Source organism: Argopecten irradians, chromosome 5 (genome assembly GCF_041381155.1).
Source record: "Argopecten irradians isolate NY chromosome 5, Ai_NY, whole genome shotgun sequence".
Lineage (NCBI taxonomy): Eukaryota > Metazoa > Mollusca > Bivalvia > Pectinida > Pectinidae > Argopecten > Argopecten irradians.
In genome coordinates, this window is record NC_091138.1 from 6,897,622 (window position 1) to 7,022,722 (window position 125,101).

The 125,101-nt window shown below is 37.7% G+C and overlaps 4 protein-coding genes across 4 annotated transcripts; all 4 read left to right on the forward strand.

Moving 5' to 3' along the window:
- Positions 1–12,933: 12,933 nt before the first annotated feature.
- Positions 12,934–39,886, forward strand: LOC138322739 (glutathione hydrolase 1 proenzyme-like). The gene is made up of 12 exons (XM_069266820.1): positions 12,934–13,515; positions 25,437–25,709; positions 27,433–27,558; positions 27,912–28,006; positions 30,205–30,397; positions 31,013–31,176; positions 32,271–32,420; positions 32,882–33,036; positions 36,620–36,807; positions 37,153–37,393; positions 38,996–39,109; positions 39,219–39,886. The coding sequence occupies exons 1-12, from the start codon at positions 13,493–13,495 to the stop codon at positions 39,366–39,368; spliced, it is 1,872 nt and encodes a 623-aa protein (XP_069122921.1). The 5' UTR covers positions 12,934–13,492; the 3' UTR covers positions 39,369–39,886.
- A 16,355-nt stretch (positions 39,887–56,241) lies between these two features.
- LOC138322740 (glutathione hydrolase 1 proenzyme-like) lies at positions 56,242–95,880 on the forward strand. Its single transcript, XM_069266822.1, has 11 exons — positions 56,242–56,585; positions 57,452–57,577; positions 81,234–81,328; positions 81,630–81,822; positions 82,068–82,231; positions 85,320–85,469; positions 85,927–86,081; positions 86,791–86,978; positions 93,642–93,882; positions 94,532–94,645; positions 95,699–95,880. Exons 1-11 carry the CDS (start codon positions 56,302–56,304, stop codon positions 95,846–95,848), a joined length of 1,860 nt encoding a protein of 619 aa, XP_069122923.1. The 5' UTR covers positions 56,242–56,301; the 3' UTR covers positions 95,849–95,880.
- A 9,122-nt stretch (positions 95,881–105,002) lies between these two features.
- Positions 105,003–120,538, forward strand: LOC138322741 (40-kDa huntingtin-associated protein-like). Its single transcript, XM_069266823.1, has 12 exons — positions 105,003–105,152; positions 107,666–107,712; positions 108,158–108,230; positions 108,598–108,757; positions 110,588–110,656; positions 111,363–111,425; positions 111,664–111,721; positions 111,998–112,060; positions 113,835–113,926; positions 114,080–114,161; positions 116,012–116,058; positions 119,646–120,538. The coding sequence occupies exons 1-12, from the start codon at positions 105,094–105,096 to the stop codon at positions 119,781–119,783; spliced, it is 951 nt and encodes a 316-aa protein (XP_069122924.1). The 5' UTR covers positions 105,003–105,093; the 3' UTR covers positions 119,784–120,538.
- LOC138324154 (uncharacterized) lies at positions 116,100–117,146 on the forward strand (the record flags this gene model as incomplete). The annotated part of the gene is made up of 1 exon (XM_069269238.1): positions 116,100–117,146. A coding segment is annotated over one exon (1,047 nt), but the record flags the coding sequence as incomplete, so codon positions are not given.
- Positions 120,539–125,101: the final 4,563 nt, after the last annotated feature.

The following is a 125,101-nucleotide window of genomic DNA, read 5'->3' on the forward strand; positions in this document are numbered from 1 at the left end:
CGAGATCAATTTGATAAAAACGTAAACAAACTCGGAAATTCTGATAGCAGATAACATTATCAAACTGAAAAATAAACACTGCACTCACCTGACAAGGTTCTATTGAAGTAATATTGCCTGCTAGATCCAAAAATATGTCAATTACGAACTAATAAAACACTTCAATATACACTAGATATTACATGCACAAGTACACGCGTGTGCCTTCGGTAGTTTTTATATGGAAGCATCACTTGTTCGAGACAGGTGGTCACGTGCACTTGGCCAGTCGAGCATATCGGGTACGATAGTATACATGGAGATATGTGGAGGGATTATTACTAGGATCTTTATTCATTTGTGTGGAAAGTTCAGTTTGTGAAACATCTAGATGACAGCTAGAGGAGTTGACATGTTTACTCGATAAAATAAGTCCTACACATATTTACAGGTAAGAGTTTGTTTACGTTTAAATAGGTGATACGCAGTTGACAACTGCTAGGTGTATATTTATATTACTGAGCGCACGTGTGTCGATTCACGCACTTTATATAAGGGACGCAAAGGGCTGTCTCAGAAACGATTTTTGAAAAAACAAAATTTAATTTAAAATGTATATTTTTTAATTTGCATTGTCAGCTTTAAGAGGCGATGTCAGTATATTTAATAATGAACGAAAAGTCGGACTACTCATAAATATAATGTACATTTTCCATATCTCAGATACAATTTAGCTGCATACACCCTTGGAGTTGTCGGGCACTTTAAGGCATACCTCGTCATCGATGGGCAGTGGAACAGGTATGATGGGCTGAGAAGACCAGAGATTGCAAGGGTGGCAAAAAGAGGATCTGAAGGAAGACTAGAGCATGTTGTGTATGCTTTGGATTGTTGATGTCATTTGTATTGTGATGCTGTTAATTCCCTTAATAATGGCGATAGTGATGCAGTGAATAATGATGATGAAGACGGCGATAACGATAATGATGATTAAGTTTATGTTTATTAAGATGATAATTATACTATGTCCTGCATGTGATGATGATGATGATAATGATGATGATGATAATGATGATAATGTATGATGATGATGATGATGAAGACAAAGCTTATGTTTATGATAGGAATGATAATACTTCTTGAATGTTGATGATGATAATGATAATATGTTAACATGATGAGGATGATGCGATGATGATGATGATGATGATGATGATGATGATGATGAAGTATATGTTATGATGATGTGATAATGATGATGATGATGATGATGATGATGATGATGATGATGATGATATTATTACTATGATGATGATAAAGTTGTGTTTATAATGATGAAAAATTTGTCTTGCAAGATGATGATGAAATGATGATGATATAATGATGATGATGTGAATGATGATGATGATAGATGATGATGATGATGATGATGATGATGATGATAATGATGATGTGATGATGATGTTTATGTTTCTGATGAATATAATAACATTTGATGATGATGATGATGATGATGATGATATTGTGATAATGATAATGATAATGATGATGATGATGTTTATGTTTCTGATGAGATAAAATTTTCTTGCATAACAAGGATGATGATGGATGATAATGATGATGATGATGAGGATGATATGATGATGATGATGATGATGATGATGATGATGATGATGATGATGAGATGATGATGATAATGATGATGATAATGATGATGATGATGATGATGTTATGTTTATGATGAAGAGATAATAATGATACATTTCTAGCATGACAAGGATGATAATGAGATGATGATGATGATGATGATGATGATGATGATATGATATGATAATGATGATGATGTGATGATGATATATGATGAATTTATGTTTGAAGATGATGAGAGAATAGAGATATATAATAGATATGATGATGATTCTATGATATGATGATAGATTTTTTTTGATAGATGATATGATGATGATGATGATGATGATGATGTGTGATGATGATGATGATTATGATGATGATGATGATGATGTATGTGATGATATGATGATGATGATGTGATAATGATATATATCATTTCTAGCATGACAAGAGATGATGATGATGATGATGATGATGATGATGATGAATGATGATGATGATGATGATGATGATATGATGATGATGTGATGATGATGAAGACGAAGCTTATGTTTATGATAGGAATGATAATACTTCTTGAATGTTGATGATGATAATGATAATATGTTAACATGATGAGGGTGATGGCGATATGATGATGATGATGATGATGATGATGATGATGAGAGCATGATGATGAAGTATATGTTTATGATGATGTGATAATGATGATGATGATGATGATGATTACTATGATGATGATGATAAGATATTGTGTTTATAATGATGAGAAATTTGTCTTGCAAGATGATGATGGAGATAATAATGAGGAGGATGATAATGGTGATGTTGATGATGATGATGATAATGATGATGTTATATGATGATGATGATAATGATGATGTTGATGATGATGTTTATGTTTCTGAAGAGAAGAATAATAACATTTCTAGCATGACAAGATGATGATGATGATGATGATGATATGATGATGATGATGAATGATGATGATAATTGTGATGATGGTGATGATAATGATGTTTATGTTTCTAAAGAGAAGAATAATAACATTTCTAGCATGACAAGGATGATAATGATGATGATGATGATGATGATGATGATGATGATGATGATGATGATATGATGATGATGAAGATAATGATAATAGATCATTTCTAGCATGACAAGGATGATAATGATGATGATGATAATGATGTGATGATATATGATGATGATGATGATGATGATGATGATGATGATGATGATGATGATGATGATGATGATAATGCTGTGATAATGATGATGAAGACGAAGCTTATGTTTATGATAGGAATGATGAATACTTCTTGAATGATGATGATGATGATAATGATAATATGTATAGATGATGAGGGTGATGGCGATAATGATGATGATGATGATGATGATGATGATGATGATGAGAGCATGATGATGAAGTATATGTTTATGATGATGTGATAATGATGATGATGATGATGATGATGATTACTATGATGATGATGATAAGGTTTGTGTTTATAATGATGAGAAATTTGTCTTGCAAGATGATGATGGAGATAATAATGAGGAGGATGATAATGGTGATGTTGATGATGATGATGATAATGATGATGTTGATGATGATGATGATAAATGATGATGATGTTGATGATGATGTTTATGTTTCTGAAGAGAAGAATAATAACATTTCTAGCATGACAAGGATGATGATGATGATGATGATGATGATGATAATGATGATGATGAATTGTGATGATGGTATGATGATAATGATGTTTATGTTTCTGAAGAGAAGAATAATAACATTTCTAGCATGACAAGGATGATGATGATGATGATGATGATGATGATGATGATGATGATGATGATGATGATGATGATGATGATGATGATGATGATGATGATGATGATAATGCTGCTGATGATGATGATGATGACGAAGCTTATGTTTATGACAGGAATGATAATACTTCTTGAATGTTGATGATGACAATGATAATATGTTAACATGATGAGGATGATGGCGATGATGATGATGATGATGATTTATTATTATTACTATGATGATGATGATAACGTTTGTGTTTATAATGATGAGAAATGGAGATAATGATGAGGATGATGACAATGGTGATGATGATGATGATGATGATGATGATGATGATGGGAGGATGATGATGATGATGATGATGATGATGATGATGATGATGATGATGATGATGATGATGATGATGATGATGATGATGATAATGTTGATGATGATGAGAATGATAATATATATTTTGCATGGCGAGGATGGGGATGATTATGATGATGATTAGGATAAAGCTTCTGTTTATGATGATGAGAATAATAATGTCTTGCATGCTTATTTGAATGATGATATATCCACCATCATAATCATATGTCTTGTATAATGATGACAATGATGATGATGATGATGATGATGATGATGATGAAAGTTTTTGTTTTATTATGTTAATTATATATTACAATGATTTTCATGAAGATAGCCATGATTATTGTGATAATGATAATTTGTATTATTATTATGATAGCAATACTACCTTCCATGTTGATATCTATGTATATGATGATGATAATGCTGGTTTATTTAAGCTTATGATGCTGATAATGATAATATGTATTGTATGAAGATGATGAGAAGATGCTTGTATTGATGATAGGAGTGATAATGTGTCTTGTATGCCAGTTTGATAATGCTTAATGATATAGAGGATTGTGTTTATGATGATGATAATAATACTATATATATATGTCTTTCATGATGATAATGATGATTTTAATGATAATGATAATTTGTCTTGTATGATTATAAAAATAATGATACAACCTTCCATGATGATGATGATGATATCAATATAAATAATGATGATGCTGATGACAATAAACTTTCTTATTTCACTAACTCTTATATTTAATATTCATGTTTTCAAAAAGAATATTTTATTTGGTTTCTGAACGATCAAGCATCCCCTGCTCTCATGTAGGAGATAAGGGAATGATGTACGAATCGCTTTCAATGCAATATGATTGAAACGAAAGCATGCATTTTCCTCAGATCTCCGAAAATCAAAAAGGAAATCATTAATAACGAACTAGCTTTGCTGTTTGTATTATCAGTAAAAAGTACTTTAACACCGACTTTAAGACTTTCGATTCTTTACCTTTACCACTTGTCATTGAGGTTGATAAAATTATCATTTAGACAAAAGAACGAAAAACGATCTAGGCAGGTGTTATACGGCTTTCAAGTCTCGATATCGATATGCGCTTTACTAAAGAATCCCGAATAAGGTGCTGGCACCGAATTCGTTATTGGAATCCCGAATCCCGAAATACGGTGCTGGCACCGGATTCGTTATTCAAACTCAAAACAATTTATCGAAGTATTAATTTTTTTTGAGGTTGTGAAATTATGTTTCGATCTGTTTTTTATGTCTTGAAATTGTTATTTATTAGTTAATTTTTGAATCCCGAATAAGGTGCTGGCACCGGATTCGTTATTGGAATCCCGAATCCCGAATCCCGAATACGGTGCTGGCACCGGATTCGTTATTCAAACTCAAAACAATTTATCAAAGTATAAAGTTTTTTTGAGGTTGTGAAATTATGTTTCGATGTGTTTTTTATGTCTTGAAATTGTTATTTATTAGTTAATTTTTGAATCCCGAATAAGGTGCTGGCACCGGATTCGTTATTCGAATCCCGAATCCCGAATCCCGAATACGATGCTGGCACCGGATTCGTTATTCAAACTCAAAACAATTTATCAAAGTATTAAGTTTTTTTGAGGTTGTGAAATTATGTTTCGATCTGTTTTTTTATGTCTTGAAATTGTTATTTATTAGTTAATTTTTGAATCCCGAATAAGGTGCTGGCACCGGATTCGTTATTGGAATCCCGAATCCCGAATCCCGAATACGGTGCTGGCACCGGATTCGTTATTCAAACTCAAAACAATTGATCAAAGTATTAAGTTTTTTTTGAGGTTGTGAAATTATGTTTCGATCTGTTTTTTATGTCTTGAAATTGTTATTTATTAGTTAATTTTTGAATCCCGAATAAGGTGCTGGCACCGGATTCGTTATTCGAATCCCGAATCCCGAATCCCGAATACGGTGCTGGCACCGGATTCGTTATTCAAACTCAAAACAATTTATCAAAGTATTAAGTTTTTTTGAGGTTGTGAAATTATGTTTCGATCTGTTTTTTATGTCTTGAAATTGTTATTTATTAGTTAATTTTTGAATCCCGAATAAGGTGCTGGCACCGGATTCGTTATTCGAATCCCGAATCCCGAATCCCGAATACGGTGCTAACTTCACGTTGCCCTACAAATTTACCAATTTTGTTCCAAATTGTTTTTTAAAAATCTACTGTGAAACCATCTGATCGTGGACTTTTGTTATTCTTCGTGTTTTTTTTTAAATAGCTTACTTCTCTGAGAGTGATTTCCCCTTCTAGAGACTGTGACTCTGACTGTAAGTTTAGGTAGATCAGGGAAATTTAGGTAATTATCTAGATCAACATCATTTACATGTTTGTTCTCTTTATAGAGATTTTCATAAAACTGTTTGGTATTTTCCAAGATGTCTACTTGTTTATCTATAACTGTTCCATCTTCTTTTTGTATTTTGGGAATTATTTTAGAAACAAAGTTTCTATTTTCTAAGTTTAAAATGCATCTGGTAGGTTTTTCTCCCTCTTCCTCCCACTTAACTTTAGCTCTTATCACACTACCTTTTAATTTATATGACCGAATAGCTTCTAATTCTTTCTTTTTGTCTTCTATTTCTAAAATATTAGTATCTTCATTGTTTTCTTAATCTTGTATGGTCTTAATAATAATTGTGTTATAAAAGCTTTTGTATGTTTAAAGCTAATATGTATGTTCAGAATCTTCTACTGGACCTAATAAACGATTGCACATGTTAAAAAATCATAACTTACCTGCAAAGCCAAATTTTTATTACCAAAAAGCAGCAAATTAAGGTGTATTTCCTGATTTTGCTCATTAATTTCGCTAATTAACTTTGTACTCGCATCTATATAATTTGGACATTCAAAGAAATAATTATAAGCATTTTCACAATGATTTCCACAGTTTGTACAACGAGAATTTTCGACTATATTTGAACGGAAAAGATCAACATTTAGAGTACTACATTTGTGCCTCAATCTGATGTGAAAAAAAAAGAATTTTCTATCACCATAGCTAAATTAAATTGATCGATGAGATAATATTTGTTGTGAAAGAGCAATCTTAATATCATTATCTAAATTATTCCTGTTTCTTTCTTAAAGTAGATTTCAGATTTTTCAGATTTTCAGATTGACAAACACAATCCTGATAATTACAGAGCTATTACTCTAGTCTCGTGCCTAGGCAAGTTATTCACTTCCATCATAAACAATAGACTCACTAAATTAGCAGATGAAATCAATCTTATGTCACAAGCACAAGCCGGGTTTAGAAAAGGGTACTCAACAACAGAAAATATCTTTATACTACATGTGTACATACTCTTATCTCTATCTATTTCTCTACAAACAAAAAACTATATTGTACATTTATTGATTTAAAAAAAACCTTTGATACAGTGTGGCGCGTTGGATTATGGAAAAAAATGCAGTCTTTCTCTATTAAAGGAAAAATTTTAAAAGTTATATATAATTTATACGAACATACAAAATCCTGTGTACGCAATGGAAATGAAATGTCAGATTTTTTTATATGTAATGTTGGGGTTAAACAAGGCGAAAATCTCTCACCGTTTTTATTTTCTATTTTTCTTAATGATCTTGAAGAATATCTTCACCAAAACAATGTGTCATATTTGAGAGAAATTGATAGTTTATGTGAAAATAATCTTGGTATGTTTGTCAAATTATTTGCCTTTTTATATGCAGATGATACTGTGGTGATGTCAGAATCACCTGAAGGTCTACAATGTGCACTTGATTGCTTTCAAAGTTATTGTGACGAGTGGAAACTAACTGTTAATACACAAAAGACAAAAATAGTAATTTTTGAAAAACGCAAAAGTAGACGGCAATATAATTTCAAAATATTTAATGATCAGATAACTCGTGAAGATTCTTATCCTTATCTTGGTATATTGTTCAATTACAACGGCTCATTTGTTAAAACAAAGAAAAAGTTAGCTGACCAGGCAAAGAAAGCACTGTATGCATTGTATACCAAAATTAGAAACGCCCCATTATCAATAGATTTACAATTGAAATTATTTGACTCACTTGTATCCTCTATTTTGCTGTATGCCTGTGAAATCTGGGGATTTGAAAATGTAAGCATTATTGAGAAAATTCATTTGCAATTTTTTAAAAAAATTCTTCATGTTCGAAACAGTACTCCTAACGTTATGGTTTATGGAGAACTTGGTAAATTTCCTTTAGAAATTGAAATCAAGGTACGGATGTTAATGTTTTGGCACAAATTAATTACAGGGGGAGATAAACTCTCCAGTGTATTTTATCGCCTTACATTAAGAATGCAAGAAAACGATACTACAGAATTTAAGTGGCTTGGGCATATAAAGACACTCCTTAATGACACAGGTTTTAACAATTTATGGGCATTTCAAAATACATGTACGATGAAAAGAGCTTTGTTTAAAAACTTGCTAAAACGACGTTTATGTGATCAATATATTCAAAATTGGTATTCTATTCTTGAAACATCGTCTCGCGGACAATTCTACTCAACCTTTAAAAAGCAGTTTAAACTTTAACCATATTTAGTAAAGCTTGATTTCAAAGAACGTGTTATTATTAGTAAATTTAGATCCTCGAATTTAAAATTTCCTATTGAAACTGGTAGATGGGCTGGTATACCACGTGATAACCGTGTTTGTTTACTATGTAATAACGGTATTGGAGATGAATATCACTACTTATTTCAATGTAGTAATGCAAGTGTAACTAATAATAGACATAAATATATTCCACAATACTATTATACAAATCCAAGTTTATTAAAAATGGGAGGCATGTTTGAAATCTGTAATCGAACTCTATTAACGAGAGTGAGTTATTTTCTTAAACAAATAGAACAGTTATGTATTTTAAATTGATCAAAAAGTACAGTGTACTTGTTACATACACCTGCATTTATATTACTTGTATGTTATTACTTCTTATTATGCTGTGATATAGCTGATTATATATGTTATACGATATAGCATCGAATATACAATTGTATAACTACTACATGTATATGTTCAATCTATTTATACTCTGTACACAGTATTAAGCGTTCAAGTTCTATTAAAGCTAAAAGTATGAACTTAAGTAAAATTGAAATATATTTAGTGGTTATGCAATTGTATTATACTGCTATGGCTACGCTAAAGGTCAATGATATGAAGTATTAAGCATATACAATTATAATATTAAAATACATGTATTGATATGGTTGTTGTTCATACTACAATCATACATAACTAACGATGACCATGCATTATACTCTCCAATGTACGTAAAATATTTCATACACGGATATGTACGCTTGAGTGTATTACGTTCACACTGTACTATCAATTACCCTGTCTGTCATTATGTTTTGTATAAATTGACCTCTTGTGGCACACAAAGGTGTGCCCAGAGTGTATTAATAAAATCTGAAAATCTGAAATCTGAATTGAAATCTTTCTTAAAGTAGAAGGTAAGAAAGACTTGAGAGTGGAGGAGAGTCGATAGTTTGGAATACAAAAGTCTTTATTGTTTCTTAGAGCATATTGATTATTTTCACCAACTGTGGTAGGTAATAGATTCGAAAGAAAGTTAGGAGTACCATGAGTTTTCATCTTCTGTAATAATTTAAGTTTTCTTCTTGCTCTCATATCACTTAGTAATTCTTAACCTGATTCACCATAAAGAGATTCATTTTTTGCAACTGATGGCAAACCCGTAATTATTCTTGCTACTTCCCTTTGTACCTTTCTAACTTTTCTGAATCAATTGCGAAACAACCATCCCAAACTTCACAACCATATTCTAAAATCGGTAGTATAAATGACTTATAAATCTGTAAACGGGTATCACGCTTTAGCATATATTTAAGTTTACGCAATACATTTATTTTCTTCATAACAGATTTGTAGATTTCATTGACATGATCAGACTAATTGTCATTTGAATTAAGAGTTACCCCAAGGTGTCTATGAAATTGACTAAAATTTAGAAAGTTACCATCAAATATCAAATCAAAATCTGCATCAATGTCATTCAAGTTTGAAATGAAAAGCACTTCAGTCTCATTGGGATTAAAAGATACAAGCCATCTTTTTGCCCACCTATTTATCTTTTCTGAATCGCTGTTACATGTGTAAGTGCATATTCAATGTCTCAGTGTGATGATGAGTATTTTAATAGAGCTGTAACGTCAGCTGAAGCTGAGTAACGGATATATCCAAGTCTATTTATATATCTTACTGTGGCCATATTAACTATACAGTCGAGGGTACTCGTGGAGTAGCGTAGATATTTACCTACTAGGCTAAAATGGACGTTGTTGTAGAGGAATTAACTGTTTCGGTTATTTTATCTCTAAAAGATAAGCACAAGCTTTGTGATTGGCTAGGCCCTTTTCTTGTTCCGACAATGGAAAAGCTAGAGAAGAGTGTCTGGCATTATAGTAACGGATACCAGAGTTGCCAAGTTCACATCCTTGACTGAGACGAATGTACACAAGGTATGCTGTCCTTAAATAACCGAATGACCTTAGTTGTTGATAGACCGGTGGTCAACATTTCGACAACATCACAAAGCTTGTATCCGTCCCTCTAGTGATGTTGTTGGAGCATTTGCCCAACGTCGTTTGATTCGACAACGCTCCTCACATGTTCATGATTCTCTGTATTCGTTCTAGGTACATAATGATGAGATATCGCATCCCCGCTATGCCTATAAAATCCGCTACATTTAGGCTTTAATTCTGTATTTGCATCTAACAGAGTTAACCTTGCAGACAAGTATTGATGGTGACGTGTCGTGTACATGTGTAACATTATCCATTTCAGTGAAAAAGACGTGAGTTACGCTCTCATAATACGGACTCGTCAATATATTTATATTAATATCAGCGTGTGCAACAACAAAAAAAAACGACACCAAGCTAAAAGGTGACTACATTTCTACAGACGTCTATATATAATCACACTTGAGCTAAGCGTCAAGTTTAACCAACCCAGATGAATTGACAATTTTAACAATTGAAAGTATGTAAGATATAAGGCAGTATAGTATTACTTTATTTATTCTTCATGTGTACATAAGAACCAAGAGGTTAAACTAATAATATGTATATCATAGCGTCAATAGCATTGGTATGAGGCCAATCGAAAGTGATATGTACAAGCTGCAGAACGTGAATTAATTTAAGCTAAATAGAGAATGTAAATAAACGATCCTGCTGGCACCCCAATCACTGGCCAAGGATTCGTGGTTATCTAAAGAGCATCACAAATATACGGTTAAGGTAAAGACGAACAAGCACGTGACCAGTACACAGGTGAGGATATAAACCTAACCACCGGCTTAAGATAAAACCACTCCTCAGACAATTAATGGTGATGAGGCCATACTATCGACATAATGCTTAATTACAGTGAGAAGACTGGCTCTTCTCTTTAGATAGATATGAGGATAGTAAATCCCCCCTACAGCTACATTCATTCATCTATCCTGTTGACAATAGCGATATATATATGACGACGTGAGCGGGTCACTTGTCGGATACGTTGACAATGTTACACTTATGAACTTTTCGGACAATATGTACATGTACTTGTTTGGACAATCTGTACTAGGATCTGGTAGATAATACCACGACAGATATTTACTGTTTTACTAAATAAACTCCAAAACATCATACCGCCAAGTTTGACTACAATGTACGATGTTTTATTCATTAATCATCTAGCATACGAACGAACAAGTTACGGAAATAACACAAATGTACACGCAGTTAAAAGCGCTAAGCAGGTTCAAATGACATCGCTCGTTTTTCTTCTTAACAATATCATTATTTGTGTCTTATATAGTATACGTAAACCAAAATGTACATTACAAAGGTGAACATACACCAATACTACACATATTAGTGTGCATATATAATCACAATTATGTCTCCATCATCGATAACCAACTACTACCGATCCAGTGTGAAAGTTGCAATGTGTTGCCGATTCGAGACAGTTTCTCATATGATCTCAAGGTCAAAATATTTTTCGATTTCGACCTCTGATGTATACATATTTCCGGCACAGCTCTGATAGACGTAAAGGAGTATTTTAATAATTGTTTGGGATTATTCATTAATAATGTAATATTATATGATAAGCAGTGAGTTGAAATATATTGCTTAAATTGTCAGGCTTACTTTTTATTTTAGTTTCAAATGATGAAGTGATGAACATTTTTCAAACTGATTAACAATGAATTATTTTAGGGATGTGATCGGTAACGTCAGTGAATCATGATGTGCATGCTGACACACTGATTGCATTATACAAAAGGTTGCCATTACATTTTAATGTTTAGTTGTTTTTGCTACTTTTCCTTACATCATGTTCATGACTATACCACCCATTGTATGTAACAAGGTAAATTCCTCCGTTTATTTTTCGAAGCACCCGCCTTTATGACGGTACAACGAAGTCATAATTAGGGAATGATCACGGGGAACATGAGATCAGCATTATTATTTAATGAACAGTATGCTGTATAATGTTAATTTATGATTTACCCTCTATTTACCTGTATATCTATCAGGATTACATGTACACACCTACACATGATATCAGCATTATTATTTAATGAACAGTTGATTTATGATTTACCCTCTATTTACCTGTATATCTATCAGGATTACCTGTACACACCTACACATGAGATCAGCATTATTATTTAATGAACAGTATGCTGTATAATGTTAATTTAGGATTTACCCTCTATTTACCTGTATATCTATCAGGATTACCTGTACACACCTACACATGAGATCAGCATTATTATTTAATGAACAGTATGCTGTATAATGTTAATTTATGATTTACCCTCTATTTACCTGTATATCTATCAGGATTACATGTACACACCTACACATGATATCAGCATTATTATTTAATGAACAGTTGATTTATTATTTACCCTCTATTTACCTGTATATCTATCAGGATTACCTGTACACACCTACAAATGCGGATGGTCATTATTATGTAAGTCAGGGATTATCACCTCTACCTGTTTTGTTTCTTAATTACGTCTAATAATACCACTGGAATTCCTAGTTTACGGTGACTCGGGGAACTGCTAATCTACATGGTATTACCATCGTCAGGTATCCTGTAGGATGTACACACTTCGGTTTTGACACTAAGAAGTTCATGGATAAGGTTTATAAGGTGGCGGATATTGTTTAGACTTACCGACGGTGGAATTTACCTGTACATAGATGTATATCAAAAGTGACGTGTCTGTCCCGGACGGTCACTATATGTACTGTTAAGCAAAGTGTGAGGCCTGGTGATACTCCAGATAATTACAAGTCTTCATCAATTGTTAAAGTTATTGATCTCACTTAATTGTTTACCAAGAGCATTTATTTGACAGGTGTATGACTTCTGGGGATTTATAACATGGTGTAATATGCAGATACACAAGCTAAATTCACCAGTGATTGACTCGTTGAGATCCCCGTCACGTTGTCAATTCCATGATCTTAAGTGATTTTCTTTGAACAATAGTAATCTGCTGATATCGTAAAATCGTAAGAGACCAGCAAAGTAAAGCCGGGATTTTATCAGACGTATACCTAATACCCAGGAACATATAAATGACCCGAACAGCAGACATGAGGTAAGTTTAAAATCATTACTTCTGACTGTTTTACAGTCAACCAACTTATTGCCACAGCCACATAAAGAGTAGCGCGTTTTTGTGCAGAACAACTTTTTCATAGAGATTGAATTCCGTGATCCAGACTTATGGGGTTATGTGTTTGTATCAGTTTTCATAGAGATTGAATTTCACGATCCAGATGTATGAGATTCTGTATTTGTAACAGTTTTCATAGAGATTTAATTTCGTGATCCAGATGTATGAGGTTCTGTGTTTGTAACACTTTTCATAGAGATTGAATTTCACGATCCAGATGTATGAGGTACTGTGTTTGTAACAGTTTTCATAGAGATTGAATTTCGTGATCCAGATGTATGAGGTTCTGTGTTTGTAACAGTTTTCATAGAGATTGAATTTCGTGATCCAGACTTATGGGGTACTGTGTTTGTAACAGTTTTCATAGAGATTGAATTTCGTGATCCAGATGTATGAGGTACTGTGTTTGTAACAGTTTTCATAGAGATTGAATTTCGTGATCCAGACTTATGAGGTTCTGTGTTTGTAACAGTTTTCATAGAGATTGAATTTCGTGATCCAAACCTATGGGGTTATGTGTTTGTAACAGTCTTCATAGAGATTTAATTTCGTGATCCAGATGTATGAGGTTCTGTGTTTGTAACAGATTTCATAGAGATTGAATTTCGTGATCCAGATGTATGAGGTACTGTGTTTGTAACAGTTTTCATAGAGATTGAATATCGTGATCCATACTTATGGGGTTATGTGTTTGTAACAGTCTTCATAGAGATTGAATTTCGTGATCCAGATGTATGAGGTACTGTGATTGAACTGTTTAACAGTTTTTATAGAGATTGAATTTTGTGATCCAGATATATGAGGTACTGTGTTTGTAACAGTTTTCATAGAGATTGAATTTCGTGATCCAGACTTATGGGGTTCTGCGTTTGTAACAGTTTTCATAGAGATTGAATTTCGTGATCCAGACTTATGGGGTACTGTGTTTGTAACAGTTTTCATAGAGATTGAATTTCGTGATCCATACTTATGGGGTTATGTGTTTGTAACAGTCTTCATAGAGATTGAATTTCGTGATCCAGATGTATGAGGTACTGTGTTTGTAACAGTTTTTATAGAGATTGAATTTCGTGATCCAGATGTATGAGGTACTGTGTTTGTAACAGTTTTCACAGAGATTGAATTTCGTGATCCATACTTATGGGGTTTTGTGTTAGTAACAGTTTTTCATAGAGATTGAATTTCGTGATACAGACCTATGGGTTTTTTTTGTTTGAAACAGTTTTCATAGAGATTGAATTTCGTGATCCAGACTTATGGGGTTCTGTGTTTGTAACAGTTTTCATAGAGATTGAATTTCGTGATCCAAACCTATGGGGTTATGTGTTTGTAACAGTCTTCATAGAGATTGAATTTCACGATCCAGATGTATGAGGTTCTGTGATTGTAACAGATTTCATAGAGATTGAATTTCGTGATCCAGATGTATGAGGTACTGTGTTTGTAACAGTTTTCATAGAGATTGAATATCGTGATCAGGACGTATGAGGTTATGTGTTTGTAACAGTCTTCATAGAGATTGAATTTCGTGATCCAGATGTATGAGGTACTGTGTTTGTAACAGTTTTCATAGAGATTGAATTTCGTGATCCATACTTATGGGGTTATGTGTTTGTAACAGTCTTCATAGAGATTGAATTTCGTGATCCAGATGTATGAGGTACTGTGTTTGTAACAGTTTTTATAGAGATTGAATTTTGTGATCCAGATGTATGAGGTACTGTGTTTGTAACAGTTTTCATAGAGATTGAATTTCGTGATCCAGACTTATGGGGTTCTGCGTTTGTAACAGTTTTCATAGAGATTGAATTTCGTGATCCAGACTTATGGGGTTATGTGTTTGTAACAGTCTTCATAGAGATTGAATTTCGTGATCCAGATGTATGAGGTACTGTGTTTGTAACAGTTTTTATAGAGATTGAATTTCGTGATCCAGATGTATGAGGTACTGTGTTTGTAACAGTTTTCACAGAGATTGAATTTCGTGATCCATACTTATGGGGTTTTGTGTTAGTAACAGTTTTCATAGAGATTGAATTTCGTGATCCATACTTATGGGGTTATGTGTTTGTAACAGTCTTCATAGAGATTGAATTTCGTGATCCAGATGTATGAGGTACTGTGTTTGTAACAGTTTTTATAGAGATTGAATTTCGTGATCCAGATGTATGAGGTACTGTGTTTGTAACAGTTTTCATAGAGATTGAATTTCGTGATCCAGACTTATGGGGTTCTGCGTTTGTAACAGTTTTCATAGAGATTGAATTTCGTGATCCATACTTATGGGGTTATGTGTTTGTAACAGTCTTCATAGAGATTGAATTTCGTGATCCAGATGTATGAGGTACTGTGTTTGTAACAGTTTTTATAGAGATTGAATTTCGTGATCCAGATGTATGAGGTACTGTGTTTGTAACAGTTTTCACAGAGATTGAATTTCGTGATCCATACTTATGGGGTTTTGTGTTAGTAACAGTTTTCATAGAGATTGAATTTCGTGATACAGACCTATGGGGTTTTTTGTTTGAAACAGTTTTCATAGAGATTGAATTACGTGATCCAGACGTATGAAGTATCGACACTCACACACACCCACCCCCGGGAGAATATCCCTATCCTACATATCGACATATGTAAGAGTCTAAAAATATGCCATATACATACTTATGGAGGCATTACAATTTATATCAATCCACATTAACAGTGTATTGAACATTGTGAGAAGAATGGCTTGAAGAAAACATGCTTTTGTCTCCCTTGAGGCCAAACAACCATTGAATCTACCGGACAATTGAGTGGAATATAAATCTCTGAGTTCATTGTGTCTTTACATGTTTTCTCTTGCCCATTTTGACCTTAGAAAGAAACTTATATATAGTCAAATTAGCATTGTACCACAGAGGAAATTTCCTAATGTTCTTTTTCTGTGTTTTTATAATATCACCCTTAAGATTAAACCTTGTCCATGCTAGAAAAACATCTTTTCAGAATTTATTTTTAATACGGGTTTAACATAGCCCTACAAAATCAGGACCACAATGTGAAAGCATATTAAAATCAATGTGTGTTTTTAAAATAATTTGCCATTTGCCTGACTTTTTGAGTAATCTTCAAATCCATCCCAATTTCGAAGCATCTATAAATGACCTTACCAATTTGAGGCCCCCTTCATAGAAATTTTTAATGATTGTGTCTTTCTTTACCTTGTGAGTTTTAATGTTCCACAAAAAAATTAAAAAGAATAGTATTTAGTGTATTTATAAACTGATCATCAGGATATGGTAATGCTATAAATAAATGGTTAAACTGAGGTATCATTGAGGATTTTATCAGGAAAACTTTACCTATCTGAGTCAGTAATCTCCTTCTCTATGTCTTGATAAGTGATTTCAGTTTGACTAGTTTTTTTGATCGAAATTATGTTTTGGAATTTCAGATAGATTAACACTAAAGTCTATTCCAAGAAGCGCCCCATATTGAATATATTCTTAGAGGAATTGCTCCATACAAGCATGGTTAACATAAAAACGAAATCCAATCCCTATATTTACACTCACACGACTTTTTATTTATATTTTATGCAATAAAATCGTCATTTGAAAGTGACGTAATTATTCAATAAAAGTCGGTCAAAAGTGGGAGGAGCTTACTCAATTGAACAGCGAATGATGACGCTGCACGTAAGGTAGAATTATTCATCCGCGACGACAAAAAAGTTCAATATTTTAGTGTAAAATAAACATGACAAACAAAGTAAATTTAAGAGATAATTTTATTTAATCAGATCAGAACTTTAAGTAGGTATTAAATTTTGCAAAAAAGTTCATATATAGCGTAATAACATAAAGTATTTGTTCTCGGCCACATGTGTGAACTCGGTGACCGTTATTGTGCAGCGAGGCGAGGCTGACGCACGCTTACACAGTGGAGTTTTCCGAAGTTGTCAAAACACCAGTGTTCAAGTAGCTAAATTTGTTTGAGATTGTCGTCTGACTTGACGATATTACATCCTTCGGAGCCATGTGATTATATAATCTACGCTTATATCCATCGCCATCGATAGATGTAACAACTTCACTTGTGTTCGATGGATACAATGTATTTGTGGTGACGCGTAACTGTCAACACGTGGATTACTAGCGGTGCATGTTTTATAATACACATGATTAAATTCTCAAAGAACAAAGACAAGAGGATATGTTTATAACTGACCTCTATCAGGAGGTCTCCCGCCCGTCCACCCAAAAGACTAGATCGTATGACGAACACAGACACAGAGGTAATGTTTACATTTGACACCCATCATTTTTAATAAAAAATGAAAGCACGTCGCCCCGGTCGGGATATTTTTCCGTTTCTTTACACAATTGTTAAAGCGAATAGTCGGGCAAAGAAGGGCTAAAATCGGTAAAATGGTGTTAATATATCCAGTATAATTTCTTATGAAATAGAAAAATAAAATCTCCCATCAAAATCGCTCTGTATGCGAAGAAATTAATATTTATTATGGGAATCCTAATGCGTCCTCCCGACCGGCTATCAGTGCAGTTCAACCTTAACGCATGCGCAACATCCACCACTCTCCGTAGTAAACAAAACATGGCTACCGTAGTTTTGAACCAAAAGGTTTCCGCCAAAACAACCAACTGACTCACCTAAAATGCGAAAGGAAAGGCAATGGAGCAGCGACAATCCCAACAAATGACTCGGTAAACATTACGACGCATGGAGAGTGTTAATACAACTTGTTATAGTGAAGAGAACAGTTCAAACGAGCACGCGGCTCCGGACCGCTACTGTACGTACCTAGGCCTACTACCCGGTACTCCCTGCTCAGCTGATAGTGAGTGAGTCTTCGTATTTTGATCATTATGTAAATAGTCCCTAGCAGTTTTTTTTCATGAATGAGTGGTCACATATGGTCACATGTTTCATACCTGTTCCCCAATCGCGTAAAACGTAACCCTGGGGTAAATAGCGGTTCTTTCGTGGGGCCTCTTTAGGGGTAATGAATGCCCTGTATATTTATAAAATGTACCGTTGTAATGCATGTACAGTTAGAATGTAACCGCTAGTGCATTATCAAACTAAGATTTGTTTCAATTAATCTATAATATTATGCTACCGCTCAATTCATACAGTTCTGATGTATATATTTATAGATTTTTAATTTGTAAATTTATTGTTCTGTACATGTTCTGGTAGTGTTATATACACATACATTGTATGTAGGATTTACATTGTAGGTTAATTGGTAAAATTGTATTGTATATGTTCTGATATACACGTATACATATGTACATGTAGGTTTTAGCTTGTTCTTTAGATATATTTGGAGGACACATACAGTATTATTTCTGGTCATAATAATAAATAGTGTTTGTATATTTATTACAACTGTACCTGGTTCATGTGTATATGACAAACTTTACAAAGTTGAAATGTACTGCAGCCATGTATCATTTATAATTATTCTGATTTTTTTTTGGAACTATAGATGATGAATTTTGTATCTTTTTTGAAACAATATTTGATTCTATCAAATGCATCAGTGACACATTCACAACTTATAAAATGTTTTCTTTATAATAAAAAAAAAACCTGTAGAATGAACCTACATTTATTCATTTATATATATTTGAAATTCATCATTTCAATTTTTGTCATATTCAACAGATATAAAAAATTGTTGGTTCTTTTTTTTCAGGCACCATGCATGCATAGTGACATGAATACAGAAATTTCATCCCTTGGACCTGTATACAAGTGTATGTATACATATACATACAATTAGCATCATATGAAGACTGAAGAATGTTGATTTGAGTGCTCTTGAAAGTAAACTTTACCAATATTAATATGGACCTAGAAGATCACGAACAGAACATTTAAACAGTATTAATTTATTAAATGTTCCTTTCAACTGTAATCATTAAATAAAATTATGATGCAATACTTTTTCATTGTTTAACTTTGTTGAAATATTTGTTTATATTAGTCCTCTAGATCCAGTGATTATAATTCTTGCATCCATATGCCTGCCCATTTGTTTGTCAGGGCTTGTGAGATAGCTTTTCAATTACTTTTAAAATATAAGGATTTTTTTTACATATAGCAATATATATACCATTGTCTTAGGATTTCTAAATTCTACTTTACAAGAGAGTAGACTCAACATATAAATAAAACCATAAAACTAGCAAGTTATCTGAAATGTTACAAATCTTTTTGTCTGAACCAAATTTCACATTTATTTTCTATGTGTAACTTGTACATAGACCATTTATGTATTAATACTGTAGTAACAGTGATTACAAACACATAGACTAAAATGTAGTATGTAGTACTATGTACATCTGTCTTTGATTTGAGTTCTAAACAAAAAAGTGGTACCTATTGGGAAGTTGTGACTTGGGCGGGGGGGGGGGGGGGGTTTGGTGAAATACAGAAGAAATAGCTACACATGGAAAAAAGAAAGATATACAGTACCATATGGATTCAAAGTTGCTCCAAAATCAATGAGACTAAATAACCAAAAAAAAGCCATGTAAACCCCAAATATGCAATGACCAGATCAATGATAAAGCACCCTTCCACTTCCAGTTATCTGTAGCTATTTCTTCTATATTTCAACCCCCCACCCAAGTTACAACTTCCCAACCTCATGATTCTTCTGTCTTTTAGCCCCCCCACCCCCCAACACACACATACCTAATTGATTGTCATGTTATTTCAGGTTCCTCTTCAGGTATTATTCCTAAAAACCAAAAAGGGTATACACACTGTGTACTCTCAAAGGAGGGGAACCACTTCATTCAAAAACGGAATTTACAATTTCATCTTAATTTTGAAATTTTCAATTTAATTATTAATTACTGGACTATTAAAACAGTATAGAACCCCTCGGCTACAGACAAAGTACTGTGGTACACATTTCTCTTAATTAATTACTTTTCTTCCACCTCAATCATCTTTTTCTCCAGAGCACAAAACAGAACATGAAACAACAGAAAAGGAAAGTAACATACATGTAGGCCTATATGTTTTCTGGAAATATATATGATGTGTTAATTCTCACAGCATAGGCCTACATGAATGTGAAGAATTAAATATTATCAATGTTTGAGAGAATTTCCTAGTTGTAATTCTATAGCAGCTACATGGAATGTACGTTTACATATATACATTGTACAATACATATACATCATAAAAATTTCTTTCCTTCCAGCTGGACATTCATGTCATCTCTCTCCAGAACTCAAATATTTAATTAAATCTCTGCAAAAATCTCTGCAAAAAACTACACGAATAATTGAACACATATATTGTACTTGTAAAATATCTATGTATGAGCTAATTTATTTTCACATCTTTGACAGCTACATGCATGGACGTTGTATGGAACGTTTTCGTGTGGTTTTAAATGGGAAATTATGTTACGATTATTTGTATTTAACCTTCATGATTCGGTTGATGTAAAACACGACGAATGCGATGCTGCAATAATTGCCCCTTGCCGGGGCCCCATCTCTGCATCGGCCGAATATTTGTGTCGATTTCCATGTATAAAGATGGTTTTATCGAAAAATGATTACAAAGCATTGTCATTAATGTAAGAATACTTCATTTGCATCAAATGTATCATCTCAAAACAACAATTTACATACCGCATTAGTGGTTTATCACACGAAGCGAAACCGACACGACTGAGAAACACATGTCCATGTTGACATTTCCACGCAGCCTCGTTTTCAAAGAGTTTGGCGAATTTATATTTAGAACTGTGCTAAATTTACATGGGGCTTCCCCAAAATTTCAATGGTCAAAACTGGACACCGTAAGCAGAACTTGACCATCATTATGGTATACAAGGACTTTTGGAAGGCCAAAGAACGCATTTAGACTGGTTTCCTTTGCCCGACTATTCACTTTAATTAAAAAAAATTTGAATCATATATAAATATAAAACATGTATTTATTGTTTACATTTTTCCAAAATTCTATGAAAAACAACAATATACACGTAATGTTGCATCAAAATGTAAACAAAGCCATGTGTTTGTTTAAAAAAAGTAGTCCTTTTACGTTGCATAGAACATTTTCTTACGCAAGTTCAAAGTTCAATGTTACCATGCAGTTATGGTAAACAAAATCGGCTAGTATTATGGTATAGTGACCAAGCAAGCAAGTGTAAATATCTGTCATTAGGCTTATGCGGGCTAGTGAAAACAATATAAAAAATAATATAAAAACGGTCTGTCTGATTCGTACGAAGAATTTTTGACCGATCGGGTACGTTAAGTTCCACTTTCTGATTTTTTGACGTCACAAAATTACGTCAAATGCTTCACAATCACCTTGTTGTTAAACTAAACGACGATTATCGTGCTTCACCAACGCCGTGTTGGTATTTCTGGGCCGAAATAAAAGTAACCAACGCCGTATTGGTATTTCTGGGCCGAAATAAAAGTAACCAACGTCGTATTGGTATTTCTGGGCCGAAATAAAAGTAACCAACGTCGTATTGGTATTTCTGGGCCGAAATAAAAGTAACCAACGTCGTATTGGTATTTCTGGGCCGAAATATAAGTAACCCACGCCGTGTTGGTATTTCTGGGCCGAAATAAAAGTAACCAACGTCGTATTGGTATTTCTGGGCCGAAATATAAGTAACCAACGTCGTATTGGTATGTCTGGGCCGAAATATAAGTAACCAACGTCGTATTGGTATTTCTGGGCCGAAATAAAAGTAACCAACGTCGTATTGGTATTTCTGGGCCGAAATATAAGTAACCAACGTCGTATTGGTATGTCTGGGCCGAAATATAAGTAACCAACGTCGTATTGGTATTTCTGGGCCGAAATAAAAGTAACCAACGTCGTATTGGTATTTCTGGGCCGAAATAAAAGTAACCAACGTCGTATTGGTATTTCTGGGCCGAAATATAAGTAACCAACGTCGTACTGGTATGTCTGGGCCGAAATATAAGTAACCAACGTCGTATTGGTATGTCTGGGCCGAAATATAAGATAAGCATTTAAATGTCCATACGATCAATCTAGGTTAGTACTTCTTAAAAAACCCAGAAATGACTCTTTAAGTTTTAGCCTTTTTCATTTTTAACGTAACTGTAACTACCAAAGATCCACGTGGATTCGTACAAGGGAATACAAGATAATGTATAATGTTAATGATTTTTGCTGGTCCGAACTTATGTTAGGTAGGACAGCATTAAAATTGACATCAACAGCTTTTCAAATATTTGATCAACTTAAAATGGATATCAGCATGTTGAACAATATCATGTTTCGTGATTCATGTTCCATTTGGCGAACCCGTTCCAATTAAGCATAACAACCAAGACGTTCCTCTAAGTTGAATACACTGCATACCCCTGTACAATTCAGCTGAACAAATCTGAGGCGTGTTCAGGAAGCTTCGGGTGATCGAGCGCTCACTCGATATGGTGGTCTCTCGTGCACCTGTTTTGGCACTATTACCAGCATAAATATGTATTTACAAATCCCTAAACAGGGCTCCGTTCTTGTCCGTTCAGAACCGAGCGCTCGCCATCCATCCTGGACACGCCTCAGGTATAATCGTACCATCAAATTATGCTAAATTACTTAATAAATGACACACATAAATCGACTTTACCATTATTATAAAAACATTTGTTCTTTTTAGGCATGATTACTTAGGCAATAGAAGATTTTCGGCAGTTTCATGTCTTTTTTAGATTAAAGCTGACAATGCAAGTTGAAATTATTAAAATGATTTTTTTTAAATAAGTATACTCGTTGTTCAAGAATCGTTTATGAGACATTCCCCGGTTGAGGACAGCCATTTTTGTTTTACATTCCGACGACTCTACGACCCCTATATAAAGCGCGTGAATCGACACACGTGCGCTCATTCATGTACCTATACACCTAGCAATCCACAGTATATATCACCTACAAATAGGTAAACAAAACCCTCACCTGTAAAACTATATGGGACATTTTTTTAGCAATTAACATGTCAACTCCTCTAAGTTGTCATTTAGATGTTTCTCAAAATAAAATTTCAACGCAAGTGAATAGAAATCCAAACAATAATCCGTCCACATATCTCCACGTATGTCATCGTACCCGATGCACTCAACTGACCGTATACACGTGACTACGTACCTGACCCGAACGAGCGACAACTATCAAGGACACACACGTGTCGATGTACATGTACGTGGAAAACTTCGTGTATATTGAAATGTTTTATTAGTTCGTATTGGACATATGTTGGGATATAGCTGACAACACATTCATCTATTACTTCAATGAAATATTGGCAGGTTAGTGCAATGTTTATTTTCAATTTGACATTGTTATTTTCAATATCGGGGCATGTGTATCTGAGACAAGACATGTTTAGAATGACACACGTGTGTCAAGTGTCCCGTGCTTTATATAGGGGGTTGGCCAGTGAAGGTTACTAAGCAGAGCAAAAGAAAAATGGCTGCCACTTCCTTAGATACCACACTGTCATAACTAGGGATGTCTCGGAAACAATTTTTGAAAAAAATATTTCGTTAATAATTTTTTTTTTAATTTCAAATGCATGTTTTTAACTTGCATTGTCAGCTTTAAGAAATACTTCTAGATTCATTATGAACATATCTGATCTCGGTTAATAAATGAACGCAATCATGTCGTGCAGAAATTAAATTTGAGTATTTGTTTGACATATGGAGTTTCTTTGGTGTCGTTAAGTATGGCAATTTGATGGGTGATGTGACAGTGATATCTTCGTGCTGTAGGAAATTCCTCCAGGGGCATGGGAATATCCGTATAAACAAATCATGTATGCTTAATATCTGCACCACAGGGACATGGCATGAAATTTTTTGACTAACAGTAAACATATATATGTTATAGTATCAAGGGTATGAACTCGGCGGTCGAGAAATACGTACCTATTTATTCAAAACCGTGCTTATTTTGATAAATGGGCCTTATACACCATTGACGTACGGGTATATCTTACCTTAAAGAGAAATAATTTATCTTTCCATTGAGTGCTTGATAAACAAAATTGGCCAAGTATTGACGAAGTTATGACTTGATGAATCGGGAAATTTACGAAAAATTTCCTAGGTAGACATTTCCCTGTCCTGTCGAAATGTCGTCTCGCCTCTAATGGGTACCTCAAAAACCATGCCAAAATCACAAAATCTACGCTTGCGGTGGTAAACAGTACCCATAACTGTGGTCATCCATAATCTCCTTTGGAGGTGTCATGACCGGTGCTTTGTAGAAACTCCATTTAAACATCGTGTAGTTTACTTACTTTAACCATCACCGCCATGTTTATTTGTTCTTCGGAACGCTTTTCGCTTTCACCGACAAGCACAACACTACATGATTTGCATAATGCAGTCACGATATGTAAAATCGAGAAGCATTCCGAGAGAAAAATGAACATGGCGGTGATGGTTAAAGTAAGTGAGCTACTGTTAGTAAAAAAATCGTTCCAGGTCCCTGTGATCTGCACTATGTATCTTTAAGCGGAACATGCGAAAACCAAGATGATTCTTTCCGAGTAAAGTTTGCCAAGAAGACAGATAAGCATATTTAAATTATATTTAAGCATGTCTATACATTTGGTTAAATTACGCATTAATTGCTATGAAATACAATTATATTATATCACATTGACTTGGAAGGGAGAGGATTCCCAATAATATTACTATTTCGGCATTACGTCGTATTTATCGCCCCTTTTCTGTGTAGTCATAAAGATATCTCATTATTTTGTTTTCGTTGGCCGATCAGTAATTACAAAACATGTTTTGATTTTTCAGTCGAAGTAACTATGGTCCAATCGGCCGCTACCTTCTGTGTGCTACAGTCGCCATCTGTATAGCCATCGCAGGGGTTGGAGTGGGACTAGGGCTGTATATACACAATGTGTCCGATAAACTGTCAAATGAATGTCCCGAAATCTCAACGCCAGCGGTGTCACAGCCTCCTCCTACGCCTACACAATCGAATATGTTTGTTTCTCCATCCAAAGAGGGCTTCTACCGCTACGGAGCTGTGGCCTCTGATGCTGGTATCTGTTCTACTGTCGGCACGTAAGTTGTTGAATCAAAGGTACAATGTCAGTAATAACATGAACTACATTTTCATTGACCTAAATCAGAATATCTAATTATGAGTCAATGAGGTTTATAGTTAAGGGATTGTAAACTTTTAATGCTTTGCTCCATTTGTCTATTTATTTATCTATTTATTTTAATAATTTAATTTATTCAAGGATCTCTGATTAGTTAAGGGATTGTAAACTTTTAATGCTTTGCTCCATTTGTCTATTTATTTATCTATTTATTTTAATAATCTAATTTATTCAAGGATCTGCTCTGGTGAAAAGTCATTTTTCTGATGACTAACCTTTAAAACTAATAAAGGTTGTTGGAAATAGGAGTACATGCCAAAGTTGAAAATGGAATAAAAATCTTATGGTAATTTGCTTAATTTGAGCTGTTGTGAATCAAATGTAGCTATTTCACGTGTTACCGAAATTTCGCTGTTTTGAGCATGTACATCATGAAACCGTAAAGCAATAATTTCCAAGTTTGAGGTCTGATGAGTATAGATATTCCATAATTAATTAACAAAACCAATGCTTTCTTTAAGAAAATAATAATATCACACATTGACAAACAGTCATCATATTCTTTTTCTTCAGGATAACAGTAATTTTTACACCTTTGAAAAGTGATATTTACCTCGGCCTTCGGCCTCGAGGAATATCACCTTTCTCAGGTTTAACAATTCCTCGTACTAAAAAAGTCAATATTTGTAAAAACATTGGTTTGTTTATTTATACGTCCTCTTAACATCTAGGGTCATGTAAGGTTTGTTGGTGGAGGAAAGCCGGAGTACCCGGAGAAAAACCACCGGCCAGCGGTCAGTACCTGGCAACTGACCCACATGGGATTCGAACCCGCATCCCAGAGGTGGAGGGCTTGTGGTAATATGTCGGAACATCTTAACCACTCGGCCACCGCGGCCTTTCAATATTTGTAAAATGTTGCCCATATCCCCTAAAGTAGGGGATAGGATCAATACTTGTAAAATAATGCCCCTATCCCCTAAAGTTTGAAGATAAAAATACCTCGATTTTTTTGACAATTTTGACAGATTCAACGCATCACAGAAAACTTTCTGACGACTGACGTTTTTTCTTAAATATCGCTATTCTGCTTGATATGTTCCGTTACTAAAGTTCTTTTGCAGCATTTCTTGGGAAAAGTTTAAACTACTTTAAGTTCATTATAAATGTAAGAAAGTGACACCAATAGGTTATCATTTCAAACTTAAATGCTTGATATTTTCATCACAGTGTACAACAGTTCCACTGTACAAGAAGACACAACACGAACATACCAGTCTCCCAAAACACGCACCTCGCACACATACACGCAACACATCGCATACATGGGAGGCCGTCCTTACATAATTAATTAAACAAACAAACACTGAAAATATTTACAACAAAACCGAACTTGTTAAAGCTAAAGCTATCATCTCATTTAAGTGGAAATATTGAAGTACAAAAGTGAAATTTAACCTCTCTATCTGGCTGCCAGATTGGTCATTTCTTAACATTCATGTATAAAAAATCTACAGACAATCGAAGTATCATTTTTGACATATTTTCATATGGCAACTTGCTATAAATGTAGACCATCTTTTTTCAAATATAACATCTTTGATTAATGATGATATGAGATCTTAAATGGCAGGTAATACAGATAGGAATATTTACTTTATACTTCATCTTATTTTTTCCAGAGATATTATGGCTCGCCAGGGAGGCTCGGCCGTAGATGCCGCTATAGCCGCACTTCTTTGCCAGTGTGTCCAGAACGCACACAGCTGTGGTATTGGTGGCGGCCACTTTATGACCATATATAACAGGTACGCGTTGTTAATCAAGTTTAATATCAACACATTTCATCAACACATATTGATGGTTCAGTCAAAAGGATCGAATTACAAAGTCTATATAAAACAATGTATCATATGGAATACATGAGGTATAATGCAGTTATAGGGTATTCATGTGCAATAAGACGATAATTAACAAATAAAGTATATGTACGGAAGCTAATTAGGAACGTGTTTTAAAGGGTTTACAAACTCGAAATATTATCTAGTAACAAGATAACAACATAGAAAATTTGTAGTCTGATAGAATTATAAAAGAATGCTAATGAAATGAATTGTAAGGTTGATGAAATTCTGATCTTTCACACATGTACTATCTTCAGAGAAAACAATACGGCCTATACAGTAATCGCCCGTGAGATGGCGCCTCGATCAGCGAGTGAGGATATGTATGTTGGCAATCAGTCATCCGTAGAAGGTACGTTTATTCAGCTACTTTTGGATCATTGGTTTAAATTTAACTCATATTGAATCATAGTTTAAATTTTAGTTTAAACATTGGTTGTTCTCTTTGAATCCTTGGCTGAATGAGTTGTTAAATTTCGGTAAGTGATAACCCGAGCCCCATGCTTGCACATAATTACATTCGAAGGTGGTTTTCCTTTTCCGAAACAGTTTTTGTCAGAGTACCATGACACATTAAATTTTAGAGCGATTTTCCTTTCCCGTAATAGTTTTTGTCCGAGTGCCGAGGCACATTACACTTGACGGCGATATTCCGTAACAAGTTTTGTCCGACTACCATGGCACATTACATTTCAGGGCGGTTTCCGTAGTACATTTTGTTTTAAAACAATTCAATGAACTCGATTTAAGGATGTATTCTTCTGAAGTTTTAGTCTCTTTGAAATCTCGTTTCGACATAGATTAAAAAGGTTTTGAGATTTTCAAATACAAATGATCAATGTATTTAGCAAGTTTCCAGTTGCAAATTAAAAAAAAAAATCATTTCAATTTTCAGTAGATTTTTTCATACAGGGATTTTAGGAAATGGCTTATTTAGCGACCATTGTGAAATTGTGTCTTTTTATGCTTTACGTAGAGCAATTGCTTTTACTTAAATCATCCTGCGCCTGCATTTTTAGCTGTATCGAGTTAAGTTTTGCTGTAAATCTTTCCTAGGTTCGTGGTAATTATACTATGGAGTATTGATGTGTGAAATGAAACACTTTTGTCTCTTTATTTTTTTAGTTAATGGTAATTTGAGCACTATTATTGTTTTACTTTTAAATATTGAAAAATAACAAATATTTAAAGGGACAATTTAGTCTAAGGGAACATTAAAATTTATACATATACATGTATAAAAAAAACCCAGTTCTAATGGAAATTAGATCAGTCGGTTTTACTGTGATATGCCAGAAAAGCCCATGGTGGTGAAATGCGTGTGAAATGTACACATTGTGGTCGAACATCTTGTATGTCGAACCCTGTCCCTTGCTTGTAGAGTAATGCTACTTTTGTCTAGAATTGCTCAAACCGCTTTGACAGTAGTGTGTTTGCCTTACTAGGTGAATTGTCTTGCCTAAAAAACATTTTAGCACCTCCACAGTGCTTATGTTGTCCATTTGTTTAACGTGCGTAACTTTGGCTCGGATATGGGTACAGCGTACATATTGTACCTGCTTAATCGTATTGATCAACGATTTGCAATTACTACGGTATCAATTAAAATACTAAACAATGACGTGGAATTTGTCAATATTTTATGTTATATGTTTCATAATAAATGTAGAACAATACATTTATGCCATATTTTGCTTATTGGTTATGTAAAATAATTAGCCTGAGTGAATTGTCCATTTAAAACGGGCAAAATATGCACACGAACCTCCCATTTTTCTGCCAAATTTAAAAATAACAACCCTTTCCCAATGATATGCTAAATAGTGACAAAAGTGTTATACCAGAACTTTTTCTAAAAGGGTTAAAATTGACAAAAATGGCTGAAAATGGTGCATTTGGTGGCTCAAAATTAAGGGGTAGGGGTAGCATATGTCGTTATTCCGAGTCTTCTTTTTTAAAAATGCTCCACCGCCGACAGAGCATAAATGATATTCATCATTTGAAAAATAATTGTTGTTTAATCATGTATATATCTGTCTAATTAACACAAATAAATAATATAAAATAATTTATTTTGCCTTTGTTGCATGGGCAATCAGTACTTCATTCCATATATGATATAGTGCCACGGAATTTTTCGGGATGCAATTAATTATTTTTCATATTTTTTTAGCTTAAAATAAAATTAGAAGTTCAAACATTTCAATGGTGGTAATGGTGTAAAGTTAGTAACTTTTTGTAACTGAAGAAAAATACTAAATCGTCTGCTCCTCTTTGTGATAGTGAAAAAATACGATTTGTCAGCGGTGGAGCATCTTTAAAGAAAACTACTACAAAAAGTTTCAAACTAGGGAGGATAATTTAGCATTAAAGTTCTGCTGAGAAAATCTTTTCAGTTTTCATTTTGATTGCGCTGTTTTTTTGTTGTTGTTTTTTTTTTTTTGATATATCATTTACTACCTGGGTATATATTTCTTGAACGAGCAAAACCAAAATGATAATTTTAAAGGTTCATTATGATTAAATTCCAATTGGATATATATTTCTTAGGTGGCATCGCTGTTGGAATACCCGGAGAAATCAAAGGACTCCATACAGCTTGGAAACTCGGTGGTAAACTGCCGTGGAAAGCATTATTTCAGCCCACCATCCGTCTTCTTCGAAACGGCATGCCAGTAAATCGTGCCTTAGCGGCAGCCATACAATCCAATGCTCGTTTTTACCCCCGTCACGACAATCTCAGGTGAGGCTATTTAAGCGAGGATAATTAACATACCACTGTTGTAGGGTAGACAATACCTAGCGTCTTTTGTTTCTTTTTTTTTTTACCTTCATTTCATCATATTCGGGAACACAAAAATTCGATCTAGGCAAACATGAATTACATGTAATGCTGCGTTTTACACAATTATTATAAAAGCATTTGAATTTGAGCTCGGACTCAAAACCGACGAGAACAATCGCGAACGTAAAGTGGTTTACATTATCACCTTGCTACCTGTAATGGTTAGGTGTCTCTTTGAACATATTCTTGACTGAGGTGGTTGCAATTGTAGTACTGTTAGTAGACATTATTTTTCCATTTCCCTTTACGCCCATAATTCCTATTTCCAAAAATGCACGAAAAGAGTTTAATATAGAAAAACAGTTTGGCTGGAATTGTACATCCTTATGAGGACGTACAGTTATAAAAGTTTTTGCTGAGGTGTGTGATGATAAGAGGCTATATAATGTGTTAAGAGTTCACAATTAATCGCTGCTACATTGCAATATTTAGGGTAAATATATGAAAGTTGAATAGTTTTTATGTATATAAATACTGATCAAAATAGATATTTACATTATTTTCTCTAACCAGGAGGCTACTAACCAACCCTGACACAGGTTTTTACTTCAAAGAAGGTGAAATCATGAAGTGGCCTGCTCTTGCAGCGACTTTTACTGTCATTGCTGATGAAGGTCCGGACGCGTTCTACAACGGCAGTCTGAGTCAGAGCATTGCACAGGACATTCAGGACGCAGGTAGTGTCTCTTACCACGTGAAAAATATACCAGTTTCATACAATAGTACAGCAGGAATTGTATTACATTTAATAGCTGTAAAGCAATTTAGCAAACCTATTATAACGAAATGCGCTGTATAATGAGTTTTAGAAAATATTCCACTGAATTTAGGGCTTGATAGATACATGTATAGGTACTTTTGAGCCCATTCAATCACTGCCAAGTCATGGGCGGAAAACAGCTGTAATTTATCGTCTTTTTATCACACTCTTAGAGTTGTTAACAACAAATGTCAGTTGATATGCAACTCATTCTACCTTCATCAATCTATATAAATAACAAGATAAGTATGTAGTGGCGCAGACCATTTCAATTCTATATAAACAATAAACATCATGCAATATGAAATGAAGCAAGAGATCCCAGAGGGATATTGGCGTCCGCCAAATAATGATTTATATCTGAAAAATGAAAGAGGGATCTTTGGATCTTTTCTCTGTTTTCAAACTTCTGGCAATCATAATCCAATATGGTGGCCTGTTAGCAGTCGTGTTGACGGAGCGATCAGTCCCTAAATGCAGTGTGCGCAACTAGGGCGCTAGGAAAACCTACAAATTTTGAGAAAGATCCCATCAGCACTCTCCGAGAAATAGCGATAACATTATTTTACTAAATCCAAGATGGCGGCCTGTCGGCTATCTTGTTGACCGATCGGTCCTGAAATGCAATATGAACTTTCAGTCGTGGTATTCCTCGCACTAATTTCAAAATGTCAGAGTTAAATAATTGAGAAATTGTAATAAAAACGTCGAGGTTTGACAGAAAAGTATTCTTTTATATGTAGATATAGAGGTAAGCCTGGGGTAGAATATCGACATAAAAATAATTGTATAATGTGATAAGAAGTCTGTAAAGTATTGCCACTGTGGTTGATCAAAACTAATCATCAAGTGGAATGTTGTAAATACATATATGCTGGAGCTGCAGCTTTTAAGACAAATATCATAAATCATATCAAACAGGCTACGATAATGGACAGTCCGCCATTTGGCGTTTATCTTTAAATTATTTTACTTCCCCCCATAGTATCTGTCGTGCTCTGTCTATTGTAGGGGGTATAATAACCGAACAGGATCTACGTAACTACACAGCTGTAGTCAAAGATCCACTGGTGATCCGCCTTAATGACAACTCGACCGTTTACTCCCCTCCTCCACCGTCTAGTGGCGCCGTCTATGAGATGATACTCAATGTAATTGATGGTAAGTACACTGCCTGGCTACGCGACGTACATATATGCATTTTCCTGTCTGAAAGTTGTTTATTGAAAATTGTAAGTCGTCGAAAAAGGAAAGGATTCAATATACCCTATAATAATAGTACTTTAATCATACATAGTTTATTTTCGAGTAATAGTGGTTGAAGAGTCAGTTAGAGCCCATTGATGACGTCACTTACAAACAAACTTTTCTGTGTAAACGATCATGCATTACTTACGAAGATATTCCGTCTCTGTAGAGTTATCTGTCCTTGCAGGTATATCAGGATTGTGACGTTATTTGTTTGCGAGTGTAACGTCATACTTTTCAGAGAAAATGACTTTCGTTTCGTTTACAAAACAATGACGCGACCATGGATACCTGTCCACAAGGGAGGTAACTTTGTAATATGCAGAGATGAAATATTTCCATATTTATAAGATATAAACCATTCTTGTTTTAAGAATTTGGTATGAGCAACGATAGTATATCTACGCCACAGAAGGAAGTTTTGGCCTGGCATAGGATTGTAGAAGCATTCAAGTTTGCCTACGCTAAAAGATCCAGTTTAGGTGATGGTGATGGCGAGGACGCTGCATTCAGAACGGAATTATCAGAGGTCAGCAACCGTTAAATACTAATCAAAACAACAGTAATTCTGTTAAAAACATGAGATGATGACTTTGGTGATTTTCTTCGACGACACCTCTGATTGGCTATCGGGTACAGCAGTTACCTGTCAAAATACGTAACGGAAATCAGACATCTCAGATGATCAGTAGATTTGATTTCAAAATCTGTCATTGACCTTTAACTGACAAGTGGATTGGAAGTAAGGGCGTGACTACATATATATATAGCTCATATTCCTGCTTAATAGTTCAAACATGCCAGATTACATACAATTGTATAATCTTTAACGAGAACCAGTATTTTCGCTTGAGTTTGTAGCTATAACAATATAATACATAATTGCAATATTTAAAAAAATAATATAGGATGACACAAAACATCTTACACGTAACAAAGCTAAGTTTTGTAGGAGATAGGTCACATCTTCGATATATAACTACAAACCTGGAGGTTCGCCATTAGTTAATTCTATAATTCATAATAATTCAAAACTACGTTTACTGTGTAATAGATCTATACCAGATTAGTAACGTTTCAAATTCTATAATTCGTAATAAAAAATGTGTATACTATGTAATATACCATATTAGAAACGTTTCAAAGTATATAGTTTATAATACAAAACTGCGTATACTGTGTAATATACCAGATTGGTAACGTTTCAAATTCTATGATTCTGTGTATACTGTGTAATATTATATAAATACTACCTGCATTAGAGGATGACAGTGCCTAGTGTCACCCCGAGGATATCACTGTAACCCGAGGCGAAGCCGATGGTGACAGTGATATTCCGAGGGGTGACACTAGGCACTGTCACCCTCTAATGCAGGTAGTATTTATTTTATTATACCAAAAGTCTAGAAACAAAACTAGTTTTCAAGTCTTTGCAATCTATTAAAACATTTTAACTGATTTTAGCAAAAGTCGAACAGTCACCGTCGGCAGTAGAATAGCATATCAGTTTCTACTCAGTAGCGCTAACTATCATTGCATTATAAAAAAGAATACTCACAATAAGCATAGAGTGAGAATTCTTGTTGTCTTGTCTCCTGCGTTTGTTTAAATCTTAACGTTTTTGCTAATTTCAATGAATTTTGGATTCGTCCCATCGTCGGTTTACAACATTAGCAACGTCACGAAGACGCTTGAAATCACATATCTTCCGTTCACCTAATCACCGACTGGTTCATGAAAACCAACATATAGCGCTTTGACGGTAAGCGAAAAGACGGGAACGGAAAGCTTCGTCCTTAATATGATTTTTTATTGACAAACAGACTTATTTGGCAAAACTATACTAAATAGCTCCAGATAAATTTTGAAGCGTCGCTTCAAAAACAAAGATGGCGTCGAAAAAAGAAACGAGTGCGCATCTTTTTCGGGCGGTTAATATTTTGCACTGTCAAAAATACACTATCACCCGTTGCTAGGGGGTTGCTATGAACGTGTCTATTGTTTCCTATTGTTCTAATGTTACCCGCCGTGTGATAGTGTAAAATACCAAATATCTCTCGACCAATCAGAATGCAGGATTCTTACTTGAAGTCTAATCATATATAAATACTACCTGCATTAGAGGGTGACACTAGGCACTGTCACCCTCTAATGCAGGTAGTATTTATTTTATTATACCAAAAGTCTAGAAACAAAACTAGTTTTCAAGTATTTGCAATGTATTGAAACATTTTAACTGATTTTAGCGAAAGGCAACAGCCACCGTTGGCAGTAGAATAGCATATCAGCTTCTTCTCAGTAGCGCTAAATATCATTGCATTATAAAAAGAATACTCACAATAAGCCTCTAGTGAAAATTCTTGTTGTCTTGTCTCCTGCGTTTGTTAAATCTTAACGTTTTTGTACATTCTCAATGAATTCTGGTTTCGTCCCGTCGTCTGTTTACAACATTAGCAACGTCACGAAGACGCTTGAAATCGCATGTCTTTCGTTCACCTAATCACCGACGGGTTCATAAAAACAAACATATAGAGCTTGGACGGTAAGCGAAAAGGCGTAAACGGAAAGCTCCCTCCTAAATTTGAAAAAAAAAATATTGATAAACAGACTAATTTGGCAAAACTATTACTAAATAGCTCCAGATAAATTTTGAAGCGTCGCTTCAAAAACAAAGATGCGCATCTTTTTCGGGCGGTTAATATTTTGCACTGTCAAAAATACACTATCACCCGTTGCTAGGGGGTTGCTATGAACGTGTCTATTGTTTCCTATTGTTCTAATGTTACCCGCCGTGTGATAGTGTAAAATACCAAATATCTCTCGACCAATCAGAATGCAGGATTCTCACTTGAGGTATAATAAACCAGATTAGTAACGTTTCAAATTCTATAATTCGTAATAAAAACTGTGTAAACTGTGTAATATACCAGATTGGTAACGTTTCAAAGTCTATAATTCATAATACAAAACTACGTATACTGTGTAATATACCAGATTGGTAACGTTTCAAAGTCTATAATTCATAATACAAAACTACGTATACTGTGTAATATACCAGATTGGTAACGTTTCAAAGTCTATAATTCATAATACAAAACTACGTATACTGTGTAATATACCAGATTGGTAACGTTTCAAAGTCTATAATTCATAATACAAAACTATGTATACTGTGTAATATACCAGATTGGTAACGTTTCAAAGTCTATAATTCATAATACAAAACTGCGTATACTGTGTAATATACCAGATTGGTAACGTTTCAAAGTCTATAGTTCATAATACAAAACTGCGCATACTGTGTAATGTGCCAGATTAGTAACGATTCAAAGTCTATAGTTCATAGTACAAAACTGCATATACTGTGTAATATACCAGATTGGTAACGTTTCAAAGTCTATAATTCATAATACAAAACTACGTATACTGTGTAATATACCAGATTGGTAACGTTTCAAAGTCTATAATTCATAATACAAAACTATGTATACTGTGTAATATACCAGATTGGTAACGTTTCAAAGTCTATAGTTTATAATACAAAAATGCGTATACTGTGTAATATACCAGATTGGTAACGTTTCAAAGTCTATAGTTCATAATACAAAACTGCGCATACTGTGTAATGTGCCAGATTAGTAACGATTCAAAGTCTATAGTTCATAGTACAAAACTGCATATACTGTGTAATATACCAGATTGGTAACGTTTCAAAGTCTATAATTCATAATACAAAACTACGTATACTGTGTAATATACCAGATTGGTAACGTTTCAAAGTCTATAATTCATAATACAAAACTGCGTATACTGTGTAATATACCAGATTAGTAACGTTTCAAAGTCTATAATTCATAATACAAAACTGCGTATACTGTACATGTGTAATATACCAGATAAGTAACGTTTCAGAGTCTATAATTCAAAATACAAAACTGCGTATACTGTGTAATATACCAGATTGGTAACATTTATCAGTCTATAATTCATAATACAAATCTGCGTATACTGTGTAATATACCAGATTACTAACATTTCAAAGTCTATAATTCAAAATATAAAACTACGTATACTGTGTAATACCTAATTAGTAACGTTTCATGTTTTTGCAGCTGGTGAACAATATGACCTCAAAAAGTTTTGCAGCCTACATACGATCTCAGATCAATGATGAGCGAACCTACGACACCATGTTCTACGGCCCTACCTTTTATGACGTCACAAAAACGAGCACGGCGCATTTATCAGTTCTCGCCCCTAACGGGGACGCTGTATCGGTCACAAGTACCATCAATTTACAGTAAGTTTGAATTCTAGCTCCTAAGAAATATTTGTGTTTTTCATTAGTTATATTTAGGTGTAAACTGAAGAAGTGAACATAAGATATGAACTACAAAAGTTTGTTTTATATACAATAATAATTTTACATGTGTCGTTTGGCCATCTTTGATTCATAAATTGCGGTCTTTCACATAAAATTTAACTGAGGTGTCATCTTTTCTTTTTTTCCGTTCTTTTTTTCTTGTTCTTTTTAAACTCTCTTATCAAAAATGGCGCAGCCTAATACAATGATTTGACTATATGAGTACCGAAAGAAAAACGTTAAAACCCGTACAGTAATTTTGATACGACAATTATTTTACAGTTTTGGTTCTAAGGTCGTCGGGTCAAGGACAGGAATCATATTTAATAACGAAATGGACGATTTTTCAACTCCTAACACGACAAACTATTTCGGCGTTCCTTCCTCGGCAGCCAACTTCATCAAGCCATTCAAACGTCCCTTGTCGTCTATGTGTCCGAGTATCGTCACAGACAGTAATGGAGTGGTCAGACTGGTGGTTGGAGCGTCCGGTGGTACTAAAATCACCACGTCCACGGCCATGGTCAGTTGATTGTACTTAAAGTCAAGTTACCTCCTCAACATGGAAAACACCCCAAGTCATTTACAGTGCTAGTGGCTTGTTTTCGATTGCATGGGGACCACCTCTTTGTATTTCTGTCCCTAATTCCTATGATATTTGTTTTCATTAAGTCTTCAAAGCAAGGATATAGAATATGACATGCAATGTAATATTAAAACAATAGAAAATGTGAGTCCCTAGTTTATTCCGTGACCCTATGAATAGTGAATGAATTGATGTTAACACTTTTCTTGAATACCAATTTTATAGAGACCATTGTATTGAATCTTTAGTTTGATATAGACCATCTTATTGAATCACCAGTTTTATAGAGACCATCTTATTGAATCTTTAGCTTTATAGAGATCATCTTATTGAATCACCAGTTTTATAGAGACCATCTTATTGAATCACCAGTTTTATAGAGACCATCTTATTGAATCACCAGTTTTATAGAGACCATCTTATTGAATCACCAGTTTTATAGAGACCATCTTATTGAATATTTAGCTTTATAGAGACAATCTTACTGAATCACCAGTTTTATAGAGACCATCTTATTGAATCACCAGTTTTATAGAGACCATCTTATTGAATCACCAGTTTTATAGAGACCATCTTATTGAATCACCAGTTTTATAGAGACCATCTTATTGAATCACCAGTTTTATAGAGACCATCTTATTGAATCACCAGTTTTATAGAGACCATCTTATTGAATCACCAGTTTTATAGAGACCATCTTATAATGAATCACCAGTTTATAGAGACATCTATAGTTTTATAGAGACCATCTTATTGAATATTTAGCTTCATAGAGACAAGCTTACTGAATCACCAGTTTTATAGAGACAATCTTATTAAATCATCAGTTTTATAGAGACCATCTTATTGAATCACCAGTTTTATAGAGATCATCTTATTGAATCACCAGTTTATAGAGACCATCTTATTGAATCACCAATTTTATAGAGACCATCTTATTGAATCTTTAGCTTTATAGAGATCATCTTATTGAATCACCAGTTTTATAGAGATCATCTTATTGAATCACCAGTTTTATAGAGACCATCTTATTGAATATCTAGCTTTATAGAGACAATCTTAATGAATCACCAGTTTATAGACACCATCTTATTGAATCACCAGTTTTATAGAGACCATCTTATTGAATCACCAGCTTATAGAGACAATCTTATTGAATATCTAGCTTTATAGAGACAATCTTAATGAATCACCAGTTTATAGAGACCATCTTATTGAATCATCAGTTTTATAGAGACCATCTTATTGAATATCTAGCTTTATAGAGACAATCTTAATGAATCACCAGTTTATAGAGACAATCTTAATGAATCACCAGTTTATAGAGACAATCTTATTGAATCATCAGCTTTATAAAGACCATCTTATTGAATCACCAGCTTCATAGAGACAATCTTATACCATATGGTTATATTCACGTATTAGTTGTAACCAAATGGAGACCCCTTATATAGCCAATTTCTGTTGCTTTATCCTTTTTTATATACTTTAGTTGAAATTTAGTAATGCCTGGGACTTGTAACCATTTTACTGTTTAAGGTAACGATAGAAACACTGATGTTTGGTATGAGTATCAAAGAAGCCATAGACCATCGTCGGATCCATCACCAGCTTCTACCGAAGGAAATAAGTGTTGAAAACGGTTTTCCTCAGGTAAAGATGATCTATTCTAAGGTTTTTTTTCTCTTTATTGAATATCATTTGTTTGTATATGACTCTGATGTACGACAATATAAAACCTATTTTTAACCGCCATTTTCAGGAGATATTGTCTGGACTCCGTAGTAAAGGCCACAACATAACGGTTTCCAATAGCGCCGGGTCGGTAGTACAGGGAATACTTCAGCTTCAGGAAGGCGATATAACCGCTAACTGTGACTTTCGAAAGGCTGGATACCCGGATGGCTATTGATGTCATTATATATATCTACTCATCATTTTACTGTCGTCTTTGTAAATCAAATGTACTATCTGTAACTGGGAGATACGGAAAGTGTTCTATGCTTTGGATTGTTAGTAGCAACTTTAAGGAGGACAGGGTGCTTACTATATCTATTAAACAGAATACTGTACATATTCGCTTTAAAATCGCTTTTCATTGGTTGTGTAGTGTTAATATATATTGACAATATACACAATGGTTGTTTATTTTTGAGTTACGTCTCATTGATCTACCTTTCGATCAATAATTATAGATACTGTACACATTAACAATTAGCTTTATAACATGGAAAACAATTAAGTACCATATAAGGGCATGTTACGGTAATGACCTGATGCTATATATCACCAGCTGTGAACTTATTTCGCCCTTAATGACACTTTAAGATGTAACATCAGTACTTTATGATCGCCAGAAACACGTGCCAATATTCCCCACTGTTGTGGTAACGTTGTGGTAACGTAATAAACTCACTAATCATATCTACATACTAGTCAGGTTTGAGTAAAACAAAAGGTACATGTATATATTTCATTTCTACTTTTAGTTTCCCGTTTAATCCATGTTAAACCATATGGGCATATGTCTGAACCCCCATCAGTTCAAGCGTATGCATATTTATTTTTACTAAGATAGCAACACAACTTTTTATTTTACGAAATAATATTTTTTTAGATAAAAACGATATGTTTATTTGTGATATTTTAATTACGATTAGACCTCTACAAAATTGACAAATAATAAATAGTCTGTGGCTTTTGCGTCCAACAGTCGTCTGCTGCCACTGGATTTGGCTTTGGTTCGATTCCCTCAACAACGGACGAAATGTCTTCTTTAAAGTCATTGTCTTCCGTACAAATTATTGTATGATCGGGCATTCCCACACAACGCTACTTGGGGAAATCTTTAATAGCGAACTTTCTGGTAGCGACAAGGAATTGCAATCCAATTCTTTAACGATTACGGTAAAGAAGCAAGAAACGTCATGTATTCATCGTCTCACAAAATCATCACTGAGATCATATACCAGAAATGTATCTAAAACTCAAAAGCAAGCACTTACCTCTACACTGGTAGCAGTATATGATTATACCGTTAATGATGACGTTTTGACACACGTGGTTACACCGTTACTAATAATGAGCTGACACACGTGGTTACACCGTCACTAATAATGTGTTGACACACGTGGTTACACCTTCACTAATAATGTGTTGACACACGTGGTTTCACCTTCACTAATAATGTGTTGACACACGTGGTTACACCGTCACTAATAATGAGTTGACACACGTGGTTACACCGTCCCTGATGACGTGTTGACACACGTGGTTACACCGTCACTAATAATGTGTTGAAACACGTAGTTACACCGTCCCTGATGATGTGTTGACACATGTGGTTACACCGTCCCTGATGACGTGTTGACACACGTAGTTACACCGTCACTGATGACGTGTTGATACACGTGGTTACACCGTCACTGATGACGTGTTGACATACGTGGTTACACCATCAATGATGACGTGTTGACATACGTGAGTACACCGTCAATGATGGCGTGTTGACACATGTGGTTACATCGTCACTGATGACGTGCTGACACACGTGGTTACACCGCCACTGATGACGTGTTGACACACGTAGTTACACCATCACTGATGACGTGTTGACACACGTGTTTACACCGTCACTGATAACGTGTTGATACACGTGGTTACACCGTCACTAAAAATGTGTTGACACACGTGGTTATGCCGTCACTGATAAGGTATTAATATACCTGGTTACACCGTCACTGAAGACGTGTTGACACACGTGGTTACACCGTCACTGATGATGTGTTGACACATGTGGTTACACCGTCACTGATGACGTGTTGACATACGTGGTTACACCGTCACTGATGACGTGTTGACACACGTGGTTGACACTCTCATGGTTACACCGTCACTGATGATGTGTTGACACACGTGGTTACACCGTCACTGATGACGTGTTGACACACGTGGTTACACCGTCACTGATGACGTGTTGACACACGTGGTTACACCGTCACTGATGACGTATTGACACACGTGGTTACACCGTCACTGATGACGTGTTGATACACGTGGTTACACCGTCACTGATGATGTGTTGATACACGTCGTTACGCCGTCCCTGATGACGTGTTAACACATGTGGTTACACCCTCATAAATGACGTGTTGACACACATGGTTACACAGCCACTGATAACGTCCTGACACACGTGGTTACACCGTCACTGATAACGTGTTGACACTCGTGGTTACACCGTCCCTGATGACGTGTTGACATAGGTGGTTACACCGTCACTGATGACGTGTTGACACATGAGGTTACACCGCCACCGATGACGTGTTGACAAACGTGGTTACACAGCCACTGATGATGTGCTTACACAAGTGCTTACACTATAACTGATGACGTTTTGACACACATGGTATCACCGTCACTAATGACGTGTTGACACACGTTATAACACCGTCACTGATAACGTGTTGACACTCGTGGTTACACCGTCACTGATGACGTGTTGACACGCGTGGTTACACTTTCACTGATGACGTGTTGACACACGTGGTATCACCGTCACTGATGACGTGTTGATACACGAGGTATCACCGTCACTGATGACGTGTTGACACATCAGGTTACACCGCCACTGATGACGTGTTGACATACGTGGTTACACCGTCAATGATGACGTGTAGACACACGTGGTTACACCGTCCCTGATGACGTGCTGACACACATGGATATACTGTCAAGAATGACGTGCTGATACACGTGGTTATACCGTCCCTGATGACGTGTTGACACACGTGGTTACACGTCACTGATGACGTGTTGACACACGTGGTTACACCGTCTCTGATGATGTGTTGATACGCGTGGTTACACCGTCACTGATGACGTGCTGACACACGTGGTTACACCGTCAGTGATGACGTGTTTACACACGTGGTTATACCGTCACTGATGACCGTTGACACACGTGGTTACACCGTCACTGATGACGTGTTGACACACTTGGTTTCACTGTCAATGATTACGTTTGGCAGTGGTTACGTTACCACCGTCACCGTCATGATGACGTGTTGACACACGTGGTTATACCGTCACTGATGACGTGTTGACACACTTGGTTTCACCGTCACTGATGACGTGTTGACACACGTGGTTACACCGTCACTGATGACGTGTTGACACACGTGGTTACACCGTCACTGATGACGTGCTGACACACGTGGTTACACCGTCACTGATGACGTGTTGACACACGTGGTTACACCGTCACTGATGACCGTTGACACACGTGGTTACACGCACTGATGACGTATGACACACGTGGTTACCGTCAATGTGTCACGTTTACACATGTGTTACACCGCCATGATATCAATGTGAGTGTTACACATGTATACACGCCATTGATATCGGTTGTCACACGTTATAACACTGTCACTGATGACGTGTTGACACACGTGGTTACATCTTCACTGATGACGTGTTGTCACACGTTATAACACTGTCAATGATGACGTGTTGACACATGTAGTTACACCGTCACTGATGACGTGCTGACACACGTGGTTACATCGTCACTGATGACGTGTTGACACACGTAGTTACACCGTCATTGATGACGTATTGACACACGTGGTTATAACGTCCCTGATGACGTGTTGACACTCGTGGTTACACCGTCACTGATGATGTGTTGACACACGGGGTTACACCGTCACTAATAATGTGTTGACACACGTGGTTACATCGTCACTGATGACGTGTTGACACATGAGATTACATCGCCACTGATGACGTGTTGACACACGTGGTTACACCGTCACTAATAATGTGTTGACACACGTGGTTATACCGTCACTGATGACGTGTTGACACATGAGGTTACATCGCCACTGATGACGTGTTGACATACGTGGCAACACTGTCATTAATAATGTGTTGACAGACGTGGTTACACCGTTACTGATGACGTGTTGACACACGTGGTTACACAGCTACTGATGATGTGCTTAAACACGTGGTTACATTGTCACTGATGACACACGTGGTTACACCGTCCCTGATGACGTGTTGACGCACGTGGTTACACCGTCACCAATAATGTGTTGATACACGTGGTTACACCGCCACTGATGACGTGTTGACACACGTGGTTATACCGTCCCTGATGACGTGTTGACACACGTGGTTACACCGTCACTGATGACGTGTTGACACACGTGGTTACACCGTCACTGATGACGTGTTGACACACGTGGTTACACCGTCACTGATGACGTATTGACACACGTGGTTACACCGTCACTGATGACGTGTTGACACACGTGGTTACACCGTCTCTGATGATGTGTTGATACGCGTGGTTACACCGTCCCTGATGACGTGTTGACACACGTGGTTACACGCCACTGATGACGTGTTGACACACGTGGTTACACCGTCACTAATAATGTGTTGACACACGTGGTTATACCGTCACTGATGACGTGTTGACACATGAGGTTACATCGCCACTGATGACGTGTTGACATACGTGGCAACACTGTCATTAATAATGTGTTGACAGACGTGGTTACACCGTTACTGATGACGTGTTGACACACGTGGTTACACAGCTACTGATGATGTGTTTAAACACGTGGTTACATTGTCACTGATGACACACGTGGTTACACCGTCCCTGATGACGTGTTGACGCACGTGGTTACACCGTCACCAATAATGTGTTGATACACGTGGTTACACCGCCACTGATGACGTGTTGACACACGTGGTTATACCGTCCCTGATGACGTGTTGACACACGTGGTTACACCGTCACTGATGACGTGTTGACACACGTGGTTACACCGTCTCTGATGATGTGTTGATACGCGTGGTTACACCGTCACTGATGACGTGCTGACACACGTGGTTACACCGTCAGTGATGACGTGTTTACACACGTGGTTACACCGTCTCTGATTATGTGTTGATACGCGTGGTTACACCGTCCCAGATGACGTGTTGACACACGTGGTTACACTGTACTGATGACGTGTTGACACACGTGGTTACACCGTCACTGATGACCAGCTCGTAATGTCCTTACCACAGCAGACACATGGATAATACATGGTTAGTATCCTACCACTCAAGGTTTATTTTGACGCGAGATTTATAAGCCGAGATGACAAGGCTTTGACGAGTCATTTCGGATTTCCGTGTCGTTTTCGATACCCATCTGTAAAAAGTTTTCAGAAACTAAGGTTTCTTACCAAATACGTCGTCGCCAATAGGTTTGCCATTTTGGATGTTATAACTAAACATAACCATGCCAAAAAATTCATTTCAAAGTCCTTCGTCAGTTCTTTATGGTTACCTTTTTGATCGTCAGGGTACCACATTGATAACAAACATTTAACAAGTTGAATTCGAAATAGACAAGGGCTGTTAGCACCAGTGAATGATTCCCTTTGTAGTTATAGGTATCAACCGTTCCTGATACACCATATGAGTACATGTTTGCAATCTAGAGAGGCATTTAATTTAATTGTGAAGTATTTAGCTTCAAAATACTTATATTTCAACTGCTTGGACTCAGTAAAGTATGAATATCACCACAAGCATCCCAAAAGACACTGTGTACAAACTGGAAATCATACATCATTATGTGGTAGTCATCTCTTGTAGCCAAGTAAAACAGTTTTCCGGATCGGAAAACTGTCGGTAAAACATAGCCCTCAGACAAAAGTCATGTAACAGTTTATGGGGACCTATTATAAAAATGCATATTTAACAGGAATCTCAGCACAAATACAATCGAAGAATCTTCAGAAAAGCCATTCTGAGTCCCTCTTCTCTGCCTCACTTTTTCGATTGTCATATTAGAGTCTGGAACATTTTTTGCCGCTCGATTAGATATATTTTAATGGCAAGCATCATTTATTGATCATTTCTACGCCATGACAATACTATAGTCCCTATAAATACGAGGTCGTTTTAGGTATTGTGTTAGTTTTGTACTTGCCAATCTTGTGATAATATCCGTAACGTGATAGATCTTAATGTTCCGTATCAATCGTGATTCTACGTAGTTTACCTTTATCCTCCTTGACAATCCTGGTTGATTCTGACCTATCCGTAAAGCAACGTAACAATAACGTTCTGTGCCGTAACCAATCCGTATTGATCCTTATCTTTTACGTAGCTTAATCGCACTAACACGTAGTTAACTGTAACAAACCGTTGATTACTTGATACCATCGGGTTAATACGGTTGTGATAGGAAGTAACACGGTCCAGTACATTCTAATACGGTTTAGAGCGACATACTACTGTTGTCTGAACCGTAATAAAAAATTGAACATGTTCAAAATTTGTCATGGATATGAATATATATCAAAGTATAACTACGCAAGACAATGGCTACTATACGGAAAACTGCGGACCGTTAAAAAAATACCACGAACGGTGCCGGATTACACTCGTCGCTAATCCGGTGAGGCGACCCGTGAATGTGTGCCCGGGGCTTTATCGTATTAAAGAAATTAAGGGAGGTTAAAGTAACAGTTGCACAATTTGTTTGTTTGTTTGTTTTGCATGCCATTAAGATGGTGACTATATCGTAAGGTTGATGATATAGGCCATTTCATTTATTGAACTTGGTGACGCAGGTAGGACGTTAGAATTGTATCTGCTGTCCCTTTTGCATGATCGTAAAAAGGTGACTAAATTTAGGATCTTATCTTTTCTCTTCTTCCTAAATGACTTTATCCTTTCTAATGTCTCCCTTGGCACCGCCACACTTTTGGCCTTGAGTTGAGCGTTCGCCCCTGTGAGGAAGGCTCTGGGTTATGTCCCCTGGCTGAGACACCCTAAAGTCTATAAAAGTGGTAGTTTCTGCTCCTGCTTAGCGCTCCGCATACAGGGAGTGGAACGACTGGTTCGCCCGTTGTCAGTATAATATGACCGGATGGGGTGTGTTGCTTGGTGTCTTCGGTGGCATGCTTCAGTGATATAGCACTATAAAAAGGGCAACAGTTCCACTATACAAGAAGACACAACATGAATATACCGCAGTCTCCCAAAACAGGCACCTCGCACAACATACACGCAACATACAGCACACATGTGAGGCCGTCCTTACATGACCTTACATGTCAATAGGACGTTAATTAATCAAACAAACAAACAATACCAGGGGGGAAAAAACTGTTTTATAGTTGTGTTTTCTTTTATATATATATATATATATAGAAAAAAATAATCTTCACATTGTCCGGTGTAATAATATAGAAAAAAATGCACAAACGACGAAGTCTTCGTTAAGCATTAGTGCTTTCACTTTATCTTCAGATGCTCAACTGTAGTTACATGGTTAACGAAGACTTCGTCGTTTGTGCATTTTTTTCTATATTATTACACCGGACAATGTGAAGATTATTTTTTCTGTATATATATATGCATTTTATCAATTGAAAGCACAGATGGAATTAATTTTAAATAAAGTATACTTACATTTAAAGTTTTCTTTTTTCACTTACTTATTTTTCTTGCAATCGCTGAACAGAGCTTGAAAATAATACAATTGTTTCATACTGTACATATCTCCTAAAACATTTTGATGCAGCATTTCGCAGAATCAAGGTTTTTATCTCTACACATGGCAAAACTCCTTGTGCTCCTTACGGTGGACAATGACAAACTGATGTATTAACATTTAGCAAAGAACCTCTAATACTGAAAAGAGATCACAAGCATAATAGCACAGGTAAATCAAAACAGAGAACAATGGGAGAGGTGGGGTAAAGGGATGGAAAGGTGTGTATTTTTTGTTCGAGGTCAAGAAGCATGCAGTAAGTCAGTTATTGCATGATTTCTCGTCACTCGGGACTTAATACCCCCTCGCTTTGCTCGGGTGTAATAAATCCCTTATTACTCGAAAGACATGCAATAACCTTTACTTACAAACTGTTAAAAAAATACATATTCATGGCGCCCCAAACGGGCACCATTCCATTGATATCCACGCCGATCTGCTTCACACATTCATATTTGATTCACTGACTGACAATTCTAGGTTTTGGCTTACATTAATACAGTCTGTGACCACAATGACGACAGTTCGATACGCATTGTTGAAGCGTTAATGGGCATGTTGGCGTGGGATCTTGGCACAGTATGTTGCACAACTGTTAAACATTACCAATTAAAACGTGGCACATATTTATACATCCTAACTCGTTTATTTCTTTGTCACCTGAACTATCGTCAAAGGCATTACCAATCTAGTAATTGGTGAAACATCACATAGACTGGAATCCATATTTTGTAAGGTGAGTAAATTGTCCATACACAAATAAACTACAATAATGAATCAATGATAAATACTAGTCATTGATACTTTATCTACAATACATCGACAGCTCAGTGTAAAAACATATAATCTTATGTTGCATAAGAAAGGCTTCTCGGACTTCGAATTTTGAATTTAGTTGTGGTTTGATGACAGAGGTCAGAATTTTAGAATTTAGTTGTGGTTTGATGACAGTGGTCAGAATTTTAGAATTTAGTTGTGGTTTGATGACAGTGGTCAGAATTATAGAATTTGGAACTTTGTAATAGCACAATCTGTCTCTACTTATAGCAGGCGGCCATTTTGGCGGCCATTTTAAGAAAGTGTGTTTCTTACACTTTGTACAGATGTAAAAGTTTTGGACTTCAAAAGTTTCATTTAAATCGCCTGTGGGACAGTTTTGTTTTAGCTCTGTCAAGTTGAGTTTTGTTGTATTTTTTTAAATAGTCACTGTAATGAACATATTACGCATTTTAGTGACAATGTGAATTTATACAACATATAGTTTTAATTATTTTTGCATTGAAGTATAGTAAAAAATTGAATATTAGCAGTTTATGCAGATTTTGGAGGAAACACCATTTTTTCTCTCGAAGGGGAAATTATTAAAAAGTTTTTTTGTTTTTTATTTTTTTTTCAAAAGCAAAACCAAATTCTTTATTCCCTAGACATATCTATATCATTTGAATGCTGCCAAGGTTGGGGCCTTGGGGTCAGCCTTCATATATAAATAATGTCCCCTCACAGGGGGGCTCTCAAACATCACACATATCTTTCATCGCAATCAAAAGATCCTTAGACTTAAATTTACAACATTAGTTTCATTCTATTCTTCCTTTCTAACTACTGTCAGATCTCAAATATGTATGCTTATGAAATCTACTTATGTACACATTCATTCATTCATTCATTCATTCATATTTTTCATATTTGATTAATGTGGTAAACCTTGCATTAACCGAAAAAAAATTATATCATATTGTAAATCTAGAGTATGAGGAATCCTCCGATATGGGCAATAGAGCGTTTACACCCCCTCCCCCCACATCCTAAGATGATAATTATTATGCCTACGAAAAGGGGACGAACTTAATAGTGATTAAAGTTAATATATAACTTTCCACTATTGTGAAATTCAAAACCTTCTGTGAAGAAATTCTGTGTTCGTTGTTCCAAGCAATAAAGTGTTCAAATAATCTTTGTATATAAAAACATTGCGAAAACAAATGCCTTAAAGTTTCTGGTTCCCTGTTACAAAATGTACAATGTCTGTTATTAGATAGTTTCATTTTTACTAACACATCATTTGTTGTAAGAATTCTCTGATTAATTTTATATTGAAATGTTTGTAATTTTGTTTCCATTGAACAGTTAAATGCATTTGCATACACATCACACCAATTAAAATCATCACTAATATCAAAATCAGATTTCCATTTGTCTTGACTTATTGGTTTTCTCACATAATGTTCAACAAATTTCCAGTAGATAAACTTCCAGTCAGTTTTACACAATAAAAGTGAAATAATATCTATTTTCCTGGATGGTGCTACAGTTTCATTATGTTCAACAGAATTACGATAAACTTGTTTCCAATGTCTGTCTATTTTATTTACTATAGCATAATACTGAACAAAATCTAAATAAGGGATAGTATCCATATCATGAAATTCTCTTACTGTACCATTTTGAAATAGATCACCAACTGTACCAAGACTGTGTTGCCCTTTCCATATGTTACAAAACTTTATCTTTTTTATCGGAACAAAATTGACCAAGCTTTTACCTAAGTATTCTGCAAGGGTATCAGGTTCACTTTGTGTTTCTGATAAAGCTGCTATCAGATCTTTCCAAAAAGGGTTTTTATTAATCTGTTCTCCTGCTTCTTTCATTTTCCTACTGTCAAGTTCATATAAGAAATCAATTTCAAATGGCAATATTTCCTTTAGTAAGGTTTTCCAGGTTATCTATAATTCAAGTATCTTCAAATATTCTCCTGATCCATTTCACTTTTAAATATTTAATAAAAGATAAAAAAATGAGTCATGTTTAAACCTCCATTATCCTGACATGCAATTAGAGTGTCACGTTTAATTTTTTTTCAGACTTAAAATTCCATATGAAACCAAACAAGATTTTGTTTAATTTAGTAATAAAAGATTTAGACGGGTTTGGAAGTGTCGAAAACAGATGTACAAATTTGGGTAATGTTAGTGTTTTTATGATAGTGATACGTCCAATTAAAGTTAGATCTCGACAAGTCCAGTATCTTAGAAACGTCCAATTAAAGTTAGATCTCGACAAGTCCAGTATCTTAGAAACGTCCAATTAAAGTTAGATCTCGACAAGTCCAGTATCTTAGAAACGTCCAATTAAAGTTAGATCTCGACAAGTCCAGTATCTTAGAAACGTCCAATTAAAGTTAGATCTCGACAAGTCCAGTATCTTAGAAACGTCCAATTAAAGTTAGATCTCGACAAGTCCAGTATCTTAGAAACGTCCAATTAAAGTTAGATCTCGACAAGTCCAGTATCTTAGAAACGTCCAATTAAAGTTAGATCTAAGCAAGTCCAGTATCTTAGAAACGTCCAATTAAAGTTAGATCTCGACAAGTCCAGTATCTTAGAAACGTCCAATTAAAGTTAGATCTCGACAAGTCCAGTATCTTAGAAACGTCCAATTAAAGTTAGATCTCGACAAGTCCAGTATCTTAGAAACGTCCAATTAAAGTTAGATCTCGACAAGTCCAGTATCTTAGAAACGTCCAATTAAAGTTAGATCTCGACAAGTCCAGTATCTTAGAAACGTCCAATTAATCTTAGAAACGTCCAATTAAAGTTAGATCTCGACAAGTCCAGTATCTTAGAAACGTCCAATTAAAGTTAGATCTCGACAAGTCCAGTATCTTAGAAACGTCCAATTAAAGTTAGATCTCGACAAGTCCATTATCTTAGAAACGTCCAATTAAAGTTAGATCTCGGCAAGTCCAGTATCTTAGAAACGTCCAATTAAAGTTAGATCTCGACAAGTCCAGTATCTTAGAAATTTGTTTATCTGACAGAGTTTATTATCTTAATTTATTTTTTCCATGTTTTCCTGGTTTAATGAAAATACTATACCCAGCAACTTAAAATTTGTAGTAGACCAGTTTATGTTCAATTCAGGACATATTCTGTCATTGGAGTATTTCTTGCTACCAATCCACATTACGTATGTCCGTAAACAATTTACATTTTTGACTTCTTCTCCAAAACTGCTGAAGCAATTTCAATGAAATTTTGCACAAACCTTCTAAGGCATAATGCCAATCAAAATTGTGAATTATGTGGTTCCCCCCCCCAGGGGGCTGTGGAAGGGGCCAAAAGGGGTAAAGTTGAGTAAAATATAAAAAATCTTCTTCTCTACTCACAGATGTGGTAGAATCAAATACTCTTCATAGATAGAAAGGTCTTAAGGTCCTTTACAAAAATTGTGAATTATATGACCCTGGGGTCTCTCGTTTCCCCCCCCCCCCCCCCCTCCCGGGGAGGGGGTTAAATTTACTATAGTTTATATACGGAAGACATTTTTGAGCATTATTTGGTCATTTGTAATAGGAAATGAGTCAAATGTTGTCAGAATTATCAGTTTGAGATGGCCATTTAATCCTATTAACAAATTTTCTATGACTGACCCCAAGGGGCCTTCGGGCGGGGTCAAAAGGGGTCAAATAGGCTAAAACTTCAAAAATCTTCTTCTGAAATTCTGGAAATGGTAGAATCAAATACTTTTCATAAATAGAAAGGTCTTAAGGTCCTTTACAAAAATTGTGAATTATATGACCCTGGGGTCTCACGTTTCCCCCTGGGGAGGGGGTCAAGTTTACTATAGTTTATATAGGGAAAACACATTTATGAGCATGTTTTGCTCAATTGTCATTGGAAACGAGTCAAACTTGGTTAGAATTATTAGTCTGAGATAGCATTTTAATATCATATCCACATTGGTCCTGGCCGTCACCCTTGGGGCAGAGGGGCGGGGCTGAAAAAGGGTCAAATAGGCTAAAACTTCAAAATCTTCTTCTGAAATTCTGGAAATGGTAGAATCAAATACTTTTCATAAATAGAAAGGTCTTAAAATTATTTGTTTCATTATATATTCTTACTCAGGTGACCGTTAATGCCCATGGGCCTCTTGTTGTAAATTTATTTTTAATCCTGATACACAAGCGAGATCTTGAAGTATCTGAACAGCAGTTTATAGTGACAGACTTTTACCATCAAGTAGGAGATAAGCATCATCAGCATATTTTTTTTTTTTTTTTTTTTTTTTTTACAGTACAAATATTTTATTCCCCCCAGCTAAGTATGATGTGTATATACATTTGTGGCATTGCAACAAATGTATATACACATCGGTAATTTGGTGAGAGCTGCCAGGGTTGGGGTGCCCTGGGGTCAACTCCCCGAACAATAATGTCCTCGCACAGGAGGGCTCTCGCACAGCATGCATCAATTCATCAATTTAAACAATAAATATAAGTTTTTTAGAGCCATTATAGTTAAAGGGAAAAAAGGAAAATCTTTTTAAGAAAATTACTTGTGTATTGAGTATTCTGTTCACATTAAGATTTGGAATTTAATTGTTTTGGTTTAATGTTTGTAGTGGAGTGAAAAAAAATATTTGTATATACAAACAAAAACTAGCACAAAAAGACACACACACATATATAAAGAATTATAGACAATACACAAACAAAACAAAAAGATTCAAATCATACATATTTAAGTACTACAACATAAAAACATCATACAAACATAGATTGGCATATTTCAAGAACTATTCAAAAATATATTTCCAATCGATCCATATTTGATCAAATTTCTCAATACTTCCATTTTTAATTGACAGCTTTTTTTCAACATCATATTTTGTTAACAAAAACTCACTCAAACCTTACATATTTATGTTTTGTTTTTTTCTTGATACAGAAAAAATATAAAACTTCATATAAAGAATAATAAAATTGAGAGGTATTGAAAAAAATTCAGTCTCACCAAACAGTATTGTTTCTAATTTAATTTCCACCACATTATTAGTTTTTTCATATATTTTTCTTTTCATACCTTGCCATATTTCAAAAGATTTTTGACAATACCAAAAAACATGTTCTATGGTTTCAACTTCTGTATTACAGATATTACATATATTATTTTCAGAAATATTTATAATTTTTAAGTAATTATTCAAAGGGAGTATACGGTGCTGTAATCTATACTGGAACCATTGTATTGATGTATCTTTGGTAATTAGAAAAAGTATTTTATATTTGTTTTTCCAGTGTATGTTTCTAAAGACAGCTTGTTGCTTCCATTTCTGCTCTGATGTTATCAAACCTTTATTTTTTTCAATTAAACAAAGATACATGTCTTTACATCCCTTAATACTTTTAAATAGAATATGAATATGGCTAGGTATGAATGGTCTATCTAGTTTATTTAACATACTAAGGTTTAAATTTAGATTCTTACACATTTTCTTGATACAACTGCATATACTTCGATAAAGCAAAAAATTTTCTGATTCTATACCGAACCTTTGTTTGAAATCATTAAAAGAAAGAAAATTATTCTCTTGGTCTAATAAATCACAAACATTTCGAACACCCTTATCAAACCATTTTTTGTTAAAAAAGGATTTATTATCAATGCAAAAAATAGGGTTGTACCATAAAGGAAGTCTTAAAAATTCTGAAGAAGTTCTCACCTGTACTGCTTCAGATACCCTAACCCATGCCTGGAAAACATGCATCCAAAATGTATTATTTGTTTTATGTTTTTTTATAAAATCAGTTCCTAAATCAGATACATATGATATTGGGAAGTATATTGCATATTGCCCAAGTAGAAACCGATTACCTTTTATAGCTATACCCCTAACACTGTTATTTGACTTTAATGATAATGCTGGCAGTTCCACCCCAAATATGAACATATAAGGTGACAAAGGATCACCTTGACGACAGTCTCTACTTAAACTAAAGAAGGATGGCAAATATGCCCATTATTAACCATCAGAGCCCGGACTCTTCCTATTATCCCCTTCACAAGTGTTTTTATCTATGTTACTAAGTTGAACATGATGGTAAAAAAAATAGGAATTTTCATACTGCAGAAGTATACAGATTTTTAAAAAATTCAGTTTCTGCCTCAATTATCTCCCTTTGATTATCTAGTTTATTTCCATCATCTGTTATTAGTTCTGTAATATTCTTATTGATAAAGTGACGTTTTTCTAAATCACAAAAGTATTTTGTTGCTTTTTCCCCATTCTCATACCAATTGGCCTTTGACCTTAGAATAAGGCCTTCAACTTTACATTTTCTTAGAGATTCTAATTCCTGTTTTTTGGTACCAAACTCAGTCATAAGGTCTGCACTAGGGTTATTATTAATTAGTTTTTCAAGTTCCTCTATTTCAATTTCTAAATTCTTTTCATGTTTTCTCTTATCCTTGGCCTTCGAAATAGAGTAAAATATTGATATTGATCGGATTTTAACTTCAAGAATTTCAAAGACAAGTTGGTCATTGACCCTCCAAACAATATTATCTATGTTATTTCTATCCCCATCAATAATGTATTCATCAATAGTCTCTTTGATACACTCCTTAACCGGTTGAATATAAGCCGGATCTTCTAAGAGAGAAGCATTATGATTCCTTTACCCTCTACCACGTGCTACATTACTAAAACTTACATCTAATATAATACAGGAATGATCTGTCCTGTAACCAGGTATGATTTTAGAGTCCTTGGTTTTTGCATATATATCTTGTGATATCAAAAAGAAATCAAGTCTGCTTTGCCTAATAGGGGTTTTCTGTCTTCATGTAAAAAATTTCAAATCAGGATAAAAGCATCTCCAGGGATCTAATAGGTCAAATCTAGTAATTATTCTTTTAATGGCTTCCTGAGACTTTGGGTTATTATTGTGAAGAATATTATGTGTATCCATTTCTCTGTTCTGTACAGTATTCCAGTCACCACATAATATCACAGAAATATTATTAATACCTGTAATGTAGACAAAAAGTTATCAAAGAAATGTTGTGAATTTTGATTAGGTCCATAAATGCATGCTATTGTCATTCTGTTTTGATTAATTGAAATATCAAGAATGATAAATCTCCCTTCATTATCCAATCTACTCCCATGTATCTCATATTCAAATGAATTTCTTAATAGTATGGCTACCCCTGCTGATCTAGAAGAGTAATTGTTAAAAATGCATTTATATCCCCATTCCCTTTCCCATAGCTTTTCTATATTATCCACACAATATGTTTCTTGTAAACAAAGTACATCACAGTTTTTTCTTTTTTGTCCAATGAAACACATCTCACCTCTTAATCCTATCAGAGTTCAGTCCCCTTACATTCATTGACATTAACCTTATACTACCCACTGTCATGAGAATCAAATACCCCATGCTCATTTTGCCCACCTGAGAGAGACCCCACCACTCCCCATTCATCCACTAGTATGTTTACTGAAAAATATTTGAAACAATCTAACAGTTTGAATATATGTTTGATTGTATTTGGGTTAAACACACACACACCACTTTCATTTCTGAACGGTACATTTAAAAATCATAGCTGATCAAGCATGGTTACTGTGCACATTGCATGCTCTGATATATAAATGTCTTTTATAAGCTTGACATGATCAAATATAATATTATACACAATTTTTCCATTTAGAAAAAAAAATATTAAAAAGTTAGTCATCATAACTTTTTTCGTGAAGCATTGAATCCGTTAAAAATTGTAAAAAACTAGGTATTTTCTATTTCAGTTTAGGACAGAGGAAAATGTGCAGTATTTCTGAGCAAAAGTAATTGGTTGACCGTGTATTACTTTTATTTCCTAAAGGAAAACACTGGTTTGGGTAGTTATACAAACATTCATACCCATCGAAAAATCCTATTGGGGAAAAAAACAGTGATACCCGGGGTATTACCGTATCACGCATTATGCCAGATACCTATATCGCAAATATTTCAATGGCAAGCATACTACCATAGTACTGTAAGTGATAGGCCAATTTCGACTTCTCAGCAGTGCAGATTCATATTCGAGCAAAACCAATGAAAGAATTATTTTGAACGTTTCCCACTATTATATTTCAGTTACTATCAATTAGATTAGACCTTGCCTCTTCTCCTGCTTAACGGTCAGCATACAGGGAAGTGGGACGACTGGTTCGCCCGTTGTCAGTATAATGTGACCTGGTGGGATGTTTTGCTTGGTGTCTTCGGTGGCATGCTGCAGTGATATAGCACAATAAAAATGACAATAGTTCCGCTATATAAGCAGACACAACACGAACATACCGCAATATCCCAAAACACTCACCTCGCATTTCACACACGCTACACTCTGCACGCATTGGAGGCCGTCCTTACATGACCCTAGCTGTTAATAGGACGTTAAAATAATCAAACAAACAAACAAACAAAGCTTCTTCTGTAATGTCACCACATTATTGTTTTCTCATTCCAGCGATGGTTGTTATGGCAAGGTTCTATGCTGCCTTAGTTGTCTGTGTAACGACAATAAGTGGAGAGAGTACTAATGATAATCTAAACTATTCACCTACACCTTTGTCACCGGATATGATTGAGTCACCACCATCGGATAGGTATGTGGCGCCACTACCTGTGTCACCGGATATATCTGTGTCGCGATCAAGGATAGGAACTTACAGATATGGAGCTGTAGCCTCTGATGCAGGCTACTGTTCTACAGTTGGAACGTAAGTCTGTTTTTTTGTATTATTTCCATCAGCTTAGATCATTGTGAACAGATTCAAATTAAATTCAAATCAATATCAACTGATTTAAATCAGGAAACTGTATATATTGAACTGATATGAATCCATTATAAATTTCAACGTATCTGGTTATACAGTATCCACGTTTTCATTATAAACAAAAACATAGGTATACATGCTTAACATGCTTTTTTATACCTGCTCATTATCGGAGTGTTATCACAGTATTACAATATTGGACTATTGCACACGTTCGCATTTTCAGATTGTTGTGTGCACGTTATCAATGTGCATAAACATTTCCTAAATGAGTAATCTCCATAGGAACAGCTATGTGGGAATACACCAGTCAGGTATACAATATAATTAATTATAACGCGAGAGAGTTTGGAACTGAAGGTCACCTAAGCAGATCAGAATAATGGGTAAAATATGAACATAAATGTGCATGCTGACTGTCATTTTTTCTCGCTGTTATGTCAATACTCAATTCGCCACCAGGGGATCACACGTATTTTTTAAGTAACAACCCTTTCTTGGTACCGATCCGCTTCACGTTACTTTGAAGATTAATTGTTTGATTATGAACTTACTCGTGGAGCTTTATAGGGTGTACCAAATAAATATTGTCCCATTTCTTCATTGTTCGGGTCTGAAAGAAAAAAGTAGCTCGCTGAAGACTCACCACTTTTCCCTTCTTAAATCTCACCAAATGCAGCCTATATTTTATATCTGATATATGAAAAAAAGATAATCGGCAAATTTGAATAATAAAAGTCAATTGTTGCATATTCAAAAAAAGAGATTGTTAAAGAATTATTTATCTACATGTACATCTTTGTTTTCAGAAACCTGATGGTTCGCCAAGGAGCATCGGCAGTGGACGCCGCCATCGCTGGACTTTTATGTCAGTGTGCCATCAACTTTCACAGTTGTGGTCTAGGCGGGGGTCTCTTCATGACCATCTACAAAAGGTAGTGTGTGTCTGATGTAAGGTAGTGTGTGTCTGATGTAAGGTAGTGTGTGTCTGATGTAAGGTAGTGTGTGTCTGATGTAAGGTAGTGTGGGGTATGATGTAAGGTAGTGTGTGTCTGATGTAAGGTAGTGTGTGTCTGATGTAAGGTAGTGTGTGTCTGATGTAAGGTAGTGTGTGTCTGATGTAAGGTAGTGTGTGTCTGATGTAAGGTAGTGTGTGTCTGATGTAAGGTAGTGTGTGTCTGATGTAAGGTAGTGTGGGGTATGATGTAAGGTAGTGTGTGTCTGATGTAAGGTAGTGTGTGTCTGATGTAAGGTAGTGTGGGGTATGATGTAATGTAGTGTGGGGTATGATGTAAGGTAGTGTGGGGTATGATGTAAGGTAGTGTGTGTCTGATGTAAGGTAGTGTGTGTCTGATGTAAGGTAGTGTGTGTCTGATGTAAGGTAGTGTGGGGTATGATGTAAGGTAGTGTGGGGTATGATGTAAGGTAGTGTGTGTCTGATGTAAGGTAGTGTGTGTCTGATGTAAGGTAGTGTGTGTCTGATGTAAGGTAGTGTGTGTCTGATGTAAGGTAGTGTGGGGTATGATGTAAGGTAGTGTGGGGTATGATGTAAGGTAGTGTGTGTCTGATGTAAGGTAGTGTGTGTCTGATGTAAGGTAGTGTGTGTATGATGTAAGGTAGTGTGTGTCTGATGTAAGGTAGTGTGTGTCTGATGTAAGGTAGTGTGTGTCTGATGTAAGGTAGTGTGGGGTATGATGTAAGGTAGTGTGTCTGATGTAAGGTAGTGTGTGTCTGATGTAAGGTAGTGTGTGTCTGATGTAAGGTAGTGTGGGGTATGATGTAAGGTAGTGTGTGTCTGATGTAAGGTAGTGTGTGTCTGATGTAAGGTAGTGTGGGGTATGATGTAAGGTAGTGTGTGTCTGATGTAAGGTAGTGTGTGTCTGATGTAAGGTAGTGTGTGTCTGATGTAAGGTAGTGTGTGTCTGATGTAAGGTAGTGTGGGGTATGATGTAAGGTAGTGTGGGGTATGATGTAAGGTAGTGTGTGTCTGATGTAAGGTAGTGTGTGTCTGATGTAAGGTAGTGTGTGTCTGATGTAAGGTAGTGTGTGTCTGATGTAAGGTAGTGTGTGTCTGATGTAAGGTAGTGTGTGTCTGATGTAAGGTAGTGTGTGTCTGATGTAAGGTAGTGTGTGTCTGATGTAAGGTAGTGTGTGTCTGATGTAAGGTAGTGTGTGTCTGATGTAAGGTAGTGTGTGTCTGATGTAAGGTAGTGTGGGGTATGATGTAAGGTAGTGTGTGTCTGATGTAAGGTAGTGTGTGTCTGATGTAAGGTAGTGTGTGTCTGATGTAAGGTAGTGTGTGTCTGATGTAAGGTAGTGTGTGTCTGATGTAAGGTAGTGTGGGGTATGATGTAAGGTAGTGTGTGTCTGATGTAAGGTAGTGTGGTGTCTGATGTAAGGTAGTGTGTGTCTGATGTAAGGTAGTGTGGGGTATGATGTAAGGTAGTGTGTGTCTGATGTAAGGTAGTGTGTGTCTGATGTAAGGTAGTGTGTGTCTGATGTAAGGTAGTGTGGGGTATGATGTAAGGTAGTGTGTGTCTGATGTAAGGTAGTGTGGGTCTGATGTAAGGTAGTGTGTGTCTGATGTAAGGTAGTGTGTGTCTGATGTAAGGTAGTGTGTGTCTGATGTAAGGTAGTGTGTGTCTGATGTAAGGTAGTGTGTGTCTGATGTAAGGTAGTGTGTGTCTGATGTAAGGTAGTGTGGGGTATGATGTAAGGTAGTTGTCTGATGTAAGGTAGTGTGGGGTATGATGTAAGGTAGTGTGTGTCTGATGTAAGGTATGTGGGTATGATGTAAGGTATGTGGGGTATGATGTAAGGTAGTGTGGGTCTGATGTAAGGTATGTGTGTTGATGTAAGGTAGTGTGTGTCTGATGTAAGGTATGTGGGTGTATGATGTAAGGTAGTGTGTGTCTGATGTAAGGTAGTGTGTGTCTGATGTAAGGTAGTGTGTGTATGATGTAAGGTAGTGTGTGTCTGATGTAAGGTAGTGTGTGTCTGATGTAAGGTAGTGTATGTGTCTGATGTAAGGTAGTGTGGTGTATGATGTAAGGTAGTGTGGTGTCTGATGTAAGGTAGTGTGTGTATGATGTAAGGTAGTGTGTGTCTGATGTAAGGTATTGTGGGGTATGATGTAAGGTAGTGTGGGGTATGATGTAAGGTAGTGTGTGTCTGATGTAAGGTAGTGTGTGTCTGATGTAAGGTAGTGTGGTGTATGATGTAAGGTAGTGTGTGTCTGATGTAAGGTAGTGTGTGTCTGATGTAAGGTAGTGTGTGTCTGATGTAAGGTAGTGTGGGGTATGATGTAAGGTAGTGTGGTGTATGATGTAAGGTAGTGTGGGGTATGATGTAAGGTAGTGTGTGTCTGATGTAAGGTAGTGTGGGTATGATGTAAGGTAGTGTGGTGTATGAGGTAAGGTAGTGTGGGGTATGATGTAAGGTAGTGTGGGGTATGATGTAAGGTAGTGTGGGTCTGATGTAAGGTAGTGTGTGTCTGATGTAAGGTAGTGTGTGTCTGATGTAAGGTAGTGTGTGTCTGATGTAAGGTAGTGTGTGTCTGATGTAAGGTAGTGTGTGTCTGATGTAAGGTAGTGTGGGGTATGATGTAAGGTAGATGTAAGGTAGTGTGTGTCTGATGTAAGGTAGTGTGGGTATGATGTAAGGTAGTGTGGGGTATGATGTAAGGTAGTGTGTGTCTGATGTAAGGTAGTGTGTGTCTGATGTAAGGTAGTGTGTGTCTGATGTAAGGTAGTGTGTGTCTGATGTAAGGTAGTGTGGGGTATGATGTAAGGTAGTGTGGGGTATGATGTAAGGTAGTGTGGGGTATGATGTAAGGTAGTGTGGGGTATGATGTAAGGTAGTGTGTGTCTGATGTAAGGTAGTGTGTGTCTGATGTAAGGTAGTGTGGGGTATGATGTAAGGTAGTGTGTGTATGATGTAAGGTAGTGTGGGGTATGATGTAAGGTAGTGTGGGGTATGATGTAAGGTAGTGTGTGTCTGATGTAAGGTAGTGTGTGTCTGATGTAAGGTAGTGTGTGTCTGATGTAAGGTAGTGTGGGGTATGATGTAAGGTAGTGTGTGTCTGATGTAAGGTAGTGTGTGTCTGATGTAAGGTAGTGTGTGTCTGATGTAAGGTAGTGTGTGTCTGATGTAAGGTAGTGTGTGTCTGATGTAAGGTAGTGTGGGGTATGATGTAAGGTAGTGTGGGTCTGATGTAAGGTATGTGGGGTATGATGTAAGGTAGTGTGTGTATGATGTAAGGTAGTGTGTGTCTGATGTAAGGTAGTGTGGGTATGATGTAAGGTAGTGTGTGTCTGATGTAAGGTAGTGTGTGTATGATGTAAGGTAGTGTGTGTCTGATGTAAGGTATGTGTGTCTGATGTAAGGTAGTGTGGGTATGATGTAAGGTAGTGTGTGTCTGATGTAAGGTAGTGTGGGTATGATGTAAGGTAGTGTGTGGGTATGATGTAAGGTAGTGTGTGTCTGATGTAAGGTAGTGTGGGGTATGATGTAAGGTAGTGTGTGTCTGATGTAAGGTAGTGTGTGTCTGATGTAAGGTAGTGTGTGTCTGATGTAAGGTAGTGTGTGTCTGATGTAAGGTAGTGTGTGTCTGATGTAAGGTAGTGTGTGTCTGATGTAAGGTAGTGTGTGTCTGATGTAAGGTAGTGTGTGTCTGATGTAAGGTAGTGTGTGTCTGATGTAAGGTAGTGTGGGTCTGATGTAAGGTAGTGTGGTGTATGATGTAAGGTAGTGTGTGTCTGATGTAAGGTAGTGTGGTGTCTGATGTAAGGTAGTGTGTGTCTGATGTAAGGTAGTGTGGGGTATGATGTAAGGTAGTGTGTGTCTGATGTAAGGTAGTGTGTGTCTGATGTAAGGTAGTGTGTGTCTGATGTAAGGTAGTGTGTGTCTGATGTAAGGTAGTGTGTGTCTGATGTAAGGTAGTGTGTGTCTGATGTAAGGTAGTGTGTGTCTGATGTAAGGTAGTGTGTGTCTGATGTAAGGTAGTGTGTGTCTGATGTAAGGTAGTGTGTGTCTGATGTAAGGTAGTGTGTGTCTGATGTAAGGTAGTATGTGTCTGATGTAAGGTAGTGTGTGTCTGATGTAAGGTAGTGTGGGGTATGATGTAAGGTAGTGTGTGTCTGATGTAAGGTAGTGTGGGGTCTGATGTAAGGTAGTGTGTGTGTGTCTGATGTAAGGTAGTGTGTGGGTATGATGTAAGGTAGTGTGGGTCTGATGTAAGGTAGTGTGTGTCTGATGTAAGGTAGTGTGGGGTATGATGTAAGGTAGTGTGGGGTATGATGTAAGGTAGTGTGGTGTATGATGTAAGGTAGTGTGGGGTATGATGTAAGGTAGTGTGTGTCTGATGTAAGGTAGTGTGGGGTATGATGTAAGGTAGTGTGGGGTATGATGTAAGGTAGTGTGGGGTATGATGTAAGGTAGTGTGTGTCTGATGTAAGGTAGTGTGTGTCTGATGTAAGGTAGTGTGTGTCTGATGTAAGGTAGTGTGTGGGTCTGATGTAAGGTAGTGTGTGTCTGATGTAAGGTAGTGTGGGTATGATGTAAGGTAGTGTGTGTGTCTGATGTAAGGTAGTGTGTGATGTAAGGTATGGTCTGATGTAAGGTAGTGTGTGTCTGATGTAAGGTAGTGTGGGGTATGATGTAAGGTAGTGTGTGTCTGATGTAAGGTAGTGTGTGTCTGATGTAAGGTAGTGTGTGTCTGATGTAAGGTAGTGTGGGGTATGATGTAAGGTAGTGTGTGTCTGATGTAAGGTAGTGTGGGTCTGATGTAAGGTAGGTGTGGTGTGTCTGATGTAAGGTAGTGTGTGTATGATGTAAGGTAGTGTGGTCTGATGTAAGGTAGTGTGTGTCTGATGTAAAGTGTGGGGTGATGTAAGGTAGTGGTATGTCTGATGTAGTGTGTGTAGGTATGTGTGTCTGATGTAAGGTAGTGTGTGTCTGATGTAAGTAGTGTGGGTCTGATGTATTGGGGGTATGTGTGTGGTGTATGATGTAAGGTAGTGTGGGGTATGATGTAAGGTAGTGTGGGGTATGATGTAAGGTAGTGTGTGTCTGATGTAAGGTAGTGTGTGTGATGTGTAGTGTGGGGTCTGATGTAAGGTAGTGTGTGTCTGATGTAAGGTAGTGTGGTGTATGATGTAAGGTAGTGTGTAGGTCCTGATGTAAGGTAGTGTGTGTGTCTGATGTAAGGTAGTGTGGGGTCTGATGTAAGGTAGTGTGGGGTATGATGTAAGGTAGTGTGTGTGATGTACATGTAAGGTAGTGTGTGTCTGATGTAAGGTAGTGTGGGTATGATGTAAGGTAGTGTGGTGTCTGATGTAAGGTAGTGTGTCTGATGTAAGGTAGTGTGTGTCTGATGTAAGGTAGTGTGTGTCTGATGTAAGGTAGTGTGGGGTCTGATGTAAGGTAGTGTGTGTCTGATGTAAGGTAGTGAGGTGTCTGATGTAAGGTAGTGTGTGTGTCTGATGTAGGTAGTGTGTGGTCTGATGTAAGGTAGTGTGTGTCTGATGTTTGATGTAGGTATTGTGGGGTCTGATGTAAGGTAGTGTGGGATGTGTGTCTGATGTAAGGTAGTGTGTGTCTGATGTAAGGTGTGTGTGTCTGATGTAAGGTAGTGTGGGTGTATGATGTAAGGTAGTGTGGTCTGATGTAAGGTAGTGTGTGTCTGATGTAAGGTAGTGTGTGTGTGTGGATGTAAGGTAGTGTGTGTCTGATGTAAGGTAGTGTGTGTCTGATGTAAGGTAGTGTGTGTCTGATGTAAGGTAGTGTGGGGTCTGATGTAAGGTAGTGTGTGTCTGATGTAAGGTAGTGTGGGGTCTGATGTAAGGTAGTGTGTGTCTGATGTAAGGTAGTGTGGGGTCTGATGTAAGGTAGTGTGGGGTATGATGTAAGGTAGTGTGTGTCTGATGTAAGGTAGTGTGTGTCTGATGTAAGGTAGTGTGTGTCTGATGTAAGGTATGTGTGGGTATGATGTAATCGTAGTTTGTGTCTGATGTATGGATAGTGTTGTCTGTTGTAAGGTAGTGTGGGGTATGATGTTAAGGTTGTGTGTGTCTGATGTAAGGTAGTGTGTGTCTGATGTAAGGTAGTGTGTGTCTGATGTAAGGTAGTGTGGTGTCTGATGTAAGGTAGTGTGTGTCTGATGTAAGGTAGTGTGGTGTCTGATGTAAGGTAGTGTGTGTCTGATGTAAGGTAGGTGTGGTGTCTGATGTAAGGTAGTGTGTGTCTGATGTAAGGTAGTGTGTGGGGTCCTGGATGTAAGGTAGTGTGTGTCTGATGTAAGGTAGTGTGGGGTATGATGTAAGGTAGTGTGTGTCTGATGTAAGGTAGTGTGTGTCTGATGTAAGGTAGTGTGTGTCTGATGTAAGGTAGTGTGTGTCTGATGTAAGGTAGTGTGTGTCTGATGTAAGGTAGTGTGTGTCTGATGTAAGGTAGTGTGTGTCTGATGTAAGGTAGTGTGTGTCTGATGTAAGGTAGTGTGGGGTATGATGTAAGGTAGTGTGGGGTATGATGTAAGGTAGTGTGGGGTATGATGTAAGGTAGTGTGGGGTCTGATGTAAGGTAGTGTGTGTCTGATGTAAGGTAGTGTGTGTCTGATGTAGGGTATTGTGGGTCTGATGTAAGGTAGTGTGGTGTGTCTGATGTAAGGTAGTTTGTGTCTGATGTAAGGTAGTGTGGGGTAATGATGTAAGGTAGTGTGTGGTCTGATGTAAGGTAGTTGTGTGGTCTGATGTAAGGTAGTGTGTGTGTCTGATGTAATATAGTAGTGTGTGTCTGATGTAAGGTAGTGGGGTCTGATGTAAGGTAGTGTGGGGTCTGATGTAAGGTAGTGTGTGTCTGATGTAAGGTAGTGGTGGGGTGTATGATGTAAGGTAGTGTGGGTGTCTGATGTAAGGTAGTTGTGGGGTATGATGTAAGCGTAGTAGTGTGTGTCTGATGTAAGGTAGTGTTGTGTGCCTGATGTAAGGTAGTGTGTGTCTGATGTAAAGGTAGTGTGGTGTCTGATGTAAGGTAGTGTGTGGGTATGCTGTAACGGTAGTGTGTGTCTGATGTAAGTAGTGTGTGTGTCTAGATGTAAGGTAGTGTGGTAAGGTATGATGTAAGGTAGTGTGTGTCTGATGTAAGGTAGTGTGGGGTATGATGTAAGGTAGTGTGGTGTGTATGATGTAAGGTAGTGTGTGTGATGATGTAAGGTAGATGTGTGTCTGATGTAAGGTAGTGTGGGGTCTGATGTAAGGTAGTGTGTGTCTGATGTAAGGTAGTGTGGGGTATGATGTAAGGTAGTGTGTGTCTGATGTAAGGTAGTGTGTGTCTGATGTAAGGTAGTGTGGGGTATGATGTAAGGTAGTGTGTGTCTGATGTAAGGTAGTGTGGGGTATGATGTAAGGTAGTGTGGGGTATGATGTAAGGTAGTGTGTGTCTGATGTAAGGTAGTGTGGGGTATGATGTAAGGTAGTGTGTGTCTGATGTAAGGTAGTGTGGGGTATGATGTAAGGTAGTAGTGGGGTATGATGTAAGGTAGTGTGTGTCAGATGTAAGGTGGGTGTGTGTCTGATGTAAGGTAGTTGTGTGTCTGATGTAAGGTAGTGTGGGGTCTGATGTAAGGTAGTGTGTGTCTGATGTAAGGTAGTGTGGGGTCTGATGTAAGGTAGTGTGTGTCTGATGTAAGGTAGTGTGTGTCTGATGTAAGGTAGTGTGTGTCTGATGTAAGGTAGTGTGGGGTATGATGTAAGGTAGTGTGTGTCTGATGTAAGGTAGTGTGTGTCTGATGTAAGGTAGTGTGTGTCTGATGTAAGGTAGTGTGTGTCTGATGTAAGGTAGTGTGTGTCTGATGTAAGGTAGTGTGTGTATGATGTAAGGTAGTGTGGGGTATGATGTAAGGTAAGGTATGTGGTATGATGTAAGGTAGTGTGGGGTATGATGTAAGGTTGTAGTGTGTGTCTGATGTACAGGTAGTGTTTGTGTCTGATGTAAGGTAGTGTGTGTCTGATGCTAGGTAGTTGGGGTATGATGTGTAAGGTAGTGTGTGTATGGATGTAAGTAGTGTGGTGGTATGATGTAAGGTAGTGTGGGGTATGATTGTAAGGTAGTGTGTGTCTTGATGTAAGGTAGTGTGTTTGTATGATGTAAGGTAGTGTGTGTGTATGATGTAAGGTAGTGTGGGGTGTCTGATGTAAGGTAGTGTGTGTCTGATGTAAGGTAGTGTGTGTCTGATGTAAGGTAGTGTGTGTCTGATGTAAGGTAGTGTGTGTCTGATGTAAGGTAGTGTGGGGTATGATGTAAGGTAGTGTGGGGTATGATGTAAGGTAGTGTGTGTATGATGTAAGGTAGTGTGTGTCTGATGTAAGGTAGTGTGTGTCTGATGTAAGGTAGTGTGTGTCTGATGTAAGGTAGTGTGGGGTATGATGTAAGGTAGTGTGTGTCTGATGTAAGGTAGTGTGTGTCTGATGTAAGGTAGTGTGTGTCTGATGTAAGGTAGTGTGGGGTATGATGTAAGGTAGTGTGTGTCTGATGTAAGGTAGTGTGTGTCTGATGTAAGGTAGTGTGTGTCTGATGTAAGGTAGTGTGGGGTATGATGTAAGGTAGTGTGGGGTATGATGTAAGGTAGTGTGGGGTATGATGTAAGGTAGTGTGGGGTATGATGTAAGGTAGTGTGTGTCTGATGTAAGGTAGTGTGGGGTATGATGTAAGGTAGTGTGTGTCTGATGTAAGGTAGTGTGGGGTATGATGTAAGGTAGTGTGGGGTATGATGTAAGGTAGTGTTGGTGTACCTGATGTAAGGTAGTGTGTGTCTGATGTAAGGTAGTGTGTGTAAGGTCTGATGTAAGGTAGTGTGTGTCTGATGTAAGGTAGTGTGGGGTATGATGTAAGGTAGTGTGGGGTATGATGTAAGGTAGTGTGGTGTCTGATGTAAGGTAGTGTGTGTCTGATGTAAGGTAGTGTGGGGTATGATGTAAGGTAGTGTGGGGTATGATGTAAGGTAGTGTGGGGTATGATGTAAGGTAGTGTGTGTCTGATGTAAGGTAGTGTGGGGTATGATGTAAGGTAGTGTGTGTCTGATGTAAGGTAGTGTGGGGTATGATGTAAGGTAGTGTGTGTCTGATGTAAGGTAGTGTGTGTCTGATGTAAGGTAGTGTGGGGTATGATGTAAGGTAGTGTGGGGTATGATGTAAGGTAGTGTGGGGTATGATGTAAGGTAGTGTGGGGTATGATGTAAGGTAGTGTGGGGTATGATGTAAGGTAGTGTGTGTCTGATGTAAGGTAGTGTGTGTCTGATGTAAGGTAGTGTGGGTCTGATGTAAGGTAGTGTGTGTCTGATGTAAGGTAGTGTGGGGTATGATGTAAGGTAGTGTGTGTCTGATGTAAGGTAGTGTGTGTCTGATGTAAGGTAGTGTGTGTCTGATGTAAGGTAGTGTGGGGTATGATGTAAGGTAGTGTGGGGTATGATGTAAGGTAGTGTGTGTCTGATGTAAGGTAGTGTGTGTCTGATGTAAGGTAGTGTGGGGTATGATGTAAGGTAGTGTGGGGTATGATGTAAGGTAGTGTGTGTCTGATGTAAGGTAGTGTGTGTCTGATGTAAGGTAGTGTGTGTCTGATGTAAGGTAGTGTGTGTCTGATGTAAGGTAGTGTGGGGTATGATGTAAGGTAGTGTGGGGTATGATGTAAGGTAGTGTGTGTCTGATGTAAGGTAGTGTGTGTCTGATGTAAGGTAGTGTGGGGTATGATGTAAGGTAGTGTGTGTCTGATGTAAGGTAGTGTGTGTCTGATGTAAGGTAGTGTGGGGTATGATGTAAGGTAGTGTGTGTCTGATGTAAGGTAGTGTGGTGTCTGATGTAAGGTAGTGTGTGTCTGATGTAAGGTAGTGTGTGTATGATGTAAGGTAGTGTGGGGTATGATGTAAGGTAGTGTGTGTATGATGTAAGGTAGTGTGTGTCTGATGTAAGGTAGTGTGTGTCTGATGTAAGGGTGTGTGTCTGATGTAAGGTAGTGTGTGTCTGATGTAAGGTAGTGTGGTGTATGATGTAAGGTAGTGTGGGGTATGATGTAAGGTAGTGTGTGTCTGATGTAAGGTAGTGTGTGTCTGATGTAAGGTAGTGTGGGTATGATGTAAGGTAGTGTGTGTCTGATGTAAGGTAGTGTGTGTCTGATGTAAGGTAGTGTGGGGTATGATGTAAGGTAGTGTGTGTCTGATGTAAGGTAGTGTGTGTCTGATGTAAGGTAGTGTGGGGTATGATGTAAGGTAGTGTGTGTCTGATGTAAGGTAGTGTGGGGTATGATGTAAGGTAGTGTGGTGTATGATGTAAGGTAGATGTAAGGTAGGTGTGTGGGTATGATGTAAGGTAGTGTGTGTATGATGTAAGGTAAGGTCTGATGTAAGGTAGTGTGTCTGATGTAAGGTAGTGTGGGGTATGATGTAAGGTAGTGTGGGGTATGATGTAAGGTAGTGTGGGGTATGATGTAAGGTAGTGTGTGTCTGATGTAAGGTAGTGTGTGTCTGATGTAAGGTAGTGTGTGTCTGATGTAAGGTAGTGTGTGTATGATGTAAGGTAGTGTGTGTCTGATGTAAGGTAGTGTGGTGTCTGATGTAAGGTAGTGTGTGTCTGATGTAAGGTAGTGTGTGTCTGATGTAAGGTAGTGTGTGTCTGATGTAAGGTAGTGTGGTGTCTGATGTAAGGTAGTGTGTGTCTGATGTAAGGTAGTGTGTGTCTGATGTAAGGTAGTGTGTGTCTGATGTAAGGTAGTGTGGGGTCTGATGTAAGGTAGTGTGTGTCTGATGTAAGGTAGTGTGTGTCTGATGTAAGGTAGTGTGGTGTCTGATGTAAGGTAGTGTAAGGAGTGTGTGTCTGATGTAAGGTAGTGTGTGTCTGATGTAAGGTAGTGTGTGTCTGATGTAAGGTATGATGTAAGGGTATGTCTGTAAGGTAGTGTGTGTCTGATGTAAGGTAGTGTGTGTATGATGTAAGGTAGTGTGTGTCTGATGTAAGGTAGTGTGTGTCTGATGTAAGGTAGTGTGTGTCTGATGTAAGGTAGTGTGTGTCTGATGTAAGGTAGTGTGGGGTATGATGTAAGGTAGTGTGTGTGTCTGATGTAAGGTAGTGTGTGTCTGATGTAAGGTAGTAGTGTGGGTCTGATGTAAGGTAGTGCTGATAAGGAGTGTGTAAGGTAGTGTGGGGTATGATGTAAGGTAGTGTGTGTCTGATGTAAGGTAGTGTGTGTCTGATGTAAGGTAGTGTGTGTCTGATGTAAGGTAGTGTGTGTCTGATGTAAGGTAGTGTGTGTGTCTGATGTGTAAGGTAGTGTGTGTCTGATGTAAGGTGATGTGTGTGGGTCTGATGTAAGGTAGTGTGGGGTGTCTGATGTAAGGTAGTGTGTGTGTCTGATGTAAGGTCTGATAGTGTGTGTCTGATGTAAGGTAGTGTGGGGTATGATGTAAGGTAGTGTGGGTGTCTGATGTAAGGTAGTGTGTGTCTGATGTAAGGTAGTGTGTGTCTGATGTAAGGTAGTGTGGGGTATGATGTAAGGTAGTGTGGGGTATGATGTAAGGTAGTGTGTGTCTGATGTAAGGTAGTGTGTGTCTGATGTAAGGTAGTGTGTGTCTGATGTAAGGTAGTGTGTGTCTGATGTAAGGTAGTGTGTGTCTGATGTAAGGTAGTGTGGGGTCTGATGTAAGGTAGTGTGTGTCTGATGTAAGGTAGTGTGGGGTAGTGTGATGTGTAAGGTAGTGTGTGTCTGATGTAAGGTAGTGTGGGGTATGATGTAAGGTAGTGTGTGTCTGATGAGGTAGTGTGTGTCTGAGTGTGTAGGTGTGTGTCTGATGTAAGGTAGTGTGTGTCTGATGTAAGGTATAGTGTGTGTCTGATGTAAGGTAGTGTGTGTCTGATGTAAGGTAGTGTGGGGTATGATGTAAGGTAGTGTGTGTCTGATGTAAGGTAGTGTGTGTCTGATGTAAGGTAGTGTGTGTCTGATGTAAGGTAGTGTGTGTCTGATGTAAGGTAGTGTGTGTCTGATGTAAGGTAGTGTGGGGTCTGATGTAAGGTAGTGTGTGTCTGAGGTAGTGTGTGTCTAAGGTAGTAGTGTGTGTATGATGTAAGGTAGTGTGTGTTGATGGGTAGTGTGATGATGTAAGGTAGTGTGGGGTATGATGTAAGGTAGTGTGTGTATGATGTAAGGTAGTGTGTGTCTGATGTAAGGTAGTGTGGGGTATGATGTAAGGTAGTGTGTGTCTGATGTAAGGTAGTGTGTGTCTGATGTAAGGTAGTGTGTGTCTGATGTAAGGTAGTGTGTAAGGTAGTGTGATGTAAGGTAGTGTGTGTGGTCTGATAAGGTAAGGTAGTGTGTGTCTGATGTAAGGTAGTGTGTGTCTGATGTAAGGTAGTGTGGTGTGTCTGATGTAAGGTAGTGTGTGTGTCTGATGTAAGGTAGTGTGGGGTATGATGTAAGGTAGTGTGTGATGGTAGTGATGTATATGTAAAGGTAGTGTGTGTGTATGATGTAAGGTAGTGTGTGGGGTGTGATGTAAGGTAGTGTGTGTCTGATGTAAGGTAGTGTGGGGTCTGATGTAAGGTAGTGTGTATGATGTAGGTGATGTAAAGATGTAAGTAGTGTGTGTCTGATGTAAGGTAGTGTGTGTCTGATGTAAGGTAGTGTGTGTCTGATGTAAGGTAGTGTGGGGTATGATGTAAGGTAGTGTGTGTCTGATGTAAGGTAGTGTGTGGGGTCTGATGTAAGGTAGTAAGGGGTATGATGTAAGGTAGTGTGGGGTATGATGTAAGGTAGTGTGGGGTATGATGTAAGGTAGTGTGTGTCTGATGTAAGGTAGTGTGTGTCTGATGTAAGGTAGTGTGTGTCTGATGTAAGGTAGTGTGGTGTCTGATGTAAGGTAGTGTGTGTCTGATGTAAGGTAGTGTGTGTCTGATGTAAGGTAGTGTGTGTCTGATGTAAGGTAGTGTGGGGTATGATGTAAGGTAGTGTGTGTCTGATGTAAGGTAGTGTGGGGTATGATGTAAGGTAGTGTGTGTCTGATGTAAGGTAGTGTGTGTCTGATGTAAGGTAGTGTGGGGTATGATGTAAGGTAGTGTGTGTCTGATGTAAGGTAGTGTGTGTCTGATGTAAGGTAGTGTGTGTCTGATGTAAGGTAGTGTGTGTCTGATGTAAGGTAGTGTGGTGTCTTGATGTAAGGTAGTGTGGGGTCTGATGTAAGGTAGTGTGTGTCTGATGTAAGGTAGTGTGTGTCTGATGTAAGGTAGTGTGTGTCTGATGTAAGGTAGTGTGTGTCTGATGTAAGGTAGTGTGTGTCTGATGTAAGGTAGTGTGTGTCTGATGTAAGGTAGTGTGGGGTATGATGTAAGGTAGTGTGGGGTATGATGTAAGGTAGTGTGTGTCTGATGTAAGGTAGTGTGTGTCTGATGTAAGGTAGTGTGGGGTATGATGTAAGGTAGTGTGGGGTATGATGTAAGGTAGTGTGTGTCTGATGTAAGGTAGTGTGTGTCTGATGTAAGGTAGTGTGGGGTATGATGTAAGGTAGTGTGGGGTATGATGTAAGGTAGTGTGTGTATGATGTAAGGTAGTGTGTGTATGATGTAAGGTAGTGTGTGTCTGATGTAAGGTAGTGTGTGTCTGATGTAAGGTAGTGTGGGGTATGATGTAAGGTAGTGTGGGGTATGATGTAAGGTAGTGTGTGTCTGATGTAAGGTAGTATGGGGTATGATGTAAGGTAGTGTGTGTCTGATGTAAGGTAGTGTGTGTCTGATGTAAGGTAGTGTGTGTTGTCTGATGTAAGGTAGTGTGTGTCTGATGTAAGGTAGTGTGGGGTATGATGTAAGGTAGTGTGTGTCTGATGTAAGGTAGTGTGTGTGTCTGATGTAAGGTAGTGTGTGTCTGATGTAAGGTAGTGTGTCAGGGGTATGATGTAAGGTAGTGGGGTCTGTATGTATGTAAGGTAGTGTGGTGTCTGATGTAAGGTAGCTGTGTGTGTCTGATGTAAGGTAGTGTGTGTCTGATGTAAGGTAGTGTGTGTCTGATGTAAGGTAGTGTGGGGTATGATGTAAGGTAGTGTGTGTCTGTGTAAGGTAGTGTGTGTCTGATGTAAGGTAGTGTAGTCTGATGTAAGTGTAGTGATGTGATGTAAGGTAGTGTGGGTATGATGTAAGGTAGTGTGTGTTGATGTAAGGTAGTGGTGTATGTCTGATGTAAGGTAGTGTCAGGTGTGTCTGATGTTAAGGTAGTGTGGGGTATGATGTAAGGTAGTGTGGGTCTGATGTAAGGTAGTGTGTGTCTGATGTAAGGTAGTGTGGGGTATGATGTAAGGTAGTGTGGGGTATGATGTAAGGTAGTGTGTGTCTGATGTAAGGTAGTGTGTGTCTGATGTAAGGTAGTGTGGGGTATGATGTAAGGTAGTGTGGGGTATGATGTAAGGTAGTGTGTGTCTGATGTAAGGTAGTGTGGGGTATGATGTAAGGTAGTGTGTGTCTGATGTAAGGTAGTGTGTGTCTGATGTAAGGTAGTGTGTGTCTGATGTAAGGTAGTGTGGTCTGATGTAAGGTAGTGGTGTATGATGGGTCTGATGTAATGTAAGGTAGTGTGTGTCTGATATTAAGGTAGTGTGTGTCTGATGTAAGGTAGTGTGTGTCTGATGTAAGGTAGTGTGTGTCTGATGTAAGGTATGATGTAAGGTAGTGTGTGTCCCTGATGTAAGGTAGTGTGTGTCTGATGTAAGGTAGTGTGGGGTATGATGTAAGGTAGTGTGGGGTATGATGTAAGGTAGTGTGTGTCTGATGTAAGGTAGTGTGTGTCTGATGTAAGGTAGTGTGTGTCTGATGTAAGGTAGTGTGTGTCTGATGTAAGGTAAGTGTGTGTGGTATGTAGTGTAAGGGTAGAATGTAAGAGGTATGTAGGGTTCTGATGTAAGGTAGTGTGTGGGTCTGATGTAAGGTAGTGTGGGGTCTGATGTAAGGTAGTGTGTGTCTGATGTAAGGTAGTGTGTGTCTGATGTAAGGTAGTGTGTGGGGTAATGATGTAAGGTAGTGTGTGTCTGATGTAAGGTAGTGTGTGTCTGATGTAAGGTAGTGTGGGTATTGATGTAAGGTAGTGTGTGTCTGATGTAAGGTAGTGTGTGTCTGATGTAAGGTAGTGTGTGTCTGATGTAAGGTAGTGTGTGATCTGATAGGTAGGTGTGTGTGGGGTATGATTGTAAGGTAGTGTGTGTCTGATGTAAGGTAGTGAGTGTCTGATGTAAGGTAGTGTGATGTCTGATGTAAGGTGGTGTGGGGTATGATGTAAGGTAGTGTGGGGTATGATGTAAGGTAGTGTGTGTCTGATGTAAGGTAGTGTGTGTCTGATGTAAGGTAGTGTGTGTCTGATGTAAGGTAGTGTGGTGTCTGATGTAAGGTAGTGTGTGTGAAGTAAGGTAGTGTGGGGTATGATGTAAGGTAGTGTGGTGTATGATGTAAGGTAGTGTGTGTCTGATGTAAGGTAGTGTGTGTATGATGTAAGGTAGTGTGTGTCTGATGTAAGGTAGTGTGTGGGTATGATGTAAGGTAGTGTGTGTCTGATGTAAGGTAGTGTGTGTCTGATGTAAGGTAGTGTGGGGTGATGTAAGTAGTGTGTGTCTGATGTAAGGTAGTGTGTGTCTGATGTAAGGTAGTGTGGGGTATGATGTAAGGTAGTGTGTGTCTGATGTAAGGTAGTGTGTGTCTGATGTAAGGTAGTGTGTGTCTGATGTAAGGTAGTGTGGGGTATGATGTAAGGTAGTGTGGGGTATGATGTAAGGTAGTGTGTGTCTGATGTAAGGTAGTGTGTGTCTGATGTAAGGTAGTGTGGGGTATGATGTAAGGTAGTGTGGGGTATGATGTAAGGTAGTGTGTGTCTGATGTAAGGTAGTGTGTGTCTGATGTAAGGTAGTGTGTGTCTGATGTAAGGTAGTGTGTGTCTGATGTATAGGTAGTGTGGGGTATGATGTAAGGTAGTGTGTGTCTGATGTAAGGTAGAATGTGTGTCTGATGTAAGGTAGTGTGTGTGGATGTAAGTTATTGTGGGGTATGATGTAAGGTAGTGTGGGTATGATGTAAGGTAGTGTGGGTACTGATGTAAGGTAGTGTGTGTCTGATGTAAGGTAGTGTGTGTCTGATGTAAGGTAGTGTGTGTCTGATGTAAGGTAGTGTGTGTCTGATGTAAGGTAGTGTGTGTCTGATGTAAGGTAGTGTGTGTCTGATGTAAGGTAGTGTGTGTCTGATGTAAGGTAGTGTGTGTCTGATGTAAGGTAGTGTGTGTCTGATGTAAGGTAGTGTGTGTCTGATGTAAGGTAGTGTGTGTCTGATGTAAGGTAGTGTGGGTATGATGTAAGGTAGTGTGTGTCTGATGTAAGGTAGTGTGGGTCTGATGTAAGGTAGTGTGTGTCTGATGTAAGGTAGTGTGGGGTATGATGTAAGGTAGTGTGGGGTATGATGTAAGGTAGTGTGTGTCTGATGTAAGGTAGTGTGTGTCTGATGTAAGGTAGTGTGTGTCTGATGTAAGGTAGTGTGTGTCTGATGTAAGGTAGTGTGGGTATGATGTAAGGTAGTGTGTGTCTGATGTAAGGTAGTGTGTGTCTGATGTAAGGTAGTGTGTGTCTGATGTAAGGTAGTGTGTGTGATGTAAGGTAGTGTGTGTCTGATGTAAGGTAGTGTGGGGTATGATGTAAGGTAGTGTGTGTCTGATGATGTGATGTAAGGTAGTGTGTGTCTGATGTAAGGTAGTGTGTGTCTGATGTAAGGTTAGTGTGTGTGTCTGATGTAAGGTAGTGTGTGGGTATGATGTAAGGTAGTGTGGGGTATGATGTAAGGTAGTGTGGGTATGATGTAAGGTAGTGTGGTCTAGTGTGTGGATGTAAGGTAGTGTGGTGTCTGATGTAAGGTGTGTGTCTGATGTAAGGGTGTGTGTCTGATGTAAGGTAGTGTGGGGTATGTAAGGTAGTGTGTGTTTTAGGTCTGATGTAAGGTAGTGTGTGTCTGATGTAAGGTAGTGTGTGTATGATGTAAGGTAGTGTGTGTCTGATGTAAGGTAGTGTGTGTCTGATGTAAGGTAGTGTGGGGTATGATGTAAGGTAGTGTGTGTCTGATGTAAGGTAGTGTGGGGTATGATGTAAGGTAGTGTGGGGTATGATGTAAGGTAGTGTGGGGTATGATGTAAGGTAGTGTGGGGTATGATGTAAGGTAGTGTGTGTCTGATGTAAGGTAGTGTGTGTCTGATGTAAGGTAGTGTGGGTCTGATGTAAGGTAGTGTGTCTGATGTAAGGTAGTGTGGGGTATGATGTAAGGTAGTGTGGGGTATGATGTAAGGTAGTGTGTGTCTGATGTAATGATGTAAGTAGTGTGTCTGATGTAAGGTAGTGTGTGTCTGATGTAAGGTAGTGTGTGTCTGATGTAAGGTAGTGTGTGTCTGATGTAAGGTAGTGTGTGGGTATGATGTAAGGTAGTGTGGGGTATGATGTAAGGTAGTGTGGGGTATGATGTAAGGTAGTGTGGGGTATGATGTAAGGTAGTGTGTGTCTGATGTAAGGTAGTGTGTGTCTGATGTAAGGTAGTGTGGGGTATGATGTAAGGTAGTGTGGGGTATGATGTAAGGTAGTGTGGGGTATGATGTAAGGTAGTGTGGGGTATGATGTAAGGTAGTGTGTGTCTGATGTAAGGTAGTGTGGGGTATGATGTAAGGTAGTGTGTGTCTGATGTAAGGTAGTGTGGGGTATGATGTAAGGTAGTGTGTGTCTGATGTAAGGTAGTGTGGGGTATGATGTAAGGTAGTGTGGGGTATGATGTAAGGTAGTGTGTGTATGATGTAAGGTAGTGTGGGGTATGATGTAAGGTAGTGTGGGGTATGATGTAAGGTAGTGTGGGGTATGATGTAAGGTAGTGTGTGTCTGATGTAAGGTAGTGTGGGGTATGATGTAAGGTAGTGTGTGTCTGATGTAAGGTAGTGTGGGGTATGATGTAAGGTAGTGTGTGTCTGATGTAAGGTAGTGTGGGGTATGATGTAAGGTAGTGTGTGTCTGATGTAAGGTAGTGTGGGGTATGATGTAAGGTAGTGTGGGGTATGATGTAAGGTAGTGTGTGTCTGATGTAAGGTAGTGTGTGTCTGATGTAAGGTAGTGTGTGTCTGATGTAAGGTAGTGTGGGGTATGATGTAAGGTAGTGTGTGTCTGATGTAAGGTAGTGTGTGTCTGATGTAAGGTAGTGTGTGTCTGATGTAAGGTAGTGTGGGGTATGATGTAAGGTAGTGTGGGGTATGATGTAAGGTAGTGTGTGTCTGATGTAAGGTAGTGTGTGTCTGATGTAAGGTAGTGTGGGGTATGATGTAAGGTAGTGTGGGGTATGATGTAAGGTAGTGTGGGGTATGATGTAAGGTAGTGTGGGGTATGATGTAAGGTAGTGTGGGGTATGATGTAAGGTAGTGTGGGGTATGATGTAAGGTAGTGTGTGTCTGATGTAAGGTAGTGTGGGGTATGATGTAAGGTAGTGTGTGTCTGATGTAAGGTAGTGTGTGTGGGTATGATGTAAGGTAGTGTGGTGTATGATGTAAGGTAGTGTGGGTATGATGTAAGGTAGTGTGGTGTCTGATGTAAGGTAGTGTGTGTCTGATGTAAGGTAGTGTGGGGTATGATGTAAGGTAGTGTGTGTCTGATGTAAGGTAGTGTGGGGTATGATGTAAGGTAGTGTGGGGTATGATGTAAGGTAGTGTGGGGTATGATGTAAGGTAGTGTGTGTCTGATGTAAGGTAGTGTGTGTCTGATGTAAGGTAGTGTGTGTCTGATGTAAGGTAGTGTGTGTCTGATGTAAGGTAGTGTGTGGGGTCTGATGTAAGGTAGTGTTGGGTATGATGTAAGGTAGTGTGTGTCTGATGTAAGGTAGTGTGTGTCTGATGTAAGGTAGTGTGGGGTATGATGTAAGGTAGTGTGTGTCTGATGTAAGGTAGTGTGTGTCTGATGTAAGGTAGTGTGGGGTATGATGTAAGGTAGTGTGGGGTATGATGTAAGGTAGTGTGTGTCTGATGTAAGGTAGTGTGTGTATGATGTAAGGTAGTGTGGGGTATGATGTAAGGTAGTGTGTGTCTGATGTAAGGTAGTGTGTGTCTGATGTAAGGTAGTGTTGATGTAAGGTAGTGTGGTATGATGTAAGGTAGTGTGTGTCTGATGTAAGGTAGTGTGTGTCTGATGTAAGGTAGTGTGTGTCTGATGTAAGGTAGTGTGTGTCTGATGTAAGGTAGTGTGTGTCTGATGTAAGGTAGTGTGGGGTATGATGTAAGGTAGTGTGGGGTATGATGTAAGGTAGTGTGGGGTATGATGTAAGGTAGTGTGGGGTATGATGTAAGGTAGTGTGGGGTATGATGTAAGGTAGTGTGGGGTATGATGTAAGGTAGTGTGTGTCTGATGTAAGGTAGTGTGGGGTATGATGTAAGGTAGTGTGGGGTATGATGTAAGGTAGTGTGTGTCTGATGTAAGGTAGTGTGGGGTATGATGTAAGGTAGTGTGGGGTATGATGTAAGGTAGTGTGGTGTCTGATGTAAGGTAGTGTGGGGTATGATGTAAGGTAGTGTGTGTCTGATGTAAGGTAGTGTGGGGTATGATGTAAGGTAGTGTGGGGTATGATGTAAGGTAGTGTGGGGTATGATGTAAGGTAGTGTGTGTCTGATGTAAGGTAGTGTGTGTCTGATGTAAGGTAGTGTGGGGTATGATGTAAGGTAGTGTGGGGTATGATGTAAGGTAGTGTGTGTCTGATGTAAGGTAGTGTGGGGTCTGATGTAAGGTAGTGTGTGTCTGATGTAAGGTAGTGTGTGTCTGATGTAAGGTAGTGTGTGTCTGATGTAAGGTAGTGTGTGTCTGATGTAAGGTAGTGTGTGTCTGATGTAAGGTAGTGTGTGTCTGATGTAAGGTAGTGTGTGTCTGATGTAAGGTAGTGTGGGGTATGATGTAAGGTAGTGTGGGGTATGATGTAAGGTAGTGTGGGGTATGATGTAAGGTAGTGTGTGTCTGATGTAAGGTAGTGTGGGGTCTGATGTAAGGTAGTGTGTGTATGATGTAAGGTAGTGTGGGGTATGATGTAAGGTAGTGTGTGTCTGATGTAAGGTAGTGTGGGGTCTGATGTAAGGTAGTGTGTGTCTGATGTAAGGTAGTGTGTGTCTGATGTAAGGTAGTGTGGGGTCTGATGTAAGGTAGTGTGTGTCTGATGTAAGGTAGTGTGTGTCTGATGTAAGGTAGTGTGGGGTATGATGTAAGGTAGTGTGGGGTCTGATGTAAGGTAGTGTGTCTGATGTAAGGTAGTGTGTGTCTGATGTAAGGTAGTGTGTGTCTGATGTAAGGTAGTGTGTGTCTGATGTAAGGTAGTGTGTGTCTGATGTAAGGTAGTGTGGGGTATGATGTAAGGTAGTGTGGGGTATGATGTAAGGTAGTGTGTGTCTGATGTAAGGTAGTGTGTGTCTGATGTAAGGTAGTGTGGGGTATGATGTAAGGTAGTGTGGGGTATGATGTAAGGTAGTGTGTGTCTGATGTAAGGTAGTGTGTGTCTGATGTAAGGTAGTGTGTGTCTGATGTAAGGTAGTGTGGGGTATGATGTAAGGTAGTGTGGGGTATGATGTAAGGTAGTGTGTGTCTGATGTAAGGTAGTGTGTGTCTGATGTAAGGTAGTGTGTGTCTGATGTAAGGTAGTGTGGGGTATGATGTAAGGTAGTGTGTGTCTGATGTAAGGTATTTTGTCTGATGATGTAAAGGTAGTATGTGTCTGATGTAAGGTAGTGTGGGGTATGATGTAAGGTAGTGTGGTGTCTGATGTAAGGTAGTGTGGGGTATGATGTAAGGTAGTGTGGTGTCTGATGTAAGGTAGTGTGTGTCTGATGTAAGGTAGTGTGTGTCTGATGTAAGGTAGTGTGTGTCTGATGTAAGGTAGTGTGTGTCTGATGTAAGGTAGTGTGTGTCTGATGTAAGGTAGTGTGTGTCTGATGTAAGGTAGTGTGTGTCTGATGTAAGGTAGTGTGTGTCTGATGTAAGGTAGTGTGGGGTCTGATGTAAGGTAGTGTGTGTCTGATGTAAGGTAGTGTGTGTCTGATGTAAGGTAGTGTGTGTCTGATGTAAGGTAGTGTGGGGTATGATGTAAGGTAGTGTGTGTCTGATGTAAGGTAGTGTGGGTTGATGTAAGGTAGTGTGTGTGTCTGATGTAAGGTAGTGTGGGGTATGATGTAAGGTAGTGTGTGTGATGTAAGGTAGTGTGTGTGTCTGATGTAAGGTAGTGTGGTGTATGATGTAAGGTAGTGTGTGTCTGATGTAAGGTAGTGTGTGTCTGATGTAAGGTAGTGTGGGGTATGATGTAAGGTAGTGTGGGGTATGATGTAAGGTAGTGTAAGTGTAGTGTGTGTCTGATGTAAGGTAGTGTGGGGTATGATGTAAGGTAGTGTGGGGTATGATGTAAGGTAGTGTGGGGTATGATGTAAGGTAGTGTGTGTATGATGTAAGGTAGTGTGGGGTATGATGTAAGGTAGTGTGTGTCTGATGTAAGGTAGTGTGTGTCTGATGTAAGGTAGTGTAGTGCTGATGTAAGGTATGGTGTGATGTAAGGTAGTGTGTGTCTGATGTAAGGTAGTGTGTGTCTGATGTAAGGTAGTGTGTGTCTGATGTAAGGTAGTGTGTGGGGTTGATGTATGAGGTAGTGTGTGTCTGATGTAAGGTAGTGTGTGTCTGATGTAAGGTAGTGTGGGGTATGATGTAAGGTAGTGTGGGGTATGATGTAAGGTAGTGTGTGTCTGATGTAAGGTAGTGTGTGTCTGATGTAAGGTAGTGTGGGGTATGATGTAAGGTAGTGTGGGGTATGATGTAAGGTAGTGTGGGGTATGATGTAAGGTAGTGTGTGTCTGATGTAAGGTAGTGTGTGTCTGATGTAAGGTAGTGTGGTGTATGATGTAAGGTAGTGTGTGTGTCTGATGTAAGGTGTGTGTGTGTCTGATGTAAGGTAGTGTGGGGTCTGATGTAAGGTAGTGTGGGGTATGATGTAAGGTAGTGTGGGGTATGATGTAAGGTAGTGTGTGTCTGATGTAAGGTAGTGTGTGTCTGATGTAAGGTAGTGTGTGTCTGATGTAAGGTAGTGTGTGTCTGATGTAAGGTAGTGTGTGTCTGATGTAAGGTAGTGTGGGGTATGATGTAAGGTAGTGTGGGGTATGATGTAAGGTAGTGTGTGTCTGATGTAAGGTAGTGTGTGTCTGATGTAAGGTAGTGTGTGTCTGATGTAAGGTAGTGTGTGTCTGATGTAAGGTAGTGTGGGGTATGATGTAAGGTAGTGTGTGTCTGATGTAAGGTAGTGTGTGTCTGATGTAAGGTAGTGTGGGGTATGATGTAAGGTAGTGTGGGGTATGATGTAAGGTAGTGTGTGTCTGATGTAAGGTAGTGTGTGTCTGATGTAAGGTAGTGTGGGGTATGATGTAAGGTAGTGTGTGTCTGATGTAAGGTAGTGTGTGTCTGATGTAAGGTAGTGTGTGTCTGATGTAAGGTAGTGTGGGGTATGATGTAAGGTAGTGTGTGTATGATGTAAGGTAGTGTGTGTCTGATGTAAGGTAGTGTGTGTCTGATGTAAGGTAGTGTGTGTCTGATGTAAGGTAGTGTGTGTCTGATGTAAGGTAGTGTGGGGTCTGATGTAAGGTAGTGTGTGTCTGATGTAAGGTAGTGTGTGTCTGATGTAAGGTAGTGTGGGGTATGATGTAAGGTAGTGTGTGTCTGATGTAAGGTAGTGTGTGTCTGATGTAAGGTAGTGTGTGTCTGATGTAAGGTAGTGTGTGTCTGATGTAAGGTAGTGTGTGTCTGATGTAAGGTAGTGTGTGTCTGATGTAAGGTAGTGTGTGTCTGATGTAAGGTAGTGTGGGTCTGATGTAAGGTAGTGGTGTGTCTGATGTAAGGTAGTGTGGGGTCTGATGTAAGGTAGTGTGTGTCTGATGTAAGGTAGTGTGGGGTCTGATGTAAGGTAGTGTGTGTTTGATGTAAGGTAGTGTGTGTCTGATGTAAGGTAGTGTGTGTCTGATGTAAGGTAGTGTGGGTATGATGTAAGGTAGTGTGTGTCTGATGTAAGGTAGTATGTGTCTGATGTAAGGTAGTGTGGGCCTGATGTAAGCTAGTGTGTGTCTGATGTAAGGTAGTGTGTGTCTGATGTAAGATAATGTAGATTCTGATGAATACATGTGCGACAAATATGATGATTCTAAGATAATGATGTAGATTTTCTTCCGATGATAACAATACGACGCTGCATTGGCGTGGTATACAAAGCAGTCCCCATGAGTGGTTTTCACCCATATGTGGCGTGTGCCATCAATAAGAACAATCCCATTCGTTGTTATAAGTGTGATTAACAACGCTAATTATCATTAATAAACATCCTTTTTAGATTATCAACTGTAACAAATGTAAATTGTGGTTGTAATTAAAAAAACAATGCAAAAAGATAACGGGACTTTGAGTATTGTGTTTCATCATTTGCTTATCAACAAGAAGCATAGAAATTTAAATGCCAATTGTCTCCTTTCCAAATTCTGTATCTTACATTTTATTGTTTATTCTGTCCTTGATAGAAAAAACAATGAAGCTTTTACAATAAATGCTCGTGATATGGCGCCCAGTTCAGCTAAAGAGGACATGTTTGTTGGCAACATCTCATCTGAACAAGGTATATACCTATTTATTTAAAAAAACAATACTTTGTTAATTTAGTCTAAACGTACTTTATTCTTGATACAACAATATAATATGCAATTGATATAAAGGAAAATAAAAACAAGTCTCTAAGACATTCTTTATCAAGCATATCAATATTTTATCAATGGGTAATCGATACCTTTCAAAAGTTCATATTTAATTAATTTCTATCACAATTTGAATAGAAGACTATTGATAACACTGCGGTATCACTAACAGGTGGCTTTTAAAGTAAAACTTTGATTCATTATGATCTGTTTTGGTTTGTGTAGGCGGCATGGCTATCGCAGTACCAGGTCAGGTTAAAGGTCTCCATGCTGCGTGGAAGCTCGGTGGTAAACTGCCATGGAAAGCCTTATTTCAGCCCACCATCCGTCTTCTTCAACACGGCGTGTCAGCTAATTTACCTTTATTAGGGGCCATCAATAAGAGAGCTCCGTTTGACCCCAAATTCAACAATCTCATGTAAGGATTGTTTTTCAAATGATTCACATTAGCTACTACACTGAATAACATGACCATCATTTGAATGTCGTTTTAACTTCCATATTACACTGTATAATCTGTGCATAATTTAAGATTTAAGTTTTGAATGTTTGGTTAAAAATGTGTAGAACATACTTTGTTTATTCTTGATTTTTGTGAAATTAAATTCGATTATATTTATTGTCCGACAAATTAAAATATTACATATTCGTGTTATTGTACAGCAAGTTACTCACCGACCCGGTCACTAATAGCTACGTACAAGAGGGGCACATAATCAAGAGGCCGAATCTGGTAGAAACCTTTCAGATTATAGCTGACGAAGGTCCAGACGCTTTCTACAACGGAACTCTGTCTAAGCGTATTGTAGAGGACATCCGAGAGGCAGGTCTGTTGTCACTCCAGGAGGGAACTTTCACATTATTTAGACGGTGTAACCATATGCATTTCGTAAAGTAATGGGTGAAACCAAGGAATAAAATATGATAACGATAGAAGTCACAATCTTTGTATCGAATGTTACAAGTTCAGTAATCGCTCGGCAGAAACATGGTTATGGTTCTTATGTCGTTACGTGATTTATCCACTACCGTACAGCAAAAACATATTAGTTAATATTTATCGGTTTGGAAGAATTCGAGACAGCATGTTAACTCAATTATTTACACAAAGATCATAGCTTGTGCAACCAAGATAAATACCAAAGAAACTGAGCAAAAAACCCGCTGAATTCAATCCAAACTCGATATTACCACAACTTGTGTCGGTTTGATTCTTAAATTTCAAAATTTATAAAAAAAAATCTTTCTTTTTATGATTCATCGAGGTCATGGGCTAGGAGGGTCCAACATGCACCCCAACAAACCTCCGATCCAATATTTTTTCGGAACCCTTATGACCCAATGATCACAAATAAAAAAAATAGCATTGCATAGGCTGGAAATAACGTCCGGTTTGACGTCATAAAGATGACCGCCATCTCGAATTTCATAAAAAAAACCGGAAAATAGTCGTAACATTGACCGAATTAGATAAAATGATGTACCAAAATGACCACAATAGAACAATAAATGCACATTAGGATCCAATATGTGTAGTGATTTGAGCGCAGAAAATGAAAAATATAGGCTTTTTAATCTCAAAACTACTATTTTTTAGCAAAGGAGAAGGTACGACTCGAATATGGCCCCAAAATTAATTCTCCAGTAAAGAACAACATATTTTGCCATATAACGGTTGAATACATTTGCTAACACATTATATCCCGAAAATATCCCGCATGTGCCAATTATGTTCACTATGACGTCATCAACATGCAGTTTCCCGCCATTTTTCACAAAAATCCTTGAAAAATCATACTTTTTGAGTGGTTTTCTCTAAAAATGAATGTGGCCGCCTTCGTGGAGCAGAAAGAGATTTTCACACGTTGTGTATCTTGTATTTACGCATATCAATGCAAAATATAAAGTTGCTCCAAAGTGGCGGCCAAATCCATTTCAAGCCCTTTCTAACCTAAAGATGATGAATTTCTAGCAAAATTTGGCGAGAAGAGGAAAATCATCAATTTGATGACGTCATAGGTGGAGCACATCGTGTACATGGTTATAAAAAGTTATGTTTTGGTTAATGGCAAGTATGAGAGTATTTATTGATGTGATATTGATGTGGATCAGAGTTAATATTTTTCGGCCTGAAAAATTAAGGCCAAATACTGGTGCTATCATATCTACTCCTTTTTCATACTTTGCTTGACGCAGCAAATATGTTTACCAACAATAAACTATTATTCGTGACCAGTTATTTGACGTCTTATCAATTAGATGCAAAAGATGATTATTGTTATCCCACCATGAGGTTTATAAAACATCACACTAGGGATATGATTGTTATTATCCGAACTCCAAACCGCTCTGACACTACAGGTTATTATTATTACCTTAAATAGAACATTGACAATTGACGATTTATAATTAGAAAAAATGAATGTAAAGTTGACAGAATATCTAGGTGGAACATGTCACAGTTTCCTAACTTCAACATTTCCTATAAATAATCCATTTTCATGTTTGAAATTTTGTAGACTAGCAGCATCTAAAAAATAAATTTTACAGCACAACACATACTGATAGTGTAATAAATGTAACCTAAGCTAAGCCTGTGTTTCCGTTAATATCATTAACAGGTTCAAAAGCGTATGTGTCTTTGAAAATGAGCACTTGATCTATTAAGCAAAATGTCAGGTGGTTACTGCAATGTCACACATTTCTTTCACTGGTTCTCAATGATAATCATTGTGCCTGCTTTCTCCCCTCACTGCTCTATTCACTGAAGTGACTCGGCATGTCTGGTAGCTGGTGCATACAGTCCGAATCAGAGTAATCGAGATATTAGTGCTGTAATAATTCATTTTGAGACGCTTTTAGTCTACACGAATTCGAACATGAAAAATCTATTTTATATCTGTTAGGAAATTTTGAAGTCAAGATAAAAATTGTCAGGAAATTCTAAGACACCAGCAAACTGTAGTGGCAGCGGTTTGGAAAAAATAGCAATCATATGTCAAGTATACCCACCCAGTGATGTTTTGTGGTCCTGATATGTATATTTTGTTCTATTGTGGTCGTTTTGAGACCTCATTTGTCTAATTCGGTTGAAATTTGTCAATGTCATGACTATTTTTTTTAAACTTTTGTGTGAAATTCGAGATGGCGGTAATCTTGATGACGTTATAATCGGGAGTTCATCCCAGCTTATACAATGGTTTTTTTAACAATGTTTTTTATTCAATTTCAATTTTATAAACAACACATTACATATACAATACATGTACATTCAAACTTATAAGCATGCAACCATATCCATTTGTATAGAATTTGACAACTAAACATTAGTATAGGGTTGGCTATTTTATATGCCTTTACTTACTCGCTCACCCACATTTATAAAGACAGGACATACACAATGGGGGAGGGGGAGCTATATTAATTTTCAGACTCAGACTAGGTGGTTCACTGTTCACATGGTTCATGGAGTTTATTTAGCAGCACAAAAAGGTTTCATTTTATATAAGGATTCCGTGTAATTATGTGCATGTATATATATCTCCCAAATATAAAGATGCAAGTATATATATCCCAAGTTTTATTTTGAAACAAGTTTATCCCATGTTTCACTGGGCATTAATGTTATAATGGTTTTAGGTTTAAACAAGTACTGTTTAATTAATAGTAAAATAGGGTTATCTACTATCAAATCAGCATCATGAGAACTGAATTTAGCTTATGCAATGTTAACATTTGATTTATGATCAGTGGGTCATAAGGATACAGAAAAAATATTGTTTATGGTTTTTTTGGTTTTTTTTTTTTTTGGGGGGGGGGGGGGGGGTTCCATGTGGGATCCTCCTAGCCCATGTCCTAACAGTCTTCCATATAATCATCACTGATCGCAGACGCGTATTTTTCTTGATGGTTTAGGAGGTAATATAACCGAACAGGACCTACTTCACTACACAGCTGAAGTCAAAGATCCGTTGGTGATCCGTCTAAGTGACAACTCGACCGTTTACTCTCCTCCTCCGCCGTCTAGTGGTGCCGTCTACGCGATGATTCTCAATATCATTGATAGTAAGTACAATGTACCAGTATACTTTCATGTCATTTGTTTTATCATTTATATTTTATAACGATAGAAGGTTATTAATAACAACGATACTCGCGTATAATCAAATGTGTGTATAACATAGACTGTGATGATCTACCCATTCATTCTCTTTATTCCTCTCCCGTCCCACCCCTTGGCTACAAGAGACGTCCTTATGTTATGGAAATCAACATAACACATTAGGCAATGGTGATTATTTGGTTGATTTGGACAATACAAAATGATCAAATCCGAAGTGCCTGCTTGCGATTGCATTGGAGCTTAAAATCTCAAGAAAGCGTCTCCAAGCTAAAGTTTTAAACCTAAATGTGTTCAATCACTGGTAAATTATCTGATGTTCGTTAATTCTTATGACATATATTTGTATAATCAAATACTAGAAAGGTTTAAGTCAAGCCTTGCAATTCGTTTCACTTCCAGAATTCGGTATGACTGAAGATAGTATATCTACGCCACAGAAGAAAGTTTTGGCTTGGCATAGGATTGTAGAAGCATTCAAGTTTGCCTACGCAAAAAGGTTCAGTTTAGGTGATGGGGGTGGTGAGGACGATGACTTTCGGGCAAACCTTGACCAGGTAAGGAAACGGTTTAACATTCAAAAATAATGATTGTACACTTCCAACTTTTTGCCTGTAACTCTAATATGTTGTCACTCTTTTTAAATAACTAAATCACTAACTGAATAAATTATGACGATAATGATTAACGGTTATGTAAACATGTAATATGTGATTAATATGGTAATTTGATTATGTAATTCAAACTTCAATAATACTTCGTTTTTATGGTAGGAAATCCCTAGCTTATTTCCGAGACCGATCTATATTAAAGTCTTATTTCCAACGTCATTATCCAGTACGGTCTGATAGGCTAAATGACGATACTATTTAGATTAAATATTCTAATTGAAAAAAATATCCACAAATTTGACAATACAAATATGTACGTTCATAATCAGGATTTAATTGATGTACATGCATGTATGTATACAAATGTAATGAAATGACAAAACACCACAGAACATTCTTACTATTTTATATAAATCACACGGTAGATGAAATTGGCTTATAATGGAGACTATTTCATTCCCTGCAAGAACTTCCATGGCTCATTTTCAAAACCGGCCTATTTGCAATTCAGGCTTATTGTCGAGATCTTTGGATATCTTATCTAACTATCTAATTTTAAAAGAAATGTGAATTTTATTTTGAAAACAAATCTTCATATGCCATATATACATGTACAATATACTAAAATGAAATAACTATATAATGTTTGTTGCAGCTGGTGCAAAACATGACGTCAGATGATCTCGCTACCTATATAAGATCACGGATAGATGACAATAAGACACACGACGCCAAGTACTACCACCCGACTGTCCATGGCGTTACGGATTCTGGAACATCCCACCTGTCAGTGCTGGCTCCGAATGGAGATGCCGTGTCTGTCACCAGCACAGACAACCTATAGTAAGCGTGTCCATTTTGGCTTTGGGATTATAACACTAACACAGACATCCTGTAGTAAGCGTTTCCATTTCGGGGTTGGGACTATACTACTGACACAGACAACCTGTAGTAAATGTGTCCATTTCGGGGTTGGGACTATACCACAGACACAGACAACCTGTAGTAAGTGTGTCCATTTTGGGGTTGGGACTATAACACTAACACAGACATCCTGTATTTAGCGTGTCCATTTCGGGTTGGGACTATACCACTGACACAGACAACCTGTAGTAAGTGTGTCCCTTTCGGGGCTGGGACTATACCACTGACACAGACAACCTGTAGAAAGTGTGTCCCTTTCGGGGCTGGGACTATACCACTGACACAGACAACCTGTAGTAAGTGTGTCCCTTTCGGAGCCGGGCCTATAAGTGTGTTCCTTCCGGGGCCGGGATTATAACACTTACGCAGACAACCTGTAGTAAGTGTGTCCCTCTTCGGGGCCGGAACTATAACACTAACTCAGACAACCTATAGTAAGTGTGTCCCTTTCGGGGCCGGGACTATAACACTAACGCAGACAACCTATAGTAAGTGTGTCCCTTTCGGGGCCGGAACTATAACACTAACGCTGACAACTTGTAGTAATTGTGCCCCTTTTGGTGCCAGGACTATAAAACTAACGCAAACAACCTGTAGTAAGTGTGTCCCTTTCGGGGCCGGGACTATAACACTAACGCAGACAACCTGAAGTAAGTGTGTCCAATTTCGGGTTGGGACTATAACACTAACGCAGACCACCTATAGTAAGTGTGTCCCTTTCGGGGCCGGAACTATAACACTAACGCTGATAACTTGTAGTAATTGTGTCCCTTTTAGTGCCAGGACTATAATACTAACGCAGACAACCTGTAATAATTGTGTCCCTTTCGGGGCCGGAACTATAACACTAACACAGACAACCTGTAGTAAGTGTGTCCCTTTCGGGGCTGGGACTATAATACTAACACAGAACACTTGTAGTTCTTTCGGGACCGGGACTAAACCACTGACACAGACAACCTTGTAGTCCTTTCGGGACCGGGACTAAAACACTGACACAGACAACCTGTAGTAAGTGTGTCCCTTTCGGGGCTGGGACTATACCACTGACACAGACAACCTGTAGTAAGTGTGTCCCTTCCGGGGCCGGGACTATAACACTTACGCAGACAACCTGTAGTAAGTGTGTCCCTTTCGGGGCCAGGCCTATAAGTGTGTTCCTTCCGGGGCCGGGACTATAACACTAACGCAGACAACCTGTAGTAAGTGTGTCCCTTTCGGGGCCGGGACTATACCACTGACACAGACAACCTGTAGTAAGTGTGTCCCTTTCGGGGCCGGGACTATAACACTTACGCAGACAACCTGTAGTAAGTGTGTCCCTTTCGGGGCTGGGACTATACCACTGACACAGACAACCTGTAGTGAGTGTGTTCCTTTCGGGGCCGGGACTATAACACTTACGCAGACAACCTGTAGTAAGTGTGTCCCTTTCGGGGCCAGGCCTATAAGTGTGTTCCTTCCGGGGCCGGGACTATAACACTAACGCAGACAACCTGTAGTAAGTGTGTCCCTTTCGGGGCCGAGAATATAACACTAACACAGAACACTTGTAGTAAGTGCGTCCCTTTCGGAAGCCGGGACTATAACACTGACACAGACAACCTGTAGAAAGTGTGTCCCTTTCGGGGCTGGGACTATACCACTGACACAGACAACCTGTAGTAAGTGTGTCCCTTTCGGAGCCAGGCCTATAAGTGTGTTCCTTCCGGGGCCGGGATTATAACACTTACGCAGACAACCTGTAGTAAGTGTGTCCCTTTCGGGGCCGGGACTAAACCACTGACACAGACAACCTTTAGTAAGTGTGTCCCTTTCGGGGCCGGGACTATAACACTTACGCAGACAACCTGTAGTAAGTGTGTTCCTTTCGGGGCTGGGACTATACCACTGACACAGACAACCTGTAGTGAGTGTGTTCCTTCTGGGGCCGGGACTTAACACTTACGCAGACAACCTGTAGTAAGTGTGTCCCTTTCGGGGCCAGGCCTATAAGTGTGTTCCTTTCGGGGCCGGGACTATAACACTAACGCAGACAACCTGTAGTAAGTGTGTCCCTTTCGGGGCTGAGAATATAACACTAACACAGAACACTTGTAGTAAGTGCGTCCCTTTCGGAGCCGGGACTATACCACTGACACAGACAACCTGTAGAAAGTGTGTCCCTTTCGGGGCTGGGACTATACCACTGACACAGACAACCTGTAGTAAGTGTGTCCCTTTCGGAGCCGGGCCTATAAGTGTGTTCCTTCCGGGGCCGGGATTATAACACTTACGCAGACAACCTGTAGTAAGTGTGTCCCTCTTCGGGGCCGGAACTATAACACTAATTCAGACAACCTATAGTAAGTGTGTCCCTTTCGGGGCGGACATATAACACTAACACAGACAACCTGTAGTAAGTGTGTCCCTTTCGGGACCGGAACTATACCACTAACGCAGACAACCTATAGTAAGTGTGTCCCTTTCGGGGCCGGAACTATAACACTAACGCTGACAACTTGTAGTAATTGTGCCCCTTTTGGTGCCAGGACTATAATACTAACGCAAACAACCTGTAATAAGTGTGTCCCTTTCGGGGCCGGGACTATAACACTAACGCAGACAACCTGAAGTAAGTGTGTCCAATTTCGGGTAGGGACTATAACACTAACGCAGACCACCTATAGTAAGTGTGTCCCTTTCGGGGCCGGAACTATAACACTAACGCTGATAACCTGTAGTTATTGTGCCCCTTTTAGTGCCAGGACTATAATACTAACGCAGACAACCTGTAATAATTGTGTCCCTTTCGGGGCCGGAACTATAACACTAACACAGACAACCTGTAGTAAGTGTGTTCCTTCCGGGGCCGGGACTATAACACTTACGCAGACAACCTGTAGTAAGTGTGTCCCTTTCGGGGCTGGGACTATACCACTGACACAGACAACCTGTAGTAAGTGTGTCCCTTTCGGAGCCGGGTCTATAAATGTGTTCCTTTCGGGGCCGGGATTATAACACTTACGCAGACAACCTGTAGTAAGTGTGTCCCTCTTCGGGGCCGGAACTATAACACTAACTCAGACAACCTATAGTAAGTGTGTCCCTTTCGGGGCCGGGACTATAACACTAACGCAGACAACCTGTAGTAAGTGTGTCCCTTTCGGGGCCGGGACTATAACACTAACGCAGACAACTTGTAGTAATTGTGCCCCTTTTGGTGCCAGGACTATAATACTAACGCAAACAACCTGTAATAAGTGTGTCCCTTTCGGGGCCGGGACTATAACACTAACGCAGACAACCTGAAGTAAGTGTGTCCAATTTCGGGTTCGGACTATAACACTAACGCAGACCACCTATAGTAAGTGTGTCCCTTTCGGGGCCGGAACTATAACACTAACGCTGACAACTTGAAGTAAGTGTGTCCCTTTCGGGGCCTGGACTATAACACTTACGCAGACAACCTGTAATAAGTGTGTCCCTTTCGGGGCCGGGACTATAACACTAACACAGACAACCTGTAGTAAGTGTGTCCCTTTCGGGGCTGGGACTATAATACTAACACAGAACACTTGTAGTCCTTTCGGGACCGGGACTAAACCACTGACACAGACAAGCTGTAGTAAGTGTACATGTGTCCCTTTCGGGGCCGGGACTATAACACTTACGCAGACAACCTGTAGTAAGTGTGTCCCTTTCGGGGCTGGGACTATACCACTGACACAGACAACCTGTAGTAAGTGTGTCCCTTTCGGGGCCAGGCCTATAAGTGTGTTCCTTCCGGGGCCGGGACTATAACACTAACGCAGACAACCTGTAGTAAGTGTGTCCCTTTCGGGGCCGGGACTAAACCACTGACTCAGACAACCTTTAGTAAGCGTGTCCCTTTCGGGGCCGGGACTATAACACTTACGCAGACAACCTGTAGTAAGTGTGTCCCTTTCGGGGCTGGGACTATACCACTGACACAGACAACCTGTAGTGAGTGTGTTCCTTCCGGGGCCGGGACTATAACACTTACGCAGACAACCTGTAGTAAGTGTGTCCCTTTCGGGGCCAGGCCTATAAGTGTGTTCCTTTCGGGGCCAGGACTATAACACTAACGCAGACAACCTGTAGTAAGTGTGTCCCTTTCGGGCCGGGACTAAACCACTGACACATACATCCTGTTGTAAGTGTGTCCCTTTCGGGGCTGGGACTATACCACTGACACAGACAACCTGTAGTAAGTGTGTCCCTTTCGGGGCTGGGACTATAACACTAACACAGACAACCTATAGTAAGTGTGTCCCTTTCGGGGCCGGGACTATAACACTAACATAGACAACCTGTAGTAAGTGTGTCCCTTTCGGGGCCAGGCCTATAAGTGTGTTCCTTCCGGGGCAGGGACTATAACACTAACGCAGACAACCTGAAGTAAGTGTGTCCCTTTCGGGGCCAAACCTATAATACTAGCACAGACAACCTGTAGTAAGTGTGTCCCTCTTCGGGGCCGGAACTATAACACTAACTCAGACAACCTATAGTAAGTGTGTCCCTTTCGGGGCCGGGACTATAACAATAACTTAGACAACCTATAGTAAGTGTGTCCCTTTCGGGGCGGGACTATAACACTAACACAGACAACCTGTAGTAAGTGTGTCCCTTTCGGGGCGGGACTATAACACTAACGCAGACAACCTGAAGTAAGTGTGTCCCTTTCGGGGCCAAACCTATAACACTAACTCAGACAACCTATAGTAAGTGTGTCCCTTTCGGGGCCGGGACTATAACAATAACTTAGACAACCTATAGTAAGTGTGCCCCTTTCGGGGCCGGTACTATAACACTAACGCAAACAACCTGTAGTGTGTCCCTTTCAGAGCCGGGACTATATCACTACCGCAGGTAACCTGTAGTGTGTCCCTTTCGGGGCCGGGACTATAACACTAACTCAGACAACGTGTAGTAAGTGTGTCCCTTTCGGGACCGGGACTATAACACTAACGCAGACAACCTGTAGTGTGTCCCTTTCGGGGCCGGGACTATAACACTAACTCAGACAACCTGTATTTAGCGTGTCCATTTCGGGGCCGGAACTATAACACTTACGCAGACAACCTATAGTAAGCGTGTCCCTTTCGGGGCCGGGACTATAACACTAACGCAGACAACCTGTAGTGTGTCCCTTTCGGGGCCGGGACTATAACACTAACACAGACAACCTGTAGTAAGTGTGTCCCTTTCGGGGCCGGAACTATAACACTAACGCAGACAACCTGTAGTAAGTGTGTCCCTTTCGGGGCCGGGACTATAACACTAACGCAGACAACCTGTAGTAAGTGTGTCCCTTTCGGGGCCGGGACTATAATACTAACACAGACAACCTGTAGTAAGTGTGTCCCTCTTCGGGGCCGGAACTATAACACTAACACAGACAACCTGTAGTAAGTGTGTCCCTTTCGGGGCCGGAACTATAACACTAACTCAGACAACCTGTAGTAAGTGTGTCCCTTTCGGGGCCGGGACTATAACACTAACACAGACAACCTGTAGTAAGTGTGTCCCTTTCGGGGCCAAACCTATAACACTAACACAGACAACCTGTAGTAAGTGTGTCCCTTTCGGGGCCAAACCTATAACACTAACACAGACAACCTGTAGTAAGTGTGTCCCTTTCGGGGCCAAACCTATAACACTAACACAGACAACCTGTAGTAAGTGTGTCCCTTTCGGGGCCGGGACTATAACACTAACACAGACAACCTGTAGTAAGTGTGTCCCTTTCGGGGCCAAACCTATAACACTATCTCAGACAACCTGTAGTAAGTGTGTCCCTTTCGGGGCCGGGACTATAACACTAACACAGACAACCTGAAGTAAGTGTGTCCCTTTCGGGGCCGGGACTATAACACTAACACAGACAACCTGTAGTAAGTGTGTCCCTTTCGGAGCCAGGACTATAACACTAACGCAGACAACCTGTAGTAAGTGTGTCCCTTTCGGGCCGGGACTATAACACTAATGCAGATAATCTGTAGTAAGTGTGTCTCTGTGTCCCTTTCGGGGCAGTGACTATAACACTAATACAGACAACCTCGATATTCCAGGGGTTCCGATATTACGATATCTTCACCCCTGGACTATATTATAGTAAAACTGGAGGCACCAGAACAGTAAAGGTAATTCAGTCCTTTGATATACATCAAAAGAGCCGTATAACGGTACACCGTGGTTGACTGTGTGGCTTTGAAGTTGGGCGTCGCTCTCCCTGTATTCTTCAATGGAAATCTTTGCTAGCTTGTGATTGGTCAAATTTTTTCCGCTGAGCTGCCTTCAATTTCACTATGAGATAGTGGCGAAAAGAAATTTCACTTTGGCGAAAATTTTAGCGGCAGAATTTCAAAAGCTTGTGTGAACCCTGCCAGCACACACTATCCATACGTGTAGACTGCAACTGTTAACAGTACATGTATTATAGTTACATCTGGTTAGGAAAACCAGGATAGGCATTAACGGTAGAAACATAGAAAGGACGATGTTGAGTTGATATGATTTTATTTCTTATCTTTAGTCCTTCCTTCTTTGACTTAATCGTTGCCCCTTGTTGCTTGATAGTTTTGGATCCCTTGTTGTTGGAAGTCGGACAGGGATTATATTCAATTGTCAAATGGATGACTTTGCCACTCCAAACAAGACAAACCACTTCGGTGTCCCTGCCTCGGAAGCCAACTTCATCAAGCCATTCAAACGTCCCTTTTCCTCTATGTGTCCGAGTATCGTCACAGACAGTAAAGGAGTGGTCAAACTGGTGGTCGGGGCAGCAGGAGGAACTAAAGCTACAACAGCGGCCGCACTTGTGAGCTCTGACTTTTAATTACATTGAAAATTGAATCGAATAAACTCTTGGTAACACACCTTCAGATATTAGCGCGCTGCTAATTCATTGGCTGTAACACACCTTCAGATATTCGCGCGCTGCTAATTCATTGGCTGTAACACACCTTCAGATATTCGCGCGCTGCTAATTCATTGGTTGGAATATCAGCTATATGTAGTAGTAAGTTAAGACAATGCAGTCGGATAAAGACATTGGTACTAATTTATAATAGCAACTGTACAAGTAACCGTACTCGTACATGTACTATGCTACTATTTAGGGCCTTTTTCGCGCTGTAACACAGCTAAATGATAGAATCGTCATTTAAGTAGTTTATACGCTTCAATTTGATATTTCGTACTTTCGAGGTAATCTTAATCTTTTGGGGCCACAATGGCTGAGTGGTTAAAATGTTCCGACATATTCCCTCAAGTCCTCCACCTCTGGGTTGTGAATTCGAATCCCATATTGGGCAGTTGCAATGTACTGAGCGCTGGACGGTGTTTTTCTCTGAGTACCCTGGTTTTCCTCCACCATTAAATCTCGTGCGTCCTTACATGACCCTGGCTGTTGACGGGATATGAAACTACAGAAACCAAAATTAAGACAAATGTTTTGATTGTTGTAGGTGACGATAAAGACCCTTATGTTCGGTATGGGTATAAAAGAGGCTATTGACGAACGTCGACTCCATCACCAGCTGTTCCCAGAGCAAATCATGTCTGAACCAGGATTTCCTGAGGTATCGTAATACTGGTCCTTTCTCACGATTTGGTCTTGGTTTTGTTGGACGATCTTATTAAAATTATACTTACAGTTCCATACGCTCAAATACAAGGGCTAACGTAGAACAGCTTTGTGGAGAAGAATTACTAGTCTGTTAGGTATACTTTTCCTAAAATCTAATGATGTAATCAACACACATGTTGGTGATATCTTAATAACCGTTTACTCACCATTTTGATACAATTGGTGATACCCAGATATACTAACTTGATGGTTTGATGATTGGAAAATCCTATTATCAATCAAATAAGGGGAACACGATAATAGAAATTGCACTGACGAGAAATATAAGAGTCGCTTTGGCAATGTGAAATATTGTTAACATTTCCTGAGTTCATGTAATCTAAACGGCTGCATATATTTCTTTATAAAATATATTCTGATAAAATTTACTTGTATGATTTTGTTCTTATCGGTTTTGGCTGAATTTCTTTAGTTTTGTTTGTTTGTTTGTTTACCAAGAAACATTCTAAAAAGAAACGATAAATGTTAAAAAATGATATTATTTTCATACTTAACCAACTATGGTATACGTCTTTGGTAAATGATCACATAGCTGCTAAAGGCTTTAGTTAATTTTCGGCGCCGAATACTTCCAACCTATAACTATTTTATGAAAATGCTAAACAGATAGATTTACAAAATTGGATATATTCCTAGAGGAAATTGTAATAGACTACTGCATATCTTTTGTATTACATATTTAAAGTATTGATGTTTGACAATTTTTCTATTACCATTATAGCATACAATCTAATACATATATAATGATAATTGCAATAGTGCCTTTTCAAGTGTGTGTTCCTTTGGGAATGAGGGTGTAAATTGTCACAAAATAGATGTTTCAATCGTGGCGCAATGTAACACACAATAGGTACATTTCTGAGCACTCGCATACTGATATTCATTGTCTTGGACGTCTCTTTAAGATGACGTAGAATAAATGTAGCTAATACAGTGTTTTGTTTACACTTATAAGAGGATAACGTTTTTATCATATATTTGACAGGAAACGTTGGCCGCACTTGGTAATATAGGCCACAATATTACAGAGGATGTGAGCAAATCGGTAATACAGGCAATTCTTCAACGTCGGGAGGGAGAAGTAACGGCCAACTGTGACTTCCGGAAGGTCAGCGGATACCCTGACGGCTTCTAATATACATGCAAATGAAATATTCAAATCATCTGCTCCATCGAGTTTGTCATTAATGTGAATATTGAAAGCTGAAAAATAAAGCTTTGGTGATAATGAAAGACATTCTCCCATCCAGTACAAGAAGCATTCTACCCAACTACTCCCTTATTAGCTCAAGCTCAAATCGGATCACTTGGTGTTTTTGAAATAAAAAAAAAAACATTACCACAACGGTTTGTTAGATAAGGTCCACATGAGTATACAAGGTTTCCTATAGATTATGTTTCTAAGTCAATAATTTGTTTAATTCAGAAATAAAATAGCAAGCTTTCATTTCCAAAATGCATGCGATCTTTTCATTTGTTAATAAAAACAACTATCAAAACATATATAGATAATTTTAGCAATTTGATTCATGAAAGACGCATGTTTGTAAAGGGCGGTCAAATGACGTTATCCTTGACATTTGAGCAAATAGTATCGGAGATGATTCTAATTTTTAGGTTACCTGAGACGAAGTCTCAAGTGACCTATTCTAATCGCCTTTTGTCCGTCGTCGTCCGTCGTCGTGCGTCGTGCGTCGTCCGTCGTATGTCCGTAAACAATTTACATTTTCGACTTCTTCTCCAAAACTGCTGAAGCAATTTCAATGAAATTTTGCACAAACCTTCTAAGGCATAAGGCCAATCAAAATTGTGAATTATATGGTCCCCACCCCCCAGGGAGCTATGGGAGGGGCCAAAAGGGGTAAAATTGACTAAAATTTCAAAAATCTTCTTCTCCACTAACAGATGTGATGGAATTAAATACTCTTCATAGATAGAAAGGTCCTAAGGTCCTTTACAAAAATTGTGAATTATATGACCCTGGGGTCCCAGGTTTCCCCCTGGGGAGGGGGTTAAGTTTACTATAGTTTATATAGGGAAAACACATTTTTGAGTATTATTTGATCATTTGTAATAGGAAATGAGTCAAATATTGTCTAAATTATCAGTATGAGATGGCCATTGAACCCTATTAACCATTTTTCCATACCTGACCCCAAGGGGCCTTAGGGGCGGGGTCAAAATGGGTCAAATAGGCTATAACTTCAAAAATCTACTTCTGAAATTCTGGAAATGGCAGAATCACATACTCTTCATAGATGGAAAGGTCTTGAGGTCCTCTACAAAAATTGTGAATTATATGACCCTGGGGTCTCACGTTTCCCCCTGGGGAGGGGGTCAAGTTTACTATAGTTTATATAAGGAAAACACATTTATGAGCATTTTTTGCTCAATTTTCATAGTAAATGAGTCAAAATTGTTTAGAATTATTAGCCTTCGAGATAACATTTTAATATCATATATATATTGGTCCTGGTCAACGCCCTCGGGGCAGAGGGGCGGGGCCAAAAGGGGCAAATAGGCTAAAACTTTAAAAAATCTTCTTCTTAAATACTGGAAATGGTAGAATCAAATACTCTTCATAGATGGACAGGTCTTAAGGTGTTTTATGAAAATTGTGAATTATATGACCCTGGGGTCTCATGTTTCCCCCTGGGGAGGGGGTCAAGTTTACTATAGTTTATATAGAGAAAACACATTTATGAGCATTTTTTGCTAAATTTTCATAGGAAAGGAGTCAAACTTGTTTAATCTATATTGGTCCTCGTCAACCCCCTCGGGGCAGAGGGGCGGGGCCAAAAGGGGCAAATAGGCTAAAACTTTAAAAATCTTCTTCTTAAATACTGGAAATGGTAGGATCAAATACTCATCATAGATGGATAGTTCTTAAGGTGTTTTATATAAATTGTGAATTATATGACCCTTGGGTCTCAGGTTTCCCCCTGGGGAGGGGGTCAAGTTTACTTTAGTTTATATAGGAAAAACACATTTATGAACATTATTTGCCTAGATTTCATAAGAAATTAGTCAAACTGGGTTACAATTATTAATCTGAAATAGCATTTTAACATCATATCCATATTTGTCCTGGCCGAACCTCAGGGGCCAGAGGGGTGGGGCCAAAAGGGGTCAAAATGGTAATTTCAAAAAACTTCGTTTTGAATTCACAGATTTGATGGAACCAGATACTCTTGATAGATTGGAAGGTCTTAAGGCCTTTTACAAAACATTGTGAATATCATATGGCCCTGGGATCTCAGATTTTCCCCTGGGGAAGGCGTCAAATTTATTATAGTTTATATAGGAAAAACACATTTAGGAACAGTATTTGCTTAGTTTTCATAGGAAATAAGTCAATCTGGGTTAGAATTATTAGCCTGAGATAGCATTTTAACATCATATCCATATTGGTCCTGGCCGACCCTCAGGGGCCAGAGGGGTGGGGCCAAAAGGGGTCAAAATGGATATTATTTCAAAAATCTTTCTTCTGAATCAACAGATTTGATGGAACCAAATAATCGTCATAGATTAAAAAGTCTAATTTATAAAATCACTGACTGACTTCAAGGGCCTGATGGGCAAATATATAGTGTTTATATGCATGTCTTTGTTTCATTCTGTATCTGAACTCAGGTGACCGCTAAAGCCCATGGGCCTCTTGTTTAATGTTTTAATTGATGGATTGGACAACACTGTTTGGTGTTGTGATTACCGCCAGTAATTCTGGTAGTACGCCCATGTGTCGTAAGCACATTAGTTTCCCGCAACAAGCTGCCGCACGCTTGCAGCAAAGTTTGTCTTATTTAAAATTGCAGTTATCTACAGGCCTTCATGTATTTGAATATGCCAGTTTCAAATATGCAATTTAGTTAAATTTAAAAATATTTGTCATGCAATTAATTCTAATTCTAATAATTAAAGGGTCACTAACTTTCCGAAACGGCTTTTAATTTTTGAAATGGGAATGTTAAACGAAATTAATAATTTTATAGAGTCACAAAAGTTATTAACTTATCGTTAATACAACACTTACTATCACCTTCTGATCAATTTAATTTGATAAAATTTAATGTTAATTTTCATAAAGCGGGTCGTTTTGTTTCTCGCCGTCATCCTAAATACCGCGCGTCGATTGATTATCATTGCGCCAGACGGCAAAACAGCAGTATGAAACTTCACTGCTAACATAGTTTACACAGGAAATCCTGCATTAGGTTGGTGTTGTAACATCCCCTTACGCCATTAATATACATTTTCGTATATTATTATTGTTTTTAATAAACTTTTATTTTTTTTTTGACAAAGGTAGTGGGCCTTTAAGTATTCTACGATTTACAAAAGATTACTAACTGTTATAGTATCTTCTTCATTATACATGTAGTTCATTAGATAAATCGATGCTTCATCAAACATTGGTTGGTTATAATGCACCATTTTCACTACATAAATCTTTTTGCATCTCCTGTAAGTGCTATGTTTAGCATCTTAAGTTCATTATGTGCCTAACATATACACGGCAATGTTTTGATAAGCGTAATTGCTAAATAGGGCGATTAGACACAAAAATTAGATATTAATGAATTTAAAACAAAATGTATCAATCAAGCTAAAAGATTTGCGGAATGATGAATCTGTTAGTGGCACGTGGCACATAAGCCACGTGTGAGAAAATCTACGTAACTGCTGTAAACATACATGTTGACTTCTGTTTTAAAACTTCTAAGCTTAGTTATTCATGAAGAATCTTGTAATACTATCAATTTAATAAATCGATTGTTATCATAACCTACTTTGATGCTTCCATATCGAACAATTAAGTCAATATTAAGATAAAAAGATTTCAAAATGACTTCCACACCGGACCGGAAGACGAATAGGCGAAAATTAAGGTTTGTTAATTTTCGTAGACGAAAAGACGAAATTTAAGCTTTGTTAATTTTCGTCTTTTCGCGGCGAAAAGACGAAAAGACGAGATTTTTGAAGGCGAAAAGACGAGAATCAAAATCGCTAATTAGCGTATATCACTTTCGTCTTTTCGTGTTTGAATTTTCGTCTTTTCGCTGCGAAAAGACGAAATTCAGCATAAAGACGAAATTTAAATTTGTTAAATTTCGTCTTTTCGGGGCGAAATTCACCTGAAATTGACCAGAAATTCTGGTTAATTTCAGGTGAAATTCAGATCAAGATTTTTTGACCTGAAATTCTGGTCATTTTCTGGTCAATTTCAGGTTAAGATTTTTTTACCTGAATTTCAGGTCAAATTTCAAGAGAAATTCTGGTCAATTTCAGGTGAAGATTTCTTGACCTGAAATTCAGGTCAAATTTCATGCGAAATTCTGGTGAATTTCAGGTGAATTTCTGGTCAATATCAGGTCAATTTCAGGTAAAAAAATCTTTACCTGAAATTCAGATTTTTTTATATGGGAATTTTAAGAAGATCTAATGGACAATTTGGCGACCATTTTGAAATTGTGTCATTTATCGCTTTGAGTATAGAGCCACAGTTTTACCATATTTTACTGAAATTGTTTTTACATGTACTTAAATCATCACTGCGCCAGCATTTTTAGCTGTATCATTTTTGTTGTAATCTGTACTAGGTTCGTGGCAATTAAAATATTAAACATTAATGTGTGAAATGATACACTTTTGTCACTTTATTTTACATTTAATGGTAATTTGAGTACTTTAACTTTTCTCTCTAAAATACTAAAAAAAAATCATCAACAAAAAACAAAAACAAAACAAAAAACTGTACAATATGTGGGAGAGAGAAATGTATCGAGGCCTTTCAGGCCCGAGATCTGTTCTCTCTCCCACAAATTGTACAGTTTGAGGCTTATCTCTAACGTAAAACATAGTAAGTCTTAAAGTACACTTTCATTTCTAATATAAGCCAGTTTTTTGCCTTTGTCTATGAGCTCAGGTAACTCTATCAATGTGCATTCAACCGTGACAAATCTGATATAGACAATGGCAACATAGAAGTACCTTTGCCTGTGTTATATGTGATGAATAGCATTCATGAAGGGAATGCATGAAGCATGCTTTTGGGTTGAACAACTATCTGTAAATTCATTTTCACCATGTCCACCAACAGTGATGGAGGGATATTTATTACTTTCTCAATTTAAGCGATAAGATGACTTTAGTGACTTTTATTACTAAAAGGACATTTCTTTCCTATGTCTGATGTGGTAATGAAATGTCATATGAAATTAGACTTGCAATTTAGGCGTTTGTTTGAAAGTGTTTTGCTAAAATGATCGCATATAACAGTGATTTCCAGGCTAGATCAAAACAGTCGGTGTTCCTAGAACTTTCACTGAATTCAGAGGATTTAAAATTTCAACTTCTCTAGGGACAATTTTGGATTTATTTGTACCATGTGCAATTTCATTAAACAAGCTAATGGGATTTAGGTGAAATTCTGAATTATTGTTGAAACAACACCAAAATAAGTTTAAAACTACAGTATAGATGATTTAATTTAATATTAAAAGTGGAGTAAAAAAACAACAAGGTTTCATGAAGCGGAAATTGGAGTTAATGCTGTAGACAAGTGTTAAATGTGAAATATATCATAATACAGAGGAAACCTCTATCTGGGATATATACAGAAATTCTGTGGATGTGTTTAATTCCGTGTCAATAGTGGATTAAATTCTCTTTATATTCATTGCAATGGATTTGTTCGTCATTTGGATTAAAAAAATAATGGAATATTCCGACAGGTTGTGTGTTGTGTGTTAACATAATTATAGGATTATGCATGGAGATATATACTCATCCGTATGTGTAACTCTCCCATATACAATGTATGCAACCTTTTACTGTCTTATAAGTGACTGTCTTATATTAGAGTCAGATTTCAGATTTCAGATTTTATTTCACTCTCAGACATACAAGTATGTAACAGGAGGTCACTATACATAATATAAACATGCTACTATATTGGGCCCATAGCGCAACAGTGCATTACAATATGTATTAGCGATTTACATGCTCAATCAAAAGTTTTTCATCTTTTTTTTTCAAAAACTTGCATGTATTTGTCAGAACAGTTATGTTACATATAGTAAACAGACCTTTCATTTTTATAACACTATGGTTTCTATAATAGTAACTTGGTATATACGATTTCTCGTAAACGTTTCAACATTTCATTACTGCATTGAAACAAATAATGATATTCGTTTCCAATATCAGTAAAACATAGATTACAAGTTCTATTTACTTCAGGGGTCCCAGTCAATTTTCCAGTTTCTATAGGTAAGTGCATGTTCGAGGTTCTGAATTCTATGATGATTTGTCTATCTATTGGCTTTAATTTCACAAGATACTGTTCAAATTCAAAATTACTTTTAAAAATAGAATAAGTACGACCTCTTGATAAATTCTCTATATCATTAAACCATTTTTTTTGTACAAATTGATCTTGTAATCTTTGTTTTACGATAGATTTTAAATATTCTCTATTATATGTACATTCATTCTGGAAGTCCCTTATATAATTAAAACCGGTTTCTTCAAAATTATTTTTAACATTATGCATCTATTCGAATTCCATGACATTATTTGTTTGCAAGTTTAACATCAACTTATATATATTACTTGAAAGATTATCAGTAGTAATCAATTTATGCGAGAACATAATAATTCTGTTTTTAACTTCAACATAGTGAGGGAATCTCCCTAAATCACCATATAATCCAGGAGTTATTTAAGTACAAAAACAACAATAGATAACATCACACTTATGTTTTAACAAAAGCTTAATACCAGGACTTTTTCTATAAAGGGTGAAATTTGGCTTTAATCTATTGTGTATTATCAAATCGGCAGAATTCCCATAAAATTCAATATTTTGTCAACTAGGTATCTTTGAGTGACAACAGCTCAAAAACCGAGCACAAGGATATATGTTTTTTTTTCTCTCATTTTCTTTTATGGTATGACCTCCAATTTCCAAAAATCTATATGAGAAAAAAAGTTTGATACAATTTTTTTTAACTTTTCAGATAGTACATCATCATCATGAAGTCAGTTTTCCTTATTCAGTTTCATTACAAATTAAAGTGTATATAGACACATTATATTTACTAGATTCAACGAATATAATACAGAATGGGACAAATTACAAACTTTTATTCACAACTTCACATCTTAATGGCTTGACATTTCATTAGCTGTGGCAAATAAATCCTTGGCTGTGGAAATATTAATTATTTATTATTATTTTTTTTTTTATTTTTTTTTTTTATTTTTTATTTTCCAAACAATGTTTTAACAAAGACTACATTTGCCACATATATATGCACATTACTCCAATTTCCTTCCATTCTGGCATTTTCCTCTCATACACTAGAAATTACATTGTTTTTTATTATTATTTATGAAAAGGGGGCAGGGGGTAAGAAAAAAATAGATAGGGAGGGGGTAAGGGGTAAAGGGGGATAAGGGTATGAAGGGGTGGTATATAAACCAATAAATAAACAATTAACATAAGGGGAGAGATAGAAAAGGAAAAAAAGGACAGAAAATGGATATCACTTCACAGATTTATACAAATGTATACATAGTGCAAGAATGACACTTGGAAAACATGTATAAATAGCTATTTCATTTCAATTTAAAATATGGACAAACTGTCAAGGGTTTGCAAGTTCCACTAGTTTTAACCATTTTTGCCAATCTTTATTGAATCTATTAAGTTATTTTTTTCCTTAACCAAAAGCTATATACTTTTGAACATAGTAATACTCTATAATAGAGTTTAAAAAACTGTCACATTTAATGAACATGTAGCATATGGGCATCTAGTTTTGTAAATATAATATTTAATATAAAGAACAATTTCATTATCTATCCTATGGTATATACAATTTTGATCTTGTTTCCCAAAAAGCATAGTTTCTTTATTAATAGCAAAAGGAATAAAATGAATATCCAAAAGGTTTTCAAAATTGGCTAAAAAGTGAACTTCAGAGCATTTCCCAAAAAGATGTATGATTGTCTCTCTTTCTAATGCACATAGCATACAATGAGGATTATTTGAAAGACCAATTTTACAAAGATATGTATCAGTTGTTAGAATATGATGGGAAATTCTGAACTGAAGCCATTAAGTTTAGTATTATTAGTAGACATGAAAGGTATATTGTATACTTGTTTCCACATTTCTTGAGCATAGTCAAAAGAGTTTCTCCATTTATACTGGCCAGCTATAGCCGTATCATTTTTAACTAGAACTCTGTAAAAATCTTGAACTCCGCGGTTATTTTTCAATATTAATTCAAGGCTAAAAGGAATAATTGGGTAAAATAATTTTTCATTTGGTACATATACATTTTTCAGATACTTTTTAATGCTAGATATAAGTCCATGATACTGAAGATAATTACTTATTGCACTATAAATATTACAGAATTCGTCATATGTAAAGAAAGAATATGGAGACACACTTTTTAACAAGTCTTATGGTTATGATTCCTTTTCTAAACCAAGTTATGTGAAAAACAGTTTTATTTCCAAAAATAATATTTTTGTTGTACCACTGGAATTTTGAATACAGAGTATTCTTCTTTGATCTTAATTTGTACCACGCTGTAAAAACATCTTTCCGGAAAGCATTTCTACAATTTGTCAAAATCTTACTAAGGTTTTCACTTCCACAATTCGCCAAATGATGAAAATTAACTTTATAGTTTAGAATCATACGCCATTTACCATTAGATCTAAATATTCTCATTATCCATCCAATTTTTAATGAATCTATAAAAGCTGTGAGATTGATAATTTTTAAGCCTCCATCCATATAATTTTGTATAATTACATCTCTCTTAACTTTATCTGAACCACTATTCCATAGATAATTAAAAAGAATACTGTTGAGCTGTTTTACAAAACCTTCACGATATCGGAATAAAGCGATATAAAAAGATGATTTAATTGCGAGATCAAAAATAATTTTATAATACAAATTCTACCAATTGGTGAAATTTTCCTTCTGTTCCATGTCTGCAATAGATTTTTGAGTTTAATTAATTTTTTATCATAGTTCAATTTTGGTATTTTGTGAAGATCGACATGATTTTATTTGATTTCTTTGAAGGTAAAATTCCCTGTCAAACATTTGTTTATCATTTTTAGTATTATTTTTTTTTCTCGTCGTGAATGTATCAGAGATTTAACTATTTAATCTCTGATTATATACAGATCTACTCTTTATAATCCAAATAAATGTAAGGAACGATAACTCCAACTTGAGAGTGTGACCAAGTGCGTGAATCTTTTGCGATTATAATCGCATTTGGAACTCTCCTAGTGCGGAGGTTAGGAATAAACAGGGAGATCGTGAGACAGAATCTAGAAACAGAAATGGAGAAAGACGTCGATGTTCTTGGGAGATACAGGGCAGTAACAAATAAATTGAAAAAGTAAGTATGCTCAGTCACCTTCTCTAGAAAAATCATAGCTTAAGCCTTATCATCAAGCATGTCGTCGATGTCGATTGATTAAATACCTGTTTTACACAAGAAATTGTGATGACCCCTTTTAAACTACATCAACATGTACAATTGTAACTGTTACGGCATTAACATAATAGTTTATGTACTAATCATTATACATGTGTTGTACAATTACTTATTAACTATGGCAAAACATATGATCTTAAATTTACTGGCAGGCGACCAGATAACATTTATCCAATTCTCGCCATCACACATTGTATTTTTATGATCGTACACGAATATTCAAACATTTTTTTTGTGTGGAAAGCAGCATGGAAGCCATCCTATATACACCAGGGGTTACTATCACTGACGTCATATCCAGCCTGGTAATTTCTCATAGTAAAACCGGAGGCAGCTCAGGAGAAAAAAATGACCAATTACAGGCATGCAGAAACTAAATGAAGATTGCAGAGAGTGGCGCTTGACTTCAAAGCAAAACAGTCAACCACAGTGTACGTTATTTGATTCTTTTGATGTAGTACATACATCAAAGGCAGTGTTCACCATGACCTGTTTTACGATGGCGGGCCGCCATCGTTAAATTATGCAGCGCCATGATTAAAAGTTCAGCGCCATCATTAACAATCGGTTGCGCCATCGTAAAATATCCTTTGGTGAGCCCCCGTATTTTACCTGGACTGGCTCTTATTTCTCAAAAGAAACTTAAGTCCAAAACTGACTTAAGTCTAAAGTAATCATATATAACATTACATCATTACATAACGAGAAAATCTTAAGTCTGCACTTTTGTTTCGAGAAATTGGAGCCTGGCCTTCAACACCACATGTAAATGCTTGCGGGCAAATAGAACAATGGACTGTCGGGACCAACGCTCACCTGTGTGCCTATATCGTACATTGGTCAATGCACACACCACAAGAGATCTAAACGATTACTATTAATTGATAAATCACGTACACATTCTAATTAGGCCTAGCATGATTGCGTATTTCATGGGTTGTGGTTTCCAGGGTCATCTGCAGGCATTTGATGCTTACGTTACAAACGTAATATAAAGTCTACATACCATAGTGAATTACAAGCATTATTTCCACAAAATAAACTGTACAATTGTATATTATATGCATATTACAATATATGGGTCAGTTTCATTAAAATATAAGGCTATTTTGCAGGAAAAACGTTCTTTTTCTTGGAATATCAAATCAGGTTGACTAAAATCAAGGGAAGCAACTCTTACATAAAAGATCAGCACAGCCTCAGATTAATATTTTTTTTATATTTCTAAAGTTCTCAAATTGTAGTGTCGTCCATTTAGCTTACTCAGAATATTACTAATATGTCATTTTTTTTTTTTTTTTTAATTTTAATAAGCATAATTTTTTAAATGCTTATATTTTTCTTTACATATTGAAGAAATATATTTATAAAAAAATCAACATAATAGAAACGGACATGATTTAAGAAATACTAGATGTAGAAGAGCCCACTCTGGATAAATGTTTAATGACCAGGGACTTTTCATTTTATGTCAATCATGACTTCAATATGATCACTTTATAATAAAGCTTTGCTGGACTAATAATAATTAGCAATTCTTAGAATTTTGTCATAAGAACTAATGATATAAGAAATAAATTCAACCTTTATTAAGTAATTCTGGTTGCAAAGGAAAAAAATCACATTAAATTGAGTAACTTTAAATACCCTTTAAGAAAAGGCTCGCACATGAATTCTTTGAGTGAAAAAAAAAATTTCCTCCATCATAAAATTTTCACCTGTGGTTATCCCTGAAAGGACCTAATTCAGCTGGAATTAGCTGTGTCTTCTGTTGCCTCCAGTTTTACTATGAGATAGTACAGGGATGGATATAACATCATTGATAGTAACCCCTAGAGTATCGAGGATGAATTGAAATATCTTCAAGCAGAAGATGACTTTATTGGCGTTAAATTCTGTAAAAATCATACAGATGTTGCAGGTTTTAATTTTACTTTGTGATATGGCCGCCTTCTAGCTTTGCGCTAGGGGGAATTTCACTTTAGCTCAGTCGGTAGATCCAGCTGATGGCACACTACTCTCGCCCTAGATACATTGGGCGCCATAGACCATTAAAAGTTAAAGCTATATGATACTGAGAGGCTTTGTTGGAGACAGAATCTGGGTTGGTCTGTGTTTGGGGGTGAACACGTTTGAAAGGGGGGGGTAGTGTAGCAGGTTTTATTTGTACATAATGATACGGTCGCCATCTAGCTTTAATTTGTGCTAAGGGGAATTTCCCGTTAGTGCAGTTGGTAGAGTGGCAAACTAGTAAGTCCAGGGTCATGGGCTCAAGTCTGGCTGGCGGCACACTACTCTTGCCCTGTTACACAGATGCAGATGCGATGGCAAGAACTGGTTGCCTGCCAGCTGCAGTATACATAGATGAAAATCTTTTTTGATATAATGTCTTACACACATGTACTTTATTTCAGGCGTTTCTTGAAAAGACCTAATGTAGCAGAGGGTATAGAACAATATTGTAAGTATACCAATAACATTTGCCGACGCATATGTTTTCGAAACAAAACATAAAATACAACTGTTTCTTATTTAAACTAACTGTAACAAATAAGACGCTAATTATAACATCACATAATTTAGTGACAACAAAGAACATCATTGCCAAAAAATTTATTAAAAAATCCAGCATATGCAGCCATTATTTGTCCTGCTATCCTCCAAAATCCTAATGTCACTTTGTTTCTGTCAAGACATCACAGTGGTATCTTGCTTGGTACAGCCAATGAAAATCTCTCTAGGTTATATTACATGACTAGTTATATACAAAAATATTACACTGGTCATGGTGAAATCAATAGATATCATGCGGATAATGTTAGAAAGAGGTATCACTGCATGAATAAAAATCCTTTAAAGCAATAGTCATGTCTACTGTGATTTCAATATTTAACTTTGCTTTACAGCGGCCCTTGCCAAAAGTTTAAAACAGCAAGATTGTCCACAATATGCGGGGTTTTGCTGCCTAGCACAAGCAAGGTACATTTCAGAGTATTTTTTGTCATTCCAACATTTGTATTAACATGACTCTAACTGTCATTGTATCTAATTCATTAAAAGATACATAGTTAAATTTTAAAGTGATTTGAATGTTATACAATGTGATGTTTTTACTATGCATTTGAAAAAAATGTGATGCCATTGGTCATTTTTGTGAACAACGGAATGCATATTTATGATTATAATACTAGCTTTATTATACAAGCTTAATGCAGAATCTTGACATTACACTGTAATTTTAGAATGTTAAAGTCAAACCTGATAGACTGGTGTTATCAGACGTGGATACTCAACATTTATGAATTGGTATGTATTGTTGACTTTGTCTGGTTTTTATTGTTTACAGATGTGAACATACTCTAGTGAATGCTGCTGGGGAGGCACAAGCGTTAACCTCAGCTGCACGAGCATTTTTAGATGCAGAACTGGTGAACCGTGACACAAAGTGTCCCAGCTTCGAGGAACATCTTACAGCGTCTATTAACTGCTTTAGTCATGCTATAAGGGTAACAAAATGTATTACACCTATCTTAGAACACTTCTATAAAAATCATTGTTGTCTGTTTTAGATCTGTTTGTAATGTACATGTACAGAGCTTCATATGGACAGTGCACTCTCGCCAATCCCGCATATTTTTTAAAATGATGCACAATGTTCCATCTGAATGCACCAATCGGCGCAATGAAAATATAAGCTAAAATGAAAGTAAATACGGTCCTTAAGTTTGTGCCCATTCCGTAAAATCATGTAAACGGAGTCAGCACATGTCTAGTCTGTCAGATTGATCCTGACAGACAGAGAAGAAATGTTAGCATGAATAAAATTGTCATAGAATCGGAGGTTTGACTGTACATAGAATTTGAAAAATCTAGTGTGTTTATTATTCTGAGACATGGAGAAAGAAATTAGAATGACTCTTAGCATTGTTTTAGATTTGTTTTGACAAGTGATGACTTGACCTGTCACCGCAATTACCGTATATGGGTCAGTGCCAGTGGCGAGAGCTTGATGCTATATCTAATGAAGCATTTAAATGGTTTATATTGTAATACGTTTATTACATGATTGTTGAATGAAAGGAGTTTATGAACAAAGCAAAAACGATATTTAATCAGCATTAGAGTATCAGGTATAGTAAAAAGTTTCCTTGCAACAGTTATATCGATGGAAGATTGTTGCAGACTGGGCTTGGGACCCGAGATGGGGTATCGTACGGTCTGTCTAATGATGTTTACGTTCAGTATACAATAAAAGTAATTTTAAAATAGATATGCATTATGGTTAATTGAATAGTTTGACAGAAAATAAAACAACAAACTGCAAATGTAGAAATTTTTTTTTATATTTCCAAACTTTATCAAAATATATTAGCTGCTCTTACTCTTACTAATCCAACACACACAATAGATTGGGAAAGATTCATTCTTTAGCGTCCAAAATTACTTAACAAAAAGAGCAAGCATTTGGGCACAGACCTGTGACAGATGGATGTGTGTGTATGAGGGGATGAGAGCTAAGATAGTAGGATTTTGATAGAGCTGTCTATGTATGGAGATGTAAAAAAAAAATGAAGGTCATTTTCTCTACTAAACTATCAACAGAATAAAAATAAGTAAAATCTGATTCAAATTTTCTTTTATTTATTCCTTAACATACAAAATAACATGAGTAAACAATCACAAAAAAATCTGGCCCATGGTTTTGAAAAATGAGTGACCCCCTTTTTTGGCTCAGATGGGCCCAATGACCCATGCTCAAGCAAATTCATCTGAAGCTCTGTATGTAACCCTGGTCAATACTAGTCGCAATATATGCTTGGCTAGGGAGAACTTCTCTTTAGCTTGATCAGTTGAGCGTCAGACTAGGGAACAAGAGGTCCCGAGTTTGATTCCTTACTGAGGATTATTGTAAATCCTGCACCCTGTTACATTGGGGCACCTGTAGGGACTCGGGAATGATACTGAGCGATACCTGCAAAGAATTGTTGTGACCCCTGGAAACTCAAGGACGAGTTGATTCCTGGAGGGGGAGTATGTAACCCTGGTCATTTCTGGCCACAATATACCGCTCAGCTAGGGAGAACTAAATTAAATTAATTGCAAATCCTTCACCCTGTTACAGTAATATATTGCATCTAAACAGGTTTTGGACATTCATGCAAACAAACATGTATATGATCTTATATAATAAACTGATGTTGGAACATAATTTGATCCTGTCATCTCTACAGTGTGTAAGTTGTCAAAATTAAAAAAGAAATATTCTAGTATTTTAATAACATATATTAATGTCATCATATTTTTAATATCTAGTTTTATTATTTATTTATTTCCAGGTTTATATAGAAAACAACCATATCTCCTTGGCTGCTGCTCTATCAATAGAACTGGGGAATGCTTTAAAGGTATGTAGTGGTCCACAATTATAAATATGTAGGGTCCAGCAAAACACTCTCCTGCTCACGAGGTATACATGTACGATACTCTAGGTTACGCTCCAATACACGATCTAACGATGCCCCGTTCGGGCCACCTCAGCATGACCCCTATGGTTAGCCAATCAGTGTGTCGTCTACAGAATCTTCGATGTGGTTGATTCATTCGGAAGTGTAAACTGATAATAATACGTCCCAAGATGTTCCGATTCTAGGCCAGAGGCCATGCTGAGGTGACCTCGAACGGGGCATCGTTAGATCTTGTATTGGAGCGTAACGTAGAGTATCGTTGTGGAGCGGAATTACAAGTCTAATTTTAATTAGATTGTACATGTACTATATATGTGATCAATGTCAACATTGTCCATCTGATGAGTATATAGTAAGGCTTCTTAGCTCCACTGTTATATTGTTAGGGAGAGGGCTATATCCTAAGGGCATTTCTAGTTACTATTGAATGTGATTTACTTGTTGATGAACAATAACATTACACAAAAGGTTAGTAGTAGATTTTAGCAGAGTGAAATTGTTCATGACTATAGAATTGGATGGGTATATTGTACCATACTACTTCTTCAAAGGCAAATATTGCTAGATACTAATGCATTAAATAATCTTTCTCTAACAATGCGCAATGACTTGATAAATAATTCCTATTCATGTTTTCTTGGAGTAGCGTTTAAACAAACCAGGTGAAGCCATGTCCCACTTCCAGAGAGCAGCAGAGCTTCAGTCGCAGGTAACACATTAAAATAACATGTACAGTACTGTATTCTAATTTCTATGATATATAAAAAAAATGAAATAACTATATCTGATATGGACAGTCACACACATTACCCTATCAAGTTTGAATATCCATTAACAATTAGTTGACCCAACAATTTCAAACCAAACTGTGATATTATATTACATTGAAGGTTAATGAGTCCAGTTGATACTGAAGTTATTTATCTGGCCTCATTATCTGTTTGTAGAGTCCTTTGGAATGTCTGCACTCTCTCGGGTCTGTGGCCTCGTGTAAAATTGAAACAAGTAAGCCAGTCATGAAGAAAACATCCTTAATATCTCACCACTAAGATATATGATTTACAGAAGTACTAAATTAATCTCTTCAAAGTTAAGCTCAAGCAATATTACAAGAGAAAGCTATGCAGGTCTCTTAACAGTTTACTTCTGAAATGTTACTTTAGAAGTTTTAATTGCTAATGATAATCAACGGCAGGATTTTTGTCAGATGTATCTGCAGTAATATATCCAAGGAATGAGTACTTATACATGTACCTGTATGCTTATATTTTTGTCTTTCAGAGGATTATGATGGTGCTCTTGGTGTTTTAACAGAAATGGCCTATCTTGCTCAGGAAAGAGGTGGTAGGTTTTTCAATATCTTTATGTATACATTTTGCCATGAGCGTAATACTGTTTACATGTATATGAGTGTTTGTTGTCACAATTCTACATTGATAAAAAAAGTGATTTGATGATTTGATTTTTTTACATATGTGAAATTGTTAAGGAGAGACAAGGAATTGTGAATAATAAAACCTTTCTTTATCATTTTCTACATCCATAAATTTATGGTGAGATTTAATTGCAATAAGATGTTTGATGATGGTATGGAATTTAAAGTTATTAGGTCATCTGACCCGAAGGGTCAGGATGACCTATTGTCATAATGCACCGTCCGTCGTCGTGCGCCGTGCGCCGTCCGCCGTCCGCCGTCCGCCGTGCGCTGTGCGTAAACTTTTCATTCAAACAACTTCTTCTCAATAACCGGAAGGCCCAGGGTACTCATATTTGGCCTGTAGGTTGCTGGGATGGAGGGCTACCAAGTTTGTTCAAATAAATGACCTTGAACTTCATTCAAGGTCACAGGGGTCAACAAGGCTAAAATCATTTAAACAACTTCTTCTCAAAAACCAGAAGGCCCAGGGTACTGATATTTGGCCTGTAGGATGCTGGGATGAAGGGCTACCAAGTTTGTTCAAATAAATGACCTTGACCTTCATTCAAGGTCACAGGGGTCAAATAGGCTAAAATCCTTTAAACAACTTCTTGTGAATAACTAAGAGGCCTAGAGACCTGATATTAGGCCTGTGGCATGCTGGGATGAAGGGCTACCAAGTTTGTTCAAATAAATGACCTTGACCTTCATTCAAGGTCACGAGGGTCAAAAAGGCTTAAATCTTTAAACAACTTCTTCTCAAGAACCAGAAGGCCCAGGGTACTGATATTTGGCCTGTAGGATGCTGGGATGAAGGGCTACCAAGTTTGTTCAAATAAATGACCTTGACCTTCATTCAAGGTCACAGGGGTCAAATAGGCTAAAATCCTTTAAACAACTTCTTGTGAATGACTAAGAGGCCTAGAGACCTGATATTAGGCCTGTGGCATGCTTGGAAGAAGGGCTACCAAGTTTGTTCAAATAAATGACCTTGACCTTCATTCAAGGTCACGAGGGTCAAATAGGCTAAAATCTTTAAACGACTTCTTCTCAAGAACCAGAAGGCCCAGGGTACTGATATTGGGCATGTAGCATGCTGGGATGAAGGGATACCAAGTTTGTTCAAATAAATGACCTTGACCTTCATTTAAGGTCACAGGGGTCAAATAGGCTAAAATCTTTAAATGACTTCTTTTCAAGAACTAGAAGGCCAAGGCGTCTGATATCGGGCATGTAGCATGCTTGGATGAAGGGCTACCAAGTTTGTTCAAATGAATTACCTTGACCTTCAATCAAGGTCACAGAGGTCAAATAGGCTAAAATCTTTAAACGACTATGTTGTATTGTACTAATAGTCAGATGACCGTTAAGGCCCATGGAATTTAAAGTTATTTTCTGTATAGTACAATTATAGTACAACAAATTATATTTGTTTAATTTGTATAATCATGTAACCCTGTGTTGATGTAATGTATATATAAGTAACTATAGCATAATAGAGGAAAAATCAAAGAAAGTGATTAAGATGTTTTACATATACATTCTTAGTATTCTTTAGTATGTTAGGTTATCCACACTTGGTTGCAATGTGAAACCTTTCTAAATTGGTACCAATCAACAAGTATTTAAAAAGTCTTTACAATGGATAACTGTGTAACAAGTGATGTACAGACTGTAACCTCATTGTTTGTGATGTGGCAGGGTCGTCCACCACTGGGAAGCCTATAGGAGCTTACTGTGACGTACTGGCACACTGCGAGATCACCAGAGTCCTTCTACTCATGCTCTTACAGGTACATAGGGTTTCACTTTGAATGATGCTGATCTTTCACAAGATTCAAGCCTTTACTTAACTATAACTTAAGATAAGATTAATATGTTATATCAGTCGGTAACATAAGCTCAGTGTAGGATTACTTCAATAATACTTGTGTTCCTGTTAACAGCCAACTCCACAAAGAATCCGACCCGAGCATGCCCAGACTCTCGAAAAGTATGCCTGGGAGTCAACTGACGATCATGCTACAGGTTAGTGGTCAAGTTATCTCACAACATGGGGTAGTGGTCAGGTTATCACTCAACATGGGATAGTGGTCAAGTTATCTCACAACATGGGGTAGTGGTCAAGTTATCTCAATATGGGGTAGTGGTCAGGTTATCTCTCAACATGGGATAGTGGTCCAGTTATCTCTCAACATGGGGTAATGGTCAGGTTTTCTCTCAACTTGGGGTAGTGGTCAAGTTATCTCTCAATATGGAGTAGTGGTCAAAATATTTCTCAACATGAGGTAGTGGTCAAGTTATCTCTCAACATGGGGTAGTGATCAAGTTATCACAACATGGGGTAGTGGTCAAGTTATCTCACAACATGGGGTAGTGGTCAAGTTATCACAACATGGGGTAGTGGTCAAGTTATCTCACAACATGGGGTAGTGGTCAAGTTATCACAACATGGGGTAGTGGTCAAGTTATCACAACATGGGGTAGTGGTCAAGTTATCTCACAACATGGGGTAGTGATCAAGTTATCACAACATGGGATAGTGGTCAAGTTATCTCACAACTTGGTGTAGTGATCAAGTTATCACAACATGGGGTAGTGATCAAGTTATCTCACAACATGGGGTAGTGATCAAGTTATCTCACAACATGGGATAGTGGTCAAGTTATCACAACATGGGGTAGTGATCAAGTTATCACAACATGGGGTAGTGATCAAGTTATCTCACAACATGGGGTAGTGATCAAGTTATCTCACAACATGGGATAGTGGTCAAGTTATCACAACATGGGTTAGTGATCAAGTTATCACAACATGGGGTAGTGATCAAGTTATCTCACAACATGGGGTAGTGATCAAGTTATCTCACAACATGGGATAGTGGTCAAGTTATCACAACATGGGGTAGTGATCAAGTTATCTCACAACATGGGGTAGTGATCAAGTTATCACAACATGGGGTAGTGATCAAGTTATCACAACATGGGGTAGTGATCAAGTTATCTCACAACATGGGATAGTGGTCAAGTTATCACAACATGGGTTAGTGATCAAGTTATCACAACATGGGGTAGTGATCAAGTTATCACAACATGGGGTAGTGATCAAGTTATCACAACATGGGGTAGTGGTCAAGTTATCTCACAACATGGGTTAGTGATCAAGTTATCACAACATGGGGTAGTGATCAAGTTATCTATCAACATGGGTTAGTGGTCAAATTATCTCTCAACTTGGGGTAGTGGTCAAGATATTTCTCAACATGGGGTAGTGGTCAAGATATTTCTCAACATGGAGTAGTGGTCAAGATATTTCTCAACATAGGGTAATAACCAAGTTATCTCTCAACTTGGTGTAGTGGTCAAGTTATTTCTCAACATGGGTTAGTGGTCAAGTTATCTCTCAACATGGGTTAGTGGTCAAGTTATCTCACAACATTGGGTAGTGGTCAAGTTATCTTTCAACATGGGGTATTGGTCAGGTTTTCTCTCAACATGGGGTAGTGGTCAGGTTATCTCAACATGGGGTAGTGGTCAAGTTATCTTTCAGCATGGGGTATTGGTCAGGTTTTCTTTCAGCATGGGGTATTGGTCAGGTTTTCTCTCATCATGGGGTAGTGGGCACATCATCTTTCATCATAGGATAGTGGTTAAGTTGTCTTGCACTCAATGTGTATTGTTGGTGTCCAAACCATCTTAACTTTATCCCTTTTCATTGCCTTTTTGAAGCGTCAAATGCATAAAGATAGTCCTTCATTTTCTGGAATTCCTCATGTATGAAGATTACAGCTTTATCTTTGATTTTCACCACAATTTTGCGTTATATGATAGACTTTTGGGATAGTGTAGCTCATCAATCTAATAATATTTGTTTTTTAGCCCAGTTCCTGTCCGAGGACTTGTTCCTGATGATGCAGTCTGTTGTGGTTAGTATAACTTACTGACAATCTGTTGTGGTCAGTATAACTTACTGACAATCTGTTGTGGTCAGTATAACTTACTGACAATCTGTTGTGGTCAGTATAACTTACTGACAGTCTGTTGTGGTCAGTATAACTTACTGACAGTCTGTTGTGGTCAGTATAACTTACTGACAATCTGTTGTGGTCAGTATAACTTACTGACAATCTGTTGTGGTCAGTATAACTTACTGACAGTCTGTTGTGGTCAGTATAACTTACTGACAGTCTGTTGTGGTCAGTATAACTTACTGACAATCTGTTGTGGTCAGTATAACTTACTGACAGTCTGTTGTGGTCAGTATAACTTACTGACAATCTGTTGTGGTCAGTATAACTTACTGACAGTCTGTTGTGGTCAGTATAACTTACTGACAGTCTGTTGTGGTCAGTATAACTTACTGACAGTCTGTTGTGGTCAGTATAACTTACTGACAGTCTGTTGTGGTCAGTATAACTTACTGACAGTCTGTTGTGGTCAGTATAACTTACTGACAGTCTGTTGTGGTCAGTATAACTTACTGACAGTCTGTTGTGGTCAGTATAACTTACTGACAGTCTGTTGTGGTCAGTATAACTTACTGACAGTCTGTTGTGGTCAGTATAACTTACTGACAGTCTGTTGTGGTCAGTATAACTTACTGACAGTCTGTTGTGGTCAGTATAACTTACTGACAGTCTGTTGTGGTCAGTATAACTTACTGACAGTCTGTTGTGGTCAGTATAACTTACTGACAGTCTGTTGTGGTCAGTATAACTTACTGACAGTCTGTTGTGGTCAGTATAACTTACTGACAGTCTGTTGTGGTCAGTATAACTTACTGACAGTCTGTTGTGGTCAGTATAACTTACTGACAGTCTGTTGTGGTCAGTATAACTTACTGACAGTCTGTTGTGGTCAGTATAACTTACTGACAGTCTGTTGTGGTCAGTATAACTTACTGACAGTCTGTTGTGGTCAGTATAACTTACTGACAGTCTGTTGTGGTCAGTATAACTTACTGACAGTCTGTTGTGGTCAGTATAACTTACTGACTACTCCGTGGACAGTATAACTTACTGACAGTCTGTTGTGGTCAGTATAACTTACTGACAATCTGTTGTGGTCAGTATAACTTACTGACAGTCTGTTGTGGTCAGTATAACTTACTGACAGTCTGTTGTGGTCAGTATAACTTACTGACAATCTGTTGTGGTCAGTATAACTTACTGACAGTCTGTTGTGGTCAGTATAACTTACTGACAGTCTGTTGTGGTCAGTATAACTTACTGACAGTCTGTTGTGGTCAGTATAACTTACTGACAGTCTGTTGTGGTCAGTATAACTTACTGACAATCTGTTGTGGTCAGTATAACTTACTGACTGTCTGTTGTGGTCAGTATAACTTACTGACAGTCTGTTGTGGTCAGTATAACTTACTGACAGTCTGTTGTGGTCAGTATAACTTACTGACATTCTGTTGTGGTCAGTATAACTTACTGACAGTCTGTTGTGGTCAGTATAACTTACTGACAGTCTGTTGTGGTCAGTATAACTTACTGACAGTCTGTTGTGGTCAGTATAACTTACTGACAGTCTGTTGTGGTCAGTATAACTTAACTGTTGTGGTCAGTATAACTTACTGACAGTCTGTTGTGGTCAGTATAACTTACTGACAGTCTGTTGTGGTCAGTATAACTTACTGACATCTGTTGTGGTCAGTATAACTTACTGACATCTGTTGTGGTCAGTATAACTTACTGACATCTGTTGTGGTCAGTATAACTTATTACTGACAGTCTGTTGTGGTCAGTATAACTTACTGACAGTCTGTTGTGGTCAGTATAACTTATTGACAGTCTGTTGTGGTCAGTATAACTTACTGACAATCTGTTGTGGTCAGTATAACTTACTGACAATCTGTTGTGGTCAGTATAACTTACTGACAATCTGTTGTGGTCAGTATAACTTACTGACAATCTGTTGTGGTCAGTATAACTTACTGACACATACGACATCGTTGTGGTCAGTACAACTTACTGACAGTCTGTTGTGGTCAGTGTAAATTACTGACAATCTGTTGTGGTCAGTATAACTTACTGACAATCTGTTGTGGTCAGTATAAATTACTGACAGTCTGTTGTGGTCAGTATAACTTACTGACAGTCTGTTGTGGTCAGTATAACTTACTGACAATCTGTTGTGGTCAGTATAACTTACTGACAATCTGTTGTGGTCAGTATAACTTACTGACAATCTGTTGTGGTCAGTATAAATTACTGACAATCTGTTGTGGTCAGTATAACTTACTGACAGTCTGTTGTGGTCAGTATAAATTACTGACAATCTGTTGTGGTCAGTATAACTTACTGACAGTCTGTTGTGGTCAGTATAACTTACTGACAATCTGTTGTGGTCAGTATAAATTACTGACAGTCTGTTGTGGTCAGTATAACTTACTGACAATCTGTTGTGGTCAGTATAACTTACTGACAATCTGTTGTGGTCAGTATAACTTACTGACAATCTGGTGTGGTCAGTATAAATTACTGACAGTCTGTTGTGGTCAGTATAACTTACTGACAGTCTGTTGTGGTCAGTATAACTTACTGACAATCTGTTGTGGTCAGTATAACTTACTGACAATCTGTTGTGGTCAGTATAACTTAGTATAACTTACTGACTGTCTGTTGTGGTTAGTATAACTTACTGACTGACTGTTGTGGTCAGTATAACTTACTGACTGTCTGTTGTGGTCAGTATAACTTAGTGACATTCTGTTGTGGTCAGTGTTAATTACTGACATTCTGGTGTGGTCAGTATAACGTACTGACAGTCTGTTGTGGTCAGTACAACTTACTGACAATTTTTTGTGGTTAGTATAACTTACTGACAGTCTGTTGTGGTCAGTGACCGATACATACATGACAAACATTCAGCAGCTCAACGGTCATACCATCAATAGGCTATAGCACAGTAACTTTCCTCGTTTGAAAATCAAATATGGCGGCTCACTCCACTTCCAACTGCATCACTACCGTGACAACAATACATACTGGTATTTGTTCCGCCTTGGTTATCTTGATTTTTTTTTATTTGAAACCGATATTATTGATACATGATAAACACCATATTTTAAAACTAATTGAAAGCTGTCATTGTTATATTTCAAACTAAACTGCAGCTATAACATTCAACAATCGGAACTATATCTCGCTCAATCCTAACTACCATAGTTACCCACTTAGCAACCAACATTGTTTTAAATTTGATCCCGAACTTGTAAAAATAGATTTATTTATGTAAATATATAGATTAAACAGTGTTTTGATTGCGTTAAAGCTGGTATGAACGCAATGGGATACAGACATATTCTACATGAAGCGCTACATTGAATATGGCTGTGTTCATACCACCTTTAATGCAATCAAAACACTGTTCAATCTCTATGTATGAAATATGTAGTTACTGCTAATCATGAATGATTTTGTCAATATAATCAATTATGTAATGTTTTCATTTTGTGTACATTATGATAATTTCAAAAAAAAATTAATTGCTTTACTTATTACAGATGGCTTGTCAATCCCAAGACTTTACATCTCTCCGCGCTCTACAGACAGAGTTATGGCCCCTTCTGACAGGAGAACAAAATGAACTGTTATTTCAGATCATTAGGGAGTTAACTCATCCCTCCGGGGAAGGAGTATGATCTTGAGAATTGTGACTAGGGACCAAACAACTGATCTGATGTATAACAGTAAGAGGAGAGAATTGTCTCCCCTGCTTTATAAGGTCAACTATAACATCATTCCAAGGCTAAGGGAAATGGTTGGTACATTCAGTGATTTGAATTTTCCTAGTTGTCTCCCCTGTATAAAACATGTTTACGTGTTTTATTGAACTGATCTCAGTTTGTATTCCCATGCCTTTTTACAGTATGATCATGACCTGTGGATATTAATGTACCATTGGTCTCTAAAATGTACATGTATGTACCCCTGTTTCAATGTCTAGAAACTCCTACTAAACACCATCTCACAAGTAATGTGTAGTTTGCCCGGCAATCCTTGCTTTATACTTTAAAATATGTAGTGTTCAAATTATGATGTCACCTTCATGTGCTATTCTATTAAGCAAACTAATGCTGGTGTTGACAATGTTAAAGTAAAGTCCTATATTTTGTGTTGTTTAAAGTGCTGTATTACATACAATAGATGACTGAGATGGAAAGGTACAGTGGCATTATTTCATACTGTGTATATTCTTATTAGATGTGATAACTTTTAAATGTTGAACAAAATCTTTGTGTCTGAATGACTGTAGATTGAGATACACTATACAAACTTCCATGTAATATAGTGACGTAATTTAGCATGTCTGTTTTATTAAATATTGGACTTCTTTCAGTTTGGCATTCATAGCCAACATGAATGCCAACTGAAAGGTGTTCAATGCTTATATTTACATTTGGTTACAATTTTATGTTTACATACCAAGGGATATTGCATCTATAATGAATTGATTATTTGTTATCACCATGGATGGAACAGCCATTTGAACAGCCATTTTTACCGTGGTCGGTCCGAAGGTCCGTCGTCCGTGCGCACCGTGGCGTCCGTCGTCCGGCGTCCGGCGTCCGGCGTCCGTCAACAATCGACTTCTTCTCCATAACCGCTGGTCGGATTTCAACAAAATTTGACTGGTAGCATCCTTATGGGCTACTAACTGAAAATTGCACAAATGATGGGGCTGATCCCCCGGGGGCCTGAGGGACGGGGCCAAAAGGGGTCAATTTGGCTATTTCCATATAAACGACTTCTTCTCTGAAACCAAGCATGGGATAGCACCCATAATGCAATGGTAGCATCCTTATAGGGTGGGGATTCAAAATTGTACAAATGATGGGGCTGACCCCCCGGGGGCCTGAGGGGCGGGGTCAAATGGGGTCAATTTGGCTATTTCCTTAAAACGACTTCTTCTCTGAAACTAAGCAAGAGATAGCACTCATAATGCAATGGTAGTATCGTTATAGGGTGGGGATTCAAAATTGTACAAATGATGGGGCTGACCCCCGGGGGGCCTGAGGGGCGGGGTCAAAAGGGGTCAATTTGGCTATTTCCATATAAACGACTTCTTCTCTGAAACTAAGCATGGGATAGCACCCATAATGCAATGGTAGCATCCTTATAGGGTGGGGATTCAAAATTGTACAAATGATGGGGCTGACCCCCCGGGGGCCTGAGGGGCGGGGTCAAAAGGGGCCAATTTGGCTATTTCCATATAAACGACTTCTTCTCTGAAACTAAGCATGGTATAGCACCCATAATGCAATGGTAGCATCCTTATAGGGTGGGGATTCAAAATTGTGCAAATGATAGGGCTGACCCCCCGGGGGCTTGAGGGGCGGGGTCAAAAGGGGTCAATTTGGCTTTTTCCATATACAGTCAAACCTCGATGATTCGAACTTCGATGAATCGAATTTCTCGCTGTATCGAACTTTTTGTATGGTCCCGAATTTCTTCACTATATAACATTACTAACTAACCCATGTATGAATCGAAGTTTTATGAATCGAAGTTCTCGATGTATCGAACATTTTTCATGGACCATTTGTTATAGAATCATAGGTAACTGACACTCGATGATTCGAATAAAAATTTACCTGTACAGATCAGGTGTTCGCCGATACCCCGCGGCATGCTGTCACACCTAGCTGTCTCGCGACGGCCCTTCGCCGGACAATAGGGATTATGACAGCTTGTGTTGCTAGCTTGATATCATCAAGATAATTAATATCACTAATCAGACCGATACCCGGTGCTTTGTTTTTACAAGCTGCGTTATTAAATCATTAGTACGGCAAAGATACAGTTAGTCGTTTTTGATGTTCGCCGCTGCCATTGGTAGCGGTTTGTAGAATCTATGGAATGGTAAACAGCGTGCCACATTATTAGTAACTAATACTCAAAACTGTTACATTGCAAAACTTTGGCATACATACTGGAGCAAATCGATCATTATAAATCGAAGTATTTTGTAGGTGGTGTAGCGCTTTCGGTTCCTCCTTTTTAGTTTCGTTTTTACAACGTGTTTTCGTTTTTTATATTAATTCCGTAATATCAACCATCGCTTAAATAGTCACCAAACGAACACTTGTACATGGGTTAGGCCTAGTACAGTAACTTGTAATTTTTAATACGTATGTATTGCTAACGATAGCAATACATGTGATTAAGTGCATACTTCGTTTTTATTTTGTTTTGCTTGTGGTAAATACAATGATTATAAAGTTTACCCAACGGAGACGACATGTACACAACTACCACAGTTGGTCATGGTAAAAAAAAAACCATCGGTCTAATTTCAACCACGAATAATTCGAAGTCTCGATGTTTCGAAGTTTTTCTGACGGTCCCTTGAACTTCGATACATCGAGGTTTGACTGTAAATGACTTCTTCTCTGCAACTAAGCCTGGTATAGCACCCATAATGCAATGGTAGCATCCTTATAGGGTGGGGATTCCAAATTGTGCAAATGATGGGGCTGACCCCCCGGGGGCCTGAGGGGCGGGGTCAAAAGGGGCCAATTTGGCTATTTCCATATAAACGACTTCTTCTCTGAAACTAAGCATGGTATAGCACCCATAATACAATGGTAGCATCCTTATAGTGTGGGGATTCAAAATTGTGCAAATGATAGGGCTGACCCCCCGGGGGCCTGAGGGGCGGGGTCAAAAGGGGTCAATTTGGCTATTTCCATATAAATGACTTCTTCTCTGCAACTAAGCATGGTATAGCACCCATAATGCAATGGTAGCATCCTTATAGTGTGGGGATTCAAAATTGTGCAAATGATAGGGCTGACCCCCCGGGGGCCTGAGGGGCGGGGTCAAAAGGGGTCAATTTGGCTATTTCCATATAAATGACTTCTTCTCTGCAAATAAGCATTGTATAGCACCCATAATGCAATGGTAGCATCCTTATAGGGTTTGGATTCAAAATTTTGCAAATGATGGGGCTGACCCCCGGGGGCCTGAAAGGGGTTAATTTAGCTATTTCCATATAAACGACTTCTTCTCTGCAACTAAGAATGGAAGAGCACTTATAATGCAATGGTAGCATCCTTATAGGGTTGGGATTTGAAATTGTACAAATGATAGGGCTGACCCCCGGGGCCTTAGACGGCAATAGATGCGAGGTCAAAAAGGTCAATTAGGCTACTACTTTCATATAAATTACTTTGTCTCTGAACCTATGTATTGGATAGCATATTTGTATGGTATCAATAGCATCATTGTATGGTTGTGATTCAAAATTAAACTTTGGGAGTCAATTTTGCTTATTTTTCCAATTGTCAGAGACTCAGAGTCTTGTGATAATTACTAACAAAAAACCAGGTGAGCGATACAGGCCCTCTGGGCCTCTTGTTCGTTATTGCTGGCATGACAATTGTGATGTCACAATAATAATGTCATCATAATAAGCGATTAAAAGTCATAGTCTATGTGACTGCCAACTGTGTTTGGTAAGGTTACATAGTGGGACTGCAGTGAAAATATAAATACATGTGTATAAGTAAATGGCTGTGATGAAAGTTCCTAAGTAAATCATCCTTTTACTATGATATACCAAACTAGTGCTATTGTTTGTGGGCGCTGTGCAATAACTGTTGGGTATCATGAATGGTTATTAGTTATCTGATGACCTTATTTGAAGATTTCTATGGGAATGATGTTAGAAAATAAAAGAAAGTTGTGAATTGTAAAGCTTTGTCTTAAATAAATATGGTATCAATTAAGATTTGTGTGTTTTTGTCATAAAACAATAACACAATAAATATACCTGTACATTCGTCGGATGGAATTCTACCCCTACAGTCTGGGTAATATGTACCATACTCTCAAAGGACACTTGCCTAAAACCCTTTTGGCATATCAAATTATTGAACTAGTTTGATAAATTTTATATAACTTAGCCACCAATTAGATATGTGTAATACTAATACCATTTAACACTTACAATTATATAGAGAATATAGAATTGCCAAGACTATGGTTATTTAGTTTTAAGCAACTTTTTGAAATGCAAGCGCCTGTGGTTCATGTTTTTTATATCCTTGTCTGATGATCATTAGGGATTGGTTCAGGACCTGTGTACCTCCCTGATAACGTCTGATGATCATTAGGGATTGGTTCAGGACCTGTGTACCTCCCTGATAACGTCTGATGATCATTAGGGATTGGTTCTGTGACCTCTGATAGTCTATGATCTAGGATTGGTTCAGACTGTGTACCTCCTGATAACGTCTGATGATCATTAGGGATTGGTTCAGGACCTGTGTACCTCCCTGATAACGTCTGATGATCATTAGGGATTGGTTCAGGACCTGTGTACCTCCCTGATAACGTCTGATGATCATTAGGGATTGGTTCAGGACCTGTGTACCTCCCTGATAACGTCTGATGATCATTAGGATTGGATTGTTCAGGACCTGTGTACCTCCCCCTGATCATAACGTCTGATGATCATTAGGGATTGGTTCAGGACCTGTGTACCTCCCTGATAACGTCTGATGATCATTAGGGATTGGTTCAGGACTGTGTACTCCACCTGATTACGTGTCTGATGAGATCATTAGGGATTGGTTCAGGACCTGTGTACCTCCCTGATAACGTCTGATGATCATTAGGGATTGGTTCAGGACCTGTGTACCTCCCTGATAACGTCTGATGATCATTAGGGATTGGTTCAGGACCTGTGTACCTCCCTGATAACGTCTGATGATCATTAGGGATTGGTTCAGGACCTGTGTACCTCCCTGATAACGTCTGATGATCATTAGGGATTGGTTCAGGACCTGTGTACCTCTTACTGATAACGTCTGATGATCATTAGGGATTGGTTCAGGACCTGTGTACCTCCCTGATAACGTCTGATGATCATTAGGGATTGGTTCAGGACCTGTGTACCTCCCTGATAACGTCTGATGATCATTAGGGATTGGTTCAGGACCTGTGTACCTCCCTG

Bases quoted from the DNA above. Each gene is read 5' to 3' on its own strand.
- LOC138322739 (XM_069266820.1), top strand. From the start codon at position 13,493: ATGACCCGAACAGCAGACATGAG. The intron at 30,398-31,012 runs GTGAGGCTATTT...TTCTCTAACCAG, and splicing joins CCCCGTCACGACAATCTCAG to GAGGCTACTAACCAACCCTG. The intron at 36,808-37,152 runs GTAAGTTTGAAT...ATTATTTTACAG, and splicing joins ACAAGTACCATCAATTTACA to TTTTGGTTCTAAGGTCGTCG.
- LOC138322740 (XM_069266822.1), top strand. From the start codon at position 56,302: ATGTCACCACATTATTGTTTTCTCATTCCAGCGATGGTTGTTATGGCA. The intron at 93,883-94,531 runs GTGAGCTCTGAC...TGATTGTTGTAG, and splicing joins CTACAACAGCGGCCGCACTT to GTGACGATAAAGACCCTTAT. The intron at 94,646-95,698 runs GTATCGTAATAC...TATATTTGACAG, and splicing joins CTGAACCAGGATTTCCTGAG to GAAACGTTGGCCGCACTTGG.
- LOC138322741 (XM_069266823.1), top strand. From the start codon at position 105,094: ATGGAGAAAGACGTCGATGTTCTTGGGAGATACAGGGCAGTAACAAAT. The intron at 105,153-107,665 runs GTAAGTATGCTC...ACTTTATTTCAG, and splicing joins GTAACAAATAAATTGAAAAA to GCGTTTCTTGAAAAGACCTA. The intron at 112,061-113,834 runs GTAGGTTTTTCA...GTGATGTGGCAG, and splicing joins TCTTGCTCAGGAAAGAGGTG to GGTCGTCCACCACTGGGAAG.